Source organism: Mugil cephalus, chromosome 6, assembly GCF_022458985.1.
Source record: "Mugil cephalus isolate CIBA_MC_2020 chromosome 6, CIBA_Mcephalus_1.1, whole genome shotgun sequence".
Classification (NCBI taxonomy): Eukaryota; Metazoa; Chordata; class Actinopteri; order Mugiliformes; family Mugilidae; genus Mugil; species Mugil cephalus.
Genome location: NC_061775.1, coordinates 16,228,794 through 16,362,976, shown reverse-complemented (window position 1 = coordinate 16,362,976; position 134,183 = coordinate 16,228,794). Strand labels below are relative to the sequence as shown.

Here is a 134,183-nt window from a genome sequence, read left to right as displayed (position 1 = left end):
CACTTTGAAAAATATGTAGAGGAAAATAGAATTATAATGACATGGGAATTAAAATAGCTAAAATTGGTAATACAATATAATTGCTAAGATTAAAAATGTAGACAGTGGGGTATTTTGTGCAAGATAAGGCAGTGCATAAAAAGGAAACTTATTGGGAAAATTGTAAACCGCCTGATGACGGTTGGATGAAGGACCCGTGGTAGTGTTCTTTCTTGCAGCGTGGATGCAGCAGTGACAAGGACGTTTCCCATACCAGGGATAAATAAACAATATCATATGTCTTATAACTTGAGGAGCGGGTCATATTTAATGTTTTTAAATCCTTGCTGAAGGTGTCACAGGTTGATTTAATTGTCCGTCCATGTTTTAACTAGTGTTTCTTATTCCCTTTTTAGCATAATCATAAAGTACTGTGTGTAAATTGTATTCCCGTAAATATGTCTTTTTTGTTGTTTCTCTGTCAGTAGCTTTGTGTTTTGGATGCATGGCTGCCCATATTGGCCAGGTCTCTCTTGAAAAAGAGATTTTTAACCTCAATGGGACTCATCTCATCTCCCGTGCCGCTTAATCCTGCACTAGGGTCGCGGTATCGGGCGAGAGGCGGGGTACACCCTGGACAAGTCGAAAGCCTATAACTAACACTGAGCCGGAGAACCCAGAGAGATACAGGGAGAACATCCACCCAGAAAGGCCCGAGCTGGACTCGAACCTGGACCTTCTCGCTGGGAGGCATCAGCGCCTCCATGAAGAAAAAGATTTGGTACGGGACTGGATTCACTTTCACTAACTGTACCCAATGAAGTGGCAGGTAAGTATATGCTACAACTTTACAGGTTTTCTTAAAGTGGAAATTTAACTGTATGATTAACGTACAGTGTGTGTAGAAATAACCATACAACACAGATGTAAGTGTACAACTGAACAGTATAATGCGTGTTCAGTGTTGTGCAAATACGTTAAGAGTTCGTCATTAATGAAATAATAGTGTTTGCATTCACTGTGGCTTTTTTTTTTAACTTTGCAAATATATTTTATTTTCAAATGTTAGGTCTTGGGCTGCGATGCTGTACCGTCAAAAGGTATTTTCATCTTTGCATTAATGTGCACACAGCAAATTTTATGCAAATTCAGTCATTACCATTTCGAGATCTGTTGGTGACAATGATCACGTGACATCGGCTCTTCGACTTGACATTTAAAACACGAAATGAAAATCTAAGTGGCAGAGGTGACACACAATGTAATAGGTTTAAACAGCATCTTAAAGACACAATGCCCATTAGCTTTCATTTAATGCTTTTAAATGATCTAAATCCTTAAACCATCCATGCATCATGCTGAAATAAACTAGTTTTTCTATGACTATCAAATAAACAACCTTATTTTACAAGACTGAATTATTTTGTCACACTCAAGAATCTTTAAGATACACAAAAAACAGTGACGTCTTCATTTATATTATGTTAGAGAATCAGATTACATGTTTTACTGCTACATTTTAAATTAAGCCCTTATCACAGATTTATTACTGAATTAAGCCCTCGACAGTTCCCACAGGCTCAACAATAAATGCATTCAAATCATATCAGATTTAATAAAATGAAGAAAAAAAAAAGTTCTGCAAGTGACGGGAGAAAAAAATCAGAGAAGATAAAATATAAAGGTACTTCATATTCATATTCGCTCACATGCAGAGTCTTTTTTTTTTTTTTAGAGCCATTTGAGGTTTTCACAAAGTCAAAATTTTATCTTACGTCAATAGCAGAGCTAATTAACAATAAAAATAGAAGTACACAGATATCCCATGGTGGTTGTATTCCCTGAGCTTTCATGAAGTTCCCAGTGGGAATAATGAAAGTCAGAATGAGATTCACCTTCTCTCTCAGTGTAACGTGTCCATAGAAGACCGGCTTGTTTCTCTTTTATCTAATATCATTTTGAAGGACAAAATTAGGTCATGCATCAGTATATCGAGCTTGATAACAGACTCTCTGCTGGGACTGAAGCTTTTTTCGTTTTCTAAATTACAATGTATGAAAAGAAAACAGCTTGATCTTGTGTTTTTTTTTTTTAAGAGGAAACTGGTTTGAGGGGTTATTACAGAACGTTTAACCTCGATTAAACTTTCAGTCTTCAGTTTACTGCCATTAATGCGTCATTAGAGTACAACTCACTCATGACAAAAAGAGGATGAAACCAAAAACATCCTCCAATTACAAGTGAGTGCCTGATTGTTAACAGATGTGAGTCATGTGAGTTTCAGGTGATCATCAGCCACAGATGTTCCTAATAAAATCCTAGACTCCCCAACAGTCATTCGGAGACGTCTTCCGGAAAACTCAAACAAGTACCTTTGTTCCTGGATGCACCCTGACCTTTTTACTGTCTGTTAACCATCAGCAGTTTTAGTTACCAGCTATTAACAGTCAGAACTCAGAACTTACAAATTATGATCAGCTCAGTTTTATATAACTTGTTTAATTGTGTGTGATAGATTATAAAAATCATAGAAGCGGTATGTTACACAGTGTTGTGTTCAGGTAGAGTGGGTCATTCACAAACCAACAGTTCAATCCCCGGGACAAGGACAACATGTCTCGTAGCTTGGAACTGGTTCGTGAATGAATGGGTAGATGTGTATTTTGTGACTGCGAAGCACTTTGAGTACCAACTGGTAGAGCTATATAAAAACCTTTTACTTTAAACATCCAGTTAGAACTAAAGCTCTTCATATCATCGGGTTGTGAGGAAGATATTTATCCTCACATCTGACATAAATGCAACATTTTCAAATGAGCGGTGGAGAGTTCATCTCATTAGGAACATGGGTGGGTGATTAGAAGATCTTATTTAGATTAACTTGGGTGATATACAGCTAATCATATCTTCTGTTTGTGAGCTAGTTCAGATATTTAAAATAAATTTAATATTTTCTAATTGTATTTTTAAAATTCCAATCTGCCAAAGTTGATAGTTAAAGTTCATAAACAGATCCCATTAGCTTTGCAGCACTGAAAGATCGCTGATGTGAGACAATCATCAGGAACCATAAGAAGTCACAGACTGAAGATGCCAACAGATTCTTCTCCATCCTAAGCATCACTAGTTGAAAACAGCTCCCTCTTCCTGTTGAGTCCTGATCCACAGTCAGGCTCATATTTCTCAAACCCACTAACATTCAAAGCAGTAAAATATATTCACTCTATTATTGTGAATGGATTAATATATTGAATGCTAACTTCATTTTTTAACGTCACTGCGTATCTTCAGTTCATCAAGGGGGCCTTGGGTTATTATAGCAACAGGGTCAACAGATGTCAGCATAAATCTAGTCATGAAGGGCCAGTCCTCACCAAACACAATAGATTTCTCCCTTATATCTGGTATATAAACCAATGCAGAGATATATTCTCAACTTTCCAGGTTCAAAAACAAGGATAAAACTAAGCCAGCCGGAGTTGACCCTCAGTAACCTTCCTGGATTAGTGATGAGACATATTCAACAAAACTCAAACAGGTCTCAGTTGTTGTTGTCGTTTTAAATATGACCTCCATAAACCGTGTATTTGTGTGTCATCTCAGGTTTCATATAATTAATTCTTTCTCTGGATCAAAGAACAAAATTCAATACCTCCAAAAGGTCATGGGCCACATCTTTAGGAACATCTGTTCCGCCACAACGTAATGACGGGAAAAGTAAATAACATTAAACATCTGACCACAATTTAATGTTCTTCTGGGAAACTTTTGGAACTGACGGTTATTCCGGATGTTATTTAGTCTTGTGCTACGCACCTAGACCAGAGCAGGAACCCCACCCCAGAACAATGACACTCCTTGATGGCAGCAGCCATCCCCAGCAGGATGCAGCCTGATACAGACATAAACTGTTCAGGAACACAAACATGAAAAACAGCACAAAACAGCACAAGGTGTTGATCTGGCCTCCAAATTCACTAGATCCAAAACTGATCAAGTATCTTTGGGATGATCCGTACGACCCTCCCCTCAATCCATAGGACCCAAAGGCCCCCCACTAACAGCATCCTGTTACCAGACACCACAGGAGACCCTCAGAAGGTCAACACAGATGTAAGTGTACAACCTGCCTGTTTTCGAGGCACAAGGGCGACCTACACAATATTAGGAAGGCGGTCATAATGTTACGGTCAATCGGTGTGTGCAGATATTGTCAAGAGGATCTGATACATTTGAAAATGATTTCAGTGAACTTAAGTGACCTTAAACATGGTATGGTTGTTGGTGCCAGATAGGCTGACGTGTGGTTTTCTGGGCTAAATACTTAGTTGGTGACCAGACTGGTTCAAAACAATACTAAGCTGACTGCCTGGTATGGTGCTAAGAGTTATTTCATTTTCTAAAGGCTAATTAATACATGTTACACCTGAAACTAACCCATACAGTCACCTATCAAGGCCAGGTTGAGAGAGACAGAACTTTAAATCCAAGTATCATAAAGCGTCTTGTATGTTTTGGTACATTTTAATACATTAAAAGTAGAATTTGGATTTTTTTTTTTTTTTAATGCCAGCCTATTATTTCCTACAAGCTACAATCTTTATCAGCATGTTTACCATGAGGCCTGCTGAGTGAGGCAGTTCTTAAAACTGACCCCAGGACCAAGAGACATCTGTTTATGGTACGGCAGCATTCAGCAGTAACGCCAGAACAGATGTTATGTTTTAGCTCTGAACTCTCACACAAACTTACCCAGCCTCTGACAGGTGATTCAGATCGTTATCACATTTGGTGGCTTTGTTGCAGCCATCGCAGTCAGCTTTGACACATTTTCATCTATTTGGGGCAGAAAAGCATCTCGCATGTATTAATACTGAGAGCCACCAGAGGGCCAGGACACTTGGAAAAGAATAACGTCATAAAATGTGAAGTGATGTCAATGTGTGAAATGTTTTCCACCAGTCAGAGCATTAACTCTACAACTTCAATCTCATAAGATAATCAGACTAAAATGAAAGTAAAAATACAATATAACATCTTAAAAACCTGAATAAATTCATTCAATCATACATATATCTTCTATAACAACTTGTCCTCTGGATTTGTTTAATATGTCTTAATTCTAAAACAGTATTACAACTATCTAACTTTACCAATATTTCAACTACCTCTCATGATTTTGCTCATTTGAAATTGCTCTAATCTTGTTTTACTTTGCAGCTGAACTTTGTGGTTCACCCACAAACACAAAACACTGATTGTTGTCTCACGTCTTAGGACATTTTGGCCACAGACTAGGTCACACTTTCATTGACACGACTTGTGGAAATCTGCTGAAATGAATAGTAAAGTCGAAAAGACCTCTGCACCGACTGATAAAGGAATGAAGGATTATCTGACTGGCCGGTGAAGTGAGTAAATGCGCTGCCCTTTGACACAGATAACTGGACGTCCACATGTGCTGACAAAAATGCTTCTGTGTTATTAGTTAGTTACGACATAAACAAAGAGGACAGAAGACCTGAATAAAATAACTGGTGTAATACTGAGATAAATGATGTGAGGCTATAATGTCGGAAATGTTGGAAACACACACAAAATAAAGTGATCTTAGGGGATTTCATTGAAATATCATGGTAAAATAACATTTATCGTACTGATTTAGATTTAGCAAGAGGAGACTGTGCAGATCTATCATCAGTATTCTCATTGTTCCTTATGATTTTGTTTGAATGGCACATTTAATATGAAGTGTGGCCTTTTGTTTTTATCTATAATTTTATTTTATAGATGGGTATGTGCTGTATTTGTTTTGGTGGGTGCATAGTTGCACACGACCACCAGAAATCTGGTTCTAAGCATGTTTTTTTTTTTTTTTTAAAGGCATTTCTGTAGTGATTTAGGCGTCATGTGGTTTGGAGAAAGGCTAATCCAAAGTCCAGAAACAACCTTTGACACATTCAGAACCCACACAAATCAACAATCCCTGGTCTGAGACACCAGCACAGGTTAGCAAGCCACGTAGCATTTAGATATGCACCGGATAAAACCGAGAACTGCTGCATCTGACATTGCTGGAAATTATCCAAGTCACGTTACACTCTTCTCTGCAATTCAATACCAACACTGTCCGACCAAAGTGGGCCACTTCCTGCAGCTAAATCTCATCAAAAGGCCTCATATGAGCTTCGCTGGGACGACGACATGACTGCCTTTGAGAGCCACACAATAATGGTTTATTGGTTCTCGTATCAAAGTCTGTGCGAGTGAAGTGCCTCGAGTAAGAGCGGTAGGTGGATGAAAACCCACGGTGGGACGAGGACCCTCACAGAGGAGCCAGTCCCACTCGGCTCCACCTAATGGGAGTGAAGTGGATGATGGGTAACCGGGGCAGAGGCGCTTGGGAAGACGAGCTGCTTTTGAGGAAAAGGCTAAGTGACACTGAGTAAAGGAGAGCTGAAAAGGACAAAGTGGTTTTAGGTTTCTGCCACGGATCAGTTTAAGTTATTAAATGAGAAATGAAAAGCAATTAAGCAACCAATTATTAAAAAATAAATAAATAAATAGCTGCAGCCTAATTTTCTATCAACTGACTTAATTGTTTCCTCTAAATTCTATTACAGCTTTTTTTAATTAATATTTCTCTGTGGATTTATAATGTTTATAATGATTTCACACTCTAAAGACATTATAGTCCTGTAATAAACTTATACAGATGTGCAGTGTTTGTGGTAATAATTAGTAGTAAAGTAGTAGAAGTTGCAGAAAAAAAAACAGTGGTGACTTCAGTTTACGAGATAATTTGAACTACAATTAAGATCCCACTCGTAGTATACAGTCTGCAGTAACATATTTAGAGCAGCAGTGGTGTAAGATTTTGATCAGACTGCTGGGTTGTGATGTTATGCAACAGGAGCTAATGAACAACTTGTGTGAACAAGATCTGTGCAATGGTTGACCTCAGCTGTTCATGCCAACACCCAAAGAGAAAAAAATAAAACGAGCACTCACTCTGCTGTTTTTTACTGGCACCAAGCAAAGTACCCAGTAAGCAGGAAACGCTAAATGGTGGTGACTTATGGATATGTAATTAGGCTCTGCATGATCATTTCATACTGTGGACAATGCTTAATTATCATATTGACATAATGTGGTGTATATTCCCAAATAAAGGTTACTTTAATTAAATTACTAAAAATACATATTATGCACTGTTTAAATGTAATAATAATAATGATTTATAACAATAAGTTACCTGTCCTTTAGCTCAATATTGAATTATATGTTGTATAAACACATTTCTTTTATTCTGAAAAGCCCATTTTAGTCAGTGGCCCAGGCTAAAGGACACAAACTTTAATTCAATATAATTTAACAGGACCACTAACTAAATCCTGAACAATGAAGATAATGGTGAAATACAGCCTCTCTTACACCGTTTCAACATAAACTGAGGATAATCAGTCATGAAGCTAAGATTTGGTGCAGGACTCTTATTTTTACTAGTGTACCTAATGAACCGCCAAATGAGTGTGTACAGTGTGTAATGCAGGTACAGTATGTCCTGGTCATATATTCTATTGTGCATTTTGTCATAAAATATTAGTAGTAGTAGTAGTGGTAGTAGTAGAAGTAGTTATAGTAGTAAACATCCAGTAGTTGCAGTGCAATAGTAATACAATTAGTGAGAATGTATTTGTTTTCACTAGTGTGTGTGGTCATATATTCTACTGTGCATTTTGCATAATATATTGTAATAGAAGCAGTGTATTGGTTTTCATTAGTGTACCCAATGAACTGGCGACTGAGCGTAATTATTTAACATTAAAGATTTTTTATATTAGGTGAGAGGAAACTTAACAGTGACGTTATTTACCAACAAGGGGAGTGACTCATCTTGTTTTCTGAGGATCTTGGACCTTGGAGTCAAACTGTTGCTGCGGTGTCAGCGTTCCTGGAGCCGATATAAACCGCCGCCTCCTGCCTTTCACCCTCTTCTGTGTGGAGACGCCACAACCTCGACCACCTCAAACGAAACAATAACAATAACACAAAATGAGCACCGCGGCTCAGCCCATTTTCTCAAAGGGAGAGGACTGCAAGGCCTCCTGGCACGACGCCAGCGCCGGCTACAATGAAGCCGACACACACCTGGAGATCATGGGCAAGCCCGTGATGGAGCGCTGGGAGACCCCCTACATGCACTCCCTGGCGACCGTTGCAGCCTCTAAAGGTAACGGCAGAAGTTTAGTGACCGGAAGTGTCCATTAGCGGACACCGTAGTTGTTGACTGTGATTTGTCCGGTAATGGATGCATCAGTCTGTCAAGTCTAACCCAAAATAGTTGTTTTCTTTAGGAGACACTTTAGATTGCATTAGATTAGATTAGATACTTTATCTAGCCCGAGGCCCACATGTTTTTTTTTTTTACTTTATTTATTTATTTTTATTTACAAGTATGACAACAAATCAGTGCCACTGAGTATCATAAAATAAAGGAAGAGGCTTTTTAATGTAGTTCTTCACGTATAAATTAAATCTCTAACTCAACGTATAAATAGTAAATCCTCAGCATAATATCATAGTTGCCTGAGTAATTAGGCTAACAAAAAGTTTACTTTATCAAGTAAACACAAGTTAGCACATTATTCTTTGTAGCCTATGTGGCATTTCTTTTTCATGTGGTTCTTAAGAGTGTTTCTTTTATCTGCAACTAAGCTACTCTTACAAATTATGAAAATTTATGAATATGCACTGGGTAATTTTTACACATGTCTAAGTTATACACATGTGAGCTTTCCCCTTCATTTGTGTTAAATGATCTTTTGGACACGTGTGAGAGTTAAAGCAGCATAGTGTTCGATGTGCTGGTGAGTACTACTGCAGCTGTTGCTTCACTCCTGAGAACCGGCCAAGAAATCTGCAGGCGGAAACAATCACTCTGGTTTTAGCTTTATGTCAGAATAAACTGATCTGCACCTCTGTCGTGGACCAAACAGAGGAAGCAAGCATGTGCGCTGAAACAATCTGCACAACTGAAATGCACGGTTTAGTTAATAGTCTACTTCAAAAGCATGTTTTAAATAATGTGCACGTTGTTATATTTCCATATTACTGATGTTATCCAGGACTCATGCCACATACTCACGCCGTCATTTAGTTCTTTTAGTTATTTTCCGTTAAAGTTACTTTAAACGAACCAGATGTTGACATACTTTTCATTCCCGCGTAAAATATCAAAAATTTGCCGAACTCCGACATTACACATAAATTAACAAGATATTCATGGATAATCTCTAACATCTGTTTAGAAACCAAATAAATCATTATGAATGGGGTTGTGCACTAACTTAATGGACTTTACTCCTCATCTATTTATACGCTGCTCTGAAGGAAAGGAAACCCTTTGACCTTTCTGTCCAACCACATGTTACAACCAACTGGTCTTCCCTCCAGAGTGACACGAGAGTTAAAGCGTTGGTCTAACCATACAAATATATCTCACATTAAATAGGACATCCATGTGTTGAATACTGACAAATATTAATGCCATTGGGTTAATGAGCCTCAAACTACCTGTTTCAGTGCAGGTGTTAATGCAGAACTGGAAACGAAAACATGCACATTCAGAGAGATTTGTTCCCGTATTAAACCCTGTTAAACTTTAACGTTTTCTGTTCGGTTGTGATTCGTCTGGCAGGCGGTCGGGTTCTGGAGATTGGTTTCGGCATGGCCATCGCCGCCACCAAAGTGGAGTCTTTCCCCATCGAGGAGCACTGGATCATCGAGTGCAACGACGGCGTCTTTGCACGACTGGAGAACTGGGCCAAGTCTCAGCCTCATAAGGTCAGTAAATCAGTCTGGTTGCTTTCATCTGCTGGTGTTTTCTGCGTTTGGAGCGTTAACGCTGGTAAAGTTTACTCCACTGATGAGTGTTTACGTTGCTGTAGGTCGTCCCCCTGAAGGGCCTTTGGGAGAATGTTGTTCCCACTCTGCCAGACAACCACTTTGATGGTGAGAAATAAAACCAAACTTTGGTCATACATGGAGATATTCAGCCTGTTCAGCTGTTTTTCTTTCAGATTCTTGAATTTATTACAATGTAAATCAAAGGAATCTGTTAGCATAACATTTCTTATTTCACCCCTGATTAGGCCATTAAATCATGATTGTGTTTAATTCACAAATATAAATGCATTTGTACTGCAAAAGTAGCCAAAAACAAAAAAAAAAAAATAAAATAAAATCATGTGTGGATATGTGGTTGATTGACCTGATGTCTGCTAACTTGGTGTCCCTCCTCGCTCAGGTATCCTGTATGACACATACCCTCTGTCTGAGGAGACATGGCACACTCACCAGTTTGACTTCATCAAGGTTGGTAGTTAAAATACACTCACACCAAGTTACACACAGTAAAGCAGAAGAAGATTGAACCGAACACGTGGAACTGTTTGGAAAAGATGCCGATCACAGTCAATGACTGTTGTTTGGAGCGAACAGAGAATATATCCTCAGATATCCGGAGCTGAAGGTCTGATGGTTTCTTGGCGTGTTTGATATTCATTTTTATTTTTATTTTTCTGCAGGGTCACGCTCACAGGCTGCTGAAACCCGGCGGCGTCCTCACCTACTGCAACCTGACGTCCTGGGGCGAGCTGCTCAAGAGCAAATACGACAACATCGAGAAAATGTTTGAGGTTGGTCAGCTTCACGATTCAACCCGAGGACACCTCAGAAATGTTCAGTGTGTCAGCTCCATACGAGAAGTCGATATGTTTCACTCCTTAATGCTAACAGGAAACGATTCAAGGTGTGAAAGAGCTAAATCAAACTGAGATTTTTAGCTCGATACTGTCTCTAACCTTCCAAAGAGAGTGGTAAATTATTCTTACCGAGCTCCAACATTAACAATTACACTTTATTGCAGTGTTTTACAGCTCTGTGTTGCTCCTTCTTATCGATCATACTGCACAGCAGCTCCAAATTCAGCTGTTTTTAAAGTACATGCAGATGTTTTTTGTAACACTTTTGCATTTTAAATACTTTAAATTCAGTAGACTTGTGACACGACTGTTGTCATTGACACTGCTGCCACTGAGTGAGGTAAAAGAAAAAGCATAAAAACACACATTGCGATGTCAAGGCTGTAATGCAGATGCACTAAAATATACCAGTTTAGGATTTTTATTTGATAAATAAAGTGCAGTGTGTCTGAACTCTTCCAAAACTGTGTTATTCCAAAGTTTCATTGTTCATCCTGTGACGTTGATGTTAGTGTAACTGTCCAAGGTGATATTAATCCACGCAGCGCAGCACGTCTCAGTTACTATCACTCCAGGTTTAATGATAAACAGGGTCTCGCTGTAGATGCAGATAAAAGCCGCGAGAGCCGCCTCACACTGACTCCCTCTCTCCGCGTTAATGGTTTACAGGAGTCCCAGGTGCCTCATCTGCTCCAAGCCGGCTTCAAGAAGGAGAAGATTAGCACCACCACCATGGACATTGCACCGCCCAGCGAATGCAAATACTACTCCTTCAAGAAGATGATCACTCCCACCATTGTAAAAGACTGAAGTCCGAAGATATCGCTGTAGCATTTTTTTTTTTTTTACTCAGAAGTGCCGTTTCTCATTGACCCTCATCATTGTGCCACGTTTCAATAAACCCAACACCATCCCAAATCACTATTTATTTCCTTGTATTGTATTTGTATTTATTATACATTTCACAATTGTTTGCAAATGCAATTTGTTCCTCTATACTACAGTAGGGAGCTTCAGTTTTAGTGGTCAGTACGGCCATGTAGCTGCTGCATAGCCCCTGATATATATAATTTTTTTTAACAAATAAATTGAGACAACAGCAGCTGAAGCCACATGAAACCACCAAAAATGCATTTTCACCCCGCTGAGGCTCACCTGTTCCAAGTCTTTTATCACCCACCGTCTTTCCTGCCAAGCTTAGCCCAATTTTAGACCAAGCAGTGAATATATCACAGCATGTGCACAGACATGCTTCGTAATGGGTTTTTACAAAGTATAGTAAAAGCAAAAAACAAAACCCACTATGGAAAAATAAGTGAATACCAAAAAAAAAAAAGCAGGACAAAACACTCAAATATTGTGGCTCACAATCCATCCATGCATACAGTATCTATACCAGCTTGTCCACCCGCGATGGTTACAGGGAGCTGGAGCATATCTCAGCTGTGAATGAACAACAGGGGGGGTCAGTCTGTCACAAGGTTAACATGCACACCTATACATTTTGTAGACTGCCCCAGAGAGAACATGCAAACTCTCAAATATGTTCATTATTAAAGTCTGCAGACTTGTATTAGTTGTGTAGAAAGATTTGGTTTTCACAGCCAGTAGTAGAGGAAATATTCAGATTTTTTTACTTCAGAAAACACAATAAAACACATTTAAAAAGTCCTTCAGTGAAAGCGTTGCAGCATTTTACTGCTGATAACATATAACAATAACATGCTGATTATTTTCTCACATTATTATTTGATTCGTACGAATTTCCAAATCCAAGATGCCACATCACAATATCTGACTGTAAACCTCAAAACGACCCAAATAAATTATAATTATTGTCATGTTTATAACAGTTTTTGGGCATTTTTACATGAATGGGGGTCAATTATTAATGAACGATTAATTTTAAATATACCTGTTGGGTATATTGATCTATAACAAAATTCCCATGTTTTAATGTACAGTGTCCTCCAGACACATGTGTCCTCATGCTACTTCCACCTGAGACACGTTAACTAAACTCAAGCTGATCTCTATTGCACCAATTGTGAGACTACTGACATCAACTGGCTGGACTAGATTGAACTAAATTGGACCAGTCACTTCTAATGAGGGTGCGTGTGAATGGTTGTATGCGTCAGTGTTAGCCCTGCGATAGGCTGGCGACTTGTCCAGGTTGTACCCCGCCTCCCGCCCGATGCCAGCTGGGAACGGCTCCAGCGACCCCCGTGACCCCTAGGGCAGGATTAAGATTTCTAATGAGGTTTAATATTTAAAACTTGTTTTATATATTTTTAGTTAATTGACCTAATGTCAGAAATCTGTTCTAACTTTGACATTAAAGAGTTTTTTTTTTCATTTTTTTTTGTGAAAATGTGAAAAGCCAAATTATATCGACCATTCATAAATAACATTATATAGTAATTTAGTAAAATTTGAATATTTGTCTATGAAATAAAGTACAGCTGTAATAAAAGGATGAAAACCGAGCAGCTTAACTAACACAATTCATTTGACTTATTTTAACACAAACCGGTGTATGTGCCCGACAACATGTGTTACCCACATGTGTTCAATCTACACATCGCTGCAAACTGAAAGACCTTCACCTGAAACGTCAGTCAGCTCAGACGGACACGGAGTGCGCTCGACATGTTTTAATTTATGGCTGCAGATAACGGCGCATGTTATCTGAACACGTGGGAATAAGGTACCACCTGGCGAGGACACATTAATCATCACGTGGATGGATGATGCAACGGCAGGCGGCGGTCAGGTGGGAAACCACAGCAGCTGGTAGACCTCGGGCCTGAATCAGGACCCTTAATTTGGGACGTCTCTCAGACAGGAACGTGAGGAGGCGGAAAACAGACCTGACACTCAAGAGGGTGTCTGGAGACGTGGCCATCAGGACTGAAACAATTAACAAAAAATTTAGAGGAGAGAGTCCAAACAACCTCTGGTTTCAGCCTCTGAAATATGAGGATTTACTCATTAACAAAACATTTTACAGCTCAAATAATCAACTTAACATCTTTTAATGAACAAAACTGAGAAACCGCCATCTTTTATCTATGCATCTAATTAATCCTGTAGCTCTTCTACTTAATACACTGACCTGAATAGATATGAGGTTAATGATTGATGCACATCATATCTGAGGTGTGTGTTTTCTGGTGATCTGCAACAACTAAGCTAGAGGCGATTCCCTCCTTCGCTGCAGATATTTGATTCGTGTGCAGCTTCTTGACAAGTATTAATCACTTACATTCATGCTGCTGTGTATTTCCAACCAATAAGTCAGGAAACAATTATCTTAATTTCCCTGGGTGTGTGTCTGACGGCTGGAAGGTGCACATTTTTACCAACGCTTATCATAATATTCTGCAGGAGGTCTTGACTTCCCTGAGCTGGCTGTCCCTTTAAAACGAGTCTTTCCTCTCTGAAAATGTCAGTTCTGAAGAGAGGAGTGTTTACTCGTCCAATGGCGTTATCAATATTTAGTCAGTGCCTTTAGAAGGGTAGATTTAAATACCTCTTCAAAGTGGCACTAACTCACTGACTCGGGCTCAGGGTTTAGATTTATTGATATCCCGAAGGAAATTCATGTTTTCAGCGGGCAGCAGAGACACAGTGGACAAGGACAACGTCGGATGACATCAACAAAACGCAATAACCACAATTCTACTAAAAAAAAAACTACTATTAATACAACTTGATACATTAAAGTGCAAGGTAGACATGCAAACAATGCATAAAGTGCACGGAGCTGAGAAACGAGAGGTAAAAACAACGTACAAAATAAGCACGAATAAGTGCAGAGCATGAAAGGGGTCGCACAGGGAGCGCAGACGAGCCTGGCCCAGACCTTTCTATGGCGACGCCGATGAAAGGGACCCTGGCACAGACCACGTCCTCGTTTTTGGCATCCTGCACCGGCCCCGGCCAGAGGGGAGGAGGTCAAACTCCTTATAAAGTGGACGGTTAGGACTTGTCAATAATAAGTTCAGCCTTGTTCCTTAACTGCTTAAAATAAACACCCTGGAGCTGGGCTCGCTGCACCTCCTATCACATCACATATTACATTACTTGCAGTTTTGATGAGCTTTGCCAACCTCTTTTTATTAGACAGAGCGGGGAAACCAAACCAGGCCGCACAGAGGGTACAGGAGAAGTATCGCCCCCCTGGTCATTTGCAGAGGAACTCCACGTCAAACTATTTCAATTTCAAACTGTTTATGTTTATGTTATGTTTATGTTCAGTCTGACTTCAGATTGTGACACATAGGAACAACGTTGTGAATAGAATTTGAACATCTGGTGATAATTCAGTGTTCTGCTGGGAAACTACACATCCACCTAGACCAGACCGGATGCACCCAGCTCAGAGCGATGACACTCCTTGATGGCGGCAGCCACCCGCCATCCTGATGCAGACACACGCCATCCTGACGCAGACACACACCATCCTGACGCAGACACACACACGCAAAATCGTTACGGGAACAACTCAACAAAAACAGCACAAGATGTTGACCTTTTCAAATTCGTCAAGTATCTGCAGTTAGATCCACAGATTCCCCTCAGACCTGCCGTCTCCTAATGCGTAATCCCACAGCAGTGTGTCTGTCTGGACTATTTAGTTGAATTTGTGAAAACGTTACACATAAAATATCCTTTAACGTATCTATGGTAATGGTTAACGTGCCATTTTGAACCTTCCACAGCGGGTCTGAAGGTTCTCCGCCGTCTATGTCGTGGTTTATTAAAAAACACTAAAGTAAGGCATCAAGAGTTTCTCGAAGACGTTTCATCCATGTAGCTTCTTCCATACGAGACAACTGGTTCGGGAGCTGGGGTTTAAATGGGAACATCTGCGGGCGTTGAAACTTCTTGGGGACGGATGTTAAGACTGTGCTGCAGATTCGTGGTAGATTATGTCTCAGTCCACCGCTTCTGTTCAGAGGGAGGATTTATAAGGATTCGACATAAATGGCTTCCTTTACTATTCTTTCAAACCATTTGTCTTCTCTTTCTAAAATGCATGTCTCCAGAGTGGTGTCCTTTGTCCTTCAGGTGTAGGTGGGCAACTTAATCATTTCCTGCGCCGAGCCATGTGTGGATGCAGACAGCCACCCAGAGCAATTTATATTAGGAGGGATAAAGCGTCTCTGTCTCTCTCTTCAGCTGCAGATGACTGATGCTGTGATTCAGCTGATTCACACTCCAGATGCATAAAATAAACTCTGCATACATAATTACCGGAGCCACTCCGCTCTGAATATTTTCAAAAGCTCCGCCAGGCTATTTTCTACAAACCATGTTTTCACCTTGAACGCGTGGCCTTTACGGTTTGAAACGCCCCTCAAACCGAGACGCGCAGCACTCGATGCAAACTCGATTCCCTTTAAAGCTCCGCTGAGAGTCCACTCAGAGCGCTGAAGGTCAGAGCCCGCGATCACAGGAGCCACCTGGTGGTTCAGGCTCGACTCGACAAAAAAATAAAAAATAAAAAAAATGACACCACACATGTCACGGTGATAGATTTTCATGTAAGCCCAGTTTATTGAAAGTAACATTGAAGGAACTGAATGTCTGCGACAGCGCCATTTTAAATAAAGAGACGTATATTGCATATGGCTACTGGAATATAGATTGGTTTAATATACAAGTTCTTCTCCGATATCTAAAGAAAACCTGAACCAAACTGCGGCTTTTGGTTTAAAGTAAGCAGCTGTGTGTAAATCACATTAGTTACTTTTACTGAAGTTCGTTCCTGCAGCTCTACATGGAGGAGAGGAGGAGGGAGGAGGGGGGAGGAGGGGGAGGAAGAGGAGCAGGGCTCCAGATGGATCCAGAAATCAAACATTTACACACCCGACACACACAAATACATATTACACATTCACTTTCTGTACCAGATGCTTATCTTCTTCTCACGCTTGATTTTCTTCTGCAGCTGTAAAGTCCCGTAGAGCAGAGCCTCTGCAGTGGGAGGACAACCTGAGGACAAACACAGATCAATTATTATGTTTACCAGAAACACACACATTCTCTAAAGGTACAAAAACAGACGCCTGTTTGCTCTCACGGTTATTTGTAATACAGGAATAATGCTGCCATGTTTGCAGTCATCCCGAGTGCGACACCATTATCAAATTCAACAGACTCTACCTGTAATTATACAAGGACGGACAAAGGTGTCTTGGATTTCTTTTAACAGGGCGATTAACACGCCTGTGTTCTTTAAATATGACCCTCTTTAAGCAGATGACGAGAATCAAGAAGATGCAATTATCTGGGACGGACCATTTACAAGACACACAGCATTTTATTTATGCATCCAGTAACTTTTATTTGAATTTTTGCTATTATTTTGTATTTCACCTTCATTTTATTTTTTATCGTTAAGTGATCTTGAGGTTTTGAAAGGCGCTTATACATAAAATGCATTATTATTATTATAATTATTATTATTATTATTATTATTAATTAAACATGTTGATCTATTAATAAACCTACTTTATAATAGAAATCACACTTGTAGCTACGAACATAAAATATAACCGCAATTAAACTGATAACTGGAACGAGTCTGGACGATACAGACACACCAACGCATGAGGCTGAAAAACAATCTGCTGCTCTTTAAATCTCTTCACAGGAGTACGTCTTCATTCAGCCACAGGAGCATTAGTGAAGTCAGTCGTTGGGACGATAAGACTTCACACAAAGATCGACTGTAACTGTTGCTTAGAGCTGTAATTTAAGTTTGTTACGAATTCTGGCTCAATTTCTTATTTTTAAGCATTCAACTTCTGCCTCTTTGAAGAATCCGTTATGAGGATTTTATTGGGAGGACGAAACAAAAAGAAAATACAAATAAAAACTTTTGTCGAAGTTGAAGATGGAGACATGAAAAAGTAGCTACTTTATTCTTACTTTGGTGAAACCAGCAAAAAGACGTCAAATGGAGCTGAAAGTTTGTGCGTGTATTACAGTTTATGTACGTAGGGAGTTCAGGAAAGCCTACCTGGAACGTAGATGTCCACGGGCACGATCCGATCGCAGCCTCTGACGACAGCGTAGGAGTAGTGGTAGTAGCCTCCTCCGTTAGCACAGCTGGAAGAGGAAAAGAATGAGTTAAGTAGTTAGGTTAACGGATCAACACGATGACAGTCATGAAGATGATGCTAAATGTTAGCATCACAGGCGATTCCAGCAGGTTTTAAATTATTAAATGAGTCCAATATTTGCTTCGCTCTCTTGACAACTAGTGTCTCTGTTCTCATTAGCCTGGCTGTATTTTGCCAGAACGTGACTGAAAATGACTCAACTGCAATTACTGTACACAAAACGTTGACAAAGCAGTTTCTCATCTTTAATTAATGCAGCCTGTCTGCATTGAAACTGCAGCCGTTTTTAGTCACATGTGTAATCTGTGCCTCCCCCGTCCTTACAGCCTAGTGACGCTGATGTGAATTCCTGGGTTGTGTGAGCCAAAGGTCGTCTGCATGAGAAGAGGCACCACTTCTCTACAACGCGTTTCTGTAGTTTCAACAGAGTGATGCCTCTCCTTTATGTTTGTCCTACATATCATATCAGTACTTTAAGTAAATATGCTTCACCGTTATGGAAACAATAGCTTCACTACACTCATCGGACACTTTATTAGGTACACCTTGATAGTAAAATGTTGGACCCCCGTTTGCCTTTAGAACTGCCTTAATTCTTGATGACATACTTTCAACAAGATGCTGGAAACATTCCTCAGAGATTATGGTCGATATTGACGTGACAGCATCACGTGGAAAGTGAGTGTATATTGACTGGAATTAGACGAGGGAAAAAAGAACAAATTTCTGGAAGAGTTAACTCACCTTCCCATGGAAATGACGTATCTGGGTTCGGGCATCTGGTCATAAACCTGTTGGATGGAAGAAGCCCTTCAGTCGCGGTTATATAATGTCTGACTAACAACTAATCTGTGGATTCAGCTGGAAGGAAAGCTTCATGCCAGTCTACCAATCCAGCGACAGACTGGTCATAATCCAGGCGGCATTTACACGGCTATACTGTTCTCAGCGCTCACATCCTGCAGACAACACTGACAGTGTCTACAAGCTGTGAACAGAAACACATTGTTCCTCCATTTGAATCAAACTTAAGAGAGAGGTAGCCGAGCTGAAGCATCCTACACGTAATCATAGCAGCAGCAGCTACCTCTACAGGTTACACCCATAACGTCCCTCGTCTCACCTTCCGCAGAGCTGGAGCCATCTTATTGGTCAGCGTCCCTGCCACGATCATGACGTCGGCCTGTCGGGGACTCGCTCTGAACACGACGCCGAAGCGGTCCATGTCGTAACGCGGAGCAGCCATGTGCATCATCTCCACGGCGCAGCAGGCCAGGCCGAAGGTCATAGGCCACAGAGAGCTCTGAGGAAGACGACCGGCAGAGATGAGTCAACGAAACACCGATCAGATCACCACAAACACAGAGACGCGGTGAAGACGGCGTCCAAAACAAACTCTTATTTATTAATGCATGAACAGCTTGTTCAAATAGTGACAGACCAGCAGGGAGTGCGCAGTGTGACACAGAAGGCATTGTTACCACAGTCAGTATTGTCAGAGCCCACTGAAGAACCTGTGTTTGCTATGTTGACGTGATCTTTGAGAAGTTTATTGTTTCCACGTGTGTATGCGACTAATGACCCAACACTGAGGCAACAACTCTGGTGTTTATTGCATCTCAAAGTTGCAAGAAATTATAAAAATAGTTGCTGTCAAACGTGTATTAGAACAATCAGAGACAGTAGATGAGAAAGATAAGAAATCAGAGTCGTGCCGCTGGGCGCTACATACACAGTATCTTCTCCTGGAGCTACGATTTAAGTCTGAAACACGCAGATATCCATTTCAGATCAACCGCCCCACAGGTTACAACGGAGTCACGTCACACGTGGACACAGGATTTCTATTTTAGCTTCAGTGTGATATCAAACGGTGATCATGACACTAATCCACACAAGCTGGATGTTACCGCAGCCAACAGCTTCTCATCTGCTCACCCTGCGTGCCCAGTTAACCAGGTCGTCCAGCTTGGCAACAACATACTCCCCCTTGCTGCTGGCGACAGCTGCTGGTTTGGCTGTTGCCACCGCCGTGCTCTTCTCTCTGACTGGCACCGCGCTGCAAAACGAGGAGCGATGGGAGCTTTATCATGTGCAACTGGTTTACTTTTTTGTCTTTTCCAATAGAGATGTTCTCACCTTGTGCTGGTAGAGTCATTCTTAGCACTGCTGTGCAGACTCTTCTGTTGAATTGCAAAAATTGAAATGGGTCTGTTGGGCAGAGAGAGATGCCAACAATGAGGAAATTGAACAACCATGATGTAAAAATGTATATTGTTATGATATTGTGTTATTGATATTGTGTGTGGACAGATGAACAGATTTAGTTATCGTCTGCATGTAGTTATCGTCTTTAATACAACAGAGCAGCATGAATGAGAACTCTTAAAGAAATTTGCACAAAATAAAAAATAGGTCTGTATGTTTTAAGATTGCTGAATGAGGCATGTATTAATGAGTTTGAAAAGAAACTTCTGTGAAGTGAATGATACTGTAGCAGCTATAAGGTCAGCAGGACGAGGTCGGATTAACATGCTTTTCAAAATGAGGAACAGGATTAGACGGTTCTTACCTTGTTGAAAAAGAGCCAATCAGGCTCAGGCGAGGCGCTGCAAAATAAGAGCATTACAAACTTATGAAACCTACAACAACAGATATACAGTAAACCATAACAGACACAAATCAATTCATACTGACTACTGTTTTATTTATGCAACCTGTAAATACTGTATTTTATGTGTGTAATATAAATATTCACTTCTTTTGAAAATGTAAATACACTGAAAGCAATAATCCCAAAAATTCAAATATCACCTCTCAGATTGTATTTACAATTTAGACTGTGACAGACTTTTCTACACATAATCAAAGGTATGTATTACTTTTTCTAAGGTGTTTAATGAATGCCGAACCGTAGTGTAACCATTAATGATTTCTAAAACGTCTTTAATTTGTGCTTATCGCGAGAGTGTTGTGTAAAATGAGGTGGTAACCTTAAACTTTAACAGTTTCTAACGGGGGTTTGGTTGAGTAATCAGTGCACAGCTGATGATGACATGTAACTGGGAAAACGGCCGCATTGTTAGTCCGCCAACAATGCAGATTATAACTGCCCACAACATAGGCTCATGCTTTAGTGTAAAAATAAACATCTGCAGTTGCGTATGATAGTTAACGTACAGGTGCTGTTTGCTCCCAACATCGCAGCAGCCACTGTTAGCTAACAGCTAGCCGCTATGCTAACGCAGACAGAGCAAGGTCAGGCTGCGGCTTCACTAAAAGTTACAAATCCGATTCTCGACACAGTCAACGCCCTGAGTAGCGCATTTTACTTTGCTTATTTTTAGATAGTATGGACGCCGTACACCTGTAAACACAGAAATGTTCGTGTAAAAAGCGTGTCATTATAGTCAAAACATCACTTACCAACCAACGCCGCCATCTTTAGGATTATGTGAATACGTCAAAGTGCTTCCGGTGCACGCACAAGCTCGAGCTGTTGAGGGCGCTGCTGTAACGCACGAATGTTTACGTAAACCGTAAAGTATTACGAAACGAATTAATAATTAAACTGATAATTTTGTGTGTGTGTGAAATAACTTAAAACACATTTTTATATTTTATATTCTTCATAATAGCCACACGTTGCTTTGATTAGTGCTTTGCACATTCTTGGCAGTCTGTAGTGTCAGCAAGATTCATGAAATAATCACCTTAAATGGTTTTCCAGCAGTCTTGAAGAAGTTCCCAGAGATGCTCCATCACTCTCCTTCTTGGTCATGTAGCCCTTATACAGCCTGGAGGTGTGTTTTCATTGTTCTGTTGAAAAATAAACAATAGTTCAACTAGTCACAAACCGGATGGCATGGTATGTTGCTGCGGGATGCTGTGGTAGCCAAGCTGTTTCAGTGTGTCTTCAGTTTTTAATAAATCCCCAACAGTGTCACCATAAAGCACCCCCACGCCATCACACCTCCTCTTCCATGCTTCACGGTGGGAACTAAACATGTAGAGACCATTCATTCACCTTTTCTGCGTCGCACAAAGACACAGCAGCTGGAACCAAAGATCTTAAATTTGGATTCAGGGTCTAATGTCCATTCATTGTATTTCTTGGCCCAAACAAATCTTTTCTTCTTGTTGTTTTTCCTTTGTAGTGGTTTCTTAGCAGCTATTTGACAATAAAGTCTGATTCCTTTGGACAGATGATGTAGAGATGTGTCTGCTACTAGAACTCTGTGTGGCATTTATCTGGACTCTAACCTGAGATGCCGTTAGCTTGTGATTTCTGAGGCTGGTGACTTGGGGACACATTCAGAGATTTTGCAATTTTCCAGACAGACAGTCCTTAAAGCGATGATGGGCTGTCATGTCTCTTGACTTAACTGATATTATTCTTGCCATAATATGAATTATAACAGTTGTCAAAAAGGGCTCTCAGCTGTCACAACACAACTTGTTGTCCCAACCACAATAAGAAGGAAACAAATCCCACAAATGAACCCTGACAAGGCACATCTGTGAAGTGAAAATCATTTCAGGTGATAACGTCATGACGCTCACTGGGGTTTGCAGCGCTGTCAACAAAGTAAAATGGTTACTTTGAGGAATCTGATCTCTGTAATACACATAATTCCATATCTTGCTCCATATATTTGATATCTTCAGTGTGTATCTACAATGTAGAAAGTAGTAAAAATAAAGAAAAACATTGAATGAGATGGTGTGTCTAAATATCTGACTGGTGGTTTTATAATTTCAGATTATTAATAAAAAAAAAACAGACTGTAATAGTTAACATATAGGCAGGACGCTCCCTTTATTGGAAGAGATTAGAAGGACTGACTGAAACTCCTGTATGGAAAATGTAAACAATAACCAAAAAGTAAAAGTCTTGTTCATTTGCCATTTTCACAATTTAACCATTTAAATAGACTTTTTCTTGAAGCCTGATTTGCAGAAGTGTGAATACAGTCAAGATGAGGTGTAGAAGTCTAGTATCAACTTAGACCATGTGAATTACAATATGCTAATGTTTGTGTAGTTAATTTGGCTTAATTTATAACCTATTTCAACCTATTCAGCACAAAAGCCGATCTGACTGAACTGATTTTTAATTTGGATTGCATATAACACATTACATTAAGCAAAGAGTTATGCTGCTGTGCAGTTGTAATGATATTCTTCTTTTCCTGAATATTCGATTGAATCTGCCAGAAATCTTTCCTACATATGCAGTGTGATTTCTCACGAGTTACTTCCATCAACAGAACTGTCTCCTTCATTTCACCTAAAGGCTACGACTCGTGTGACCCAAATGCGAGGAGCAGCCTGGTTCTACTGGTCGAGCTGCTTTCAGACGTGTGTTGCCAAAACAAAAAGAAATCAAAACTCAAGATTCTCACCTGAGTGTGATTTATGAACCATCTCTCTTAAAAATAATATTGCAGATGTGGTTGCATTTTATTGTTTTTGGAACATGCGCTCCATCCCAGTTCCTACAATGCAGAGGTGATCTTAAACTTTGTTCCCGTTGAGCGCATTTCATCTGACCCATGTTCTACCTCATGTGTTTTCTGCATTGTTACCTTTTTGTTGGCAACATGAGACCTGATGAGTTGTTGATTCAACTTAAATCTGATCTGACAGCACCTAAAACGTTGGTTTCATTGCAATAACACACACACAAATAAATATATATATTTAAAGGCCCAGATTGGAGGAACATAGATGGATAAATATAAAACTGAATGAATGCACCAACACTATTTAAGCGGGGGCCTTTAAATAACTGTCTTGTCCTGGCATAGACACTTCTTATCAGAATATGAGTCTGGTTACATCTGGATTTTATTATTGGGAAAAATACACGTACTTGCAGTTGGATCCTCTTCCAAACAACAAACTGCACATCAAGCAGACAAATGCAAATGTGTTTAAAAGACTCATAATTCATGATAAATACCTTTAGTCGATGAGTCACTTTTAATTACAGTAATCTGGATATCTCATTAAACTTCTGCTGATCACTTCAGTGGTTGAAAGAAACTAAAGTGCATCTTTTCTCGCTTTGTTTTTTTTTTTTTTTTTGTGGGTCTGGCCTCGTTTGGGTGCCACAAAAACCGAGCGAGTTCAGCAGCAGCGGCGAGGACGCCAGCCGGGGTGGAGGAGAGCAACACGGGGAGCACGTTATCACATAATGACAGTCCCAGCACCGAAGACACGTACTGCCGTCTCTCCAGGAATAGCCGCGACTGCTTAACGGAAAACCAGCGGTGGAAAGAAGTTTTTACAAACGGCTTTTATTCTGCCTTCATCATGTACAAACCTTTTGGACAACAACAACAATAATAATAATAATAATAAAAGTTTGAAAACTGTAGCTGCTTTGGTCGTGGTTTTCTTAGGGATCGAACCAAAATCAGCTTTATATATATATATATATACATACACATATATATATATATATAGTAGAGCTTTTAAGTACTGAGAGTTCAAGGCATTAAATACAGGCACTGGAATAGCTTAAAAGGACAAATGTTTTATGACTACAGCATTGTTCAAAGGCGTCCTCGGCCGCTAGCAGGCTGAGCTCTTGCATTTCAGATAATAAGCATGAATCCACATAAAAAAGGCTGCGCATAGGAGGAGCAAAAACACAAGTTAAGCCGTCACAGAGTTGGAGGTTATAGTGGCAGCGTGTGTAGCTGAATTGCAGACCACAGGAATGGTCTATTTTTGGAAAGATCTCCTCCTCCTCCCCGAGAAGAAAGCGCAGCTCGCCTCCTCACTGAGCGTCCAGGATGTCTGTGGGTAGGATGTCTGGTTTGCCACTCGGGCTCTGTGATGTCTCCCCTGACCAGGAAGAGGGGGTGACCTGATTATAGACGCCGTCCTGGGAGCCAAAAAGCGGCTCCTTGAGATTATGGATGTACATGAGGAAGAGATTGAGAGCCACCATGGCGAGGAGCGGGAAGACGGTCAGGCCGGAGCCGAAGCCTCGCCAGGAGCTGCACGTGTTCAGGCAAATCCAGTAAACAAGCCTGTGGAGGAAGAAGAAACACCAAACAGGAAACAAGATTGAGTTCAAACCTCGGTGATAAACACTCAAAGCCTCTCTGATGGGTGTTTCAGAAAGCAAAATTAGCACTTAGGGTGTCCCCGCCTCAATAAATCACGCCTATATTCAGGAAATACCGTCTCACTAAATAAATCCCAGGTTAGTTTTTCAGACCTTAACCAGTGTTAATTTATCACACGTAGACAGGAGCTGCAATTATTGCATCTTTAAAAACTGAGATCATGCTTATTTCAGTTTAAGGTTTCTCTACTGTGATCCATGCAAAATATAAACTTTTCAATGCTGTGCAATTAACGCGGCCACAAGCAGTGTTTTCATACGGGCGACGGATCATAATTTCTGTGAGAGCGGTCGCTCACGGGGACAAATCCACAAAGACACAGGCTTCACGGCATCTCACAGCTAAAAGTTTTGCTATGATGGCCCACAATTTTAATTCTTTAAATGTTCTTTTAAATGTTTCGTATTGTATATGGCCTCAAACGCAGCTCTATATCAGCCATCTAGCACCAAATGGCAGTAATACAGTGAAAATGGTGGAGCTTTTTGCTGCTTAAGCTCCAGAAGTTTCCCTCAGGAGTTGAGGGTGGGGACCAAAAACAGAGCTAAAAGAAGATTTTCAGGAAATAAAAACAACTCGGAACAAAGATGATGAATGATAATGTGTTATTTTTGGTTTTAACATCGTAAAGCTGCTACTTAAATCTAAAATAAAAACAGGCATTTAGAACATGTTTTCACCATATGACGGCTACAATATCATTAACATGATAAAAGTGTAAGAAAACGTCAGAAAACTTTGAATGAAGCACAACTCCATCCATAAAAGCCATTTCTACATCTCCTCTAATTGCAAAGACGTTGTTTTTTTAAATAAACTACATTGTTCAGCAGAAGTTTGAGCTGACAAAGTGAGTTCAGTGGATCCGGGTTCAGCTTTACTTCGAGTCACAGCCTTTGAGTTTTCCGCTGCTTTACGACACGCTGCCAGAACTTCTCTCTGGCTTTGCTAATGACAGTGGTTGTGTTCGTTTTTAGCCGTGTTAGCGGCGTGGCTCTGCCGATGGCAGCGCTGGTCCAGTTCACTGCTTGGGTCCAAAATAACCACTGAGAGTTGTGAAATGATTTTCATGATGCACCGAGAACTGGGTTCACCCGCTTTAGCAAAGATTCAACCAAATGTTTTGGCACACTTTTTCCTGACAGATAGTTATTTTTGCTTTTGTGCATTTTTTTATGTAGAGCTGTGGACTAGTGGAATTGGGACTAAAAGGGCTGCTGCTCCTTTAGCTGCGTAGCTTGATTTGCACTGGTTCACTGCTTTAGACTGAAATAATGAATAAAAAAACGTTCAAGCTGACAATCGTAGTGTGGATAGTAAGGATATAAATGTAATCTACTGCGCAAAAATGTTTACAATATATACTAATTAGTTGAGAGGAAATTGGCTAATTGAGAGAAATTGGTCCGTTTTCACGGTGTAGGACGAAAAGCTGCATGGATGACAGCGACAGGAAGACAATACGAGGGATAACTATTGCTTTAGTCCCAACACATGACATATGAAATATTTTACAATTGTTGGGTTTCCATCGAATCTGGAACGAAAAATCATCCGGTTGAGCACTAATCATTTTAAGGACCCTGTGTTTAGCGCTAATTAGCGTGTTAGCATGCTAACAAGCTTGCATAATACGGTGAACATGGTAGACGTCCGCGTGTCCTCGTGGTCATTGTTTGCGTGTTAGCATTCAGGTCATGTAACATCTGCGCCCAGTCTCTAGCTGCTACACAACAGCAGTAAAATTTAACTCTTTAATGTGTTTTCTCTGTATCCGTTTCTGTTTCCTTTACAGTGGGTCATTGTGATTCGTGTTTCAGTTCTTGAAGGGCAGCTTATTAAATTAGCCTTAACTTGGTCTGATCTTATTAACTCATTAGGGTTTTTTTTTTTTTTTTTTTTTTTTACGATATTGTTAACGACAGCTGCTTTTAGTCATGTTAGCGGAGTGGGGACAGAAGCGTGAGCGGGACGTTTTGTCCAGATATTCATGATGCAGCCAAGAGGAAGTTTACTGATTGGGGTCACGATCCATCCGGTTTTTACAAACACTTCTCAGAGGATGAATCCTTACGAGTTTAGTGTAGACTGCCATGAAATCTGATACAAACATTAATGATCCCCTGATCGTAAGCTGTGGTTAATGGAGGTTTTCTTCATTTCTATTACAGATCAGTCTCTTCAACTGAATAACTGTACAGTAATAATTAAAACGTGTTATGAAGCTGAGCTTTTTTTTTTTAAAGGAGATCCACATTACCTGATCTTATATGTTTGGTACCTCTGTTGTGATCCTGTTTGGTTTCTGTAGGTTTTTACTTTGTAAAACTCTTTCTCTGTGTTTCTCAGCCACTATATTATGACCACTTACAGGAGAAGTCAATAACGTTGATCATCTTGTGACAATACAATGTTCTGCTGGGAAACTTTTGGACCTGGCATTCGTGTGGATGTTACTTAGACCTGTACCACCCACCTAGATCAGACCAGACCAGGAACCCTCTACCCCATATCAATGACACTCCTTGATGCCAGCAGCCATCCCCAGCAACAGACCAAGGTGTTGCCCCAGCCTCCAAATGAACTAGATCCCAAACTGATCCAGTAACTATGGGATCAATCCACAGGACCCGAAGACCCAACTAAGAGCATCGTGTTGCCGGACATGAAAGGACGCCCTCAGAAGGGTCTGTTGAGTCGCAACTCTTTTGGGGGCACACAGACCTTGTGGTCATAATGTTATGGCTGATCAGTGTATATGGTCCTACCTTTCCCTTCATCACCCCAAGTCATCTTTAGTTTTCCCTCCTCGCTGTACTGTTACTCTACTGTTTTTTTTTTTTTTTATAGTGCGATGAATCTGGTTTCAGGTTATTAAACTAAGTCTCTTCAGCACTAAGGTGGTTTTATGATTTAGTCACAGCCTCACCTCCCAAAGATGAACATGGCAACCAGTATGGGCACCAGCTTCAGATGCTCCTGAGGCATTAGGGCGGCCATGACGACGAGGTTGAGGACGTAGAGGAGTAGCTGCTCCAAGGACGCCGTGACAAACAGCTGCTGCACCGCCCGCCTTCTGGGAAAAGTCTCCTGCAGACTGAAGGAGCCGGTGCAGAACTGGCATGCTGCACCCATGAGCATCGCTGCGAGGGATAAAAAAGAGCCATAACTCAGTGAGCATCCTGACTACGGGCCATCTTTCCACAAACAACTCTCATCTTTGCGCAAGCTCGTCTGACAGCACACTTTGTTTTTTTTTTTTTTTTTTTTTTTTAACCACTCTTTCATTTGAATAGAGCAACCGCCAGCAGAATGGCCCGCATGCAAATACTCCTCTCTGTCACGAGCTTGACAAATAGGGGAGAGGAAAATGTTCTGAACTGGATTCGAGTTTGGATGTTTTTGCCACCTGCCCTCTCGCTCACGCCGCCCAGGTCGGGGAGAGGAGTAGAACGTTCTGAAACAATTAGGCCACAGCCTGGGAGAGGAGACACGCAGCCAACCTCTTATTGTAGTTTCCATTTAAACCTATGTGAAGGAGAGGGAAATTATGCTTCTCTCTCCAGAGGCCCCGGGAGACGTCTGCTGCATTGAGGTTGAAAGCGCATGAAATTAAAGGGGACAGGAGACACTGAAACATTCCTAGACGAGGCAGCCAGACACACCAGATCCTCTCTTAATCTTTATCTTTCATTCGAGACACTCACATGGTTGTTTTTTATTATTTTTTTTTATTTTTTATTATTTGAATGTCAGTGTGCAGGTGTTTGAGGCGTACCGAGCAGGATGGGGACGGCCGCCACCACACAGCAGCAGAGGGTGAAGACGATGCGGCTGGTCACGTCGGGGCAGTCGGGGGGTTTAATGGGGACGTAGAAATAGAGTGCGTACAGGATCCCGGCCGCGCACAGGAGGGACGCCAGGACCGAGAGGAAAGCGGGAACCCGGCCGCTCTGGCAGCATTTACACTGGCAGCAGCGGCAGCAGCACAGTCCCCGGTCCGAGGCCTCCCCCGCGGCCGCACATGTCCCTCCCCGGACCCCTGGACTCCACACGGCCAGCTCCACGCTCTCCGGGGGCGGCCCAATCAGGGGCCGACCCTCGTCCACAGTACACTCCAGATTGGTGGATTCTGGGCTCCATCTCGGCGTGTCTGTGCCGTTGGGAATGTCTCCCTGAGAGGCCGGGGTTGGAGGGCCGATGCGGTTTTCCGTGGCGGCGTCCAAATTGCGCGCTGTGACGACGGGGCTGGAAATAGTTTGATCCAGCTCCCCTTCCTCCCTCTGATCTGCTCGCGGAGCTTCTGGGAGATGGACGCCGGGCTGCTGGTGGCAAGGAGCAGAGCCTGTTCAGAGAAAGAGCACACTTTAATGTAGAATCCAAAACCAAGCTCTGAGAGCAACCGGCCACAGACTTCATCAATCATTCACTTTTCTCAAGTCCAGAGTATAAAGCAGAGGTCATAGTCTCTTTAGGCTCCTTACAAGATTAGTTTGGAGGTATTGTTTCTATCATCTGATACAAGTGCTGCCTTTACAGTAAAAGCTTGATATAGTTTAATCCTTTATAATATGATCCACCACATAAGGGAAGTTCATCCATGGAATAAAATAGTCCCAATTTATATAGAGTCTTCATTATGAAGAGACTCACTGATGATTTTAGTCTTTATGTGGGATTTTTCTGACAATAATACTAAGATAACACACCACCAGGTTTATTCTGTTTTTAAATCTTCGATTTTCATTAAATAAAACAAATTATGAACCTTCTTTCAGGTCGAGATGATGATGAGAAGTGCAGAGAAAGGTCAAAAGAAATTAAATCCACATTTAGAAAAAGGCTTTGAATCAAAATCTTGACATCTCTTGACATCTCTGACCGTCTCTGATGGCACAGCATCTTAATAAACATCCATTAATTCTTAATTAATGGATGTTTGAATGAATTTCAAGAATTCTTAATTCTTGAAATTCCTTTCTTTTCCTTTTTTTTTTTTGCAGTGAACTAGATCTCCTCTCAAAAATAAAATCCTACAACACAGCTATCTCCCCCAGAAGGCATCAAGAAGAGCACTGTGGTAAAAAGTGAAGCTCTAAATTCATCATAAAACATCTACGGGTTCTTTGGCTAATGGGAACATAAGATGACTTAACCTATTTGTGTTAAATATGTTTCATTCCTTTTCTAGTAGAGTATAAAACACTCTCATACTCATACTTTCATGGGATCCGTGCTGATATCATCCTGCTCAGTCTTATAAACCACGGAGAACTACTGTAAAAGCTGGTGAGATGACAGCTCATTAGTTGCTGCTTTAATCAGCCCTGTCTCTGTCTCAGCTCCCTTCAGGATCTGGTCTGGACTCAGACTCTATGCTAATCTGCTCTGGCCTCCCCTCAAATCCTAGAGCTCCAACAGGCAGTGAAAAGCAGCGGCAATAACTCACTCCTTGGCTGGTCGGTGGCTGGTGGCGGTTCCAACGAGCGCTGGGAGCCGGAGACGGAGTGGGAGGACGAGCGCAGCTCCTCCACCGAGGACTCGGGGCTGTCTGACACCGGAGCCAAGGAGATCTGAGTGTCCAGGTCCAGGAAGGGGGAGAAGGACAGCCTGGCAGGGTCGATGTCCTGGAGCTGGTTGATGATGTCGCTGATGGACTCCTTCATGCTGTCGAGCTCCTTCACGTTCTGCCGGTTAGTGGCCTGAAGCCCCGAGGTGCTCATAGTCGCACGGCCTGAGGAAGAGGAGAGGAGAAAGAAAACGTCAGTCTGAAACAGAAAACCAGGAGCGGAGAGAGAGGTGCGAGAGCGAAAGCACCCTCCATCGTCCAAGAGTCGGAGAAACCAAAAGAATCATGGAACAACTGAGCGGCCCTCGTGATTCGACTATAAAATTATAATCTTTTCCCCTCTTTTTTTTTTTTTTTTTTTTAAACCCTTAAACACTTTGTAACTTCTGTTATGAAAGTTGGACGTGAACTTTCAAAGTGGGAAAGTAAAAACAAAACAGCTCTGGGATTTCATGTCAGCTGACGTCAAACTGATTTCACTGTTTTCAAAGGAAATGAGCTTTTTTTTTATATAAAGGAAATAAATGTTATGACTTTATACAGTAATCACCTCTGACAGGATGTCAGCGTTCAGCTAACACAACCTCGGCAGTTTTGTGTTGTCACCAGTGAAAGAGTCTTATCCTCAGATACTGTAGAGTATGAACACACCTCTTCTACGATCCTGTATCAGACAGACGCTGCACATGTGAACAACTTCTACGTTTTAAAGACACGTTCAAGTGGCTTTCAGGACCACGTGTTTTGTTTGTGGAGCCTGCTGTGGTCCTTTTTTCCCCCACTTTTAGTTTAGATCTATTGAATATGAAGAAAATAACAACACACAGCTCAGAAGCTTAGTAAGAACTGGAAAAGCCACAAGTGGTGAAACATCTTCCTCAGATGAGTTCAGGTACTTTTGTTCTAGACGTTGAACATAGGTGAGAAGTGTTTAATCAGAATTATTTAAAGCTTTTTATGTGTTAATTATAATTATTTTTTATTAAACAAATATGCAAATAGCTATGCATATGTTTTGCATAGCTACAAAAATATGAAAATGATTTGAACACACCTGAAGGATAGTAGGATAGTAGCATTTCTTATATCTTGGCCACTAACGACTATTAGTTCCCAAACTCTTATGGATCATGGCCACTAATCTCAGGCTTTGAAGAAAACTCAGGTAATTCCTCTTTTAAGGCTCGTTTTGAGACCTTAATAGGTCAAAAGCTAAAGCTTTTAAGCTAAAGAAGTCCTAAAACCAAGCTGAAAGGACGGTAGCTGGACTCATGTGAGGTTTCTGGAAGATGTTTCACCGCTTGTGGTTTCTCCAGTTCTTGGATGAGTGGTGGTGACACATCTTCAAGAAACCTCAAACGAGTGCTGTTGTTCTTGTTTTAGCTTTGCTCTACATGTACCACGGCCTGCATGGATCTGAGCAGACTCACTGTTTACTGCTTAGAGTCTAAAGAACCTAAAGAAGTAAAAACCTGTAGTGTTTGTAAGACAGAGAAGAAGAACAACAGAGACAAACTAGACAAAGTCATAAAAAATGATCACGGTTTAGAACAGGATAATGACTTGATAAGTGCATCTACATTTACTGAAGTACCATTTTAAGGTGGATTATTCCCTTTTATTCTGCTTTATTCTACCTCTCTGCTACACTAGAGGGAAATAATGCACCTTTTAGCCAATTATTATATTTGTACAACATCACATGATACGTTTATAACACAGTCATTCCTAAACTTAACTGTTCGTGCCAAGTAATTGCAAACTTTATGCCGCAGTCCTGGATAATAAGAGGTGAGTTTTCTTTTAATGATAACTCAGGAGCCTAAAGAGGTCAACATATAGACCATTAGGCCTGAGGAGCAGAAACCTCTAGTGTTGATCAGGAAAGCAGACAGACAGAGAAACCATTCAGCAGCAGAGCAGACAAAGTGAAAGTTAACGTCTGTAAGAATTAACATCATGATGTCTATGAGGAAGAAAAACACACTCAGGATCACTTTAAATTAAGATGATGACTTGATAAGGGTTCACACCCTGGAAAAGACCAGCTACGTTTACTCCTAAACTATACTTAAGTATAGTTTTTTGATATTTATGATCACTTTTAATCATTCAATCAATTACAACTGTTTATATTTACCACACAACACAGATGCTTATTACCCACCGTTCCCTTTCCTTCAGTAAATGGTCTGAATACTTTTAATTCTTTGATTATCATCATCATCATCACCGACAAAAGCTTCTTTGAATTTAAACCAAACACCAGCCACTTCGCTGGGTCGTTTCCGACGCTTCATTAATATCTGCGAATTTAATCTGAACCATTTTCCTCTGGACTTTTTTTTTTAATTTTTGGCGCACATCCAACTGTGGCGCGCAGTCGGCACGCAAATCTCTGCGGCGGCGATCTTCCTCCAAACAAACGAGGACTTTACCATGTATAGAGCGCAATTATGAGGAGGTTTAGCCGTGGAGCGGAGAGGGGGGGAGGCCGAATAAATCTCGGTGGTTATCGGAGCTGGCATGGATGTAGAAAGGCGCGTAGGGGGCCACTCTGAAAAATAACTCCCCCCCGCTGCCGAGCAACTCTCTCAAACAAAAAAAAAAGTGTACACAATTCCTCCTCCACGGGGCAAGTAACGCCTGGTGGTGTCTGGTTTGCTGCAGGGGCTGCAGGAGATTCCACATTTATTGATAAAGACGTCAGACGAAGCAGAAACGCGCGTCGAGTCCGCGTGAAGCTGCGCGTAAAGGACACACGAGTCATTCAGAAATCTGGCTTCGGTGTCCACTCAGCAGCAATTAAAAGCGTTAGCAATTATTCTCGGCTGTAACTTCATTTGGCTCCTTAATAGTTTTGTTGAATAAGAAAATAAAAAAATCAGGTATAAATGAACTTACTTTAGTCGGAGGTTGCAGATGAGTATTTTGGTGCGTTTACTCTTGTCGCAGATTTTTTTTAAAGAAATATCCCTCTGTCCGTCTACTGCATTTCTTCCCTCCCCCTCCGTTTGCTTTTTGTCTTTCAGGATCCTGAACTTCTGAATCAAATTTCAGGACGGACAAAATACTAGGCTTTTCCTCCGCCCACACCAGGTTTTTTTTTTTCTCCCCCTTCCTGGGTACCATGTCAAACACCATATGGAGCAAATAAAACCAGAGGAGCAGGAGCAGCAACAGGAGGAGGAGGAGGAGGAGGAGGGGGCAGCACTTAACTTTCAGTTTACCTCCAAATTCAACATTAACAATCGCATCCATCACAAACACAAGTTTATCTAAACAGGGCAGTAAACATTTACGCCGAAACTAAACGGTGCTGTTAATATCCATGCACAGGATCAGAGGGTGTTTCCTGCTCATCTGATCTGATCTGATCTCCCCCCACCAGGGCTTCACCCACAAGACAAAACACATTAAACTCGCTCTATATGTATTTATTTATTTACTCACACTTAATTAAAGGTAATTACAAACATGTGTTGTGTATTTCACAGTGAGTCTGGGACATGTCTGGAGCAAAGCAGCTAACCTCTGTCCCCCAGGAACCTCGCATGGCTGCTCACCGCTCCAAGTGTGTACGATGCAGAGAACTATTTCCTTTATAAGTGTATCCACACTCAAGTTACCAAAACATCAGGCGCCCTAGTGAAAACAAATGCACAGTCCCGCTCTAAATCTAAAAGCTTCATGAAGATTAAATGTTCAGTTTATGTCGAAATAGCATTGGCAAGGTGGTGATTCACCTGTTTTGCTGCTGCTGCTGTGAAAACTGCGCTGAACTAAACCCCAAAGTGTTTCTGTCATTCAGCACCAGAGCAAAGTGTTTATGTCAAAATAATAGAAACAGGCGTCAGTGCAACGCAGCACAGCTCCTAACAGCCCCACAGACCCGAGGCCTCCGAGACGAAAACACATTCGCACCGACATTCTCGGTTATTTTAAACAAATGAATACCATAACCCTTCACGAGGCTCAGATTTACAGCAGGGCTGGTGTATTAGAAGGCATTGGAGGGACTGTGTACTCGCTCAATAAACTGGATTTACAGTTTCAGTCAGTCCAGCTATTATCATTTAACCACTGAGGTCGTTCATGGAGCACAAATCTAAGACATGTTCAGCTTCTCAAATGTGAGGAGCGTGTGTTTAGTCTCTAAAATGCAAATATCCAGAAGAGTTTCTGTCAGTTTCATAATTAAACATGATTTTTCGCTCTATTTAAACTTTAAGTTTAAACTGATTTAAGGTGTTATAACTTAAAAATAGACACTAGTAGAGGAGGGATGGAAAGGGTCAGATATCAACCGTAATTCTCCACCTTAAAGCTCATGTTCTTTTCCAGTGTATTAGCATTTGTGCCAAGTCCAGCACATTTACATTGATGGTTAATGCATCCATGTTGATTAAAGTGCATAATCCCAATTCAATAAACCAATAAATAAATAAATAATATTAAAAACATAGCTCTTGGTGTATGCATTGTTTTGATTGATCAAGCTGCTTCTTAAGATTTTGCAAAGGGAGATTTCCCAGCACTGCTACTTTTTTTTTTGAAAAAAAGGAAGAGGAATTAAAGTGGGCGCTTTAATTATCTTATCTTCCGTAACATTCATTTTTTCCGCCTGAATCCTTTTATTGACCATGGGGCTCCGGTTCGACACACGTTCCAAGTGTTATTTCATAAAGGAAAAGGTTCAGGCAGCTCAGAAAGTATGTGTCTAATATCTTCCTCCTAACAGAGAGTTTCTTTCTGCTGCGTCACTGATGATTTTAGCAGCTGTCCTCGTCAAACACCCCGCTGGCTCCTCGGACTCACGCGGAGCGGCTTTAATGTCAAAATGTTCACACAGACGGACGCAGATCTGGTCTGAAACATCAAACGGAGCGAAACGACTTCTGCAGATTTATGCATTTATTATCTGCTCATTTTTATTCCATAAAAAAAGCAAAATATACAGAGATAATAGCTGTTGCTGATCAGCATTAGAATCAATAAATAAAAAGTTATGACTATAAACAACATAGTTCAAGTATTGTCTTGTAAATATATACAGACTGGTTAGCAGTTCGTGGCCTGTGGAATGAAAAGGGGGGTGAGTGGGGGGGTTGGATTGTGATGAACGACCAGCAGCATGTTTCAAATACCGATCTGCCGCCCTTTAAAGTCGTCAGGCAGGACGGAGGAGGCCGAGCAGGTCCACCACGAACCAGCGCTCCGCGGGTTAGTCGACTGGATTCTGCTTTTTAAGCCAAAGCAAGAAGAAAGCAAACACGAGCTGTGAAAGTCACGTTAAGTCGTCAGAGTGGGCGGTTTGTTCGTCGGAGGGAAGCGGTGAGGGAGCGGAGCCGCGTCAGTCCTCGGAAAGCAGCCGGTGGAAGTGATCCTTCCTCTTCTTCAGCACCTCCTGAAAATCCTCCTGAAAAAACACAGCGGGAGATTTTCAGACGCGACGATGAAACCGGGGGAGGAAAGAGGGCAGGCAGATGCTGCCGCAGATAACCAGCTGTTTTATTCACCGCTGGCTGGAAAAAAACAACTAAAACTGACTGAAACCTGCAGCCGTCAGTATCAGTCGTTAGCTCTTCAACGCTCACACGGAGCAAAGACACACACAGATACACAACAACAACACTTTTTCTGTATGTGACAAAGTGCATTAAGGAGACACACTTCTGTGCATAGTTTCTCCACATATAGATCAATGACACGGCCCAACATTATATATGTATAACCATTATATTCACTTATCCTGTATATTAGAACCGTATTAGTTAACTATCATGGGAATTATAAGATTCAATCATTTGATAATGTTAGTGCTAATTAGCTTTAGCTACACTGCAGATACCAGAAACATGTCCAACATGATATAAGACGTGATATAATGTCCTGTTTGCCAAACAGCAGAGTGTCAAACTTTAAAAGCAATATTTCTTTGAGATGACTATTAATCATTAAAACAATTCCACACTGAACCGTTGAAGTGAGTCTTTGTTGCAACAGAATATTTTGTCATTTGTCCATAAAGGAAAAACACTGACAGTAACAGTTTAACATTATGTTACTTTAATACGACGACCATCATGACTAAATTTTAAACAAAGAAACAAATGTGACCTGATTTCTTAATGAGAAATGGACCCACTGATCTAAATAAACTAAATCCTGATGAAACCGAGGCACCATCTTGGATTAGAGCAGTTCTGTACATTTAGCTTCTAAAACCAGGACTAAGGCGAGTTCAGTTATTAATTCTCATGATTTGATTAACTCATTAACAGACCACCTGTCTTTCACCTACTCACAGGTTATGTGGCCACAGGGTGGCAGCAGAAATATACAACCACTGCGTTACCATCACCTTTTAAGTGCAACTTGTTCCAACAGCTGCTGATTCACGAATCCACTAGTTACGGAGAAACACGATCTTTTACCTGGAGATGTTGATTTAGTCGAGACCTGACCACTGTTCATCCAACAGCTCAGTCTCAGTCAGATCTGTTTTTGTCTCTACATTCCTGAGGGAAATATATGAAGCTGCAACATTAAATGGTTCACAGCGTTTGTTGATGTCTCTGTGGGTTTTATGTTTTTCGTACACGGTTATTTTTTAATAAATCTTAAAAATGTTGTTTTATGTTGTTGTTGGTCTGTGAAGGAAAATGAAAGGACCTGGTTCACAAAAAGTCTCAGGCCCTGTTCAGCATCAACGTCCATCTCCACATGCGCCTCTCGCCAGCTCTCCAGATCCAATCTCACACTCTTTATGCAAATAAACCCCACATCAGTATCTGGGGCAGTGGAATATTGTAACAGCTGCTGTGTCTAACACATTTCTACCGCTGCTCCAGAACCTAAAACAGCGCTGGTTTATGTGCGTCACGACTTTGGCTTCACACGTTAAGTTATTATTTATTACTGTGAGTCCTGACGTTAGAGTTAGAAACTCTGATTACGACTCCGACCCTGGAAGTTTCTGTACAGTGGTGAAAACACACTAAACACCACCTGGCTCCGTGCACGTCAACATGATCGCATCAATAATTAACCACATGCTTAAACATTCTTTAATTAGAGCGAATGTTTTTAGGGCGGCATATGTTAAAAGGCTCTTGTTACTATTGGACAAACATCACATGTGGTGCTTGTTTCCTTTGCTGATCAATTAAAACAGCAGAAGGAATGAGGTAAAACTCATGCCCCCTGTTGAGTGGATGGTCTTTAATGTGACTGAGGGCGCATTGTGTTCACACAACCGAGGGAATGTGGCCAAATGCAGCTCAGACCACCTCTAAATGTGATCACAGGTCAGATCTCTCAAATGCGTCCTGTACTTTAAGCTGGTCGCTCGCGATCAGATTTCCCAGCACCGATGCAAATGCAGGGTGTGAATGAAAGGCCATGTGCAGCTATTCCTAGCGTCATGCTAAACTATGCACCAGAGTAATTTATAAAGATATTTGAGTCTGTACGCTCGTTATTTATATATCGAGAATAAGAATAGCCGTTATTGTCATGGCAGAACCATAGGCTGTATAAATATAGACGGTGCGTTTTCCATTTACACAGTGAACTTGTTTTTAAAAATTGTTTGCAAAACTCTCATAGTCCCACTTCATGGCAACTGGTTGTCGCCATTATGTCACATCCTGTTTCTATTGCTTCAAATAATTAACCAAAAATTAAACTTATCCAAGAAACTGACACTTTAACGTGCATCAACATTATAATAACTACTTAGAATGAAAGAAAAAAATGTGATTTTGAAAAAAAAATAATAATTTGGAGGGTGTGGAGCTTATGGCTTGTACTGTAGCCGGTCACCAGGGGGCGCTCTACTCGCTTTGGCTTCACTTCAGAGGAGCAGCTCATCTTTATACAGTCGACTGGCAGAACACAAGTTGCACAGCGCAACAAGGTTTTGTTATTGTGTTGAACCCCTTTTGTTTTCATTCAGTTATTTATTTTGCACAACAAAGAATCCCCTACTGTTATATAGAAAATAAACTGAAAATCTTTAATAAATAGCTTTGATACAGTCAAGCAGAATCTACATTGACTAACAGGTTATCGGAACAGCAGATGCTTAATATTAAAACGATTGGAATTGGATCAGAGGCCAAATAACTTGAGCAGAAGATGCCTGGTGAAGATGATCATGTTGGGGCAGTGAGAGTGAAAACAGCTGGTGATAAGGAACCTCTTTCTCAGTTTCATTAGATATAGGCCGTTTTCACACCTGACCAAGAGGCCTCGGTTCGATTGGGGCCTTTTTCCATTTATAGTTTGGTTCGGCTGAGCTTTCAAACTGCAATTTCTGAAGCGCACCAAACTTTTCTTTTCGACAGTCAGCGGTGCTGAATACAAACAGCCGACAGGGAACAGCATATGAAGTTAGTTATTTTTTGGGATTGTGTTTCTTTTCTTTAATTATCTAATGCACATGGCTCAGCAAACCGCGCAGTACGAGTAAGGCAGTGAAGCAGGGAACTTTTCGCTCTTGCAATTAACGTTACACATATAAAAAAAGAAACGGCACCAGAGGAAGAAAATGGTGAGACCGGCACATTTGGTCCTGCATTTACTCTGGTGAGCTTGTTTTTCTTCACATGTTTGAGCCACACCACAGTTCAGCTGAGTTTTCACACCTGTTCAAACGAAGTGGACTATCTGGAAGAAAAGAGCTCTGGTCCATTTAAAGCAAACCAAACAGCTCTGGTGAGAAAACGACCTTAGCATCGCTACGTTTCAGCCAGTGAAAGATGAATTTTAGCAAAAGTATTTCACTCCACGGGAACTAGACACTAATTTCTCCACCGAAAACCACTTTAGGTCTTGTGTGTTTATCGCGTTTGTTTAATCAGACTTACAGCTGTAGACAGTTTCTCCATGTAGGGGATGAGCTTCTGCAGCTCTCTGTCCTCCAACTCGCCGGACCAGCTCTTTATGGGAATTGTGTTCATCAGCTGCAAAAACACAAAAAGAGGATGAATCAACGTTTTTTTTTTTTCACCGTGAACCTGGGAGGTAACGCCAGGCAGAGACCAGTACACTGGATTAAAAACATCATCAACAAACTATAAACGGAGTGTGTGTAATATGTAAAACTCTTACATGGTACGGATACGTGTGGGGCGCGTTGTCCAGAACCACCGTCTTGGACAAGTCCCTCCCGAGGAGGCTGAGATCTTTGATGTAGTGGCCGAGGACGCAGGCACAGTCGTCCTGATACAGGCGATGTCTGCGGGGAAAAGCAATCGCATAAAACACACACACGACAACACGGAGGGAGACCACAGCATCCAGAGGAACATCTGTCAGGGACCAACACTCTCCGAGGCCGATAAATCTGACGCGCTTGCACGTCGCTGCCGTCAAGCAAAGAGTTTATGAAACACAAGTGGAGGCAGCTCTCGGGGAAACGTACCGAAAGAGTTTTTTCTGCGGGTCGAGAATGTCCAGTATCTTCTCTGCGTATTCCTTCTTTGCACACGTGTAAACAAACAGCTGCAAGGGAACACAAACAGCAGCTGGACTCAGAATTCAAGGGGCAACCATGAAAACCACGTTCGGTTTCATTTACTGTTCCAAAGCAAAGAGAGACGCACGCATTAAAGGCAAAAACAAAAACATGATGATGATTTTTTTTTTTTTACCTCGTAGTTTTTCGACATGGCCTGAAGAAACTCCTTCACGTGTGGTCGTAGAATCATGTACACCTGTCGACAGCAGGAGATTAAATAACGAGACCACACATAGTCTCCAGGCAGGACAACGTCTTTTCTCAAAGTCTCTGGACAACGTTGATACAGGAAGAATCTTAAATAAAGTGGAATTTGTGATGTTTTTGGCCCAATAGCTATAAATCAGTATACTTGTTTATTTAAAATCAATTTTCAACATTCAATATTTACGGGGTCGGGTTTGTTATTTGTGACGATCGTGGACTGAAACCTGAAATGTTTGTAGGAATCTGACATATTTGCAAAGGAAACAGTTCAATGGTTAGTTTCAGTTCATAAACTGATCCCTGCAGAAGTCAAATACAGACACAGACACGTAACATCTACAGCAGAGTGAGTGGTCACCTTGTACTGATGGTCCTGGAAAGATGTGTGGAAGGTATATTCTGCTTCCTCGATCACATTCAGAGAGCTGTACATCAGAGTCTCCTCCTGGAAGGACACGCGTACGGCTTTGTTTTAGAACGAAACACGTTTAAGCTGCACAGAAACACAGACTGTAAAAGGCAGAGTCTGGATTAAATGAGGGAATTCTGGTTTGAAGTTTTTACAACTATCAGCTACTTAAAACACAGTCCTACCATCTGTCCCCAAGAAGGTTCGCCCCCACTTATACCTTGAGTCTGGGGTTTAAGTTAGTCATCAAAGAACCACTAACTGAGGAAAATTAGTGTTTTTTGTTTTACAAGCTCTCATCAAACAATCCAGATGTACAACACTTATTTTTAAACTCAACTCTGACACAATCTTAGCCAAAATAATTAATAATTAGCCTGTTTCTTTTAAAAAGCAGACTCAATGTGACAAAACAGAAAATTCCATTTTATGTACGTTTCCATCCACAGGTGTGGAGTTAAAATAATAAACTAGACCGTGTAGTGTTGTCAGAAGGTGGCTGTTATGCAGGACTAAAAAAAATAAGCATCATCAGACGTGATGGAAATTCTGAATTAAGCAAGCAACATAACCAGGAGTATCGCACAGTAGGCGGCTAAAAACTGATTCTGAAATGCAACGGTAGTGATGTTTTCATTTCCACAAGAACAGGGCAGCTTATCTATGATTTCTCCACAGCCCCACTTCGTTCGTTTCGTTTATTATGTCGTAATAAATTCATCACACGCCGTCATGTAACTCTGCCTGAGCATCATGAGGAATCCACACTTGTGATATTTGACAATTAAATACTGAACAAATTATTCATTTATCACAACTCTGAAAGCTCAGGAAAAAAAAGAGAGAAGACCACAGTTCATGTTGACATCAGTTAGTCTGAGCTGTTGTGCTCATTTAAAATTAAACTCACCAGGTCGACCACCAGCGTGGCCTCTGGAGTGCTCCTGGTCTTGGGGGGAATGTCTCTGAGACGGGGCTGGGAATGCTGAGACTGGGATGGTATGTTCTTGATGAAGGTAAATCTGAGAAAGAAAAGGAGACCATCAGAACAGAAAGAACCCGTACAAGAACAACATCATTTCCATAATAGGGTACGAACTGAGGTCTTATGAAATATTATTAAATGTTATTTTCTATGTCTGCCCAATGTGTCTGATGTCTGGGATAAATTTACACTAACACAAAGAAGACAAGATCATTATACTTACGGATTGAAGATGTCGTCATCCTCGTCTCCAGCCAGAAGGTCAATGGAGCCATAACCGAACACACCTTGTTCTGGGCTCATCACCACGCTCCCAGTCCTTGAACGCTTGAAATCTAGACAGAAACAAAATCACAGACCGTATGGAACAGAAAGCTTACGTTGCTGAAGGCAAGAAGTCAGCCTGATAAGTGTTTGTGTAACTTGAAGTACATGTATAAAGTGGAAAGGGCACAAAAGTTGATGCAACGTGTCAAATAGCATCAATGCAATGACTGAATAAAAACTCGTTTCAACGTAATTTCCTACTCTTCGGATGGAAACGTCCTTTTCTGATGAGATAAATACCAACTGTTCGCTCACCACATTGACCCCTGCCCAGCAGTTCAACATGTTCCTTCTATCTGATGCACTCGAGAAGAGAATCTACCTCATATAATCTGAAGGATGGTGGTAAAACTTGCTGTGGCTGGTGAGTGAGTTAACTCCAGGTCACAAGAAAAGACAATAAGTGTCTTCCAGTGGATAATAAAGTACTGAAAGGACGAGAGTTCATCGGCACCTAGCACAAATACAGAGATCCCAAACTTTTCCCGTAAGGAAACCGTGCACGACTCTGGATCACAACCACTCTCTTACGTTTTACTTGTTTTACTGAGAATCATTCGCGGAAATGGGGGTTTCAATAAAAGCACGTCCCAATAGAGTCCAAATGTCAGGTACAACTCAAATCACTTTTACATGTGGACGCAGTGTTAGCATTTCCCACCCCAAATCCACCCTAAATCTTATTGACTGTTGTCCACTAAACTAAACTACTAACTAAACAAAATTGTCTTGTAAACGTTGTGCAACTCTCTTTCTACTTTCAGTGGAAGAGAGTTGCCAGTATTTCCCCACAAAAAGTCCATAACACCCAGCTTTAAATGCATAATATTAAACTGGCTTCACGGTGTAAGCAACCGTGACTGTACTCACTCTCTTTGCTGGGTGTGAGGAATCGCACGATGGGCGAGTAGATGTTCCTGGCCGTTGAGTTGCGAGGAGACGCCGGGTCGATCTCCGTCAGTATGCGCTCATGTCGCATAATGGACCTGATTGGAGTCTTGAAGGCCAAATCTGGACCACGGGAAAATAAACAATCAGCGAAAAACAAACCTATCAAGAGAAGGGAACTAAAATGCACATAAAAAAACATCCCAAGAAATAACAAGCACTGTAATCTTATTCAGAATCTGTTGACTTGGCCAAAATACCCATTTCACGGTCGTCAACGGCGATGGCCCTCTTCCTCAGCCGACCTCGGGGCAGCGGTCGCCTCGTCATTGTGGGGACTTCATCATCTGACTCAGCACCTGCCGCCTCTTCACTCTACACAGTGAAAAAGTGAAAGACATGTTTAGATGACCTTTAAAGATCACGTTGTCAATAAGTAGAGGCATTTCTCGACTCACTAGCACAGATGTTGACACATATTCAGAACGACTATTTCATGTAATCTGCGCCTTGTGCCGTGGAGAAATGTGTCACCGGTGGTGCTCTAGTTATTGTTAGGTGCATATTGTGGTATTGCTGTCACTTGGTGTTGCTCTGCTGCCATAAGACTTCTTCAGGGCAACAATTGTGGTGACTGTGGTTGTATTTATCAGCATGACATTACAGTCTGAAACCAGAGTATTGTTTAAATTTGTCCCAGAGGGCATCTGCTCTTGTAAACCACGTTTGTTCTACTTAGACTTGAAGCAAGTGTAAAATAGTGCACTGTCCCTATGATAGAAAATGTTTTCTTTGGATTAAATCCCCGTCTTTCCCATCTGCTACCGAGTGAAATGATCAATAAACTCCTCTACCAGGCCTGCCAACATGTGTATATTTTAAATAAATCGATAAATCAGCCAGTTGTCATTGATACCGGCCGGTGTGGATCAAAAATTAAAGGTATGAGGATATTGTTGGGAGACATTCTTCCATTACAATGGTATGTTCCCTAGAGGGCATCATGATCAAAGTCAACAAAATTTGCGTTATTAACTGAAGATCTCAAGTGCGAAGTCCTCACACATACTGCGATATTCGGTTAAATCTATTTGCAATATCCTTAGTGACACCCAACATGTAAACTGACCTTTATAACAATTGGTCAGAGACACTGATATTGTTGAAGGTCTCTATGCAACCAAAAATAATGCAACCGTGCTGAGGAAATGTCACTTCCATTTTAGTCAGTGTTACCAGGCTGCCTCTTCATTGGCTGTGCAGCTATGTGCAACCAAGAGTTGCAATGTTTATGAGAGAGTCAGCCAGGTTGAGGAACAGGGGTCTTTTGGCTGCTGAGAAGATGATACTGTTTTTCACTCTGCTTTACATGTTTTACAGGAAAATGTCAGTTTTAAATCTCAGTCTGATCTGGTGCCATTTAAATATCTGCAGGAAAAGCTTTCATATAACATGTATTGCAAACAAGACCCTGTGATTGTAGATGGTAGAAGAGGTGTATCAATAATGCATAATAATGATACCAGTATAACGTATACACTGCACCGTTATACCCCACAACACAAAAAAAGACTGTTTTTGCACTACTTACTTCAGCGTCTGTACTTGGTTGAAGTCTCTGCTGTGTAGCATATGTCGTGTATAGACTTTGCCGGCTTCGGTGGTGTAAATAGTCGACATACCAGTGACCCAGTGACCTACTTTACTGGGACCCTCTCTCACACACGCAACATGGATGTTTAATCCCATGTGGTCTCATCAGTCCACCAGACAGCACGTGCACAGTGCTGTGAATTTAAACCTCACAACCCCATACTGGGATAAAACCCTGGCTCAGAACCTCCAGGCAACTGATAATGTCGACATGTTTCAGAGTTAAAGCAGATTGTTTTGCAGCGCGACAAGGGCATAAACCCACTGTAACTCTTCACATACACTCACATCACGCCAGTTCATTGGGTACAGTAGTGAAAACACGTCCATACTGATATGACAATCCTACACTAAAACTTAGGTTCATGACAGTTTTTTGTATTCGGCCCTGTTTAAAATATTGAATACCTGCATTTGGTAATACTAATGGATTGTGTGGTGTTGACACATGTTTCGCAGTATTTTGTGCAGACTAGACTAAAGCAGGTCATCGTGAGGACACTTTACAATATGACCACGGACAATCAAAAGACTTAAGAAATCACATTAAAGACACTATCAAGTCTGCCAGAAGCTAATGGAAATTATTTTTAGTTTTATTAGTCTGCAAATTAACAGGTTTTAAATGACCATGAGGCTTTTAATTACAATGGCTCAGAGTTTCAACTAAAGCTCAACTCTATACGGAAGGAGGACTAGTGGCAGGACTGTTTTTATATTAGCTTGGTGTATCAAATAAAGCACAAGTTAAACCACAATCTTAAACTAAACTGGTAGTGGTGGGCGGATCGATATCGAGATCCACAACATCGATACCAATGTAAGGAGATACGTTTCCGCATCTCTCTTGTACGACTGATGATAATTTTGTACACAAAAAATAAATAAATAAATAAAAAGTGAATGGAGAGATTTCGCTTTATAATTGTATTGTAGTTCTTAAACTCTGCCTGAAAATCATTTATTTTCGTTTGTTGTGTTGTTACTGGACAAACACTTCTATTGTGATAATAAAGTGCGTCCTATTTACTTAACAACTTTTCCAAAATTCTGTACTAGATCTGAGAACTAGAACTGAGAAATAATTCAAAGAGAAAATCACAAAATTACTTAAAAGACCACGAAAATGTACTTAGATTCAGATCGATGTGGTTCAAACAGTACCGATAATGCGGGATGCATCGGCGATACTGCCCCGTATTTCGTTGGTATCGGAATAGGATCGATACCACATCTAGCGGTATCGCACACCAGTACTAGCTAGCCAAGAAGTTATTTAAGTGCATGTGGAAAAATGCGAGAAGACGTTTAAAGTTGATGCTTGTTGTAACAAATACATCACAATTTACCACAACATTCAACTAACTAGGCAAGAAGCTATTTGAGCGCACGTGGTGCGAGACGGCGTTTAAAGTAGATGAAAAAGCTACGTATCTTCCTCCACATGCTAACGTTAGCCTTCTCGTGTTTTTGTTATGAGAAACGGCTACATAGCTATGTGGCTAAGCAACGTCCGGTGAACTAGCTTAGCACAGACATCCGTCGGCCTTGTGTCCCAGCACAGCGTGGCTGCTGTTACCGTGCAGCACGGGTCGTAGTGTTTTCCTGTAATAAAATAAAGTTAATGAAACAAACAGAAGTTACCCTGGTTTTTAGCGGCGGGCTCTCCACCACAGGATCCAACGGACGAGGTCGTCTCGGCGTCCTTTGCTTGGATCGTCGTCGGTTGCTAGGCGACATCTCCGGGCAGGGGCTAATTGTTTTTTGAGACCTAAGTCTCATTTTTCCGTATGCGGTAAACAAAAAAACATAAACTCTTCCGCACTAACGAAGGCACTAGGTGTGTAGTCTGGGACTTTGCTTTAATCTCCCCGCCCCCAGCTCCAGGACACTGGTGTAGAGAAGCAGAGGGCCCGCGGTATAACCCCGCCCCCAGCCATGCGTTTAAATCTGCCGGATGCGATAGGGTCAACACGGAGGACACGCCCAATGGGCGGTGCTTAGGGAAAATCCAGCGTCAACGTGAGGCGGAAGTCACGTTGCAATCCTCTGGTCTGTAAACAGTCAATGGCCATGAAAATGTGAGAGGAACTGGGCAACATCTGGATTGATATAGAAACCTGATTTTAACAGCCGCCTGACATTCTTTGTTCTCCTTTTCCCTTTATTTACATACTTTAAAGACCAGATGAAGAGCATCATACAACACGTAAATGTACAATTTAAGTTTGTCAGAAAACATAGTAAGAAATAATTAAACTAAGTATTATCACTAGAGTTACTGTGAACAATTTGAAATACACAATATACACAAATGCCTCCATTCAAGAGTTTACAAAATGTGATTAATGATCCTCCATTTGAAGACATAGTCAAAAGTTTGGACACGTATTCCCATTGAATTGGATGAGGAGTGTAAATACTGACTGTGCGTGTGGATTTCCATCTATATGAAAAGCTCTGTCACAACATTTACTATTAAAAAGACGATTTTGTTTGCCACAAATCTTAAAATCTCATCTCAACGTTCAGCAAATATCCACCACCCAAGAGCTGTAGCAAGAAAAAAAGACATGTTTAAGTGAGTAGAAACCCTCGTTATGCAGAATAATATATTCATGGATCATTTTTATTGATACACTCACTGTAATGCTACAGTTCATCAGACTGTGTTATTCAACTACTTTTAAAATATTTATACACTTAAATCTCTTTATGTTTTACAATATGAATATTCTTTCATCAATAAAAAATAATTTTCTAGCATCTGTGGATTCAAATTGAATGCATTTACAACTGAAATGTGTCTTGTCCAAAACTGTTTTTCAGTAGTTTACAATTCCCTCGTACACGTTGTGTTTATAGACTCTGACTTTTCTACTGTCATTACTGCAGCCATTGCACAATTTACCAGATATGCTGCACGTGCTTGTATTAACCGAGTACAGATAACGAAGATGTTTGCACAGGTACATATGGATCTGTGTACAAATACATCATTTTTTTCTCAGCACATTTAAATGCAGATTATTGTGTTGCAGTGTATAAGCACTTTAGTAATATGAGATAAAATCCCTCTATTTTACTTGAGTATTTATTTTGTTGTTCTATTTAAATTATACTTCACACATCCCTATGAGGAACCAACTGGACTGTGGTCATTGCTGATAAGACACACACACTTTATCTACTTCTGTAGAAGGATTTGAATAATTCTCCCTCTGCTGGCTTTTGTTTGTAATGAGGAACATTTATGATACTAATATACACCGACAGATTTATTCAACAAAAAAACTCAAAAGCTTTATTGACATTTAAGAAAGGTGATATTTTTTATTAATTTCAGATTCAAAATAAAAGTATTCACACAAACACATATTGAGTAAATAGGCAAGAAACTTCTCTTCACCCTTCAAAAAAAAACAAAACAAAAAATAAAACAAATACAAACAGTTGCATTGCCCGCTGCCACTTCACTGTTGCCGTGGTTACCGGGGAAACATCCCATTCATCAAGAATGTAATCATTTATAGTAAAAAAAAAAAAAAAAAAAAAAAAAGTAAGAATAAGCACACATTAATAGAGCAGACCGGAGAAAAGTCGCTGACAGATTTGCTGTACTGACGGTGGTACGAGAAGTGGTACTTGTTGTCGTACTGGTAGTAGTTAGCTGGAGGTTCAAATGAACTGAACAGCAAAGAAGAGTTATGACGAGAAAGCAACAGTGGAGCAGAGAGAGCCGGTGTTTGAAGCGGAGCTCTGAACCAGGGCTGATTAATGGTATTTTCAGTTGAGGAGCATCATGAGTAAACTCGCATCTAACCCGGTTTGCGTTGAAGCTGGACCCTGGTGCTCGTCCTCACACCTTCTTCTTCCTGCTAAACTTGATTTGAGCCCTCACTGGGTTAAATGCATTAAACTGGAGGTAGATTTTTTTTTTCTTTTTAATCTGTGAAGTTGTAAGTGACAAGAGACAGAGCCTTATTTCCTTTCCGAAGATCCTTGAAGACACGTGAAGCTCACACACACACACACAACACATGCTTCCCTAAAGTAATCACATCGTCTTCATCATTATTCATAAATCTACTATAGAAATAATCTCTGTGTGCCGGGTGTTGCTACAGCATGACCATAAAAAAAAAAAAAAAAGCAAAGAAACAGCACGATAAAACATACAATATAAACATGATAGTATCCATATCCCTAAAAAGCTTTCAGAAATATTCTATTTGATGAATCTTAGTAATACAGGTTAATTCATACAATTGTCACAGCAGAAGGCATCTTGTTATTCTTTCATCATCATCATCATTTTCCCTGTCCACAGTCCACCTGAAGGAGGTAAAGTCAGTGGTGAAGTCCAGTCGAAAGACCTGAACCCACATGCACCTTAAACCCGTAAATGCTCCAGCAAAATGTTCATGACGGCAGCATGTGGGAACGAGAGTCAGAGTAAGTTTCCATGCAAGACGCTCTGGACCTGAATTGAGGAAGTTATTCTATCTACAGCTCTGGTGGTGGAAGTAAAAGCAGCAATATTTTCAAGGTAAAACACTTGAAAGTTACGACAAAGAGCGAGCGAGCCAATCATAATAGACTTTTTTTTTTTTTTTTTTTTTTTTTTTTTATTATTAAAGACAAACAAAACTGAAGTTAATTAAGAATGCGATTTAAAAATTAGTCCGGCCAAGTCGTTTGTTCCAGTCGGTACGCGAACGTCAAAAACAAGCAGACCTTTCAAATCAATCCAAGCTTTTAACTCCATTACCACACAACAAAAGAGTAACATTGACGGAAAAAATAAAAAGGCAAAGTCTTGACGGAGGACAGTCTGATCTTTGGTGAAGACTCACAACACAGAGTTAAGACTGATGCCGTTTTCACATTTCTATGTGAGAGATACAGGCACCACAGAATGCTTGGCTACTGGTCTATGTGCGGATATCGTGACTTCTTGCTGAAGAAACTGAATGCCTTGAAGCGTGCTTAAAGACTGAGTCGGGTTTTTAATGGAGTATTTAGTGTTCCACGATGATCTGAATGTTGATTCAGAGGCTTTTTTACTCTACAGACACGAATAAAAGCCTGAAAACACAGGAAGCAAATTAAGATATGAAAACTGAAAGTTTGTATTTTTGCTGAAGGAAACAGAAAACCTGAAGCAGTTGCATCCTTTTTTTTGTGTGTGTGTGTGTCTGTAGGTTTCCATTCAGGAAAATCTGAACCGATTGTGCGCAATAATAAAACCTTCCACTGAGGGGAGCTCTTACCACAGAGGCTGAGGCTCGATCTGAAGCCTCATCTACACTGACCTTCTCCCCGTAAAGCGGTTATCGATTAAAGACGAGAGTTACATTTTAGCTGATGCCTGATTGTCTGTGGTAATCACACTCTCTTTCATTGTTCTGATGAGGTTTTTCCCTGTCCAAGCGCAGCCTTTGATAGGATTCTCTGTTTGCGGCTGAAAAAAAGAGAAATCCGCCAAAGCTTTTAGTCCTTGAGGTAGAAGAAGGGCTCGATTGTTGTTGAAGGGATGTGAAAGTGTTTGGAGGTATACAGTGTTGTCTCCTGATTGTCGCTACAAATAAGTACATGCCATACCGTTCCCTGAATATCTGCCGTGCACAAAGAAGAGAGCGAGAGATGCCGCAGTACCTCCACAGTTTAAATGCAAATGGCGAAAGCAGTCAATAGATATACGATAAACATGGATCCACTGAAGGGAGGGGGCAGGTGTTTGAATGTTGCCTTGGGGGTTAAAAGGTCACAGGGTCACATCTAAAAAAGAAATGTTGATCCTTTAGATCAGGATTGATTGAATTTAGCTTTCTCCAGGAGCCCTCCCCCCCAACTAACCTCTGATTTCAGCTCATCTCTATTTGATTGTCAGACGTTAACAGCAGCTGTGACACCTGCTATTCGACACGGAGTCCAACAAACTGACTTATACAAACAAACAAAAAACAAAACATTGCCATCTTAGTAGATGTGATCCGATGAAGGAAGTAGAACGATCTAAAAGAGCTTTGAAATGTAAATAAGTCCTTTTTACCTGAATGTTTTTGTCACTGCTGGAGCCTAATCCTACACGTTAGCATAGCATGTATGCATCCTGTTACCATATATTTGGTCAAAACTGAGTAAAGACCATAATGTGAAATTAACAAAAACAAAAAAAGGATTGTGTCATAAAACGTACATTCTTCTTGGAAAAAAAAATAGCGCAGGAATTTGTCAATAACATATAAAAATTAAATTGTAGCTACTGCACTCTGGCTAAGGTTAGCAGATGAGATAGCGTTAGCTAAAACTAATTTACCCACTTGTTCCTTTTTTTTTTCCCCCTCAAGGATTTAATAAACTATCTCAAACGTCATAACCCTGTAATTGAGAGCATAAACAATATAGTCACTTAATCTTATAATTTATAATGAAGAGGAAAAAATGGAAAACTCAGATGCTAACTAGCCTAGCCAGCTGACTTTCCTTTCTCTGTTGCCTCAAGTCAAATTCATGCGACTGAATGTTTTTTTTTAAGTTAACCTTAAATCAGATATATCACACCATATATTAAAGATCAATTTATCAAACTTGCTACTTATTTCAAATGTATAAATTAGTAGAGAAGAAAAAAAAAACACTTTTTATCTGTTTCCCATTTAAATTGTCAATTTCTCGCGCTCCAACACAAAAACTGTGTTACAACTCGGCCGTCTTATTCATGTTTCCGCAGAACCTCTGCTCTTTTCTAGACTATTACATATAACACTAACTCTGGACTGGCTCAATCCTGTCTGAGCTCCTACACTATGTTACTGAACTGTCAGAACAGCACTTGAATGATTGTATTAACCTTCACAGGGTATGAAGACTACTTTTCAAAACTGGCCAGTGTTTGCGTAGCAGCTGGTGGTGATTTCCCGCCGAGCAAAGAGTCCAGAATCAAAGCCTCTACAGCCGTCTGGTGATATTTGGCTGGGATAGTAAAAAGTGATTAGACGAGGTACTGCTTGCTCTCTGGTCATCTCACGCTGTGTTAAGGCCTCAGAACAGAACCCACATACAAAGCCTGATTTACTTCCAAACATCAGTAGGAATGAGGCTGCTTTGCGTAGCGGTGGGGTCGGGGGGTGGGGGAGTAACAATCTTTAACGGCCTACGGTCCAAAGAGGTAACGAGGGTTAAAGTTCAAAAAGCTGAATGATTGATCTACTTCAAAATGCAGAGACACAACTGCTCGTGAAGCGACATTGTGTCTCCTCCGTGGCAGATTTTACAAATCTGAGTTTGCACAAGACACAAGAAAACACACAGCTACCGCTATGATTAACTCTCCAGCTCTTGTCGTCAAAAGCCCCAGCTAAACAGTGAGAGACATTCTGTTATATCCTCGATGGGTGGCAAGCTAGTCTCAAGGAGACGCGGTGCTCGTCACAGCACAGGATAAGAAGCACTTGGATCAGAAGACGAAGCACAAAGTCATGCAAAACACAAAGCTGGAACAAAAAAAAAAAGGAAAGAAAAGAAATAAAAGCATCTATAATCTAGAATACAAACAAGATAATGTCAAGTGATATTGTTAAGTTTCCTCTGAAGCCCAGACAGCGTCTCCCGACATCTGATTGTCAACATGAGTGTCGTCACAGTAATGAGGGTTTAGTGGACGCTCAGGTCCTGTGACTTAAAAGACAGAAGATCACTTCATTTATGATTGGGGGGCTTTCATCTGCACACGTGTGCGCCTGACCTTAAGACGATCGCTGCACTAGAAGGCCGAGTAAGACAGCGGACAAACTGATCTTTCAGCAGAGATAAAGACGAGGACAAGCGTTGCTCTGTCGTGTGTGATAGAAGGCTGCAGGATACTGTACAAAGCAAACAAACATGAAGACTTGTGTTATTCCCCCTAAAGTCTGAACCCGGAACAGGAACAGGAATAGTCAACGTGGACGCCACTGAGGCTCACAAAGTCCAGCGTGTTGAAGTGCAGCGGGGTGGAGAAAAAAAAAAGAAGCATTTTAGTCCATTTTACCACCTGCACAGCTGGCCTTACTCCCGCAGACAGCCATGTGAACACAGAGCAAGACAGGCATATATGTATGTCTCGAACCGGCTTTATGGCGGCGAACAGGAGTGGGTTTAAGTTATAAATTAACCAGCTGTCTCTAGAAGGACTGCGGCGACCGCAACAGCCGCGCGGCGCTCTAATCAGCAAACACCTAGAGTCTGCCAGCGATCGATCGTGGACCAAACGTATCAAAAAGTGACTAAAAGATCCTTGATATGATTTCACCATGCAACCGAAGCGCAGACCTGCGCAGGAATTGTTCTTCCACACAGAGATCCAAAAATGGCTGCCATGTCAACAAGATTATATGGTTTTACCCAAAATGAGGTCACAACGGTACATTGTTATATGCCCTGAAGAAACAACACATACCTTTAAAGCTTTTCTGATTAAAAATAGAAGATATTCATATTTCTTTTTTTTTTATAGATTTCTAAATATATATTTTTTTCTGCTGCAAGAGGATTGTTAAAGATTTAAATGAATAAACACAATAAAGAGAATAACAATAAGATAATAATGACAATGAAAACTTAAAATAAAATTAAAAAACTCTCTCCCCTAGAGGATAAAACATCATTGTCAGTCAGTAGCTGTGTTTGTGTGTGTAAACAATGCATTAGACTTCCTAGTTCTCACCTTCTCTTTTGTTCTCCATTAATCTGTACATTTATGCAGAAATAAATAATTCACAGGTTGTGCATACGTATTTGTTTAGCATATACTGGCTCTCTGTTGGGATTTTTTTTTTTTTCCTTTCAAAATGATTTTGGCGATGAAGAACAAAAGAGGTGAGTTTGTGAGAAAAAACCTGAGATAGTGTACTTCAAGTGAACTGACTTTCAGTTTGTGTCTTTCTGTACGGTTTATGGTTCTTCTCTTTTTTTTTGGCATAGGTGGTATAGAAAACGAGGTTGCTTTTTGGCTTAGCGTGGTAATTAAAAAAAAAAAAAAAAGTGGGAAGGCTGGGAGTTTGTTAAGACAACGGGTTGCTGGAGGTTGAGGTAGATGTGTTCTGCTGCTGCTGCTGCTGCTGCTGCTGCTGCTGCGGAGCGACACGAGTGATGATAGGCTTGTTGGTGGACGATGCCGACGCTCCAGATGAGGCCGACCCTGCTGCCGCCTGAGCAAAAAGAACCCCTGGACACAAGGAGATAGGAGAAAACAACAAGTTAATGTCAAAATAAACAGAGCGTGTATTTGATATATCTCGATTTAAGTACTGCCTAAATATTTGGTATGAATAATGAGATAAGCTCTTAGCTGTGTAGGGCCGGGGGCGATAAGCTTAACTAAGCACAAATACTGGATACAAAGGGAAACCACAAGCCTGGCTCTATCCCAAGTTTACAATCATGAGGATTAAAAAAAGCGTGTGAGTTGCCTGATAGAGTCAGTAAACACGGGTTGTGATGTAGGTCTCTGTATTTGCACAGTGGTAAACAAACATGGCAACTTTATAGCTACAACTCTAAAACTAAAAAACAAAAAAAGAGAAGAAGAAGAAGAAGAAGAAGAAAAAAGAAAACACCAGTAATGGACGCTGCATTTGAACACAGAGACTAATGCTACTCTTCATATTAGCAGGTGTCAGTACTCAATATTCGCCATTCAAAACGTAAACCAGTAAAGCTATTAGCTTTGATAAGCTACTGCAACGGTCTTCAGTGTTTTTCAGGCCAAGGGCCCCCCAAGACTAAGTAGGGGCCCCCTACCTGCTATATGTGTTCTATATTAAACTCGGCCTGGTACTATTTATAAACATCATTATTATCATTTTGCATTCAATATTAAGCTTTTCAAAATAATACACAGGTTCAAATATTTACTTTTTCCATATATGAAATATGATTTTTTGCACTGTCAGCTTCTCTTCTGCTAATACTGCAGCGTGTTTCTGGATTTCACCTGGGAAGGTGACAGGTCTAGAGTGGCGCTCTGTGTGAACCGGTGCTGTTGAGACAGCTCCTGTGTCGCCGAATGAGTGAAGTGCTGACTGAAAGATAACGTCTTCTGCCTCCATTGATCCCTTTACTAAAATATGTTGGATTCATGTTAATGTGTATTGAAAGAAATTAAAATTTCTTGGGGAAAATAAAAAAAAATATATATATAAACAATGTCTGATCAACCAAGGATTTTGCGACCCCCTCCCTCATTGAAGACCTATGAGCTGTTGTTTGGAGCTGGCCTTCCCTGAATCATTCATTCCCTCTAGACGATAATCTTGTGAAAACATTTACTAATGTTCAGATGAGATGAAGAGTTTGAAGTGCCATTTGTTTATCGTCCTTTTCGCTTCGTGTGCACCGGTTCTCTAAGCTGAAAAGCCAAACAAGAGTGAACTCTCACACTGGTGAAGATTCACCGTGCTGAAAAAGCTGGAGAGCCACAGTCAAGGGTCTGGTTAGGGGCAACTGTGCGGCACACCCCAACAACTAGGGCCAAAGACACTCACTGAGGGCACGTCGTGAACGGCTTACAGTACTTATAGGCTTGGCGTTCCCCAAACACACCCCATAATGGTGCCTCCTGGAGCAACAAATGATGACGTTACAATGACATGAAGCTGTTTCCACGTGTTTGCACAGTTTATGCTAAGCTAACTGCCTGTCAGGTCCAGCGCTCTACTTAATGTGCAATTCATCGATAATTAAATCCTTAAATGGACATGAATGGGAGTATTTCCAAAAATGGAAAGGGAATAGTTTATTGAGGAGGAGAGCGGAAGTGAAGTGGACTTCCTGCGCCACGTGACGGCGGTACTCACCAGTGTACACCACTCCGTTGAGCTCCACTGACATGCTGATGCTGCTTGTGCCGTTGGTGGTAAGGTTCAGAGCCGAGTCTTGTCTGCCATCTGTCAGGAAGACAAACACTTTTCAGCTTTTTGTGTCATTGTTTTCAGGTTGAACTCGATTCCTTCCTTCTCCGCTCATAAACCAAACGTACATCACTTCCTGAAACGGTAAATGTTGCATTCGAATGCTTCATAAGTGTCCAATTTCTCTGAATTCACCAGTATTATCACATACTAAGAAAACATTGGCGCGCATCAGATAGACGAGACAAAGACAACTCCCGCTAAAAACATCAAAGCGTCTATGGGAATCCCCACACATGTAGTGTATGTATGCAGACAGCTTCCATCTGCTAAACGGGTCAACATGCAGGCCTGCTACTTCCTCACTGTTGGGTGCTGTGGTTTGTGGTGAGATGGCATGTGAACTAACTGTCATGACATGAAGAGGGAAACTGTGTAAAATAGAGATTACATGGCCAGCAGTAAAATTAACAAGGATACACCTAACACATCAGCTGATTAGGTTTCACAGTTACGACAAAATGATATAAAAGTATATCTGCTCAGCTTGGTCTGACGCATGAATCTATGTTTAACAGTATTCTTTGTGCTGATTGATTGCTTTCATTGCAAATACATGAATATGGATTTTCCCAATTCTTTAAGGCAGCACCCTGTAGTCTCTCCTATTATCCGTCTACATATTACCTTTAGGCAATGTCATTGATCACCAGAGGTTACGTTTTAATTTCCACGTGGGTGTTTGCATATATTGATGTCTGCTGAACCAGATGACCCTGTTCTTATCTGCTGCAACCTGTCACCGTGATGGACATATGTGGACAAGTGTTTACTTTTGTGATTTTATCACACCATCAATATCAATCAAAAATATGGTATATCTAATTTTATCAGGGCTGTTTTCCACTGATAGTGAATATTGATTTGCAGATTAAGGTTTAATTTCACAGCACTGTAGCGGCATAATAAGCAGCAAATATATTAAAAATCTCACAAAAGTAAGAGATTTCAAAACTCAGATAAAAAAAAAAGCAAAAAAGCAAATGCTTTTATCTCATGTTGGTGAGATAAAGGAGGAGTTTCTGAAACCGTCAACCCACCACAGACTTCTTCATTATGTGAAAACATGACAATCATGTCTGGCTGGTTCTTTGTTCCTCTAATTTGGTCTGAAATCATAAACTCCGCCGCGTGTTCAGTACCTTGGTTGTTGATGCGGATGTTCATGGGCAGCTGAGCGGTCATGGCCAGCAGGTTGTGTTGCAGCGCTCTCTGCAGCAGCCGGTGGTGCTCCTCGGTCGGCAGCGCCATCTTCTTCTCTGGCGGCTCACCGGCCTCCAGTTTGTCCCTCAGCTGCTCCAGAGCCGCCACCTGAGCCGCCATCGCCGCCTGAGCTGCCGCTGCCTGCACAGCGGCCACCGAGTGACCCGCCAAGGCGCCCACCGGCAAACGAGCCACACCGACCCCCGGCAGTGCCTGGCCTCCCTCCTCTTCTGGTTGGACAGCGCAGAGAAAGGAAAAATCCAGTCAATTGAAGCCAAATACAACTGAATAAGCAGTGTTATTGCACGTGAATGAGCTGGCTCGTCGACCGCAGTGACAGATAAACTAAGAAAAAGGAACATCTGGGTTTCTTCTCGACAACGGTATTCACCGAGTCACCAAGGAACGGTATAATAAACAAATCTGACCTTTCTTGATCTTGTGAATGGGCGTCAGCGAGGCCCCGTTGGTGCCCACCGTCAGGCCCACGCTGGAAGAGGGGAGCTTGGGCGACGACAGCATGGTGGGCGTCCCATTGGGCGAGTAGGTGAAGAGGGAGCTGCCAAAGCTTTGTCGCCGGCCCTCCCGTCTGTTGCTGTCGATGGCCGCCTGAAGTTCGTTGGGGTTGCTCAGACCCCTCTTGTCACATTCATATGGGTACAGGTACTTCATGTATCTGAAATAGACACAGTGTGTTCAGATAAAAGGTCCTAGAGATCTGCTGGCTGTGAATGAAAGTGGAAACTGAACCAACTGCAGGCAATTATGTCTACAAACGGTCCTAATATTGTGTAGGTCTCCCTCGTACTACCAAAACTGTTTTGACTCATCAGAGAATGGACATGGGCCTCCTGAGGGTTTCCTGTAATGTCTGGCAACAGAATGTGGTTAGTTGGGGCCTTTGGGTCCTATGGGTTGAGAGGAGGGACCTCAGTTGAGATGTTCCTAAACCATTTTTGTCACAAGATGATCAGTGTGATTCACTTCCTGCCTTCATCCCTGACCTGCTTATTGAACCACAAAATCATTGTTGGCAGCACAAAAAAAGATACCCAACACAAACGTAAGTTGCACTGTGTTGATCACAACTGTTGCAAGGTAAAGGTTACCACCCCTGTCCAATGAAGAAGCTACATTCTTCCCTTTGTAGTTTTTAACAGTGTGAATCTAAACAAACTAAACGAACAAAAGAATTTAACTGAGTAACCTTTGCGCTGCTTTAAAAGAAACAAGATGTGTACTGACTGTGTACGGAGGGTGAAGGCTGCACTGGTGATTGAGGTAGGCAGGTTGAGTCCCTTGGTGATCTCTCTCCACAGCTTCTTGTTGATGACCTCCACCAGGCCGCCCTTCTCCGTCACCAGCCTGTAGAGCATGTACAGATCCAGGACCTGTTTGGCCATGATGGGGATACGATTCACCGGGGTTCCTGCGACACGCACAGGGGGGAAAAGTCAAGACATAAATACTCGTACACAGTTAAGTCAATAAATGACTTTATTACAGCAAGCATATTCTGGTGCAGTTTGTGTACATTTGTGTTCTTCATGATATTCACAACAAGCCACCGTCACCATTTAATAACTAACTACATGGTTCTGTGGTATAATGACATTCAGGAAAAGAGGCTGAACGTTGGACAGTTGCTTTTGTACTTTCTTCAACACACAAAGATGCGTCTTAAAAACTTTGAGAAGATAGCAAGGGGGTTTGAGCTTCAATGATATACTGATAGAAGTATCTGGGCATTGGATTTCACTATTAAACATTAAAACAAATGACTATCAGACTATCTGTGACATTGAGGGACAATTCACGAGTACTGCCTATAGATGGCGCTGTCAGATTCTGAGAACAGACCAGGCAGACCCACCCATTAATGTTTCCAACACTGTAAACATCTCGTACTGTGGATTTTTTTATTTATTTTTTTTTCAGTTGTGAGCACATGTTTGTTGTCTCCCGTCAGTCATAGCTTTACTGGTATGATTACATAAACTATAAACCAGCCTGTGAAATTAACAATGCTTCCAGAGATATCTCATCTCAAACGGCCGTTTGCCTTCTGTGTGCTCAGCACAAATACAAGCAATCCAAAATTAACCTTAGGATAACAATTATTAGCTGTCCAGATGAAGGTTTGAGGTGTGGGCAGGGCCCTGCGGACACACAGCAGGATGGGAAGGTAAAACAATCCATCCCCAGGCGCTGATACAACGTGTCCCTTCTAGTTATAGCCTGGGAACGATGAGGGGCTGTGTGACCATAAAGCAATCATCTCCGAAATGAATAAAAACCCCACCCCCTGAGTGAAAGACGAGTAGACGGAGCTGTGTCATATGTCACAGAAGAACGGGGGGGTGGGCGATCTTCCTCTCTATATCCAACTATTACAGAGCTGCCTGGGACGGGCTGGAGATAAAACACGGTGGTGTAACGTGACAAGATAACAAGCTGAATGGAGTGTGCTTTAATGACAATGTTTAAAATGTCCAAACAAGCACATACCTCTTTTTTGCATGAAGCTGAAGAGGTCGTCCAGAAACTCTTTTCTCTTTGGGTCTCCATCCAGTTCATACAGCTGAGGGGAAGAAGAAAGAAGTTTATGTTAAAAATATATATAACAACAAAGACTGCCGAGATCAAAGTGCTCCGCAATGTCATAATCTATACGTCAGCATGCAAAGATGCATCGAACAGCAGACAGAGAATGACCTCAGCTGTTACTATGACAACAAGTAAGGCAGCGCAATGACTGAACAAAGCAAATAAAATCGTGTGTCTTTGAAACGCCGACAAGGACGTCTTTATCCTGGAAGGGCTGCCGCCTTCTGATCATAAAGGATGACAGAGGAAAGAATTAAGAAACGCTGCGGACCAGTGTGGCCTGATGAGAACCTGATGTGGGTGCAGCTGCTAGCGGGGCTCCGGAAAGTTCAGTGAAAGTTAGCAGTAAAAGTGAGGCGCCCACTCGGGGGAGTACAGTGGGGCCATTCAGCCGGTGGTTGTTTTTCTAGTCTCGTGTGCCAGATAGTGCGATAGTGAAATCTAAGTCTCTCTATTTATGCCTCACGGCTAACGTGTAGCTACCGCCTCACGTGCGAGGACACGGCGTCACCTTCACCCTCACCCTTCAGCCGGCCTCACGGTTTTATCTGACAGCCCAGATCGCGCATTAAAGCATCGGTGGCTGCACATCGCATAGTGTGTGAGTGAGGTCACGGAGTTTCATAATGTGTTATTGAAAATAACTGGTTGTGAAACACAATGTACAACTGAGCACCGCCAAACAAAACCACAGAAAACAGAGGCAACGCAATGCATTGTTACTACACAGCTATCACGCCAGCCCACAGCTAGCAGACAAGCCACTAGAGTAGATATCACATAAGGAAATCATTCAGCTCAGCACAAAACTGATGCAAACTGCGTCTGTTGGGATTTTGGATGGTTGTTTGGCTTAAATGAGGCCGAAACTGCCAGCAAACAAAGAAAAAGTAGTAAGTAATCGCAGGAAAATTTCACTGTTTTCCGACATTTAGACACCGAGATCCATCCCCCCCCCCCTAAATTGGTGCTCGTTGCTGAGGACTGTCTGTGTTTCCTTTGAGGGTTTCGGAGAAACTGAAAATGAAAGGCCTGTGATGGCGACTGGAGTGGCCTCTTGCCACTAAAAGAGACTGTCCCTCGCTGTGGCATTCAGCCCTCATTAGTGACGCCAAGCTGCCATAAGATCTTATTATCTAGTGGGTAGGGGGAGACAGAGGAGTCAGAGTCAGGGGTGGGGGGTGGGGGGGTTGGGGGCGTTGGACTGAAGATGGCTGAGGTAGATGTTGCGGTGGGGGGTTGCCAGCTAATGTACACGCCTGCTGGAGGCAAGGGGGAGTTTTAATTACAGGATGCATTTCATGAAGTGCCGCGCCATAAATCTTAGAAATTACCCCCCTGCCCAGTTCCCATCCCCCCACCCCTTTTTTCCCTGTGTTGCTTTATTTGCCCTCCCTCTCCCTGTTCTAATCACACCAATAAATATTTCCCTAGTGGTGGGGTGGGAGCGCTCAGATCCCACTTCCTCCAGTCCTCAAGATGTAGTAACAAAGCAGGAGAATCACAAACACACTGTAGATTTCGCCTCCGCGTTAATACCTGAAAAGGCCGAAGGTTTCGCTCGTACAAGCCTGTTGCTACTAAAGCCGACATTGTTCATTCGCATATATTTAAAAGACGCGCAGCCGGTGATGAAAGCCGGTGTGTTGATTAGCTTCAGTGTTTCCCTGCCAACTGAGGGATGTGGCGGCCAAAGGTGAAGTGTGAACTGTGTTAACACGCTCAAAGTATTTGTCTCACTAATGCATATCCAGTGTCAAGCCTCATTCAGCGTCCGCTATTAACGGACGTGCCCACAGTATACTGCTTTGTATCAACGGACACGTGACGGCAATCTAAATTCCTGCAGCTGTTACCTTCTGTTTCGATCCGCCGCCACGATTCCTGCAGTTTAATTTAGCCTTTGCCTGCAAAAAAAACCGAGAGCCTTCGGGATACGGTGATCACGTGTGCGGCCACGGCAGCACACTGAAGCGTCTGTGTTCATTTCTTGAAAAGGAAATAACAACTGATGCAGGGCTCACAATCATTAGCGTCGACTGATTATATTGAACTAATCCAATAAAGGTTACACTTTATGCTGTCTTATTACTTGGGACAATAAAAGAGTGAAAGAGGCCTCCGGTTTTCATCAAAGCAAAAGAGTCAGTATTTTTTTTTATACCTCAGATCATGACTTTATTGCAACCTAATGACACCAATCTGCTCATGTAAACAGCTGTAAAACACACACGTAATCTACGCTAGCACCACGGTGGAAAGGCTGGGCCGCGGAGCTGAGCGCTCCACTGGGCTGAGCCGGGGTAATACGATCGATTAATGATAAGAAACAGGAATGAAACGCCGAACATGTCAACCTGTGGCTCGGAGAGAGCTGTTAATGGAGCCACGTTAAGGAGAGAACGGGCTGAAAACAGTCGTGGGTCTGGAGGCTTCAGTTCGCGAGTAACTGACATCAACAGAGTGGGACCTGATTGTATCCTGTCCAACCGGCAAGACCACTGCCACCACCACACCCCTCGCTTTATATTCTCTGTATATATTCCCTCTGCCGGTCTCCCCGTATGTATATAGCATAAATACATGTGTGTATTTCGTCTTCCGCGCGTCTTAGTTTCTGTCTTTGCTCTCCCACACTTCCCACGTATTTAACTCTTGTCTACACCAGAGCTCCTCAGACGCCTCTACCACCCACCCACCCACAAACATATAGACTTTATCAGGCTGAAGTGGGTGTGGTTGTTTTAGGCTTATATAAGTTTTCACATCTATAGTGTGTGGACTGGGGCAGGGGCCCCTCCTGGATTAAAGCTCTGCTACACAGATAAACAATAAGAAACTAGATAAACGACTAGAAAACTGGGCCAACTGGTTGAGGCAGGGTTTACAGCCTGCGACAAAATCTTGTGGAACAAAGAAAAAAAAAAGAAAAAAAAAGAGCATTTTAAAAAGTGCAGAGCTGACAACAAAATATTTTCCTCCTCTGCTCTGAAGAAAACTTTTTCTTTGGCTCTTAGATTTAAAAAAAAAATTACACATAGTTATGACGGTGACAGTGGAAAGTTAACTATGTGTTTTAGACTTGACAACGCCGGATGAATGAGTATTCAGTGTTTGACTGCCGTCTGATAGTTTCCCACCCTGGCTCTGTATGTAGGTCAGAGGCAGCGGGTCTGCACATAAATCATACACAGGCTTTGGACACAGAAAACAAAGCGGTTTTATACTGCAAATAATCAGTAACCGCAGAGCAGCCTTCTGCAGAACTCAAAGTCGTGGCGGTGGCAGGTAGGCAGCGCTGCACACAGACAGCGTACGCATGTGTTGTTTGGAGTGGGGGTGGGGGTCACTCCACAGTTAATGCAAATGGAGGCCGGTTTTTGCCGTGTCACATAGCACATAACAGAGGCCCTGCAACTGAAAACCAAAACTGGGAGAAGACCGGGGTGTCGACCGCGTGCTCCCTTACACCTGCCGATCGGCCTCGTCACATTCATCTGAGGCTGACACGGAGGGAAACATGCAAATGGTCAAAGCACCACAGAAAACTAAACTAAAACCTCGTTACCGCGCGTTAAATTCATGCTCGCAATGTAAATGTCCGACCTGAGGCCTGTTACTTGGAATTAACTATAAAACAACAGCGCCGACGCGCATGGTTGCACTCGGCACCAAATGCAAAGCAGAGAGAATTTAAGGAAGATAACAAACATGCTTAAATAAGCGTCACTTAAATCTATCAAATAAAAACTTTACAGACTACACTGGCTGAGCCCATGATTTTTACGCAAAGTAAAACAATCATAATGATTAGGAGGATGTAGTGAACCGAAAAATAAAAAAAAAACACGTAATCACACTCGCAAACATACATAATATACATGACAGTGGAGTGCAGGGAGAAGGTTGGTGGGGGGTGAGGGTCACATGAACACATGATCAGCCATATTCAAACAGCGCATTGTTCCAGCCCAAAGCCCCTTTACAAATGTCATTAATGCACCAAAGCAAACACAACGAGCAGCGCAGGATCCCTTTCCACAACATATTCTCATAATGGAGAAGTAGCGTTGGCTGCACGGACTGCGTAGTATTTTAGGCCCACAGCGCGGGGCCCCGCCTATGTTAATCACTGCAAATTACAATTACGCAACAAGACAAAATGTCAGCAGTGACATAACATGATGGATGCTTCTTTAAGTGCCAGCACATAGTTGATATGCTCGCTATAAGGTACATACACGCACACTGACTGGCACATAACGAACAGCAGTTTCTCTTATTCAAAGCAGAGCTGACGTCACCGCGTATCTTGTTTTGTTCGTCTGCTCTTCTGCTGCAGAAAACAGAACTCTCCACTTGATATCTGATGAGGTTGAGGCAAACTTTACACTGGGTTTTTAATTGTGGTTTACCAGCAGTAAGTTCATGGAAGTGAAGCTTAAGTGAAAAGAAAGTATCTGCTGTACACAGAGGGAATTTCCCCCGAGTGGGTTTACAGGAGAGCCCATAATTCGGTTTGACTGTAATGGAGACAATACTCTATCTATTGAAGCGATTGCCATCGCGGAGGTAAGGTTTTTATAAGTGCCGACCACAACCTTGATGATGCTCAATCTTATCAGCACTTTTAGCAGCCAAATGTTGTTATTACCCATCAAAAGGAGCAGGTTGTAGTCACACGACACAGTGACACGCAACATGACAAACAGCAGAAGAAGAGCAGAAAATATCTCTGGTTCATTACGAGAACCTCTTTTTATTAAAAATAACCCGCTGACAGAGCTGGAGACATGTAAATAGACGGGTATATTTTTAAAGAGAAATCACAACGCTACATAAAGTAAGTCCGGATTTCCTCATACAGTCATTACTGAAAGACGCAGTCGTCTTTTAACTTGATAAGAGAAACCAGTTGTGAGAATGACACGTCAACTGATTTCTTAATCTGTTGTTCCGCTCGATCATTGAATAAAAAGGATTCAGATTCCTCCGGAGCCCTGTTTTTCTTCCCCCTTTGTTGTTTTGGATCCTCCTTGGCACGCCATCCTACGCGGATCCAATCAAACACGGGGAGAGCACAACAAGTCCCCGTTCTTGCTTGCTTCTTTGGTCACTTGAGTGAGAAAACATTTTCAAGTACACGTACAAGTCAGCGCTTGAAAACTGAATTCATACGAGGAACGCACTGGTCATGGCGATAAAGACCCGGCGCAGTGAAAACACACCAGAAGGTGACACAGCCTCGAGACAGCAGGACGAGTTAGCCAGCAAACACTGGTCGTTACGCACACACACACACCCTTCTGTGACCAAAGGCAAAAAATAACAATTTAATGTATGTCATTTAAAAAGGTAAACCGACAGCACATGTTCACAGAGCAACTCCCGGAACCGGTTTAGCTGAGCAACTGCAGAGATCTAACAGTGTATTGGCATCAGCACGTTTCAGATTCAGCTCATGTTTGCTGAACAGCTACAGTGCAGGTGATGTTAAGCCCCGCACCGTCTCACGTTCACCTGGAAAATAATCCTGTCGGGTGCCTGTCGGCATCGACGTGCCTCCACAACCTGACATCTTTCATGAATCCATCTCCTCCGCCCATCCCCACGCGACACCACAATTAACAGCCACAATAGAGCCGTCCAACTACCGGCACCCCGAACGGTGTTTTTATTGACAGGCGGGATCAACCCCGTCATAATCCTAACTGATCGCGCTGACCTCTTAAATTCAACCCCATCGACCGACGGGGACGAGGAGCCCGCAGCCTGCAAACATAAACAACGTGCTGCGGCTGGAACCGGCTGCAGCCGAGCCTGCTTTTATCTGTGGCGTTCACGTTTGCCTGAAAAAAAAATGACAGATGGTGATAAACACCTTCGATAGAGAAACTGAGAATGACGCACACGCAGTTTGCATAGCTGCTGAATAAAACCACAGGCCTGAATGTGCCGGCACATCAACAAGCAGCAGTGATTCACATCAAAGATAAATGTCCTGTGGCCACAAATTCGTCAAAGTCGACAATACGTGTAGGAGCCGATTTAAGTTTTCAGCCGTTTATAGATATTTTCTCTGTGGAGGAACTGAATCTGGTTAATTGTCTATGAAATTTAATTCTAACCCTGACAAGGAGGTGTAAAATATGTTTTGCTATAAACAAGTGCAGTGTTAAGTTCTCTCCTGCTTCCACACACTATAACTTAAAAGCTTAAAAATGCCTCTAGAAATTCAAAGATGTGCCAGAAATTCAATGATCTTTGCGGAGAGGGTCTGTTTATGGGTTGAGAGGTCGTAAGTGAGGCCTCGGCCTTTGGGGCTCTGCCAACGGACCGTTATGCTCGACTTCTGTTGGACATAATTGGATATAGAGTATCCCCTGCTGACACGGGAAAAAAAAGGTGAAAACTAGTTGATGAACGCAAGACATTAAACCAGAATTACACGCGGCCCCATTCCCGCCTGCCACTGTCAAGTCAGCTGCCATGTCTCGGAGTTTTGGATGAGACTCAGAAATAGCAGCCGGCGTTCCCAGGGCCCTCTGGAGTCTAATGCGCGTATCTGTTGTGACCACCACTCCTAATGAGTAGCATCACGATGATGGATGCCCAAACTGGGCAAGGCCAATCCAAACAGACCGAGGAGGAGGGGGGAGGAGGAGTGGGGAGGAGGTCATAAAGTGACGTGTCGAAAAGACGGCTGCCAAACAACCGATACCGCACGCAGGATCGGCTACTTGGGAATGAGTTTTGTCAGTCTTACTCGGCGAACGAGCTTCTGTAAACCAGCCTTCCCCTAAAAAAAAACAAAAAACAACACGACTGAAAAAGGTCTGACCTAGATAATCATCTAATGTGTGTCTGCGTGAAGCTATTTATTCAGCGCCAGAGCAGATGCCGTGATAAGGTTTATGTCTGAAGGCAGAAAGATGGAGACAGAGATACAAGGGGCAGCTGAAGTTTCAGAGGAAGGTTTGTAATGGTGCTTATACACAAACACCGCGTAAAGGATATTTAATCTCGCCCCTTAAGACTACAATCGGCATTGTGCTGCGCCTCTTTCCCCCCTCGGTGCGGGGCAGCGCGCCGAGAGGAGCGCTGGAAACGTGGCGGCGAGAGCGATGGATGGGCGGGGCGACGCGTTTAATGGTTAACGACGGTGGCTTTAAAAAACATATCTGGCCCACCCAGCCTCACGGAAAGAGCAGATAGCCAGACCATGTGGTCGAGCCCCACTCCCGCCAATATGTGGACTGGTGGTAATCTGACCTGAAGCACAACTAATATTTTTAGAAGAACTGGCTTTTTTCACTGCACGCATGTTGGTAAGCTGGTCACATCAGCTAAATTAATAATCAAAGTTTCTAGTGGTCTATTATCAGCAGCTTGGCTTTTTTTTATCATAAAGACAGAAAAGGGAAGTATAGTGTTGTCACACTAAAGGGCAGAATGTGATTACCAATGGGTCAAAAGGACTAACAGAGGTCTTTACCATATGATACAATGCTAGACAATTGCGTTCCCCTTTGCAACATCTTTGACCTATTGACCAAACTGACTATTAAAGGCACATCTCAAAACATGCATATCTTCTTTTTTTCCCCCCCACCGCCTCCGAGTCCAGTTTTATGTCACACGGGGACAAAGAGCAACCTTGAAAATATGCGGCTAAGAACCTTTATCTGTTCGTGACCCATTTCTGAATCGATTCTTCCAAGAATGAAAGCTTTCAGCGCGCACTTCCTTTTTCAGAAGTGTCTGAAGGCAAAAGCGCAAAACGCGCCGCTTTTGTTCTAATGAATGCCTGCCGCTCGCTCCCTGCGTGAAAAGATGTCACTTATGGCTTTGTTTGTTGACAAGTCGCGCCATTCAGCGCACACCTACTTCTGTGCTCACACTGAGACACAAGGCTACAGTCAAGAGTTCAATGCGCGCACAGAATGAGGTGGACGGCGTGAAGCAGCGCTGGTGCATTTACGTTTGAAAGAAAAAAGGGAGAGAACAAAACAAGTCAAAAATAATACTGGAAAGGCCGACATGAAGTGGAAGAGTCTCCCCCTATGCAATCATTTCCTCATTCTATATGAAGCCATAAAGTTAAGAGGAAGCTTGAGATAGTAAACGCACAAGTAATTAAGCAAACTGCCAAAATTAAGCAAACTTTCTCAAAACTGCACAACGGCAAAAGAGAAAAGACGGGGAGGAAACAGCTAGCCTCAGCCTTTACACACTCTCTGTTTACATTCCTGCTCCAGCCCTCCTCTCCTCTTCCGTATTGAAAGGCTGCCAATTTCCAGAATCCCCTTGGCTGCAGAGTTTCTGACATCAGCCTCGCGCAGCACGCTAGCAGTTGGACACGTTTCAAATGCTCTGCAGTGATTCAGAGTCAAAATGAGCATTTACTACACACGCTCTGCTCTACTTGGCAGTGATTCAAAGCCCAACGCCAACTGGCTGCATTTCTGCAGTTCAGTCACACCTCCCCTCTCCCCTCATGTGCTATTCCTCCTACTCTGAACAGGAAGGCTTTCAGAAAGTCTTCCTGTCGAGCTGCTGGGTTTGGTCAAACGCAGAACGCGGCGCACCTTGGCTTCTCCGGGGCGCGAGATAACGCTCTGATTAGTTCGACCCCTGCAGACTAGAGCTGCGGCGAGCGTGCACGGTAGGTATCGGACTTTGCAGTTCCAGCCGGTGCAATTTCTAAAAGTCGAAAAGCTCGCCTGCTTTCGACTGAAGCGCTCTTAAATCCGCGTGACCGGGGTTGGATAACAACTCAATAGTGCGTAAAATATTGATCAAACCGGCAAAGACTGACATCAGTTATTCATTAACAGCAAAAAGAACAGCGGATCTGGTAATACAGTAAGCTATTAACACACAATCACACAACAATAATTGCCGTCGCACGGCCCCTTTCTATAGAAACCTATTAACAGGCCCTCCCAAAGAACATTTCGATATTAAAAGGTCCTTTAAAACGCGCGCACGTTTCGGATCTGTTCACACAAGGCTACGACGGAGACCAAAAGGCCTCGGCGCGGTGGAATATAAACCCAACGAGCACTTATCAGACAGCTGTATCAGCAGAAACCCGATGGGCAATCCCAATAAGTGTCGCTCCCAATTGGCTCACATTCGAGCCACGCTTCCTGTAGTCGCTAGCGGCCCCTCCCCCTGCTCCCGGTTGCACGTGTGTGTGTGTGCGAGCAATTTAATGTTTAATGCCAACTCCCCCCCCCCCTCCATTCGCCCTGATCATGGTGAGTGCCATGAATTTTTAAAGACGTTCCTACTTTACTGTCCATCTGGGCTCCATCTGCCCAGCTGCTGGTGTTTAAAGCAGACAGAGACACAGCGGAGGAGACTTCAAAGGCCCTGTGTGGCCTCTGGACGATCTCTGGCCCGAGGAGGATGTTGTTTATAAAAGGGGCAGGGCGGCCGGTCGTGGCTGTATCTACACTGCACCAGAGAAACTGGCGGCGCAATAATAAAACCGCACTGTAAACCTGCATCCATAAATATTTTGCGGGCGGAGAGGACTCCGCGTCTCGCTGACCGGACACGGTCACTGGCGGAGGCGGCAAGGTTGGGTGACGTTAAGGAGCCCGAAAAATGTGTTAATATAAACACAATTTGTCATTCCTTCCCCTCCCGCGTATTTGACAAAAGAGCCGACGAGCTAGCTGGTGTGGGTAACAAAGCTATGGTAAAAGGGCGGTATTAAATTACACGGACGCATTCTAGTGCAGTCGTGTTTTAAGATGAGATGAACAGATATATTGCTTCGTTTTGAGTGCTCCAAAACTAACCCGACCTTGCCGAAACAAAGCACGTCATGAAAAACCAGAGACTTTTTTTTTTTTTTTTTTTTTTGCGAACAAGCCAAAACTCAAACCACTATTCAGCGTTCAGATCTCTATCTGCACGATGCAACAAACACCAGCCGAACCGTGGCAGCATTTTACCGGTGGCTGATGGGAACAGATGCCTGCAAGCCTATTGGCTTTTGACTTAAACAGGAACGTCAACATTTCCTGGAAATAAAAATGCAAAGTGTGACACTGATATGGATATTTCAAGATGTGTGTGTGTGTGTGTGTGTGTGTGTGTGTGTGTGTGTGTGTGTGTGTGGCGGAGGAAGGGTTGCATATTGGTATCACTGAAATAACTCTGCCAGACACACAAATCACTTTCATTTACAAAATAATCCAGCGACTCTGGCTTAATTTGATATCTGCATGAAGCCCCCGTCCTTTCTTTAATTCTGCTGCGCCCTGCTAGGGTCTGATATGACACTGCTGGCAAAGCGCCTCGAATAGTTTGATTAATTCGCTTAAAACCACAGCGTAATCAGACATCCGACCAGCCAGCACCTCTTGGCTTGATTTAGTTTGACCTTTCAGCTGAAAGCAGAGAGAGAGGAGGAAGGTGGCTGGGTGATCTACCAGGAATGCAGGTTGGGCTTTGCGGATACACAGCCTGGGGCAAACCCTCAGCTAAAAGGGAATGCTTCTTCACCTCCATGGCACCGGGGACACAGACAGACCCGAGCCCATTTTATTTCATTCTTAGCTTCATACTGCACAAGCACCAGCCCTAATTCAATCCTGTCTTATTTGGTATTTTTATATATTGCTCATTTTGTTCATTTATTCACCCTCATCCCTGACACTAGTTTCGGGCTCGGGACCCGTTGCCGCGGGCCCTCGATGCCGCGCCGAGACGTCGCGCAACCGTGATCTAACGTAAACGTAAGAGAGAGAAAAGGGGCAGTTTTTCAGTTTGTAAAAGCTCTAACTGCGTCAGGCTGATAGAGGCACGCAGGGTTTCTGCTGAGGATCTGAGGTTCCTAGTGGCCACATTATCACCCTCCATCAGGCACATTCCAACAGCCTCCACCCACCTGCCCAAAATAAACCGTACAGTCTTAACCCCTTCCTCCCCGCCCAGTGCCCTCCAGCACGCTCAACCTGTGCACCATTAAACACCCGAACATGTGTAAGTATTAAGTAATCGGCTTTCATTTTATTCACTCAGCCTTTATTTCCTCCTGTGGTTGGAAATATAGAAGAAACACGTCATTAATGATAAAGGGCTCATATTAGTCCTATTATGACTGTAGAATATACCTTATTTGGAACAATTTTAAAAGGTGTTTCCTTATGAATGTAATACAGAAAAAAAACATTTATACTTTCTGTCTATTAGCGACCAACAATGAGAGACGCTTTTAGGTGTTGTGGCGAGACAATCTTGAAAATCCAGTCTGAGAATTTGAGCGTTTATAAAACACCAAAACACTGCTCAGATGTAACTATAGCCATCAAAACGCGTCATACAGCCTGTAATCACAGACTTTTCACGATAAATGCAGAGAGGAGATTTCCAGGCTCAGCATTTGTCTAGCGCAGCATCAATCGCTCGTTTTCCACTGTGATGACAAGAGCGATACTATGAAATGATACCCTTATATGCGTGTTTTTTTTCTTTTTGATATGGGCAGGAGTGAGGTTTCCTGGACCTCAATGACAGCTGCACCCCACTGACTTTTTTTGTCAACGCTTTTCTTGGCTGCGTCAGCTCTTAGCGCTTATTTGCCCGCAAGCAGCCGGAGGAAGCGTGACATTTCTCCGCTTAGGGCATCCACGGCCGTGCTGCGAACACTTAGGCGCGCTCCGCAATTAAAGACTTCGGCGTATAATTTCATGATTTCGCGATTCATAAATCCCCGATCAAAAACGGAGGACTGCACCAAAATTACAATGAAAACTGGGTGTGGATTCGGCTCCTTTCCACATGACAAGACCAAACCACGCATGTCGGGTTTGGAGGCAAGAAGAAGAGGCGCAATTAAAAAAAATACCACCCAGCATATGCAAATTAGGACAGAAGGCGCAGATTTTGATACGAGTGAGGTGAAAATTACCAGGGGTGAGAGTGTCCTTATTATAACGGGCTATAGCTGCAGTTTGTCTTGATTACTGAAATCATTCAGGGCCAGAATCTGTCCCAGGTGACTAATGTGGAAGATAAATTTATGGATCGTGGGCCACTGTATCCTGCACACACATGCTATGGTCTGTTCCTTGTATCGTGATTAAAACGTATTTTTTCCCCATACATACTCCACCTATATGTGAACTGGTTGAACTGTGTGAGTGTTTCTGTACTGCTCCTCCTAACGACGCAAATTCCCCCATTGTGGGACAAATAAAGGCGTATCTAACATGTCTTATATGTCTTATATGTCTTATATGTGTAGGCAACAACAGGTTGGGCCGCGTCTTAAGATACCGTCCGTCTTGATTACATAACTGTCAGCGGCTTTACATGCAAGCTTGTCTGATCCACTGCTGACTGACACGCCATGATGGAAACGGACTGTGCGTCCTACCTGACAGATGAAAACCGCCAAAACCGTAAGTATCAATTCAAGTAATTCACACAAAGCTTTACGCAGGGAGGGGTGGACTATTTAAAGAAGCAGAGTATAGGTTTTAGCAGAGTTATATTCCATATGCTCTGTAATTACAAGAAATAGGCCCTTAAATTACTGAATCTATAGTTAGGCTTGAATGAAGCACATGCAGGCTGGGTGCAATGCGGCAGAGATAATTTACAACCAACATGCTAAAGGCATCAATAAAAATGCCTAAAAGCTTCTTCGCGCAGATCCCAAACCAGTTTTCCGAAAGAGTTTGGTCATCGCTACGCAAATAAAACACAAGCCCCCGCTGACGCTGTTAAACTTGTTTATGGTTTGAATTATTGATACAGGCCACAAGCGTGTTTGCATTTCAATGCAAGCTTCCATTATGTAAAGGGCTGCTGCGTAAAATGGTGGCTCACCATAGGCCATACTTTAAAACAAAGGTTAGTTCCTACGCAACCCGTATGCACTTATGGACTCGAAAATACAACCCTATGTTACATGTTTACACTGGTAAAATAAAATCTATTTCTATGTCTTGAATCATTTACATTTTATAGTACGCAGGCTCTCAGTAAGATTTGCTTAAAATTTTTCTTTTTTGCCACAAATAGGCTTCCTCTGCTTATTTTAATAAGCATCTCCACCCAAAAAGGAAGATTTTCATGCGATACCGTACTCTGTCATTGCGTCACGCAAAAATAACAGAAATAATTACTCGACGACAAGGAATTTGGTTTAACGGCCTCAGATGTGAGCCGTGAGCTGATTTCACACCGTTCCCCACTCGCTTTTTATCGACAGCAGCCCTCCATCTAAATGTAGCTGTTGACAGTCTTAAATCTCTTCAAGTAAACAGCCCGTCTCATTCCACCGGGGCCTCCCTCATAATATCCAGGCCGCTAGCATGTTTACCGTAAACGGCAGCATGTTAAAAAGCTGTTAAAATGCACCCCAACCCACTCCTGCTCCGTCGAGCTTCTCCTCCTCTGCTCTACGTCCCATTTAAGACATAAAAACAACTTTTTTTTTCTCTTTTTAATCTTAGGCGACAATAGTCAGCAAATGTCAAATCTCACCAGGCACTACAGCTGCTTCGCCAGAAAAAACTCAAAACAAAACATTTTCTATACCCCTTTGATATATGGGCCCTGCCAGAACGTCAGGTGCCAAAGACAAACTGAAAAGCCTCAACTTGGGCTTTATCAACATTTGGCCGGTGTGCATTTCCCACCCTGGTCAGATTACATCATGTGCTGCAGAGAAAAGGACCACACGGTTTAGCTTTAAGGGGTGTGAAGGGCAGATGTGGCTAGCTGGTCGACAACCAGCGTTTTAGATTTATGCACTTCCTCTGTGCGCTACAACAGCTGACTCAAGGATATTTAAGGAATGTAGCTGACATGCTCCTCCACTGTTCTCCGCTACATGATTCGGTCTCTAATTCGACCAGCTGCAGCAATGACAGCGGCGGTTAACGCTTAAATTCCCATTAATCCTGAACAATGCGCGAGTTGAAGAGTGCGGCGGCGCACAAAGTGATCCTACCTGTCGGAACTGTTCCTCGTAGGTCCATTCTCCGTGGTCCTGTCCGCCCAGGTGGCTGTGCGGGGCGTGGGGAGGAAGGATGGCTACGCGGGGCTCCTGCTCGACGCTGGGACGGACCTTCAGCAGCTGGGAATGGGGGTGGAGCTGGCGGTGAGGGAGCAGGAGGATACCCTTACCGGGAGCCACGGCATCATGGCCCGTCGGCAGGCCTTCCTCTGCGAGGTCGTCTTCGAAGTCTTCCTCCATTTCGCCTTCGAAGTCCTCCTCGTCCCACTTTTGTTTGCTGCGTGTTAGAGACACAGTAACACCGTTTAAACCCTGCTGAATCGCAGAAGCCGCTGAAAAACCCAAAACACACACAACACTTACATCTGCTCCTCCTCATCCGACCCCATCATGTCCTTATATCGCTCCTCGGCTTCCTCGTTGTCGTCATCGTCGCCCTCCTCCTCGCCGCCGCTGCTGCGCTCCGACATGGGGCTGTCGGACACCCTCTGCAGCCCGGCGGCCGCGGCCCGCATGGCCGCCAGCGCCGCGATCTGGGCCTGCTCGGCCTCGGGGGCCGGGCTCCCCATCGGCTCGTCCCCTCCGACCGTTCTGACCTGAATCTGCTGTTGCGTGGCGGCCTGCTGCTGTAGCTGCTGCTCCATCAGCAGCTTGGCCCTCTGCTGCCTGTGCAGGTTCTCCATGACCGCCTGCAGCTTCATCTCAAGGGAAAGCGGCGCAGCGTTCAGCGGCCTTCCTTCCCCTCCCTCCCCCACCGAAGGAGCACCAGTCGGGGGGCTGGCCGGGGCACGGCGCTCGATCCCTGTTCCCGAGGAGGTGCGATCGCCAACCGCGCCTGCGATGAAGCGGCTAGCAGCTGGCTGAGGGTTCGGAGGATACGGTTGTGTGGAAACGCGGGAGGAAAAAGAGGAGGGGAGGGGGTGGGGGGGTCGCTAAGAGCTGCGAGACATACAGTCAGAGGTCAGCTGCAGTTCTGGAGACAGAGGCCTCTCTCTTGTCTCGATGGTTTTTTCCTGCAGTTAAGGGGAAACCAAGCGCTGGCGACGGAGTCGAGTCTCACAGCGTTGAGCGAGGCACAAGTGGTGGAAGTGCAAAAGCTTCGCCAGCCTACAAAGACCTGAGGGAGAGAAAGAAGAGAGTCAGACTACGATTTCCTCTTTGTAACATCAGCACAGTCAGTTAACAGCAAAGCTTTTTTGTGGTAACTGCAGAAAAAATGGAAAACAACCTTTGTTAAAGCATCAGCCAAATCGAGACAAATGTGCATTTATTGTTTAAATCTATTTAAATGTCTGAACTTTTAGGACTCTCCTCTGACTTGATACTGACACCAATCAAAAAACTTCTATTCTGGTTTTAGTTTGATTTTTGTTGTTAAAATAAATGAACAAATGTTATTTTAATAAATTAAGTTCAGCAAATTATTTAAGGAACGTTGTTAATTTTAGTTCGGTTTAGCGAAACTTCTTAAAAGTCGATGACCAAAAAGACAACTAGGACGACGACGACAGAGCCGCGCTTGTCAAGTCAAATCACGAGTTAAAGACAATGTGACCGAGGAGCAAATGCTGAATTTCACACGCCAGAAAAACGCAAAATTCAACCTGAAATCTCTGTGCAGCACAAATACTCAGTCACTCAGCGCTCAGCATTAAATGTGTGTTGTGCAACATCTGCGGGATTACTCACAGAGGCGGACCAGACAGACTGTTCACACAGGACAAAATGTTTTAACCTCAACAACAAGAGGAAGTGAAATCACAGGAAGAACCGTCACTTTCTTCACCTGGCTGGCTTCAAGTCAAGACCAACCCAAATGAGCAATGTCACACAACACGGGCTATAATCTCCCCGCTTTATTAAAACACATAATTAATATTTAGAGGTGTCAGTCTGACTCGAGTGGTTTCCCCCTGTTACAACGCCCTATAAAAGGCACAGCGGGGAGTTTTTCTGTCGAATGTGTAGGTGGCAACAGTTCTCCTACACACCTGCACTGACAAGCACCCAGGTATGCAAAGCAGTCCCGTCTATAAGCCCCGTCTTCCCCCTATTGTCAGCAGCGGCGATCCCACCTACTCTCGGTTTGCCCATAGAATTACGCTGTAAATGCTAAGAAGCCTCCGTCTGGGGACGCCGCGCTCAGATCAGTCAGGTACAGATAAGAGTCGCGCACAGAGTCAAGTGCACGTGGGGAAATAAAATTCGAGCGCAGCTGCCGGACACGACGAGGTTCTAGTCATGACAAGAGGCAGCGTTGACTGTGTGCCAGAGCTCATTCTTCTGTGCTGACTAATATGTGAAGAAACAGACCTCTGTGAGCACCACCTGGCCCGGTTGTGTACTTTCAGAAAGTTTTGCATTGTACTCGTGAAGGTTCTCAGTAGTCCAGGTCGTGGTATATTTTAGATATTCACCGGGTGCACCTCTATTTTAGGCTGATATTTGCTCCTATTACAGCTCACTGCAGCCGTGAAACGTATTTAATGAGCTATCTTTTGACTCAGCAGCTCTTCGGGGTAATAGTCGGCCACGTTCATCGCAATGAAAATGTGACCATCGCAGCAATCGTCCTCCACAATGTACCTCATCATTACCAAGTACTTATTATTGTTCCTGGGCTTGTTTTTGCCTGCATGTGACTCACTGGAATTATACATAAAAATAGAGGTTTTGCAGATATAGCAGTATAATTACGCACGTTCGGAGGAGGATGAGAAGGATAAGCGCCGCATTAATTTCAGGTCCAAGGTCTCTCGTGCCGCCGGCAGCTCGAATGCTGGCGAAGTTATGCTTCCATTCACAGGAAAATCGTCTATTTTCCATATCTTATGTTTACATAGTCGTGAATACATAATGAGATAAGAGACAACACCCACAAACATCCTGGTTATCAGTGCCACTCTGTAAGCAGACGTCTCATCGTCGAGAGATGTGTGTTCAAGTCAGCCGGTAACTGAATACGAGGATCCGAATGAAAAGGTTTGTGCGACGTTCATGACTCACTTGGGATATTGTCTTAGGGTTACACAATATCAGGACACTCTGAAGCGCGTAAGGACATGCGTGTGTCACAGGCGTCAGATTTATCAGTGCTTCTACCTTTTTTGGTAGGCAATGTTAAAAAATTAAGTCGAAGATTTGCACCACATTTGTTTCACGGCGCTCGCTTTACATGGAGGCCTGACTCGTTCTCAACACTCCAGCTGAGATACAGTTGAAACCCTGCAACACATCACTGAACTAGGTAAATGTCACAAATGTAGTTTGCCAGCACACAGTTCTGCCCCGACCGAAACTCTAAAAGCCTCCGAGCCGCCTGAAGAAATGCAACACATGTACAATTATTACATCAGCCCAAGAGTATCAAGCAACAACCAATAGAGAAACACAGGAGAAAAAAAAAGATATTTCAGTCACCCTATACCATGGCTGCATATGTTACAGAAATGTTGCGCAAGGAAACGAGAGCTGTGAAACCCGTGTGTTTCTTCAGAGGCTGAAGGAAGTGACAACTGACGGAGCAGATGCAGCGAGGCAGCGAGGCAGCCGGCACACATTCAATATTGATTCATTACATTCTTAAAGAGCAATAAAAGGCGCGGATGAACACCTGCACCAGTGCAAGCAGGATTAAGGCATCTTACCGAACTGGATCTGGTTTGACTGAAACAACTCTCTGTTCCAACTGCTGCCGCAGAGCAAAGCTCAAGTAGCAAGTGGGCTTTTACAGGAAAGGCAGGAAAGAAGCGCTGGGCCATCCAGTCATTTTGCATTATGTGACATAGGCAAATTCACGTAAGGCCAGCCTAAACACACGCTGTGAGGAGGCCATATCATTCACGGCACCTAACATGTCAAGCCCAATTTCTAGTGTTTGCGCAACAAACCGCCTCTAACACCATCTCTCCCTCCGTGTGTCATGTATGTAGCTTTAAAGACAGAAGTGATTACAACAAACCTGTTGTGTTGACTCTTCCTGTGCAGAGGGAAGCAGAAGTGGGCTCTTTGTTTCATGGCACTGATGATCACAAGCATCATGATTTCCTACATGCTAGATGGTGCAAATTACATTGCGCCACTAATCATGTTCTCCCCACTTCCTCAAATGAGAAAGCACGCTTATAAAATGGTTTTATATGACAGTGATAAAGGTCCCGTAATGACAAGAATATATTGTGGCACCGGCCGTACGGTATCCACACAAGAAAGTTATTTGTTTTCTATACGTTTGACAGCCTGAGTGCAGCCCGTCAGCTAATACACTCTTACATGCTCCGTAAATAGGCATTAACGCAAGCATTCCATATCTGCGCTGCGAAACATTTACCCTTTCCTCTCTGGTATGCGCGTAGCAGGAACGGGAGAAGCGAATGTGTGTTGCGTGCTGTAAGTTAATGCGCATTCCCGATACTTAAAGACCCAGTGAAACCATAGCGGGCCTCGCATTTGCTGCCACTTGTTTGAACGTTTCCCGCAAAAAAACAGAAGAGAAGTGCCGCTGGTGGAGGAGACACTCATTTGACGCTACGTTAGCGAACGCCCCTGAGTGCAGGATGAGTCACGGACAGGTTCACGTTATTTTCCTGGAAATTAAAAAGGTAATTCTACCATGGCAAGTCATATCACGTAACACAATTCAACGGCGACTTAGATTTCAGGGGGGCTTTAAATAAAGTTTTTTTTTTAAGCCATCTCTCAACCTGTCTCTGTACAACGTTACCACTTTATTCTTTGACTAGAAAAAAAATCACCAGGGGTTCCTTGAACACCAGTTCTCAACAGTGGTCAGGGAGACCAACTTGAAGTCGTAAAACGGAGCGCCGTTTAACTCCAGGGTCTTCGCAGTGTTTGAGAGAGCTTTTTGTGTGCAACTGCAAAATGACCGGAGTGTTCCTTTAGCATAGCACACATTAATAAACAGAGATAAGGGACAGAGATAATATATAGACCAGAGCTCGCTGTGAAACAATCGGTCTCAGAGGCTATGGCTGAATCCCCTTAAAGAAAAAAAAACCCTGCTGTGCTGAAGCCAGATTGGGAAATCACCGCTATACATTGAGTAATTTCTTTACATTTACAAATTCTGCTTTGTGCAAAAAAAAAACTGTTGCGTAATCAACAGGAGAAACGGGCTTCGTGTGTAACTGGGGTTTTTTTTTCACCTGTCAAAATGATTTACAGCAAACAAATCGTAGTTGTGCGCAATCACTGGGGAACATCCAGCATATCTAAATATCTCTAGTAAAGGGCTGCTTCTACTTGAGGGAATACAGACAGGACTCGACAATAATCGACAATTTCCTCCGCAGTTTTATTGTTACCTTTATGAAGGCGTTACGTCACGCCAGTTAAATCTGGAAAGGCATCTTTTCCCCCTTTCCAAAGGACAAATGTAAGGCCTGCTGTGATGGCCAACATATGGTGATTTTCTCTTAATGGAAACCATCTGTCCCTGTGGCTGTGAAGACAACTCGTCATGCAAAACAGTAACGTAGCAAAGCACCGTCTTTAATTGAAAGAATCCCCTATCTGACTCACTCCCTGTCACTACGGTTTGCATTTGAAGACTTTTAATCTTGTAGTAGCAGAGTCGCAAGATGAGTTAAACTGGGAGAATCAGTTCCTGTTTGCCTGTAGTTGAAAGCAGCTACGTTCATTCAGTAAATCATCCCTGAACTTTATAACAGTTTAGAGGTGCTAGTATTTAACGCGTCATAATCAGTCACATGTCTTGGGATATTCCGAATTGGGTCTTATTCTGGATGTCGCATGTTCTAACTGTGACATATAGCGTTATGTCTGGGCCAATATTAGTCAGGTTTCAGGTTTGAAATAGAAATGTATATATCTATATCTATATATATATATAAAGGTCTTGACTGTTGACTGGGGTAGAAATGCGTGCTCAGAAGTCAGGACCCCATAAGTTCCCGCTCAGAAATCGAAATGGGACAAGAGAACATGGCGTTGATGATAAGTGGAAAAACCTTTGGCGATACCTTTGTGGTGGAGATGACGAGCAACTGGGGCTGTGGTTGATAGACATATGGCGTCAGCTTAGGCACTTGTTCCCCTGAGTCATCCCTGTTCATTTGCCGTAGGAAAACACCATCCACAACCTGGTTGCTATCACCAAATTCACAGTGGGGGTCAGAACTATACAAGAGGGTTAAATGGATCCTCCAGCAGCAGCCAACCACATGTGGACAGGGTTCGAGGTGTTTGGATACGCTCAAATATGACTGTTGCGCTGTGCGAATGGCTTGTCCTTTTGCAATAAAAGCAAAGAACATAATGATTGCCATTACACAACGTAACATGAAGGCAATCGCTCAAACCGCTCCGCGCACTATAAGACCCTGAGGGCTCATTTAACACCTTAATTGGCTAAAGGGAGACGACACGCTGGGATAGGTGACAGGATGCCTTGTGGGGCGGGCGGGGTGGTGGAAGGGAACAGCCACTGGCAGAAGAAAACCTTAGCAGTTGGCCGAGCGAAGGATAAAGCAGAAACGAGGAGAGCTAATGGGTTAATCCTCTTTTTTTTTTTAAACCCACATTTGGTGAGGTGGATGATTGCAAGGTCTAAGCAAACAGGGCAGAGTGATAAGGACGAAAGCTAAGGGTCTAATTCCAACGAGATAAAGAGACCAACGTCGCGCCTCACACATATGAACATGTGCGGACGTATGAGACTTGAAGCGTGCACGGTGCGTGAAACGCACCACAGAAAGAGAAACAAAGTTCTCTACAGCCACAAAGTTCAGCACAATGAATGCAAAGGAATTCATCTTTTTTTTTTTTCTCCAGAACCCATTAACAACTAATGAAGCGCTAGGGGTTCCCACAGGCACATATGGCATTTTCAACATGTGTGTTACAACCAGCAATAAAAAAAAAAAGAAAAAGAAAAGAAAAGAAGTTCTCAGAGAAAAAACGCGGCATAAATACACCAGGGTTTTTCCTCAGAGCACAGTCGTATTTTTATGTGGCGTCAGTGCAGCTTTTTTATCTTGCACTTCAACTTTTGGAATAAAAGTCTTCATTTCCTTTTATGTACTGAAAGAAAAAAAAAAAAATCTTTTGCCTGATAAAGCTGTGCGGTTTGAGATGAGCTGGGTGAGGTCTTTGTGAGACCTGAAACTAGTTATTAAAATGAACGTCTGTCTGTTCTGCTTGGCTGAAAATCACTGAATCAGATTCTTAAAGTGATAATCCATTTTTTCACCTCCTTTGGTCTGGTGCATGTGCTCTGGCATTCGTGCTCTTCGTGCAACCTGAGTGTGGGCGATACTGTAATGCCTTCCTTGGATATGACTTGTTTCAGTTTGAGCTTCTGTGTGCGGTACTTCCTGTACTGTTCTTTCTTTATCAAATAAGGTCATATGACATGGTACACCTGTTTTAAATGAGCGATTCAATCCCAACCGACTCCTCCTTGTTGTCTCCGGGAGAGTTTTAATCATAGCTGGCATCGACTTGCGGTTTATGGGTGGACGGAGATCTGTTGACAGTACCCATCATATTATCGCCCTGTACTGTTGTCATGCATCGTCTGTCAGTGACTGTGTGTACTGCACGGCCATGTCGGTAGTGAAACAGGCTTTGTACTGATGCTATCAACAAACACATTCTGGGACAATTATCCATCTGCCGTTTTTTCCCTGACCGTTTATTCACCTGAGTGTCGCCCCACCCTGACACCTGGATTTATCAGTCTAATACATCACAATGCAGCTCAGCAGAACAACAGCCACGCTGTTAACCCTTCTCTGCAGCTTTGCACATACTACTAGCTACAAATGATTGGCTAGACGCCCTCAGAGGGGTTTTGTAAGGAAATAAAGGAAATATAACATCGATCGTTTGGCTCGTAAAAGAACAGCCGACAGGAGCTAACAGGGAGGCTGTTTATGCAAAAGACACGACGTTAAAATGAATCCAAGTTTCACTCAACACCTCTGAGCTTGAGTAACTTGCGGTCTGAAAAACTAAGCTGCAAAATATGACATAAATATTCAAGATTTCCTTTTATGATTTACATCTGAAATTGTGTTTACTAAATTGTTATCCATTATTCAATTGACTTATTCGTCAAGAAGTGCCGCGGTTATTGCCAATAAATGCATTACGAATAATAAGTTAAAGAGTAACAGCACCCCAAAGGGAGCAGCCCAACAGTGGCCATTCATGATTATTTCTAGATTTAAAAAAAAAAAAAAAAGCATAAAAGCAAAAAGTCGGTCAGTGGTGCTGGTCTTGATTATGCGTCGCTCTCTCGCATTCCTTGCAGTATTACCTCGTAAGGCAATAACACAGGCTCCATTGAGCCCCGCTGCACCAACAACAAGATCATTGAGGAAGTGTCGCGCAGGCTGGTCACGCATTTTCCACTGACCTCCTCCAGCAAGCCGGAGCAATACAGCAGAGCCAAATCTGATTAGCCGCAGCTATGCCATAAATGAAGTGGGCATATAGCAAAAATAATCCAGTGATCCACTTCTCAGCGTGGAAGTCTGGGGCCATTTATCAAGCAATGGGATATGGCTGTGCAAGCGGGCGAGGACAAAAGTGATTCGCCGTAAACTTTGTGTCCGCACGTTAAAATGTGCATAATATTGTGATATTTTTCACTGCGATACCAGAAAAATGTATTTGCTTGAGGTCTTGTTTAGACGATTGATTCATGGACCTACAATATTAGAATAACATTACTAGCACGGTGTACAGTAATGCTAATTCCCGGGGGTTTGGAATCTATCTAATAAGCTGACTCTAGAGTCAAACTGGAAGAACTTCACACTTGTTGTGACTAAATGGTAATATTGGATATTGTTACACAGTATCAACTATGTGTGACTCAGGTTAAGAAAGATCAGACTAAAAACCCACAGGCGACTTCCCCACATCACAAGAACATCTGTGTGCAATATCGCTTAAAAAAAAAAAATGGTTCAAAATGGTAGTCGTCTTATTATCAGTAATTGCATCTGACTTCCACAGTGGGAACACAATGCAACAAAGGCTCGTACAACTTTCACTGCTGAAATTCAAGACACTATTTTATACATATACATGCCTTTACTTTAGGCAAGCAATTCAAACCACCTCAGGACAGGTGTTGCGTAGCATTACGTTAAAATGAGTTGCATCAGAATGAAGCAAGGCAACATGCTTGGTGATGCCTTCGCCTCCACTGCATTAGGAACTCTTGTTGATTTGGGCAGAACATTCTGATCGTTATCACTGCAGGAAAATTCATTATCTGCCAAGTTCGTTTCGCCTTACACACACAGTCAACAAGTATTTTGGCATATCCACTCGCCATTGCTGCACCTCACCCGATTACTGCTGCAACTGTGCTTCATCTGATTTTTTTATTCAGTCACTAATTTGCGAAGAGACAGACATCGCCAAATTGGAAAGATCCAGTGTTTGCAGGGTAATTTTATAATCATGTAGTGGAGCTAATCAAATCTCATGGTATCACTGTTGCAGGGATGGGGGGCAAGCACAACATTAAAACCACTGAGGAGAAGTGACCGTCATGTTACAATACAATGTTCTACTGGGAAACTTTTGGACCTGGCATTCACATGGATGTTACTCAGGGCTCAAACTAGACAATCGTTCCATACCCAAGAACGTTTGCCCCCTAAAGTCTGGATTCTATGGCTGGCAGCTGTAACGTGAGGTAACCGTGCTTCAGCACACTTGGTTCGGGATAACTAATGTGACTGGCAGGCACTGATCCCACATTGATCTGTGGGATGCACTGGAACAAGCCTGATCCACAGAGGTCCCTCCCCTCAATCCCCCCCACTAACAACATCCTGTACCCAGACGCCACAGGACAGCCTCAAGAGGACCATGTCTCCTTCTCTGATGAGTCACAACTGTTCCGGAGACACAATTTTTTCCCAATTGTATCAAGGCCACTAACGTGACTTGGCTAGCGGTCAATTATTGAGAAACGATACCATTTTGTCATAGCACAGTGCAATCACTTCTGTCGTATGCTATGTATGTTAGACAAGTGTCACTTTCGAGAAGAGGCGCCCACAGGGAACGTGCGCATCTTAAATCTGCTACATGGAGGCACTTCTTCAAACCGCAGTTCAAGCCATCAGCTGAATAGTTAAATAAAAAGCCTCTGCTGAGTCAGCTGTACTGTTTGTTGCCGATTACGTCTGCCGCCTCGCTGGTGGATGTTGACCTTTCCATGTTACAACCCCTAGCTACCTACAGCTTTACATGAGGACTGCGCTATTATGACAGGACACATAAATCTTGTATGATGACAGCTCAGCCATCCTTAAAGGAGGCCATCACAGCCACCGCTGCAGTGAAAGGAAACGACAACATCAGTTTTACTCAAGCTTTGTTCGTGTTTTTCTTTTTTTTTTTGTGCAAAACTGCTCTCCGAAACAGTCCTGACAAAAGTTTAATTCCCTGACAATCGCCGTGTAAGGGCAGCTCTTATTCCCTGTATGCTACTACTTAATTCAAAAGCTTTCTGTTGGGGCAAACAATCACGCTTGCTTTTAATGTTTCGACAGACTATTCACAGATTCCGCTTAAGATAAACACCTTTAATATCTTAAGTACACATCTAATCCCGAGTTAAAACTGACTTTGCCATGAAAAACTGAGATTCAGGCGACAGGCTGCGTGTTGCAGCTTGCAGAAAGTTTAGGCTGATGGTATGATGATAGTTCGTGTAGTGCTGGAGAGGTGGAGTAGGGGGTTGTATTTCTCATTGAATGGTATGAAAACTGGATTAACTTGTCGGTTTATACGGTGACTGCACGGTCACGTCACTGCATTGTGACCTATAACAATCAAGCCTTTTGTCTGCGCAGACTTGACAGATGAGCGGAAATCTTAGATAAAGAGTTCTGGAGATGTAGATAGAGAAATACTGCGCAGAAACTGTTACTTCTACGACAGACATGGATATAGTATCATGTGCAGACGCTCTGTCTAACAGCAAGTGGCAGATTTATCTGCTCACAGGGGATATGGATCTGATTAATTTAGTCCTCGATAAGTTGGGCAGGCAGCCAGCTGCCAGCTGTCACAAATATAAAACTAAAATGCCTTCGGTTTGATGGACACGTCAGCATGTCGCAGCTGTGTGCTGGTATCCAGGCAGACAAGCCGGAGAGAAGATCCCACTGGCTGACACTGAAAACAGCGTCAGCCGGCGTCTGAAAAAACAAAGCCCGCAACTGTCCTGGTTCAGGAACTACAGGGCATCCCAAAACCTCAGACCTTTCCTTTCGTCTGCGTCACAGTCGGCCCTGCTGGGATTCCCCTTTGAATCCAGCCCAAGGAATGAAGTAACCCACAAGGCTTTTTTTTTTTTTTTTCTGCATTTTTTGGCTGGCTATCAGAGTTGAAGCCGTACAGGGCAAAAGTAGTTTTTGGCACAAGAACAGCTGAAAGGCAGCCAAGCCACACTGCTTCCTGCATTAATGGCGGGGAAACTTGTGGTCTGCAGACAGCACTCTCAGTGATACCATTGCTGCTGATATTTACAGGTGGGTTATTGCTGAAACAAGTAGCGCCGGGTAAGCCTTAAGCCAAAGCCCACACCCTTAAGCCTTGAGGGGAGATTGGACTGGAGTGACAACATAAATAAGAGCCTTTACAACGCAGCAACGGATTATAGTTTGATAATAAGAAAACAAACAGGGGTCGAACCTGTCTGTCAAGTCTGTGCGTGTTTGTCTGTCATTAATTCACAGACACTACTTTAGTGGCTAACTGCCAGCGACTCCCGCTCACTCAGCCATGATGCTCGGAGGCAAACTGAGCAAGCTATTTACATATTACACTTGCTGCTTCAAAATGTTCTTCAAATACCCTTGGGCTGAGAGAGCAGGCATCTGTGGTGACAGGAAGCTGTGTGGATTTCAGCTTGTAAATGACGACCCAATCGTGCACCTTGATACGTACGTCGGGCCGACTGAAGCAACATCAGTCCCTTCGGACAGCAGGCAGAACCCCTGTCTCCGCATGGCACCAACATGACTAATGCTCGCGGTCTTTGTATGAACCTGCTGGTTTCAATGCGCCCTTCAAAGACTTGATTAGAGAACAGGCAAGAAGAGACCAGTTTACATGCGAAGAAAAGGAACGATAGCAATGCATGTGTCACTCACAGCAACACCAATCAAACGGTGATGGTGGGTGAAGTGGGAGCTTACGGTCGGCTTCAGAAGCTGATTGACGCATCTTTGTTTATGGTTTAAATTAACTCACAATTTTTATCTTTTGAACAGTTAGAAATGTATATATATATATACACATGTCCACATACATGCTCCAAATGTCTTCTTTCATGTGACAGCTAGTCAAAAACCGAAAACTATTCAATTAGCGTTAATGTCGGCAGCTTCTAATCATTTTAGTTTTCATACTCAAATGTCAATAGCAGCCAAGGCCCGGCTGCTATTTCAACATGTGCCCTTTGATAGGAAATGGCAGAAGTTTCTAAAAAAAAAGAAAAAAAAAAAAAAACAACAACACAGGCGTCAGTTCTTCAAATCAAGAGCAACTGGCGTTTTTATGTAAACCACATTTCATAACAAGGAGTGTACTCATTAGGTCGAGCACACATTATGCAAAAGCTGGGGGGGGGGGGTACTGAACTTGATCGCCGGCCATACGTTTCTAATCCACAAAAGGCCAATCACAATGTATACGCTACACCCCTCACCACCCCCCACCAGCTCTGCTACAGCAGAAACCGGTCAGAGGACACCATATGCCATATCTGACCAAACAGATTAGAGTTGCAATTTTTCTAAGGTGATTGAAGCCTGATGGGGTGCGGGTGTGAGAAGGGCCCGGAAATCTCTTGTAAGAGAGTTCTGCTATTAAGCATCTCACACTTTCTTTGCATTCGTCAACCACAAATACAGAAGAGTGTATTTAGACATGGAGGACACACTTGTGAAATAAGGCAAAAACCTCCTGCTTCGAAAACTAGTTGAGCGAAAATGATATTTCCCGTTCCTTTTCACTCGAGTGAGCCCTTCTTATTCTCGGCGAAGGCTGCCATGTAGACAATGTTGGGAAAGCCGCATTTAGACGTGAACAGGACAACCCAGACTTTATGATAGTCTTCAGGGCATATACGTTTAAGGTCATTAAGACAAAGTACTATACGTGGCTTTAAACCCTGCTTCCTGTGCCTGTACTCCCCCACCCCCACAACTTGGTGAGAAACTTTAACACTGGTCACAAACCAAATGCCAGTCAGTTTTGGTTGTGGCTGCGAGGTTTATCAGCTCCACGTAATCGAAGGGAGCCTTGAATCTTGACAAAAACACAGTACACGGAGCTGCCTTTTGGACAAATCCCTTTGCGGTGTCTCATGACGTCGCACAGAGGAATACGCGGCGTGCTATGTAGGGTGGATTTTCCCACCGGCCAGCGGCTGAAGGCAGCTCATTGTGTCTGTGTCACTCTCCTGACACGCTGGACTCGTCTCGTGGATGTTTTGACTTGACTCCTCTTGATCTCTTCCACTAAAAGATGCTGACAGACTCTTTTATCAACCCACCCCACGTTTTGCTTTGCTCTTCCACAGAAACTATTTGAGGGATTTCACCTGCGAGAAACTGACACAGGCACTTGTGAAAAACTGTGTCACCGGGTTGTCCGTTGCGTGAAGTAATTTTTACCGTTAAAAATAACCATTTTAGTGATCCTGGACAGGATTTTAATTTGTTCTACTTTTAGTCCCATATATCTTTCTCTTCATTATTACTGCGTTGTGGTTGTTGTTGTTTTTTTCTTTTTTAGTTGGCAAGCCAAAACACACCTTCAATCCAACTTCAAACTCATTCATAAAGCCCCATCAGGCTCCCTGTTGTAACTTTTTGTCAGGTTAATCTTAATGTAGGTGCAGTCACATGTGCTGGCTTTTATATCTAACTTACAGGGCAATACAAGATGTACTGATGTTGCACAATCACATTGTGTATGTTTAATGGCGTTGTAAAAATGGTGGGTTCAATTGGTGCAGGGCCTGGGAGCAGCAGCAGCCAGCAGAGTCATTTAAAAAGGTTAAATTTGAATTTTTGCCCACAAATCTTTCACGACAAGCACGCTAGTTTGCCAGTTTGGTGCAAAAGCAGTAAACAACCTAGTTTTTGATGCTAACTTGAGTAGCAGGCTAAGCTAAAACAGTTTGTAGTGTGAACGTGAAATAAACCGTTAAAAACAGTTAAACGGACACTAACTGACACTAAAACCGCGCTAGCTAACAATATGCCAACTTTAATTTAATTTATTTATTTATTACTCATTACATTAGTATATTGTAAATCTGAGAAAAACGGCGAGTAATATTGTGCAAAAAAAAAAAAAAAAAAAAAAAAAAAAAAATCAGTCTCTTCTGTCAGATTTCAACACAAGAAATAGTGTTGTCCACTCCGCGTAGGTTAACGTAACCTCGTTAGGTTGACTTACGGCAGTCGCGTCCATCCGTTACCTTCGCAATAGGCAATTGATCAGATATGATAATGTGTCGATTACAAAAAAAAAGGCTGCGACCTCTAAGTGACGAGTTCAAACCAGAAACACGAGAAAAGGAGAGGAAGCCGCACGAAATGGGTTAAAGATACTGAATAAAGCAAAAGGGAAAATAAAAGACAACTTACCACATCGGCTTCCGTTCGGTTTTTACACTCTTTGGAACCGGAAGAAACATTCCTGTTTTTCTCCCCCGTCTCTTGAATCCCGAGTCTCCCCCACCTCTCTCTCTGTCTCTTGACTATCTCTCTCGTTGCGATTACAGGGAAAAGCACCAAAACGAGGAAGACGAGAGGTGTGTCGTGAGTTTATCGGCTAGAAATAAAGTGGTTTCATGTGACTGCATGATATCCACGCATTCGGCTCTCGCGTGTAATTGTGTGTGCGTGTGTGTGTGTGTGAGTGAATGTGTGTTTTTTTCAGAGTGTCGCTTTGAGACACGGAGATCGAGAGAGGCGTGGAGAGACTCTCCGGCCTGCACCCTCACATCATTGGTTGACAAACAGCAATCAGATGCAAATTCCTAACCTCTGAATCAGCAGGGGCCAGCCCCCGTACGCCCCCACCACCCCCGCAGCAGGGGATGTCGGTAAGTGCGAGGGTGTGAACCGTGAAGTGGGAGTGGGGCAGAAAGTTGGAGATGGAGGCTGCGCAGAGGATGCAAAAAGCTCAACTTTTTACGTTCAGTCTACCTGCAGTGTTGTTGTGCACGAGTTTAAAAACGCCGATACACTAGTGACAGCAGATGGCACCTTAATGCAAATGTCCCATACTTGAAGATTATGTTGATTCAACCACAAACTACAGCTACACCCTTCAAAATGACTGGCCAGTTCAATTAAAAAACTTACACTGCTTCAATTAGTAATATTTTGATAATAAGTTTGAAATGGGGAAAGTAGCTTTTGCACTACAAGTCAATATGCCCCCAGGAATAACATAATGTACTAGAAAAATACTTCTGTGTGGGTTAATATGTATACACACATATATATATACATATATCCTATATCTTTTATAGACATCTGGCATTAATAAAACTAAAAGAAGTGTGTAATAAATAGTGTTGTGTATAAATAGTGTCATAAACTGTACCCGAACCGAAGCCAAATGTACTATAAACATGAGCCAAAAAAGTACAAGTGCACAAAGTAAAGACCATTTACTTATTTTAAAATTTTTAACAAATTGTCTGTAAATCTGCATAAATTAAAGCTCCTAACAAATGTAATCTCCCGTTGCAATTAGTGGTCGATTCATTTCATGATAATCACAAATCATCTACAGCTAATTTGTCGGCGGCAGAATAGAAGAGATGAGACAGGCAGCCACACGACTACCATTAACTTTCTTATTTTGTTCCTATGATTTTTTATTTTTTTTCCTCACATGTCTCCAATACGATGTTAAAAAAAAAAAAAGCATTTTCTGAGCAAATCTTTAAGCCACTTCCGGGGGTTGACGACAGGAATATCACAGCACAGATGATTTGTTTTCCCGGGGGCGTGTGCCTTCCACATGCTTAAGATCAACCGAAACTTGGTCTATAATCTGATTTTCAGCTGCTGATGCACATTAAAAAATATCTGTTTACTTTAAAAACAATACTCACATGCAGCCACGATGACGGATTTGTCATTTAGTCATGTTTCAAGACTCTTTTCTACAGTTATTACACAGCTACTTTTTACACTTATAGATTACACTTATATCTTCTGTGTGTTCTGTCATTTTATATTATATAATAGTCTGTAATTTCTGTTTATACGAATATATATGTGTGTGTGTGTATAGCACAGGGGAAACAGTCTATAACATCTCTGTATGTTTTTATTACCATATTACACAAGTGATCATAATCACAACTTAAATTTAAATCTAATCATAAACTTGTCGGATTTATCACAGATTAAACAGTAACACAATCTGCAGATTGACGGATAAAGGAATTAGTCATTAGATGCCTCGCCACAAATTCTATTCATATGTTTTCAAAGGAAATACTTTGGCGTCGTCAAACCTCTAAATATCATGTGAATTAAACCAACTGAGAAGATGACCTGGTATTAGTACGCTGTAGGGATGGTCGGGGTAGAATAAAATCATTTAATCTTAAAATTAAACGTTAATGTGAATACTTTCTTAAAATCAGGACACTGGGTTCAGTCCTGCCCGAAGTAGCTTCATATATTTAATTTTCATGACAGTAAATTGCGTGTTTACGTTTGCTACCTGGGTTGATATTTAGGGACGGTCCCTTGGTGGAGGGCCGGTTACTACGTCTATTATGAAAACTGCATAAACTGAACTTTGAATTGAGGCTCCACTCATTTGATTCATCCAGCTCCCAGCAGAACTCTCTCACACCGTTACAGTTAATTTATCGAATCATTCACAGTTTCATTCCATTTCATTGGGCTTCACACTTTGTTCATTGCGAGAACACGAAGGTGGTGTGAGTGGTTGATGTAGTGGAGTGGGAACTCACTTGAACACTCAAACTTTTACTTTCGAAACACGTGTGGAGCCCTGGCAACTGAATGAGTGAGTTAGACCGAGATTATTAACACTAAACACAAGATGGTGTGATATTACCGCACTGAGAGAAACTGCTATTCACTTAAATATGTTGAATCTTTAAATTTGCTGTCAGTTTCTCGCCCGTGGTCTGTCACGTATTAGCCGAACGTCTGAAGAATAGGGCTGATATATGTTATTAGTTCAAAACTGATCATTGTTTTGAGCATTAAACTAACTAATGCGAAGTGTCACGTGACCACAGGCAGAGTGTGAAACACAAGTAATACATTTTAGAGCAATAAACCACAGCTAAACAAAGCTCTGGTTTACACAGATCAAACCACATGGTACAAGCTGCACGTTTAAGCGACAAGGCAAGAAAATAAGGCCCTCAGACACAGGTAAACACCATGCACGGGGAAAGGTGTCTCTCAAAACGTTTGAATTGTTTCCACGGGCCACGTCTTCCATTTCCCACGTCAGACCAGCGAGCGCTGACCGGCCACAGCTGTTAACTAAAATAAAGAGCTGGAGATATTTAAAACAGAAAACCGATCCTCCATCTGCCTCATCAGATGAAACGGGATCCCCGGGATGGAAGCGTGCTCGCCGGCCCTGACGCACTGGACAGATGAAATTAAAATCAAGCGGGCCTCCGCGGCGATGACAGCTCTAATTTCACACTCGATACCAAAATAATTAAAGATGACTGATCCATTTCAGCTCAGAGGAGCGTCTGCCACTTCGGGTGTGGTCCCACACATGAAACGAACGGCTGCTTTGGTACCCCACAATGATGTGTATGATGTAAAAAAATAAATAAAAAAATAAAAAATGGACGGGAGGGGAGGGGTCCATATAGACAGTTTTATCACACAAACAGAAAGTACAGTTATGACTGACAACTAAATATAACGCTAAACATTTCTCTTCTTCGCTGTATTCATGTCACAGTCATATCCTGATGATTCATCCAACTGATTTGCTGTATTTAAATTTTAGTTTTGCCTTTTACAATAAGACAAATAAAAAAAATAAATGTTATTTACATCTATCAAACCACATATGCAAATGGACAGTACACTAAATGGAGTAATTACCCACTGTGGGCAAATTCTGGATCAGTACCTGGATAAAACCATGTGTTTCCTTGTAGTCTATCGCCACCTAGTGGACAACACGTTGTTGATTGTTGTTAGTGAGCGGGACTCGCAAAGAATGAATTTCCTACGGTGATAAACATGTTGAATCCTGAACAGGTTTTTAATATCAGGTGTATTTGTCAGCAGCTCCCGCACACACACATCACCTCCACTGATGCGTTTGTTCTTTTTCACATTATTTGTGGTATAAAATAAAACATATTTTAGCCTCTTATATACGGTTTGGTTTGTTTCACGTGGAACTGCTCATGTCAACCGTTGTGCTCGGATGCTTTTTTTTTTTCTTCATCCGGCCACTTTTGACAGCTGCTTGATTGGGAACATCCCGTAACAGCTGCACTTTTGGATTTGTCCCTCACGTCCTTCCACTCGTCAACTTTGAGGACAAAATGTTTATTTGCTGCCCAATATGTCCCACCCACGAACAGTGGCCATGATAAAATTGACAGTGACGGTGCTTATTTACATTTAATAGCTGTAAAACAAGAGGGGAGGGGCGTCAAACTACATAACAAAATAGCATAATGACCTATGAATAATGACAACTCCAGCTGTTTCCCTTTGTTTTAGTGCAAAGAAGTGCAAAAACCTTATGAAAAACCCTCTGTTGCAGAACATTATTCTGACCTCTGTAGTCGTACAAAAATATTTAATGTGGGACTTTGTTGTTATTAACATGTGAATATATTTTCTAAAAAGTGTGAAGAACACATTTATGCTTGAAGGCCTTTCAGGAGCCAAAGCCCTCAACAACATTTATTTATTTAATGTGGGACTTTGTTGCTATTAACACGTGAATATATTTTCTACCCCTGAAATGATTAGTAACAAGTTAAATAACAACATGTATGACTGGATTATAATAATAAAATGTCTAGATGTGGAGACCAATCGACTCAGACTCAAATCAAAGTGCATCTTCTAAATAAAAAGGGGAAGTATTGATACCATTACTCATTTTATAGTATATTTTAAATAACATTCTGTTTTCACTTTGGAGATAGATAGATAGATAGATAGATAGATAGATAGATAGATAGATAGATAGATAGATAGATAGATAGATAGATAGATAATTAAATGGGAAACACATTAAAACACTAAAATGCAAGAGTCACCTTAAATCATTTAATAGTTGCAGTGATAATTATAAATACGCACATCACACATATACACAACGATGTTTCAGTTCAGCGTATAAAGCTCTCGGATGGCTTCTCAAACATTGGCACGAGTCAGTTGATGAAGTGTAATATTTACAACGCGCTTTAAAACGCAGCGCTCCAGTGTGCCGAGGAGAACACGATCCAAACATCCCATGAGCGCACACAGAAAGCGACGCCACGCACCATCACTACATGACATTCAGAGAGAGAGAGAGAGAAGCCTGAGAAGTTCCAAACGCACAAAACTTTGGTCGTTGACAAAATGCACCTCGAGTTTTTTTGTTACACAGTTGTGAAAAAAGGAACCGGGGTTTTTTGTTTTCGCACGTTTCTAAAATCAAGTCGAGTACAAATGTAGAAATATATGTACAGACATAACATAGAAACTCGTGTTCGTAAGGCAGAAGCGCTTTTCTGGGCTTGTACCTGAGAGTCGACGCTCCACAGGTTTATTTTTGTAACTCATCAAAAAAAAAAAAAAAAAAACTTTAACTTTTTTTTTTGTCAGTGTAACACGTTTACAGTTTGAACCAGGCTGTAAAAAAAGAGGCGTAATAAGTTGTAGTTGTGTGTAAACAGAGAACACTGCGCGCGTTGAATACACCTCAATGTACAGAAACGGTTTCCGAACGACGATATAATATAGTTCCTCATCTTCGAACCTCTGCCACGACTGAAATAACAGTGACGCCTCGTCTACGCCGGAGGGACCTGGACGCAGCACGAGATGTTCGGCTGCAGAAAAACCCAGATGTTTCTTGGAACTGTTGACTGAAACACGTCCAGCGTAGACGGAGGGTCAGTGCGTCTGAAGCTAACACACACACACACTCACAAAACTAATCTCCCTCTTCATAACACAGACGATTATAAAAGAAACCTGGCTTCCCAACAAATGACCAAAGACTACCCCACCTACGACGAGTGATGTGTCTGCATATATAGATTACGAATATTCATGCTTCATACCTCACTACTTAACAAAGAAACCTACAGGCGAGTCTTTCAGGCAACGATGGGTCACGGACAGAGCTGCACAACTCTGAGCTCCTACAGTAAATTTTCCACTATAAACTATATTTTTTTTAGTCAAGTATCAACTGCAGATGTGTAAAACAAAGTTCAGAAACTACTTCTCTCTCAGAGCATTACATATTATAGGAATTAAAACCATGTTTCAATCCATATTGTAATTTCTACAATATTCTTTAGGTTTAAGTAGGAAATGTTGTATTTCCCGTGGCCTCAATTTGTGTGTGAAACTCTTAGTAGAGTTACTATGTGGTGTAATTTCATTATTTTTGTCCCAAATAATAAGAAATCTGTTATATAAGTAAATTTTAAAGTTAGTTTCACCAGTGGGACAGGAAGTTTAAAACATCTGGATGGTGAAGAGGAGGTTAGGTAACTGTAATCCTGCAGTCAGCATGAACACACGCTCAGGCTTTAACGTGTTTTTACACCCTGCAGTGATTAGTCCACTGATAAATTTAATGGAAAATTTACCACAGAAACCGAGAGAAAACGAAAGCGGGCATCTAGCAGCTCTGCTTGCTAAGCTTTTAGTGACACATCGTTATCCGGAGCTCCGAGTCGGCGGCGGAGTCGCGCTGCAGGAGGGAACCGGCGAAACCCCGCGACGTGGTCCTGGTCTCAGCTCATCTGGCCCAGGTAGGCCGACAGTAGGAGTCCGGGGGGCAGGAACTCTTCCTGTTTGTTCACCACTTCGGTCTGACGTGAGCCGTTGTAGTCTGAGCCTGGAGGTCCAACAAACAACAAATAAGACTTTGATCACCGCCTTGTGACTGAAACACTTTGGAATCAGACAACAATCTATGAATTATTACGTTGTTGTTAAGATTAGAGCAGAAGTTCTTCTTAATAGATGTCATCTTTTTCCTCATAGCGAAGAAGAGCAAAACCCTCCACCACACATGTATTTACTGGAAGGGAAACTTTACTGTCCTTATATGAGACCTAATTCACAAAACTGACCCCTGAACAAATGGCACCATGTTGGTGTCTTCGAATGGTTTAAATTTATGTGAATAGTCCAAATCAACAGCGCCCTCTTGTGGCGTTCACCACCTTGTTACTAGAAATTTTCTCCAAATTCTCAAACTTTAAATCTCCAAGTTATGACACATTTATATTTATCTGAGTGAAGACATCACTATGCCTCTGCATTTCCTATAGTGGTTTACTCATCATCTTGCTAATTGTGGCTTCTAGACGCTAACTGTGTTCTTATGGCTCAGAGCTAAGAGCCTAAGCTCTAAATGACAGTGTCATTAAAACTGCTCTGGTGTGAATTGTTGCCACTCACTTGCAGAGACGAGGTCCATATACTGGCAGATGGCGTGAAGCAGCAGCCTCTCAAAGCTGGTTCACAAACACAAACACATTTTCAAATCAACTTGATTCAAAACCGACTGTTCATCCGCTCCTGTGTCGACCCAGCTCAATAAAGTTTGTTCATGTGTTTAATGCCAATGCTGTTTGTCATTTCCTCACATCTGGTTGTTTTTGTTTGTTTGCGTTGTTTTCCTGCCGCTGCAGTGACTCCACTTCTCTGCGTGGGTCACAAAGATGTAATTGTGTGTTTCCGGTTGAAACATTACTATGATCCACCAGTCTGACCATTCAACCTGCGCATTTGTCAAGGGATGAGGACATGAAAGCGTGTTAAGAGCAGCTGAAGGGCTGCGTTGGTGGGTTTTGTTACACGTGGACGTCGATCCAAAAAGGGAGGACGAACACATTTATGCTCGAAGGCCTTTCAGGAGCCGAAGCCCTCGACAACATTTTCAACTCAAAGTGTCGAGGGCCGTTATATTTGTGGAAAGGAATCATTTCTCCTGCGGTGCTCGTCCAGCTAAAAGTCTTTTTAAGACACACACAGAATCTAGTTTAACTCTAAAATGAAGTAGTATATTACAATGATCCCCAACAATAAAACGGACATTTTCTCCACAATAGCGCGTAGTGTGACATTATTTTCAACAGGTTTGAGGATCTCCTGGTTTTATTCGTCCCACACAAACAATACAGTAAAAATCTTTTTTGAGAAGCTGAATTAAGTTCTTTTAAAGACCGACGGGTCTATTAGAGTAGACTCTGATTATAGGAAGAGGATTCGTACCTGCTGGTGAGGTTGGTGGTGTAAACTGAGTGAGGTTGAGCGTTGAAGAAGCTCAGGAGGTTGTCCTCGAGGATTTCCAGCGTCCCCTGTGAGGAGGAAACAAAAACTGTATCGTCACATGTTCTTTTCATGTTCATTTCGTCACAGTCAGATTACGATAGACCCTTTTTTTTTTTTTTTTTTTTTAAACAATCGGGCTCAGCTACGTCCAGCCTCGCAATGAGTATTTACACTGCTTGCACCACAATGCTCATACGCAGACCTCAACACAGTACACTGACACAATCAGAGACCGAATATTTACATCTGGCGACTCTCACCATGGGGATTTGTTTACGCCTCAGAGTCGTTCGCAGCCTGCGGTCGATTCTCTGGAAGCAGTCCTGAGCGGTGAAGGCAGGATTTACTGTGGAGACGAGCGCGACAGTCAGCAAAACACAAAAACAGCCTGCAAACACACGCCCCGAACGGGAGACGCTCACCATTCCTGTGGTCCTTGAGGAGACGGTCGGAGGTTTTCTTCTTGGCGTGCTCCAGCTCCAGCAGAGACAGGAGCCGCTCCTGCTCCTCACCGGAGCAATTCATGAAGTCATTCCACGGCTGCGATGACAGGACAATAAATCACACCAGGAACGGTTTGGACACGCCGTGACTTTTGTTTAATCTTGAGGATTCGAGTTAATGTTACGTAAATAAATACAGTAGCAGATGAACATTTAGGAACCTCACGCAGGATTAACTTGAAGAAAAGAGGCTGGTGCGTTTACCTCTGCGTAGTTTCCATTGGTGCAGGCTTCGGTGAAGATGGACGGGATGGCCGGGTTACTGCAAATCTCCAGGTCGTCTTTGGAGCACTCATCCTTCTCAAGAAGATTGGCAAGATAACGGGCTGATTGTCAGAGAGCAAGAGAGCACAAAGATTTATTTATAAAAAGAAGCTCTTTTTTCAGTGCTCAACACATAATATTCTTCTGTTTACCAAACTTCATCCAGAAGCACCACAAAAGGCTTCATAAAATATTTTCACTAATGCTAATGCTTCAAACTACAGGCTGTAAAGTTCCTGATTCACCCTTCTGGTAATAAAATCTGCCCAAATCATCTTCTAATCCACAGTTGGTTTTAGCCTCATGCTTTCTTTGTGTCACACTGCAAAGTATCACAAAGACACACAAAGTTGTTCTTTAGTTTGGTTGGTAAACAAGCTTATAGGGGCATTAGCTGTGCTCACTTCCCTGAGAAATAACATGGGTCATGGCAGCGGCACAATAATTGAAGTAATATCCTGTTGTGTGTCTTGTACAGTTAGTTTTCAACCCTGTATTGTGCCCAGATTTAAGAAAGCAGAATATATGTAAAGTTCCTCCATAAAGTGTGTGAAGATTTCAGGATCAGGTAGGATTTTAACACGACTGTAATCTGAACCCAGCACTATGCAGCAGTACTTCCCGTCACATGGACATTAATCATTAATGAGTGAAATCGAAGGGGTTCCCCTTCAGATGCTTTTTCCGGTGGAGTCGCTTATAATTTGATTATGTGAAACGAGAGCTTACTGTTTTCCTGACGGCGGAGGCTCTTCTTGCCTTTGGCACGAGGGATGAGGTCAGAGTTGCGGATGGCTTGGTTGATGTAGAACTGCTTCTTTTTAGAGGGAGACACTCGCTTGGCGGGAGAGTTGGGCAGCGAGGTGCACTTGCGCTCCTCTATCAGGCTGGAAACACAAAGAACGGGATGTCATTTAGTCAAGAACACAAATCTTAAAAGGGAATTACCACCTTCTCACATATGATTGATGTTTTTTTTTGTTTCCCACCATTGCCCTCGTGCTTGCTCTTACTGATGCTATAGAAATAAAATCTATTTGAACTGAATTGGGTTATTTGGCACGTTGAGGGGAAGTAGCTAACCCAGTTCAGCTCAACCTGCTGCATACAGACGTTTGTTTTCTGTGGGTATTTCTAGACTAACGAGCACGCAGACAAAGAATGAAACTGTTCATATCACATGAGAGACTGTAGGTGAGTGACATTCCAGTGTTTAAGACCTCGATTCAAAGGAAGAATAAATAAGATAAAATCACTTTGTTGCGTGAGAACAGTATAAATATCCAACTAGATTTAGTTACATATGCTAGAAAACAACATTTTCCACTGTATTCCACAATATTATATTGAGGCTTTCAGTCATAACTACTTGGATTTAGTCCTAAATCCTTACACCAGTCAATGCTGAACGAGCTGCAGTCAAGATTGCTTCATCTTGACTGAAATTATTCCGATCAGAGTTCAACTTTACCGTTTACGTGTTGAGTACATAAACTTATCCGATACGATATATGTGTTCACGCGCCCCAAGGCATCAATCGGAATAACAGAAGATGTGTTGTCAACTCTATTTATGACACTGGATTCATTCAGTAGAACAAGTTGACCACGATGGACCAATGGCTTCGACTGCAAATATGGATTCTGACTTTGTTCATCTTGTTTATTGAAGACTTGTTTTCACATTTTCTTGTTTTGCTACCATCATGTGTAAGTTCCTCCTTAAAACTCATCATGTCACCTGATGTTTAGCTCAACAAAGCAGAAAGAAACTATTAATTCAAGCGCTCGCCTGCTTATTAAACACAGATATTTTCGGATTTAAAGGATTACTGAAGGTTGACACCCTTCCCAGTCTGTTCTGACTGGAAGTTGCAGTTTTATTCAGATTATTAGCAGGATACTAGTGTTCATGTAAATGTTACCACTGTCGGATTCATCAACAGCAGCTCACTTACTTAATAGTACTCATTACTAATCATTGTTTGGCATCTTATGTAAGAGAAGCACAAGATATAAAGCTATGAAAGCCCTCTTCAGTCCACTCTGCTTCATCTCTGCAGTGTTTATAAATGGAGCAGAGGAGGGAGAGTATCCTGCAGTAGCAGCTCCAGATGTAGGTCAGTGGGTGTTGTGTGAGGACCTCCTCTGCACATGCCAGCTGCTGCCATTTTTAGCCTGAACCCTGCAGGTTGTGAGCCACATAAAATGATGCAATCTCTGCCTGGATCCTTTAGGGTTTGTCGGAAATTTTCACTGTGACCCGTAAACCTGAGATAACCACACACTTTAAATGAAAGTATAATATTCCTAATATATGACTGTGAATGAAAGCAAAGCCAATGAGCTGTGATGATTTAAAGACCACTAACGTAAACAGATCCGCCCGTTGAATGGCTGCCAACAATGACAGAGTTAAAGAGCGTTTACTACCAAGTGAGTTCACTTATTAACATGCAACGTGATTAGCAGGCAATTTTAATCGAAATAACCCCCAGGTACAAATAGCGTCACTAAAGCTACTTAGGTCAAGCGGAGTTGTATTTCTGGCTAATGCTAACTAGCCTGCTAACATATCAGTTCCGTAACTTGCACTTACATATAATCCTGCTCCTGCTCTTCATTGTTAGCTGTCAAAACGACCATCTTATTTGAGGGAAAGAAAACTAACGGAAAAAGTCCACGGGACGTGTAACAAATAAAATACAGTTGATAACGGAAAAAAAAAACAAAGTTAAAACAGTGAGACTATTTGGCAGGTAGTCGGGTGAAGGTCCGGCTAGCTGCTAGCAGCTAGTGTGAAGCTGGGGGCGGAACCCAGGAACAAAAATACCCGTTGATGTTGTCTTCACGAACAAAGATGGCGGAAAAAAGTCGAGAGGGCTCACTCTGTTTGTTAGACACATAACACAATATTTATTCATTTGTTATTACTATTATTATTATCACCGTTTTTGTTATCATTACCATAAAATATTGTAGTACAAAGATAATAATAGAACTGACTTTATTGGAATTTTACTCATACAACTCATAAGAGAAGTGTGAACCCAGTGTTTTTTTTAATCTCTCGAAGGAGCCATGTTGCTAATAGACCATCTTTGCCTAGCCACCTCAGCAAACAAAAATCCTTGCTATGCTTTCAAATTAAAGCCTCTTCCACCTCCACCTCCATCATCTTTCATATCCACCATCTTGGAGTGGTTTTTGTGTCAGGCATTGTAACTGCCTCGACTTAAGTTGAAATTTTCCCCCACTCATTAAAGATTAGAGGTGACTGGGGTTTGTGTGCACGTTACCATAACAGCAGGTTTATTAGGGAATGCCAGGGAGTCATTTGATTGTTATTTCTCATTGCCACTGAAGAGGAAACAAGTTCAGTCTGGTATAGCTGAGAGTTTTGAAAGTTTTTGTTTGTTTGTTGTTGGGAGATGCAAGATATTTGCAATGTTAATTTCCTCTACATTTTGGAATGGGAAACGGGAAGAAGATGAGATGACAGTATCAGAGAAACCTGAACCAAACACTTTGCCATTGATTGTGGTAAAGAAATCAGTTCCCAGGATAAGACCTGTGAAGCCAAAGGAGACGACTAAGGGGACTCTGTCAAACAGCAGGTCCACTAGAGTCAAAGGTATGACTACATGTGAGACGTCAGGGAACATAATGAAGCTTTGTGTCAACTTGATGCCCATTTTGGCCCTGGCCAAGGAGGAGGAAGAAGAGGAGGAGGAGGAGGAGGACAGAAGTATCAGCTTTATGGATCAAACGGCAACAGAAAATAGCAGCAAAATAGACCCATCGGCAGATGAGAAACACAAATCCACCGATTCTGATTCAGGATTAACTTCAGAGAAAACAACAGAAGCCAAACAATCACAGACTCCTCGGGTTGTGCTGCCGCCTGTATCTCAACCAAAACCAGCCAGTGAGTGGCGTGACCGTCAGGAGATCCAGAGGTGTCAGAAGCCTCTGCCTCCCATCACGCTACGTCACCAAGAAACAACCAACACCTCTCCAAACTTTACAACAGGCAGCTGTGGAGACAATGGACCAGTTACGGGACAAGTGTTGGACAGCAGGCCCTGGAGGGACAATCCTCTGTTCTCTAAAAGTGTGAGTTCACTTCAAAACCAGACCCATTTTTTCTGATCGGCATTTCAACATCTACACCTTATTTAAATCTGTATGTCACAACTCAGTTATGGAAATCCTGTTAAGACTCTGGAGTACACCTGTAGGATTTATTTCAGTCTTTAGCTGCAAACAAGTTCACACTGTGGCCTCTGATTAAGTAAAACAATGCTTTAAAGCTGGATATCTTTCACAGAATCTTCATTTGAACCATCACACATAAACATTAAAGTATAGTGTGGCCTTCATAAGAAACAGACCCTAACATACATCCAGTTCTGCTCCGTTTAATACTTTTAAATGCTTGAATCTTTGCAAATGTTGAAGGTGACACAAGTAAATACATATAATATAGCTAATCATCAAGTTCATAGCTGCAAGAAAAACACAAACAACAGAGATTAGGAAAATAAAGAGCAAATTAAAAAATGATTTTTACATTTACAGGAGTTTTGTTGAGAAATTGTTTAGGGGATAGGATATATGTTCGACTCATTTACACTCTTCTCTGTGCAGAGATCTGCAGAGTTTCGTCTTCCTGACATCTCCCTGTGCAGCCTGGATGCCCTGCTGCAGACGGTGACGCAGAAACTGGGTAAAAAGAGGAGAGGCGGCGATAAAGCTCTAAGAAGAAGAACCCAGGCCGATCGTGTCTTTGTTTCTGTTAGTGAACATCGTTTCAGACAGACGAGTGTCTGGCAGCAGGATGGGAACATGGACAACATGTATGGCCGATTTGGCCCTTTTACGAGAGTTATCCATCAGAGTTTCATACACGAGTACACAGATCAGCCACAACCCTAAAAGCACCAAGAAATGTAGGAAATAACGACCTCTATAAACAAATGTGTGGATGTGTTCTTGCCTTGCCCATCTCATCGAGGACTCAGCAAAGCCGGATATCCCAGACTTTCCATGTGTAGTGCACTGTCTCAGTCTAACCACAGCTCTATTTTCGTTTTGCATAAAAAATAAAACTAAATAAAGACAGTTTGTTCTCTTTTTATGTTTATTTCAGAATCCCACAAAGTAAAAAATTCAGTTTTACAACAAAATTCTTTTCCAACAAGGAAATGAAGGAAATGAGGATGCAGATATCCCTGCTAAATTAAATCTCTTAAATCACCCTCTGTAGATATAGACATACCGCTGAGCAAAGCAAAATAGAAATCAATTTTCAGAAATTACATACAGGCAAGATGGCAAAATTACTGGGACAGTCATGACACAGGAAGGCAAGACAAGGATTATAAGCAGGAATAGGAGAGAAGAGGCTGTGATATTTCTCATTAGAATTAGGACATACTGGGTTAATTGAAATGCTACACAAAATAGGAAAAAAAACATAGGTAGAATAAATCGATAAATAAAGGAGGTATGAGGCAGAAAGGAAAGTACCGAACACAGCAGCAGAGGAAGCGAAACCTTTTTATGCCCACAAAAAGCTCAGACTGTAAATATTTAGTCATCCTGCAGGGGGCAGCAATAATCCAAGTAGCGTCAAAACCACCAACAGGAGCAGCCGCCGAAGAAGAAGACAACAAGAGCCACCACAACAAATAGAAGAAGAAGTAAAAAGAAGAAGAAGAACAGTGGTCTAGTCTTGTGACCTGCATTGTAAGTTTGTCGAAACTTGTCAGTCAGTGTTCAGTTGTATTTATTTTATCTTTTCATATATCCTAAAGCAGCTTTCTCAGTCATTGCCGGTGTTTAACGTGTCTTTGCGCTTAATGCGTTTTCTGAGACAACAATATAAAGATAAATAACGAGCTGAGTTCCGGGTTTCAGTCGAGATTTTGTAGATAAATTGAGATGGGTAATGTGGAGTGACGTGGGATCATGTCGTAATATGGAAACCTTTCAAAAACTTCGAGGCAGCAACCAGATGTTACACTTCTGTGTTGTGTTTGCATCCTCAGGAGGTCCTGGTTGTGTTCACACCTATAATTTAAATGGACCACTTGAGGAATGGATGGGAATGTAAAGTCTGAATGGGGAATATGTGGTATATTACCTTGTAAATTTTGCCGTACGTTTAAAACAAACTGCCTTTATGAGGTGATACAATATTTCTTCAATATAGCTTAAATATATGATGTTCTGTTTTTAAGTGGCATACACCAATTAGCCACAACATCATAAGTAAATGGAGTATATTAAAAAGCTTAAAGAAATGTAAGGGGAAACAACATGCCAACACTTGTTCATTGACTAATTGATAAAATTTCTGCTGTTTTGCCATTTGTGTAAATATGTGTGGGGGAAAAAAAATCCTATGTGATTGTCCGCCCTGTTTTTAATCTAAAGTTGTGTGAATTACACATTGCTAACTCACTTACATAATTTTCTAGATGGCCGGTCAAGGCTCGACTAGGAGACGGCTGCCTGCTCAGCTGCTGGTCCTGTGGATGCTGACCAATTTATCTGGTGATTGACTATTGAAGGCATCTTTCCTTTTTCACAGTGAATTCATCATCTTCACTGCGAGAGATGTAGTTTAATTTGGTCTATTAAAAAAGTCTGAGTCCCCTCAAAAAGGTCAACCTTCTCTGGAAAGTACAGGTTTTTTAAAATGTTAGACTAAAGGAGGAAGTGTCCTCATAATGATTGTGATTATAGTAAAATTGTAGGAAAACATGATTGGTATGTCAAGACATAGTACACTTGGATGCTGATCCATTTACAACTGCTTTAATCTCTTTTTGTTGAATTTCTCCTTTTGCTGTTTAGACTCCTCCTCCTCCACAGTGTGTTTGTCTGCTCCTGCTTCTGTCACGCTTCAAGTTTCCTCTAATGCCACCACCACTATTACATCCAGGTAACCACAGAATTCTTCACATTGGAGAAAAACTTGAGATTTCACACTTAACATAATTATGCAGATATTATACTTTCAAAGTTTTAAAGAAAATGGAAAATCAATTTGGAGTTACTTTTACTAAGGAGACTAAAATACGTGGAGGATGAACACCTTAGTCCAAAGGACATATATATAACAATATATAACAATTATTCTTGATCTGAAACTTTGTAGTAGAGCAAACACAAGCTAAACAATTAAATGATAAACTAAAAAAAAAGGTTATTTAACCAGCAGACAATTGCAAATATGAACTTATAGCTCACTGAACATAAGTTATATACACCCATTTTTACAGGTTTTCTAGTTCCAGGTCCCAAAAATGTCAATAAAAACAAAAACTGACCCGACATGACTGTGATGCATGTGATTACGGACACAGGAAAATTTAAATCTGAATGAGAATTCAGTGAACTTTAATGCTGCAACTAATTAAAAATAAATAAATAAATAAAATACTTGGTAATTGCTTGCTGCTATATTCTGGTTTAAATCCACTGCTCCATTCCTAAATTCAGTCTGGTCCACACCGTACTAAAGCTATTTATTTGATTCTAATTAACAGTAAACATGAATACAAAGCGTAGACACATAAAAGACTATTATTTGAATTAAAGTCCAGATCTTAGCAGCTCGTACTGTTTATTATAAATGGAGCTATTCTATCTGGATGTTGACTGTTCTGACTCAGTTTTTTGTGTCTGTCCCTAGTTCACCTGTCAACCAGTCAATGGTGATTTACTTCAACGTGACCTACAGCTCCAAGTCGAACTACTCCTCTGTTGTCACGCTGCCTGAGGAGGTAACACATCAGTGACACTTGTTTGGATGTCACTTCATGTTTAGCCATCACTGAACTTTGTACCATCGTATGTAGTTAGTTATGTCACAGAGGACGGCGCATTAACTGCATCTAGTTTTATTTCCTTAAGTCTAATTTATACAGTTTTATTTTTACGCTCATTTAAGTTCTGTGTTTTTGCAGAAGTGGACAAAGAGTCAACTTCCTTCTATGTGCACACATATTTACCAATAAAGCTGGTTCTGATTTTCATGTTCAGTTTAGTAAATCATCTGCATCGGAAACAGAAACTCAGCCGAACATTTCAGATAGACAGTAGACCTGGGCTGTACTGTTTATCCTGCTGAGAACTATAAGCTCTGTTGGCAAAGTGTGATTTCGCCCGTTTCTTTTCTGCTGTAACGTTCCACTTTTGTACTCAAAAATATGAGGATGCCCACTAATAAGAGGACATTCACATCTAGGCACAACTACAGTTTATACGCTTGTAATTATGTAACCAAGCGGAGAAACTGTCTGATAGGTAGGTTTGCTGACTGCCTCCAGAGTGTGTGTTATCTGGCAGCAGTGTCCTTTCTCAGCATATGGATAGATAGTCAAACAAACTGAACTTGTTGTTCATATGCAGGACACTGGTACATGAACGACTCTACTGCTACTTCTTGTTGCTGGTTCTCCTTCATTTCCTATATGATTTTCTGATTTCCAGAACTTTGTCTTGATTGCTCTGTAAAAACAAACTAAATTTAATGCAGCACTCCCTGAATGAAAATGGAACACAGGCGTGAAAGCACTGTGTATAAATAAAGAATAAAGAGAAAAGATAAAAGGGGTCATTTTTAATTCCACAGCCAGTGATGGGAGGCTATGTTAGCTACTAAAAACGTAAACCTGTTCATGCTCCTCTTGCTGCCCTTAAGGTGCTGCTGCCAGCGAAGGCCGACACGGTCAATTTCACGGTGACAGCCAAAGGTGTCGGTCAGGTGACCACGTACCTGCTCAGCAACAACACGAACCTCAGCAGGTGGGAACTTTATTAACTTTAATTAGTTTCATCTTCCATTTCATTAAATCCTGCCCCATCAGTCCCAACAAGTTCAAACGAATCATCTATTATCTAATAGAAAACATGAACAGGTTTATGTTGTCAATACTGTTGTTAGTAATAATAATAAAGTAATAAATAATAGGCAAAAAAAAACTAATGTGGAGTCAGTCTTCCCTTAAAGCTTGGTTTATACATATGCTGATCTACTTAGAGACTATGCTGTAGCTTATGCAAGTGGCCTACATTGTTGAGGGCATCTATACTTTACATACTGCGTTGACATTTTTTTCTTTCTTCTTTCATTTCCATTAATGGAGACACTATTTATGACATTTATGACGCCTGCATTGAACAAACGTATTTTTTGCCCAAAGTAAACTTGAATTATTTCCTTCCTGCAAAGTTTCACACCTGCAATTTGTTTGCGAACCTCTGCTCTGTACGAGATAGAATTTGATTATAAAATCAGGGCCCGCCAGCGTACCTGGGTGTTTGTAATATGAATTTATTTTTACAGTGTCTCGTTTCTCCATCTGTAACACCACATTTTCTTTCTTCCAGTTTGTCTGTGAGGATCCGCTTCATAGTCGTCCACAGCAGCGTCCTCTCAGTGATCAGTCAGGTGATCGGCTGGATTTACTTTCTGGCCTGGTCGGTTTCGTTCTATCCTCAAGTCTGGGAAAACTGGAGGAGGAAAAGGTAGTTTTATGTGTCTTCTGCTTTGCTTTATATTTGCTTTCTGCATTTTTTTTTTTTGGATTTGCATGACTGCAGTGGGGTCTCTAGGGGAGGAGGGGAAGTCTTGTCTTATGCAGGTGATTTATTAAAGTGCATTTCTAATCTTTCTTTGGATGAATTCTGAATCAGCAAACTGTAAAAGAAAATGAAACGACATCTGTCTGTGAGTTGAAACTTAAGAGACTCTGACAGGACAATGACCCCAAGCACAGGAGTCATTAAACAAAACAGTAACTGTCCTGAATCCAGGGAGATGTAGATGGGGCGATATGGTAATATGAGGTGATACGATGGAGCTGGAGGAGGATTTTAATTTATATTCTGCATTTTACAGGGAGCTAATAAAAAGAAGCTAAAACCGGAGTAATATGATCTCTCTTTCTAATTCCCATGAGTCCCATCTTGCTGCAGCGTTTTGAATCAAAGCTTTTTAAAGAGCTGTTTGGACTCTAATGAATTACAGTAATCCAGCCTGGAAGACACAAACGCATAAACTAGTTGCTCTAGTTGAGCCACATGTTTTACCAGTTGCTGTGTACATAACCTGGCTCACGTCAGCACTAAACGATGTTAACTTTGTTCTTTGGCAGGACTTTGAAACTCCTTTAGGGATGTTTGGCAGTTTTTTACTCTGCAGGACGTTTTATTGCCTTCCACGTGTTTTACTTATTTACTATGGCTGCTCTTCAGATTCTGCTTGCTTTCCACTGCCTTAGTGACAGCCTTAGTTTAAGTGTTTAGGAATCAGTGTTTTAAAAAATATTTCCAGACATTTGCAAGGTGAACTTTCTAAAATTGTTTGAGCAAATAAAGAATTTTCAGCTTCATTTAGACCTGGCGTCCTCATATGGGGACATTACGTTTTAAGTTTGTGGCAGCTTATTCTGCTTCATTTAGACCTGTTGTCCTCATATGGGGACACTTTTGTCTGCCATGTGCTGGTAGCGAAGGGTCAATACACGTTTTTATTTATGCTTATTTACTTTTCTAGTATATACAGATTTGACAAATTCACAAGAAATTGTTTGAGGACGTTGGGATTTCATTCGTTTCCGATTCAGTTTTTGCATTAAAATAAACATAAACTTAAATTGTAATATAGTGTATAGTATACACCAAGTTTTTTTCAAAACCTTCTTCCACTTTAAAGATGATTCTTATTTTGTTTTATACTTCTTAGGTCCTAATCCCAGATACCCAAAGCTCTTAGAAATTAAGATGTATTCCAGGCAAATGTTTGGGTCTCAGTAAGGAAAAAATAGGTGGTCTGCATCATTGTTGTTATTAGCTGCTTGAGTAAATCTAATGTATGTGTGTTGCCCTTTAACTTTTGCTATGAATGAAGAAGTTCCTCTATAATATCCAGAGTAACTTGGCACTTGACAGTAGGACAGGCTGTTGGTTCATAATATGGAGGACAAAATCAAGAAAACCATATTGACTCAAGCTAATACGTTTGCTTTCAGTGTCGTAGGTCTCAACTTTGACTTCCTGGCCCTCAACCTCACCGGCTTCATCGCTTACAGTGTCTTCAACATAGGGCTGTTCTGGATCCCGTATGTTAAGGTGACTGTAGACTTAGTTTGGAGTTGCGTTAAGGTTTAAGTGATGCGCACCCAGTTTACAGTATCAGTTGTTAATCTGCTTTCTGTCTGCCCTACAGGAGGAGTTTCTGAAGAAGAACCCCAATGGGATTAACCCGGTCGATGCTAACGACGTTTTCTTCAGTCTCCATGCCGTCCTGCTCTGCTTGGTCTACGTCAGCCAGGCTGTTATCTACGAGGTACGGGTCTGCAAATGATCTTGTGTTTAAAAAAAATGATCACGTCCCATTATTTTGGAAGCTACTTTCAGATCTTGGCTCTCAGCTCTTGGGCAAAATCTCAATGGGTGTCCTTTGCCAAATAATCCATTAATGGTGCTGTATACTTTTAATTTAAGCTATTAACCTAAACATATTCAAGCGAATATTTGAACCCCTCAGAATTTGTATCAACTTTGCAAAAAGAAAAAAAAAATGTCCTCACAGTAGACGAAGTGAACCCAATCTAACAGGAAACAGAAATATAATAAGGCTTTTTTATTTGTTCATTCAAGAAAATTCGTGCATATCTGTGACGTGCAAAAGTGAACGAATCTTTGTTTTCAGTATCTGCAACTTGTGCAGCAGTAACAGAAACTAATAATCTGATGGTCAGAGGTCAGAACCGTTTCAGTAGATTGGTTTTCATCCGGAAAAGTAGTTTGAAAAAGAAGCTTTTTCATATAGAAAGTGTCACCTTGTATCCAGTAGTTGCCAGACTTTGTACACTTACCAAACATTACGTGTTCACCTGAGAGACATGGAAAGATACAACACCACCTCATTTCAATGGGTGAAGGCTTTGCCTCTGTTATATTTGCATTTCTTTGAACTACTGATGTGATTGTGATCGCGACGGTTACACTTTCATGCAAATCCAATAGCATTGACTCTTCACTGTGTGTAATCCTGTGTGTCCTCTCTTCCAGAGGGGGGGTCAGAGAGTCTCCCGGGTGGCCAGGGCCTTGCTGGTCATCGGCTGGGCGTTTGCTTTGATCAGCTTATTTGTCGCTATATCCAAACGCATCACCTGGCTGGACTACCTCTACTATTTCTCCTACATTAAACTAGCAGTCACTCTGGTCAAATATGTGCCACAGGTGAGTTATACACGAAACACACACAATACAGAAGCCATGCTACGACTTATCTCATTTATATGTTCTCTCGTTTTGAGTCGTTTGTGTTTAGATGGAAGCAGTTTTATTCAATGGTGAAGAACGACATGAATTTACAAGATAAAAGCTCTAAAAAAAAAAAAGCCAGTTAATTAAAAAGATGTAACTCAAGTGTTGTGTCTGAAGTGACTCTAGTATAGACTGGTCCAATATTAATCAGAAGGCAAAAAAAAGTAAAATCAAAGTTACTGATGGAGTTCGGTTCAGTCTGTTATTAATAAATGGAAAGAATGCAAGAAGGAGTCCACTGAGGAAGGTCAAAGCTTCACCGTTGAAGAAAGTTAAAAATAAATCTCTGATGAGACATCTGCAGCAAAATATAGAGACACCCCGGAGGACAATCTAAGGCGGTGCATGTCCAGGCCGCAAGAAGTGAGAAGATTTATTTATCAGCAAGACAACAGCTGGAAGCACACATCCACACAGACATGGTTTAATTAAAGACAACATGGTGAATGTTCTGCAGTGGCCACTTCAAAGCCCACATCTCCATCCAATAGAGAATTTGCGCCGTTTTCCTTAAAAAGTTGTGTTTGCCGAGGTGGAAAACTAAGATGTGCAAGTATGAATGATACATCTACACAGGGGAAAACATCCAAGGCAGTAAAACACTTTCTAGGCACTGTATATTATAAGAGTAGGGATGAAAGCTTGAATTCAGTCCACTGTGATACTGTGATTCCAGGCTTACATGAACTACAGAAGAAAGAGCACCGAGGGATGGAGTATTGGAAATGTGTTGCTGGACTTCACCGGTGGAACACTCAGCATCCTGCAGATGATCTTAGAGTCCTACAACAACGGTAATCACTGTGTATCACTGCCATCCTCTAGGAGTAATGCACGGTTTAGACTTGTGCGTCAATTTGACTTAGACTTAGACTTTAATGATCCACGAGGGAAATTATTTGTCACTGTAGCTTCGTTGCACATAAAAACACTCTTTAAAAAAAAAAAAAAACACAAGAAAAAATAAAATGAAATAAGATTAAAATAAAATAAAATAAAATAAAAATGATTATTATTAAAATTAACAGAATTAGCAAGTAGTTGGCAAAAACGGTTTCCAAGGTGATGTGGTTGTTTGGTCAGTTGCATAGCAACAGCGGCAGGGATCGTGCGTAACGGCGTAGCGGCTGTGCACCTACCTGGTAACTGTGCGTCGCTGCGATTGGTCCGCTTAGTAGTAGAGTGTTTCCGCTTTAGTATTTCTGGCAGCTTCTCCATCTCCGCAATTTTCAAATTGATATTTTTGGATCAATAAAGATGGAACACGTCGAGGAAAGGTCAACTGAGGAGGTTCGGAGATACAAACGTTTGTACGAGTCGTCGTTGGTAAAAATTTCGGCAAAAGTTTCAGTCGCCATTGTTGAAAGTGAAGCAGGAAGTAGAAACAAAACTTAACCCGACTGGCAAAAAAGACACAGCGCCGACTAGCGTTTGGGTGGCGCTGCTGGTCCAACACTTGTCAGTCTCAGTGGAGGCCAACAAACTAACTTCAGTATCTGAGAGTGTTGAGGTACTTTAAATCATTAATGAAACATTAAAAGTAATTTTCAGACCTAGAATCATGATATAAAACTCTGCAATAGCTATTGGTATTAACCCTTTGAGTTTCACACTAAGAAATACGATAAATCACGATTAAATATCATTCATTTTTTAATCTGTATCAATAGAGCTATGGTCGTCTGTTCAAAAGCATTATACCTCACAAAGTATAAAGGCCACAGCTTAGATAATTCTATATATAGTGTGATCACACGTGGGAAAAAGTGCGTATCTTACAAATTGAATGACTAGCAATGGTTAGAAAACAGGTACAAAATGTAATTTAAGCATTTTATTGTCTACTACAACTACAAAAAAGATCAACTGTGCTGTTACAATGCCATTCAAAGGGTTAATACGTAACGCCACTTAAACTGCATGGACACTGGTGTCTTTACTACTTCAGGGGTCTGAACATCTATAAAGGGACTCAAATCAGGGCTCATTCATTCCATAAACCTCCCTTTTTATTGAGATGTGCAGTATTACCCTGTCATAAGATCTGCTGCCTTCATTAATCCACATTGTTAAAAGAGGATCAAGTGCTTACTTGTTGAAATGTGTTCATGGCCTGGATGACTGAGAAGCTTCACAGACATACAGTTTCCAACTTGTAAATGGGAAAAATAACAAAAAACTGAATTGTGCTAGATTTGTGATGATTTTTTAACTGTATTCAACTAATACGGCAAAAAAATAATAAATTCTGTGCTTCTGATTGACAGCATTAAGCAGTAATTCAACAATAACACTGTCAGAGATGGTCAGAGTCTTAACAAACGTCTGCAAAAAAAAAAAGGTCGCTCACCAAGCAGCTTTACCTTACGCTACGATGACTTGTTGACGTGTTACGTGTGTCATTTCACAGACGAGTGGATGCTGATATTCGGCGATCCGACCAAGTTCGGTCTGGGTCTGTTCTCGGTGGTGTTCGACATCCTCTTCATGACCCAGCACTACTGCCTCTACAGACAGCCTCCGTCCTACGAACCTATCGGAGAAGAAGCGGACGACTGACGCTCAGCTCACTCTGCTGTGACGCGAGGACTCGGGAAGATCAGTGTTTGACTTCCACCATGATACCGCGTTACAGCGGAGCAGGCTTTTTAAATTAGGTTTAGATCAAGCTGCTTGGGACCAAAAAAAGTTCCTTTTTCTGAATTTATCTAAGGATCTATTTTTTTTACACTATAATTATTTTTATTTGGAGCACGGAGGCCTTAAAATACTGGGACTTTTTAAGCACCAACATCAGGTGTTTTGAGATACTGTACTGTAATAACTTTGAGGGCAGAGGGTGAGTCCGAGTTACTGTGGTTTAGTCAACTCCTCATTATTAAATTTTAATTCAGTGATTTACTATAAATAATATGTTGAGCTGATCGTCTGTGAAGTCAATATTATTACCTGTGTTTATTTGATTGGATTTTCTCCCTGATTCCGTTGCAATAAATATCACACACACATACATATATATATATATATATATACATGTATACATTTTGGTGTTCTTAAATATGTGCCATGGGTCTAAATAATGAAGACACGAGCTACATCCTGCTTCCTGCAACGACTATTTCAGAGCAACGTTTTCCCCAGTTGGTTTAACATTTTTTTTATTTTCTATTCACATCCAATTTTCCACATATATATATATATATATAAATATAGTACACAATTTTCAGAAAAGATGTCAAGTAGATCGAAGTAGCACATACCGTCATTGACTGGTCAAAAAAAATGCAAGCAAGCAGTCGGTATATGAACATGATAGAGAGGGGGAAGAAAGAAGAGGTTCATTAAAGACGTTAAAGTAAAAAGGCTAATTATGACATCACTGCTATGAACAAAACTACAGCTTCAGACTCTTTCTTTTCTTTTCTTTCTTTTGGTGGAATTTGCTGCTTGTTAAAACAGACAGGAGACAGCACCGGTCCACAGATGTGTGGGAAAAAAAAAAGCCAGTGAGGCCGAGCTGGACTAGTAGCACAGAAGCTGGTACTGGATGTGGACACGGTTGTCATGACAATACTGCAACACCGAAGTAATTTGACTTCAGTTTTTTTTTTTTTTTTAAGATCTGAGTCGTCATGCTGGTGCAACAACGCAACGTGCCTGTCTCTGACATTTTGTTCAGGTGCCAAACAAACACACAACGAGTGGCTTGAGGAGGAAAGTTCTCAGGTCAAAACACGTTTATGAAACAGGCAGAAAAATGGGAAGTACAGTTAGTATTTTGTCCGTATGTTAATTTAACGTTCAGGTTAGAGTTATATAATCAAAATGGGCTTTAAGGTCAGACTCTTTTCAAATGTACAAGTTGATTTTTTTTTTCACACACAGTCCTTGATTTTTATGGGTCTTGATTAAAATGATTAATGTAATATACACAAAAGGGCAGCGCTGAAGCACAATGGTTCGTTCTGTGTGGAATTAGTCCGTCTGTTAAAATAATTCTGTGCCAGAACTTCTCCGGCCTTTGTATTCTCGAGTTTCATGAACGACTGGCTCCTTGCGGTGACCCCTTCGTGTTCGCTCCCGTAAAGTCTTGTTTTAAAAGTAGATCTTCCTGCTGTCTCTCCAGACAGCAGCTTTGTTTTTGCAGCCTACGGATTTCCTGTTTCCTCTTGTGCGGACAACTCCTTTGAAAACATTTTTGTGGATTCACGGGAACTATTGAGCAAAAAAAAAGAAAAAAAATAAAATCTGCCCACTTCACTGAAGAAGAAAAAAGAAAATGACGGTATACGCCACATTCAGGAAACAGGTTTTTGAAATTGCACCTGGAAAAAGGGAAGTACGTGTGCGGACATAATTGTAGTTCAGAAACCTTTCCTCTAATTTGGATGTGACACTGATTTTTAAGCTCGTTTCCACTTAACAACTGTAGTTTGAATGTTTCGCTGAATAGAAAACGCGTCTTGAATGTGTTGCATATATGGAGCTGGAACTGTACATGAGAGTCAAACTGCATGAAACGAAAGATCCACAGACGACCTGACTTCTTCTATTTTAGTAATTGTTACCAAAAAAATATGAGAACTCATCAGGAAAAAAAAACAAAAACAAGTATTTTCATGTGTTGTAATATGTGTCCAGTCCTGGCGCTCGGCTCAGGCGTTGTTGATGATGATGAGAGCCGGACTCGCCGTCTGCTGCCTCGTCTCGCACATGGCGGTCTGATTGGCCGGCTTGGCGAAGACCTGCGGCGTGTTGAGGTTGTAGACGCCGGCCTGGAGGAAGCAGGCCTGCAGAGTTAAGCACAGCACCTCCCGAGGCTTCAGCTGCAGCTTGTACTGGGTCTGACCAACCCAGGCGAACGAGTTGTGGACTTCCTGAGCCTCTGAGCTGGAGAAGACAAGAACGGAAGGAGAGCTTAGAAAATACGTATGAGAAACACTTTAGATAACTGGCCCCCAAATGTACAGTTCATCCTGTTGAGGCCGTACGTCTTTAATTTAACCTCAGTTTTCATCATTTTGTGGTTGTTGTTTTTTTTTAACCCCATTTCTGCACAAAATACAAGAACTTAAATCTCTCATTTACAAAAATACTCTCCCATCAATTCTTCTTAAAGTTTTCCTATACATGCTAATATTTTTCCCTTAGAGTCCTTTCAATAAACCATGTCTTCAACCTGGGGTCCATGACCCCTAGGGGGACCGTGGAGGTACTGCAGGTAGGTTAGATTTTTTTTTATGTTTTTTTATTTCTATTTCATTTATCCGATTTCTTTCGTTCTTTATCTCTTTTCCGGCATGGCCACCCTATGGACCTGTGTATTATCTGAATAGCTTGATACTGAATGCAAATTGTTAATAATAATGTATAGATATAAATAGCTCTAGGCTTAGTTTAATATTAGGTAGTAGGGGGTCCCCACTTAATCTCTCCATCAAAAGCACATTTTCCCTTCATGTCTTCATGGGTTATTTTGTAGATACACGAAACCATAATCATTTAAAATTAAATGTATGATGCAGAAAAAGAGTGAAACAGGGAAGCAGACTGAATACTTCCTGAAGAAACAGGAAGTTTTGACGGCATTTTTTATTTAAAAGGATGTCAGACAAGTTAAGACGAGTATAAATAAACTTGCTGATGTGCATATTCTTTATGAAGTTTGACTAACTTGTGTTAGTTTAAAGCTGAACTTTACTGTCAAACTGAAGAGCTCCCCTGACCTCACATCATCGACTCACCTGGTGAATTTGTGTCTCAAGTCAATGACGACGTCTACGTGAGCCAAACAGCAGTTGGACAGAGTCAGAGTAACTGGGACCAAGCACAGACTGGAGGGACAGAGACAGAGAAACAACTTCAGACTGAGGATTATGATGATTATAGGACAATAATGAATGTATCAGAAGTTTGAAATAACAATTGAAAGGACGTAGTAATTTATTATCAATGTATCAGAGCTAATTCAGTCACCTTGAAGTTCAATATGCACTCACTTGCCACTTTATTAGGTACGCCTGTTAAATTTCTTGTTACCACAAATCGTTAATCAGCCAATCACACGGCTGCGTCTCACCTGTTTTGGAAAAATGGATGCGTGTAGGTCTCGGGGTAGTGCAGACTGGTTTTGATGAGTTGAGACAGCTCTGCAGACGGCAGCGCGACTGGAGGAGGAAGCTCTGATTTGAACTTAAGCAGCACCATCTCCTGAGCTTCCTGGAAACAGGAAAGACACCAAGTTACAAACCAGAAGCTTCTAACATCACCTCTTAATTAGAAATGAATTAAACCAGCACTGTGATGTGAAGCAGGTTTTGAGTGTAAAGCCAAATTTCTGTGACAACATTGCTACTTTATTTCCTAAAATACTGACTAGGGCATTCATTCATTACCTTATTAACAAGCAGTTAATACAAATTTTATGTAAAAATAAATTCCAGATACATCCTTCATTATTAACAGTAGAGACAAAAAAAGGTCTTTTACATGTAGCATAATGTTTAAAGTATTAACACTTGAGTATTGTTGACTTGGTTTCGAGAAAACACACATACACATGTAGTTTTAACTTAAGTTTTTTTTTTTTTTTTTTTTTTTTTTTCACAAAGTAGGCATCATCCCTTTAAAACATATTCACTAAGGTACAGCAAGAGGTAGTGAGTGTGTGTGAGTGTGTGTGTGTGTGTGAGTGTCTGTGTGTGTGTGTGTGTGCGTTTACCTCTTTGAGAGCCAGAGACGAGGCCTCTTTGCCAATAGCCTGCAGCGCCACGTGGAGCTGACCCTCCAGGATCAGTTGTTTGTTATCCTCAACCACAAAGGCCTGTAGAGACACACACACACATCACAAGCTGGAAACAGCACCGACTCTCCAATTAAAGTCGTCCATGCAGATATAAATGGAAGTCATTCAGTGCAACGCTACCCTGACATTTTAATCATAGCCAGTTTATTCAGCTAATTCATTTAGCATTTGACTGGACGTCCCATCACACAGGACAAGGTAACAGTTGCTGTGTTTCTATTATCCCTAGAAATGCACAAAATCTAAACATCGCAACAAAAAAAATGGAAACGCTTACAATTTGAAAAATGCTACAACATTATTACACTCTCATTTTTTCAGACTTATCGATAAAACAGTTTATTGCAAAAGTGCAATGGAAACACTTTTTTTTTTTACAATTCCTTGTCACTGCCTTAAAATCACATGTGACAAAGCAAAGTGTGGACTTTTTTCGAAATTTCACTTTTATTTTGCAGAAACCTCTAATGATAATCATGTTACTGAAAGTTTTTTTTATGCATTTGAGAATTTTCAACATTTCTGCATGAAAATGACTGAAAACATCAGTGATGGAAGTAGATAAAGTGCTTCCCTAAAGTCAGAATATTTCACTGAATAAATTATTATTATGCCTCTTTATAAATAAGAACAGAAAATGAGTTTGTACATAGTGACACGGCCTCATGGTTGTATTTATCATCTGGTTTTGTTATATGTACCTTCCACATGACAATGATCTTAAGGTCCAGCTCGTTACACTTCTTGGCGATGTTGCTGAGGTCGTCCACGTCGTTGCTGGGTGAAGAGCCCTGATTCTTGCCCATGGACGACGTCCTGGACGACGGAGCGTCCACCTCCTGAGATCCCAAGGTCCGACAGCAGTTCATGAAGAAATCTGCACGAGGTGTGAAGGTACTGACGATCTACACAGACAGAGGAGAAAGAGGTGATTTCCACTTTCCCAAAGTTATTCAGTTATAGCACGACGAATGTACCTAATACATTACAAACCAGAGACATAATTTAATCACTGATCAGATGACACAATAATCATAATGAAAATGGACATTTATAAATATGAATTAGTGTTTATATTTACCCGTTCGCCCGTTAGATTCAAGTCTGCGAAGGTGTATTTCTCTAGAGGTTGGGAAGAAACGAGTTTAGTGAAAATTGTAAATCTGCTTCCAGTAAAGCCAGTGAATGTGGTTCGTTAACTCTCTATAAAATACCTTGATGAGGTTTGCAACGCGTGGCCGTAAAACACAGCTTCGCTCGTTCTCTGCTGCCAAGTTTACAATCTGGAGGGACACAGAGTGAATGAAATCAATAAGCAGGAAAAACAGAACAGATAACATCACATCAAGACCAGTTTAAATAGAACAACATGTTATTTGTTACTGTCCTCAGTTCAGCGATAACATCCCAGCTGATTCAATTGAAGAACACGACATAATATTTCATAATATATGTGTTTGAGAGTTCGCTAAAAGCTAATGCACACGTTTTAATCTTTTTTTTTTTTTTTTTATGATAAACCATTAAACAAGGGCTCTTCAACCGAACCAAAGGGACCCCAAACTGATGGAGACGTCAAGTATGGACCCCCCACCTACTATATCTGTTCTATATTAAACTAATCCTAGTTTATAAATATACATCATTATCATTTTGCATTCAGTATTAAGCCTTATCCCTTTACTAAAATATGATGGATTTAATGTATTTAAATTTGTGGGGGGAAATGATGATAAAAAATATATAGAAAAATGTCTAATCAACCAAAGATGTTGCAAACCCCTCCTGCAGTACCTCCACGGATCCACTAGGGGTCGAGGACCTCACGTTGATGACCTTTGCATTAAACTACAAATCAGGTTGTTCTATCTCCAATAATTCAGACCTGTTTATTCACTCATAATTAGTATGTTTTGTCATTTCTTCTTGTTATCTTGATACTTTTCATTTGCCAAACTGAACCTTATTGTGAAATTGCTTTATTACATTGCTAGATTATAAATACTCACATTAAGTCTGTTAAATTTGCCATTCATTCAGTTTTCAGAGATGTAGGAGAACCCTTTTAAAGGAAGGGAATGTATCTGACTCTGAGCTCCTTCTGTTTTTCTATCTTTCTTTGTAAGCACAGCTCTACCGCACAGTAAATGACACATGGACAAATGGAAGAAGTCCTTGTGAGAGACGAATCAAAGGCGACTCCTGACGCACCTTTATCCTTGTCTGGGTTGATGTACTTGTGGAGGCGCCAGTGCTGACTGCTGCTCGACACCTGGACAATGTGGAACTCACGCACGCCGCCTTCGTTCTGAGAGGGGTGAGAATAAAGCGTGAGCCGTGCTCGACTGTTCCAACGCGACAGCTGCTATCAAAACGCTGCGCGTCTCACCGTGTTGATGTTCTCCACGTCGACGAAGACGAGCGCTCCCCCGCTGCCCTTCTCGTTCTGGCAGTGGTGCGGAGGAACGCTGCTGTGGCAGACTGACGCTTGTACGCTTAAAGACCGACTGGCACAGATGAACACTGTGTGACGCAACACCCGATAACTAGAGACAGACAAGAGAGAGTCCAGACTCAACGAGTTGTCCTATTTCAGAAGAACACAAAGCAGCTGTGTCATAGTCTTAATTCAGAGTCACCCTGACGCCGTTTCTGCTCTATTCAAGTCACTTTCCACAACTTATTTCTAACACGAGAAACCTCACGGATGTAATATGTAAGAAAGGGGAAATTAGCCTGTGGATGGTTGAATTTATTTGCTGATCCCTATTTAAATATGAAAGCTTGTGAGATAATTAGCACAATAGTAAAGATCGTAGTAGAGATTGACCGATATGGATTTTTTAGGGCCAATACTGATACGTGCTGCTAATTTTTAAGACATTTGGAGACGATACTGCTTTTTCTCCCTCCATTTACATGATGATTTCAAAGTCTCAATTTAACCATATATGAGAGGGCAGTGAGAAATGTGAAAGGGGCATCATGTGAACGCATCACGCTCCAGCACTTTTTTTTTTGTGCGTATAACAGCGTTTTCTTCATGGAACTGGGTTGTTAGCTATGTAGCATTGTTAGCTTTGTTGGACACAATTGCACTTTGACCTTTAGCTTCAGACCTGTCCTACTATATGTAAAAAAAACAACAACAAAAAAACGTAAATATCGGCCCAATATATTCATCAATCTCCAGTAAGTACACATGAAGTAAAATACTATGAAGCCCAACTCACTCACAGCAGTGCTGCAGAAATTCCCAAGACTGTGGGAAATTATCTCCATATGAGATGAGATAAGGTATTAAATAATATTACATTATAAGCGCATTCAAGTTCATTTTTACCTCATTTTGAGTCCTTTCTCTGGACTCTCATAGTAAAACAGGAAGTTGATTTCATGCACTCCCTCATTGTCTGGTCCTCTGAGCCAGAGAGGCAGCTGCTTGGACTCCCCCGGCTGCAGCACGCCATCTATTGGGATCTCCATCACGCTGGCGGGCTGGCGGAAATCCTCCACCGGAACGTACATCTCCGAGGCCACCGATCCCGGCTGGACGGTTGCGGATAAGGGTTTAAGGGACGAGCTGTTTTCCGCTGAGGTCTGGCTGCCAAAGGTAAAGAAATCAGGGTGCGTGGACGCCACTCGCAGAGCGCGCACGGGAACGGCGCTGACGTTACAAAACTCGACGTAGGCTTTCCTGATCTCACCACAGAGGAGAGCGGTGGGGAACTGCAGGAAGAAGACCTGACACACGCACACAGACACAAACATGTTAATTAACAGGCTGCTTTGGTACTAATACACAACATTTAATTTATTCATTTAGTTTGTTCTATTTGTTTCGGTAATATATAAAAAAGGTGAAAATGATCAACACATCTACTGATATCTGAGTCCTCTTTTTAAAGTTTGATGTCTGGAGAACTGAGATCATCTACATTGTAACTACTCTATTCAAGATCCTTGTGTCCTCTCTTTGGGTAGTGCTTGTACCTAAAATACAGTTGCAGGTGCTTCACTCTTAATGGAAATGGATTCACGTCACTAACGAGGAGTTTAATTGAGGCAGCTCAAAAAAAATGGACTTTCCTTGGTATTCCAAGTTATAAAAAAAAACTTCCTGCCATATATTCCATGCTAGTTGCACCACATTAGGCTTGTCAAACTGTTTTAGCACCGACGCTCACACTAGGCACTCGTCATATTTTGCAACGCTACCTCCATCAGGGGCATAGGTGGCGTTATGATGGGATCCAGACGTCGATCTGGACCGTGACGGACTAACATCTTGTCCTCTTTGGTGAGGTTAAGTCGCGGGCCGCGGATCTTCAGGTCCTGTTTGCCAAGAACCACGATTGATTCCGATGTCTGCTGACCTGCAAACAGGAGGGAATCCGCACTGTGTGTTACAGAAATCCTGAGTAATATGTCACTGGGATTTCATGAGTTAGAATTCAACACCAAGTAAATAGAATATAAAGAAGTCAACAAGGCGTCTATCGGATGAAAAAAACCTGTATCCACTAACCTTCAGAACTAGGATCCACTTCTCCAGAGGAGGCTGCAGCCAGGTTGTACATCACACCTACAATATTCAGCTGACCAGTTCTGTGCGGCAGGAGCCTGAGTCGAGCCTGAGACCAAAGCGACTGAACATTAGTAATGTGTAATGTGTCCAAGAAGCTACAGTCCCCATTACTATGTGGAGAAGATATGAAAGATTTACACTATCAGTAATATTAATATACTTAATGGATCTGTGAAAATTATTTTGGGTAAAACTGATATCATATGATATAATACACTGTAGATACTAACACCTGTAACACTGTCTTTGCAGAGAGCTTTCTTATAAGTTCAGAGAGCACCTTACCGGTTTGGTCTCCTCCGGACCCAGATGAAACTCCTTGATGATCTCCGTGGTGACGACGTCGTCTTTCTGGGTCGTCTGCCAGAGGAAGCAGGAAAAGATGAGAAAAATCTTCAAAACTGTATTTACAGTGGGTATAATAAACGTCATCACACAAGCGTTTCTTCTATCCCACGATGACGAAACACAGAGACAGACATTTCCAACACTGAAGTAAACAATAACTAAAGTGCACAGTTAAAAATGCAATGCAATAAAATAGTTGAGTTCACAGTGTGGTATATATAGAAGCCTGTGTGAAGCAGGGCTGTAAATGTGCAAAAGACAGTCACGAATAGTAAAAGTAGTAATAGTTTCCTTCTTTTTTTTAATAATATATGTACACATGTATATGTAGTTGGAGGTGTCAGAGTGTTTCGGGGAGAGAGTTCAGCTTCCTGATAACCTGGATGTTAAGTCAGAACTTTGTGATGTAAACAAATGGAAAAGCCTCAGTTCTTATAAAAAATGCTCCTGCTAATAGTGTGTGAAACAAGATAAAAACACTAAATCAAGCTGTAATATGCATTTTATTACCGTGGCTAATGCTACTGCTTGAGCTGAGTTGTAGAGACCTGCTCATGTGAAGCTTCTGTAGTGTATTTCCATTGTTTCCACTGCCCCATATATGTATATATATATATACACAAGCTAAAGACACACTAAGAGAGGTGAGTTTGTGGCGACTGACTTTTTATACCTACTATAAATGTAAAACACAAGTGCTGCAGTTCCTATAAAGACATTCGCCTCGGTTGCCTACCCCCAGAGCTGAGGTTTCTTCATTGGTGACGGTCTCATTATCGGCGTCAGTCTTTTCTGTCGTCCCGTCAGCACTAAACCTCCAGAGGAGCGAGAGATTGGACAGAGCCAGAGGAACCTTCAAAGGGTTCCTGAACGTCACCTCCACTATGATCGGCTCTGTGCAGACAAAGGGAGAGGAACGTAAACACAACTTACGATGGGATGGATCCTCATGTTACAGTCCGGATAACGTTTTAAAAACGGCGTCACAGCGCATCTCACCCTGAACCACGGCCAGTGGGTGGCGGAGGTTGTCCGTCTGGTTGTTCAGGCAGCACTGGGTGGGCTGGAAGTTCACAGGGACGATACCCCGGTTAGCGGACGCTGCAAGCTGCTTCTCTAGATTGCACCACATGGCCGACGAGTTCTGGTCATACTCCTGGTCCAAGGACACGTGAGTGGCTGCCTGCTTCTCCCCTGCAATGGATTTAAAAGAAAAAAAAAATTCAAACAATGTGTCTCCATTAAAAACCAAGAATGAAAAATTCTGCTAATTCTTTGGTCACACTGTGAACAGAGGTTGAAATTTGCTCCTTCACAGCGTGTGGATAAGAGACAATGATTAAATTAATATGTAACAATTAATGTATAATTGTATAATTTCATTTTGTGCTCATAACTTCATTCTCTCATTTGTGCCACATTAAAAGTCTTAATAAACCTTGAAGTATGTGACTCACTGTGCGTTTCTGTGTGGGTGAAAAAACAAAAGCATCTTATGCTAATTGTTTTTGCATTGGTTTTGTAAGTAGACATCACAAATTACTCGAACACTGAGTTACCTTCTGCGAGGCGCGGTTCGTGTCCGAAGTAGACCCTCGTAGCCGAACTGTGGATGCAGGGCAAGGGCAGCTGGGGGAGGCAGCCTTCATTTGCCCCCATTGAACTCTAAAATAAGAAATCAGACCATCAGACCTAAATACGTTGAAACAAACTAGGATGAGGAAGAAGAATCTTTCTTTTTTTTACCTTATAAACAAAGAGGTACTCTCTGAGGAAGGCGTCCTGCTGTGTGGCCGTCTGTCTGCTGTCATTGACCAGGATCTGTCTGAAGGCCGTGACGGCGTTCTCCGGCTGGCGAAGTGTGAACGACTGTCGACCAATTGTGAAGTTGATGTGATCTTCGGCTAAAGACCAGCCCCTCTCCTTGTACACCTGCATGGCTTGGCAGTAACACCGCAGCGCGTGCCTCTTCTGCGTCGGCAGACGGGAGAAGAAGAGGTCATGAAGTTCATGGAGGTGACAAGCGAGGAATAAAAATGAATAACTAGAAGGAAGGAAACTCAAGAAAATAAGAAGATAAAAAAACATTCATCTGATTTAACAAAGGAAGACTCAGTATATGGTATCTAATTATCTCGTGTCATCATCCACAGCTTTTATTTGGAATGGGTCAAAGCTGCAGAAGCATAAAGTAGTCCAGTTATCCCAGTCTGTAGCTACTGGGGTTTGGTGTCACTCTTATCATTAGTCCAGGCACTTCACATTTAGCTGCAGACATCCCGTCCCAAACTGGGGTTTCTCTAGAAAATGGTAATTGCCTCTAAACTAATTATAAAACTTAACACAAACATGGGATAGGAAGTGCAAGACCAACGCTGTAGATAAGAGACAGAAATATCTAAACGTTGTCACAGACAGATGCATCACAGTTAAAACGTGTTCACAGTTCCAGTCAGAGACCACTAGCATTATTAGCATTATGTCAGATCAGTGATGTCTGAAAGGCTCACCTGTCCCGCTTTACCGAAACGATGACCAGCCAGGATCATGTGGAAGGCGAACTTGCGCACCATAGGGTTACGCATATTAATGAAGCAATGGCCGGCCTGTTCCAACAGCAGAGCGCTGCGCAGGTCAGAGTCCTGGACACGAAATGGAAAATGGTTATTAAAAAAAAAAAAAAAAAAAACTGTTTGAATCTACTGCAGTTTTACTAAATGTCAAGGATTCAGTGTGTTTCCACACAGCTGAAAGTGTGTCCTAAATGATAAATGACGTATATTTTACATGTACTTCCTTACCTCGCTCGTCATCTTAATAAGGAGAGTGGCAGCCTCCGAGTATTTTCCTTGACTTTTGAGAATCTCTGCGCTGAGGAAAGCGCAGCGCTCAGCCAGAACCATGTTCCTGCAAAGCACAAACAGAAAAGATGCTGTCAGGAGAAGATAGAAGAGTCAAGCACTCACACAGATCCATTTAATTTTGGTCCTTATACACAGTTTAGCTTTCTTTCTTCAATTGGGCTTTTTGTTCTCTCCTCCAAAGTCTGCAGTTCCCCATCCATTCATCTTTGTATTTAGCTGAAACTGGCTACACAGTTCACCCCAGTAAACCTCAGAATTCATCCAACTGCTTCTGCTCCATAAAATCCCTAAAATCTTCATTGTACCGGAAGAAAAAATATCGGGATATAATCCCGTGTAGATATTTTTTCCCCACCCCTACTCCGGACTATTAGCCATTCCTAACACGTCTGATGTTTATTAAAGATGCACTGAGAGTTCGTCTGACTGCACGTTGTGGACTCACAGGAGAGGTTTCCAAATGCCACACTTAAAACCTGACCTTTTACCTCCTTAACTGATGAAAAAAAAAACAAAGAAGAAAAACTATAAATCAGTTCATGAACAGCTTTTTGGAATAGAAATTAAAAAGCTCCTGAACCCTTCCTCCAAGTTTGATGTGAATACTATCAAATAAAATCCTGAGCCTGCGCTTAATGCATCATTATATAAAAATAATATACACTCACCTGTCAATTCATTAGGTACACTAATGAAAACCAATGCATTCTAATGTAACAGATCTGCACTAAATCTCAATGTCACTAGTTTACCTGATGTTTTGGCAAGGAGGTAAAATAACAAAAACTGTGTCAGAATCCAAAGAGACTCTGGCCTTTTTGATCAGTCCAAAAATATATCATGTCGCCCACTGATGTTGCAGAGGCAGAAACAATTTAAGAGTAACTTAGTCTTAAGGGGCCATCTAAGGTAAACTAAACTGAGCGTCTATATATGCGTAAGTGAGTTTTAAGTCAGAATGCATTAGCTTACATTAGATTTACAATAAACGTGCACTTTATGTAACACCAAACATCCTTTCTGAGGCAGGAAAAAACAAGAAATATTTATTTATTTACGTACTAGCCCCCTAATCCATTATCAGACTGCTCCCCAAATCATTTTGACAGCGGACAGAAAGAGATAATGTAATTTCATCAGCCGTACTTGCAGCCGTCTCTGTACGTCTGTATTGCAGTGTCCATGTAGTGTGCTGGGTACGGTCTGGAGGATCCACCCTGCAGGAAGGCAGACACTGCAGCCATTTCCTGCAGGAGACATCGGCATGAAGGGACAGACAATGAAGTTATTAAGAAAGAAAAAAAAAGGAATGAGGAAAATAAATGTCAACATCAAGACTGAACATCCTGGGGCGAACATGTGATTACGACTTTTGAGGAGCACAGTCAGGCCTGAAAGCTGATGTGTGGTAGTATTTAAAACTTACACTTCCTCCTAAGAACCTTGTTTGCTCAGTTTATCTGCTCCCTTTCATCTGACTTAGATGTGTAGCTTCTTCTTTTCACGCGAATAGTTAGAAACATGTGTGCAGTTGTGTGTGTGTGTGTGTGTGTGTGTGTGTGTGTGTGTGTGTGTTCTCACCAGTGCCCCTGCAGCGTAGAGCATGGCCTGGTCTGATAGAAAGTCTTTCTTGGCAGTGTGGTAGCAGCTGTAGGCCAACTCATAGTGCTGCACCAGGAAGCACAGGTCTGCCAGCTTCCTGATCTGCAGCTCGGGGGCCTCTGGAGGATATCTGCACATCACAGATGGGAAAGGTCAAACCAGACAACAAGTGTATCCAGTGTGTGCGGAGGGTGCAGTGCAGGGGAACTTACAGGAGACCACATGTGCTCTTTGGTTCAATGATGCCCTTCTCTGGAACTTTCCCCCCACCGAACCACTTCTTGGTCGCAGTGAACAGAGACCGACTCAGTCCTTTCCTGGACACCAGCTGTGGACGGAGGCGGCAAAACAGCACCAGTTCATCAGAGGTGACGGTGAAACGGCTACTGACGCTTTCATAAGCTACTTATGACTGATGACTGTGGTGGCCACCAATCACAGGGCTCCTATTTATTGTCAAGTCTCCTATGTTACTGTTACTATGTAATGTAGACATACAAAAGCTATAGTAGGATCCATTCCCATAGAAACACATTGAAAACCTGCAGACTTGGAAAAGGTGGGGGTACAATTGAGGAAATAGAATTTTTTTTTTTTTTACTGGTATTGATAGCGCAGGTATGTTTGCCTATACATATATATTTTTTTTTCTCCCGGCAAGATTTACCGACAGGCGCATCCACAGGCAGCCCTGTGAAATGGAAATGCTGAGGACCCGTGCAGCCCATACATTACCCCTCCCCCACTAGCAGAGTGTGTGCAGCTGGAAGCTGAAAAATGCTCGTACTTATAAGCTTGGTGAGCACCCCTAAAAATACGTTGGAAAAAATAAATCTCTTGGTTATTTATTATCTTTTTTATTAGTATTGGCTCCAAATATCGGCTCAGGAAAATCGGCAGCACTTATCGGCCATCAGCCAATGCTGATGGAAAAAAAAAAAAAAAAAAAAACGGTACCGGTATCGGCCCTAAAAAAAAATCCATATCGGTCGATCTCTAGTAAAGGGCCCAGTATTTTTTCCAATGTTTTTCCACTTCAACCTCTAGATTCTATTATTACAGGTTTTCTGGCAACACTAACATAGAAACCAAAACTAAAGGTTAACCACAGCAATCAGTAGTAGTAGTACGATTTCACTCACACTACTCTCATGAGCAGTAGATTCAAGCCACAGTTAATAACATCCGGGGTCAAGACTAGGGTTCGTACCTGGTCGTTCAGCTGTCTGATGTTTTTCTCGATGTGTGGCAACAGGCCTCTGAAGGTAAACTCCTGGATGAACTGTCTGATGTGGTCGTGGTCGTTCAGGGTGAGACATGTCCCATGTGTCTCTGGGTCTCTTGAACCTTTCTTCACGTCAGTTTCGGCAGCACTGACGGTGTGGTGACCCCCCGAGCTGCTGGTTGTATCTAACTGCAGAGGATGGCTTTCCAGGGTACTGGACTCTCCGTCTGGAAGGAAACGCGTGAAATTCAAAATCACTCACACTTAAACAAACACGTATCCTGGAAAGATAGTTTAATAACAAGAATAGAAAAGGCTCAAGTGTTAGATTGGCATATTATTCATCTTTTATTGAGGAAAGCTGAAGAACAACCCAGACCCACTTCCTTCCAGCAGACAGGATGACAAAGAGTCATAGCTCTGTTGAGCCACTTGGCTCTCGATAGTAATGACTTAACATCTGTAGGACCTAATCAGTGTTTGGACTCCTTCCATCCAATAGATCTTTCTGAGCTCACTTCAATATTTACAGCATTTAAACCATCATCACAACTAAATCGCTCGAGGAAGTTCTTCCATTACTTCACACCTCCACTATTAAACCAGATAAAAGTATCTTTATTAACAGAACATGTGCCTCTGTCTGATCAGCTGTGTGACCATTTAAAGAATATGTTTCAGTCAGATTTTAGAGTTCGTTATAGAACAGAAACAGCTGTGGTTAAAGTTACTACCGACGTTCTCACGGCTTTAAACAACGGACTGATCTCTATATTCGTCCTGTTAGATCTTAGTGCTACATTTGACACATTCAATTCTTATCAGAATATGAGTCTCATAATACGCCATTTGGATTTCATTATGGGGTGTGTTTCAATCACTACAGAAAAAAAAACAATAACTTAATAATATGTATAAAACATTGAATTTAATCCCTCACAGAAAGACAGACGGTTCTAACTCATTTCCGTGTGGAGTTTGCATGGTTCTCTCCAGGTGCTCCAGCCTCCTCCCACCATGCACAGAGGTTAATTGGTGATTCTAAATTGGGCGTAGGTGTGAGTGTGAATGGTTGTCCCCCGCCTCTTGCCCAGTGAAGGCCGGGATACGCTCATCCCCAAACGACCACCCAGAGAACAAGTGGTTTCAGAAAATAAATTAATTTAATTTTCCTAAATTTGACAAGGATCTGTCGTTATGACAAACATTAGTAGTAAATTAAAGGATTAATTGACTTCAATCAACAGACTGATTGAAAACTACATATTTTCCCCAGAGAACAATAAGACAACATCTCTCAAATGAGGCTCTGAAGAACTTACTGACCTTTCTCTGTTGGGAAACTGGAAAATGGTTCGGCTGCACTGACACTGTTCTCAGCAGGACTTGCAGTTGTAGCTGGATCCTCAAACTGATCCTGCAATAAGAGTCAAACACAAGACACATCTTAGTACAGTCCTGCTGTAATAGAGTTCAGCTTAAAACACATTTATACTCAGAGCTGAAGAAATATTGGGCTTAATCTCAACACAGATGAAAAAGGATTAAAGAGGAAGTTTATTCAGTCTCAAAACCTAGTGTGTAATAATGTAACTGTTCCACTAAAGCCATGTGTAGCATTATGTTTTCTTTGTATTTTTCTAAACCTTCCTCCGTTTGACCATGAAGATAAAACAATTACCTGATTATATGGATTCTGCTTGTGCAGGTATTGACTCCACGGGTCTGGAATCTGTTCCTCATGATCAGCTGAGAAAGTGCGGGAGTTCAACTTCAACAAGTAGCAGCCCTGAGAACCGTACCTCTGTTTCATATCCTCATACACCGCCTCTGCCCTGGAGACAAAACAAATTAAACAAAAAATGGCTTACTAGGTTTACTAGATTCAAATTAACACACCATAGTCAACACATCAGACTGCAGTTATACTAAAAAAGGGTTCAGCTCCATATCACATTAATTTCTTGCACACAAAGCATTCTTTTTATTATTATTATTATTTATTTTACTACCTCTGTTCATCTCCTTCACTCATGTCATGCAGTAACACATGGTATTTGAGCGTGTTGGGAATAAACCACTTGGGGTTTGTGTATTCTCCGCTGTGCTGAATCCTGTGCTGCTCCTGGGAAAGCTTGAGGAACTCCTCCACAGGGACGGCCTCAGTGGAAGACACCACCAGGAGGCCTGTGAGAACCACAGCGTCAAGGACACAACTATTGAGCAGAATACGTCTGGAACACAAAGCTACGCTTGAATACGTGTGAGTGTGTGAAAGGAAATAACTCTCCATCCCAGCAGCTGGCTGTAGTTCTTTGCTCCTCATTCAAAATGGGAAACCAGAACCAGTTTGCTCATTTCTAGTTGTTCACGTTGTTTTTTTTTTTTTTATCACATCTGCTTCTCTTTCTGTGCATTGGTTTGCCAAGATGAACCAATGCCAATTAGAGTGACCGCTCTCTTTCTCCAGAGATTAAATATGCTAAATAATCTGGGAAAGAGGTCTGACTAGACGCCAAAACTAGGCCCCACAGCCTGAAACTGGCAAATGACTAAACCAATCGGCAGTGATGTGCAGCTATAGAAAAGCCTATTCCACACACTCACAATGCAGCTTCTGCTAAAGTAAATTAAAAGCAAACAGTCGCTAAGGTATTTTATCAAGATGGACAACAAGCTAAAGAGTTCTTGAGTAAGACACTTCCTCTTCCTCCTCCTCTTGGCACATGTGTGTGTGTGTGTGTGAATAAATGTCCCTTTACCATTTACCTGACCAAAGGAACTAGTGACTAGATTTGTAAGATGTCAGAAGGATACAGGCAAGGTAGTGATTGAGAAACTCGTGGTCGGAGGCGGGCATTGACATCAAAAAATTTTCCCGGTAGGCTTCAAACCAGGGCGTGGTTACTGTTAATACAAAGACAAAATAAAACACAACAATCAGTCAGGGTCTCCTACCATAAGTTTTCTTTCAAACTTCTAAAAAGTATTTGTTGCATTTTTTTTCTTTTCTAAAAAAAAAAAAAAAAATACATATTTTTATTTTATAATGTTTGTATATTTTCAATATTTTAACTTCAGCTGTAAATCTTGGTAAATAACACCTTCTTTACACTATTTTGTACATAATTGTGTTTTTTACACTAAAAAAGGAGAACCTTTCCAATCTTATTATACACTGTATAATGACAATAAAGGGTATTTTATTCTATTCTATTCTATTCTATTCTATTCTATTCTATTCTATTCATGACAAGTAACAACGTCATATTTCAGTCCATGGTGTTGGAACAACTTCTTTACATTTTAGCAAATCGATTTGGCTCCAAATTATATTTTAAACTGACTCGTCCTGACTTGAAACTGTCTGATACTCAGATCACAGATAAGGACCGTGGCAGGGTTTGAGGAATCCATGGACAGACGTTGGCACTTGACATCAACAAATTTGGTATAAACGATAAATAAAGCAAAAACATTCATGCACAAAATTACCACAAACTCTTACTCAGAAAACAGGAACATGTGGTGAGAACATGTGCTTCAAATATACCTCAAAGCAGGTGTACACTTGTTTTTCTTAATCAATCATCTACATTTTATTTAATTTGAAGAAACTTCATGAAAAGAGATTCTTCTAATTCTTATTCATACAACTCTGAGAGCACTGTGAGGCCTGGATTTATAACGTATGATGACAGAGAAGAGCTAAACAAAAGCAAAACCATACGCAAAGTTGACGTAAAATACTGTGAAAATATCTCACATTTCTAAAACTGTATCTGTACACTCAGGAACCACAGCGCATCTTCCTTTGCAGACCAGTAAGAAAAGTAAAGCTCTCATCTTAGTATCAAACTCTAGTACTCACAACTTAAGCTGAGCTGATAATCTCCTGTTGTCATCACACTGGCTGCAGCCCCCTCTTGCTGCTGGCAGGACAGAACCACTTCATTGAGCAGTCTGCGCTGACTGGGGCTGAGGGCCGCGGACGACGGGCTTGGGCTTTTCACGACGTTGTTGACACAGATACGCAGATTCTTCACAACCTGCATCTGGTTGTTGGGATCCCGGATGTGACCTAAAAAGAAGACGAGAACTGTGAGCTCATCCAGAAAAGAGACCCTTCGATGGATGTTTGAGTAAATCCCAAAAGGCGTCAATGTTTAAACCAGCAACTTTTCTAGCTGGTACGACAAAAATAGACTTGTTGTACACTCTAGTTTCCCAATTTGGGGCAGCTGAATTTGTATAGAGCCTAACTCCACGAAATTTATGTCAAGGTTAAAACGTATGCACCATTTGGGAACACAATGAATCTACAATATAGAAAATGAAAATAAAACTAAAAAACACCAAATGAGAAAGTGTGTATATTAAACTTAGCGTCTTAAATACACCGATCAGGCATAACATTATGACCTAATATCCTAACATTGTGTAAGGTCCCTTTGTGACTCATCAGAGAGTGGACATGGGTCTTCTGAGGGTGTCCTGTGGTGTCTGGAGACAGGATGCTGTTAGTGGGGGCCTTTGGGTCCTATGGGGCCTCTGTGGATCAGGCTCGTTCCAGTGCATCCCACAGATACTTGACCAGTTTAAGACCTAGTGAATTTATAAACCAGGTAAACACTATGTGATGTTTTCATGTCTTTTTTTGTGTTGTTCCTTAAACCGCTTTTGTGTTTGTGCCACTAAGGAGAGTCATTGCTACAGGGTGGGGGTGCCTGGTCTGGTCTACATCCACATGAACGCCACGTCCAAAGGTTTCCCAACAGAGCACTGTCTTATCACAAGACGGTCAGTGTCATTTAATTCTCCTGTCAGTGTCAGTCTTAATGTTGTGGCTGATCGGTGTACTGTTTCTTGCACGGTGTGATAAACAGGTGTGGACTTCAGCTACTCTCCTAGCACACACAGCTAATGCCTAGGCTAAAGCTGATAGCTACCTCACTGAAGTTTAAGTCAACAACAGCTGTGAAACTATAAAGCTCCGGGCTCTTACCTTCGGATGTTAGTCTACTGAAAGGCCTCAGCAGCTCAGCAAAATTCAGGTTGTTCTTGCGAGTCACTCTCTCCGCTTCTTTGCTGCATAAGACGGCCACCATGGGGACAAACGAGTCCTGGACGAACTCCTGCACAGACTGAACACAGTGAGCCATGTCGGACTAGTGTAAAAAGAAAACACACTAAATACGGAGTCAAAATGTCCAACAATTTAAAAACGCTCAGACAATTTCATTGCTCCAGACAACTAGTAATGATAACAGGCAGCCGCCATGTTGAATTCGTCCAAGCTCTTCCTGTGTAGAAGAGACGGTCAGGTGATGCTTGTCAAACACCAGCGAGAGCTGCCGGAAGGCGGGTCGCTGGGCGGGGTTTAGCTGGTTCTCTAACCTATCCGTTTTTCTTGAAAGCACTTTCCTGGTGGCGATGTGTTTGAAACGAGAAGCTCTTATTTTCATTATTTACAGAACACGACACAATTGCATATCCCCAGTTTTTCTGTGGGTTTCAATTTACTACTTTTTTCTCAAAACCACAGACTGAACGCACCCCTAGAAACCCAAATGCAATCCAACTTTATTTATAAAGCACTTTTAAAACAAACACAGAGTACCGGGTCCGGGTACGGTACAGTACTGTGCAGAAGAATAAATAAAGACAATATATACAAGACATAACAGCTCGTATAAGGCGTAAATACAAGTAAAATTAGTTAAGAGACATAAACGATCTGTAGAAAATAGCAGCTATACAATAAGACAAAACAATAAAATAAACTGAAAATAAAATAAAACCAACAATGGGGTTTAAGAAGAGATTTAAATGCAGACGAGGAAGAAGCCTGTCTAATGTGTAGATCATTACACATTTTAATGAGCTTGAGAAGAGAATGTAATTCTGTTCTGGTTTATAAAACTGACACTGAATTAATTAAACCAGATTTGTTACAATTTGCCTTTGTTGTTAACTCAGTCCGTATCTGAAATAATCTACCATGGCTATTCCACTTGCGCTAACTGCTAATCATTATTGCACTAATTATATTACATCCAGAAGACTGCCACATACAGTTGTTGCTGGGGTTTTCATTTTTGATGAATGAAGTGGCGATTACAAGTACAATATAGCAGCACTGGAAACAACCAGCAGGAGGTGACAAGATCAACGACAAATACATTATATTTCTTGAGTGTTTTTGTAGAAATAATGAGTCAAGATCTAAATAATATTTGCCCATGTTATCATTAATCTAGGCAGCTCATACAGAAAATGTTACAAAGCTAATTATACAAATATAATAACCAAAATGACTAAATGTACATAATACATTTTCAGGCATTTCTTTTTCTAAATGAAGCAGTTACAATCGCATCTTCAATAAAAATGTATCCCTAAATAACCCAGGTGTCTTATCAAGGCCTTGTATATATTGTATATCCAACTATCCTTTTGTTTCTATCGAGACATGTATGAGACCATTTAAGAAGAAATGGTTTGAGGATTTTGTTTTTTTTTTAGAAAAGTTTTAATGATGATTGAATGATGATTTGATTCAAATACATTAGTTGCATTAAACATCAGACTTGTCTCTATGCTTGTTCTACTAGAACCTGAACAGTCAGGATTAAAGAACTACATCAGTCTACATATACTTCCCATAGACAATATCATTAGGACAAGCTGCATCAGTTTCTGTTGCTATGCAGATGACACCCTGCTGTATTTATCCAAGAAGTCAAATGAAACAAATCAGTTAGACAAACTCCAAGCCTTAAAGACATAAATATGTAGATAACTTTATTTATTTATTTTTACTAATCTCAGACAAATCTGAAGTAACTGTATTTGGTCCATAGCACATTCGAGAGTCATTATGTAAATGTGTAGTTCCTTCCGGTGCAAATTCCAGTGATCCTAGGCTACTCTTAGTGTATTATATATCCCAGTCTCCAGCTGATCCAATAGAATAAGAATATTAATGGAATTAGCAAGAATGATCATGTTTTTTTCTGGTTTTAGCTTTTTATTGACTCCACGTACTAAATTTTAAATTCTCCTCCCCATCTCTGAGTCGTTTTTGGTGTGCAGTAGGCAGCATTATCCTGCTAAAATAGACACCTGTCCTTGGGATATACAGTTTACATGATGATTGTTGATGGTCTTCAACAATGCTTAGGTTGGCGCAGCATCTGCATGAATAACAGATGCACCAGCTGAACGTTACCTCCGATTTCCCTGTGCCTCTGCTGACTTGCTATAGTTAATCCTGGTGCCCAAGTAAGCGACATACACACACGCCCAGCCATCCCCTTGATGTAAGTAAAAGAAAATATGATTCTCCAGACCAGGCCAACTTTCTCCATTGCTCTATGGTCCAGTTCTGATGCTCATGTGTCCATTGTAGGAGCTTTCTGTGGTGCATTAGAACCATGACTGGTCTGTGGCTATGAAAGCCCCGAACGCCACAAACTGTGACGCACTCTGTGTTTTGATACCTTTAATGAATTTTTGGACCTTCAGCTACATCATTGGTCTTCAACAGGGCGTCTGTGGAGGTACTGCAATTTTCCCCCACATATTTAAATTTCTTTAAATACACATAAACATGAATCCAACTTTACTAATCCATGTGTTAGTATAGGGTTAAATGGAGGCAGAAGACGTTATCTGCATGTCATTTATGTTT

At 41.8% G+C, this 134,183-nt stretch overlaps 9 protein-coding genes across 11 annotated transcripts; 3 read left to right on the top strand and 6 right to left on the bottom strand.

Moving 5' to 3' along the window:
• The first annotated feature begins 7,960 nt into the window (after positions 1-7,960).
• Positions 7,961-11,666, top strand: gamt (guanidinoacetate N-methyltransferase). The gene is made up of 6 exons (XM_047588364.1): positions 7,961-8,212; positions 9,680-9,825; positions 9,930-9,993; positions 10,289-10,356; positions 10,569-10,679; positions 11,415-11,666. Exons 1-6 carry the CDS (start codon positions 8,035-8,037, stop codon positions 11,553-11,555), a joined length of 708 nt encoding a protein of 235 aa, XP_047444320.1. The 5' UTR covers positions 7,961-8,034; the 3' UTR covers positions 11,556-11,666.
• A 4,620-nt stretch (positions 11,667-16,286) lies between these two features.
• Positions 16,287-21,381, bottom strand: ndufs7 (NADH:ubiquinone oxidoreductase core subunit S7). Its single transcript, XM_047588294.1, has 8 exons — positions 21,308-21,381; positions 20,454-20,490; positions 20,021-20,092; positions 19,820-19,940; positions 19,005-19,184; positions 18,626-18,672; positions 17,779-17,867; positions 16,287-16,748 (listed from the first exon to the last, which is right to left on the bottom strand). Exons 1-8 carry the CDS (start codon positions 21,321-21,323, stop codon positions 16,651-16,653), a joined length of 660 nt encoding a protein of 219 aa, XP_047444250.1. The 5' UTR covers positions 21,324-21,381; the 3' UTR covers positions 16,287-16,650.
• Positions 21,382-23,713: 2,332 nt separating this feature from the next.
• LOC125008835 lies at positions 23,714-33,686 on the bottom strand. Its single transcript, XM_047586165.1, has 5 exons — positions 33,497-33,686; positions 30,473-30,757; positions 28,802-29,368; positions 27,953-28,166; positions 23,714-24,924 (listed from the first exon to the last, which is right to left on the bottom strand). Exons 2-5 carry the CDS (start codon positions 30,744-30,746, stop codon positions 24,669-24,671), a joined length of 1,311 nt encoding a protein of 436 aa, XP_047442121.1. The 5' UTR covers positions 30,747-30,757; positions 33,497-33,686; the 3' UTR covers positions 23,714-24,668.
• A 1,805-nt stretch (positions 33,687-35,491) lies between these two features.
• ctdspl3 (CTD (carboxy-terminal domain, RNA polymerase II, polypeptide A) small phosphatase like 3) lies at positions 35,492-46,513 on the bottom strand. The gene is made up of 11 exons (XM_047588375.1): positions 46,232-46,513; positions 43,195-43,309; positions 42,917-43,057; positions 41,943-42,054; positions 41,645-41,756; positions 40,684-40,770; positions 40,252-40,314; positions 40,023-40,102; positions 39,710-39,836; positions 39,466-39,561; positions 35,492-36,011 (listed from the first exon to the last, which is right to left on the bottom strand). The coding sequence occupies exons 1-11, from the start codon at positions 46,367-46,369 to the stop codon at positions 35,946-35,948; spliced, it is 1,137 nt and encodes a 378-aa protein (XP_047444331.1). The 5' UTR covers positions 46,370-46,513; the 3' UTR covers positions 35,492-35,945.
• Positions 46,514-47,894: 1,381 nt separating this feature from the next.
• On the bottom strand, positions 47,895-88,371 carry arid3a (AT rich interactive domain 3A (BRIGHT-like)). 3 transcript variants are annotated; one of them, XM_047586772.1, is made up of 9 exons: positions 88,018-88,371; positions 73,703-74,456; positions 73,334-73,616; positions 59,254-59,326; positions 57,991-58,174; positions 57,174-57,421; positions 56,685-56,975; positions 55,429-55,518; positions 47,895-53,798 (listed from the first exon to the last, which is right to left on the bottom strand). In XM_047586772.1, the coding sequence occupies exons 2-9, from the start codon at positions 74,038-74,040 to the stop codon at positions 53,635-53,637; spliced, it is 1,671 nt and encodes a 556-aa protein (XP_047442728.1). In that variant the 5' UTR covers positions 74,041-74,456; positions 88,018-88,371; the 3' UTR covers positions 47,895-53,634. The 3 variants fall into 3 exon arrangements, with proteins under 3 accessions (XP_047442728.1, XP_047442731.1, XP_047442729.1); XM_047586775.1 differs by having other exon boundaries at positions 56,685-56,972; positions 88,018-88,368; XM_047586773.1 differs by lacking the exon at positions 88,018-88,371 and adding an exon at positions 74,944-74,967.
• Positions 88,372-92,688: 4,317 nt separating this feature from the next.
• On the bottom strand, positions 92,689-99,506 carry r3hdm4 (R3H domain containing 4). The gene is made up of 8 exons (XM_047587953.1): positions 99,307-99,506; positions 97,437-97,594; positions 96,648-96,769; positions 96,363-96,480; positions 96,201-96,286; positions 95,881-95,966; positions 95,065-95,120; positions 92,689-94,495 (listed from the first exon to the last, which is right to left on the bottom strand). The coding sequence occupies exons 1-8, from the start codon at positions 99,351-99,353 to the stop codon at positions 94,392-94,394; spliced, it is 777 nt and encodes a 258-aa protein (XP_047443909.1). The 5' UTR covers positions 99,354-99,506; the 3' UTR covers positions 92,689-94,391.
• Positions 99,507-99,608: 102 nt separating this feature from the next.
• On the top strand, positions 99,609-101,750 carry LOC125009763. The gene is made up of 2 exons (XM_047587952.1): positions 99,609-100,823; positions 101,358-101,750. The coding sequence occupies exons 1-2, from the start codon at positions 100,155-100,157 to the stop codon at positions 101,643-101,645; spliced, it is 957 nt and encodes a 318-aa protein (XP_047443908.1). The 5' UTR covers positions 99,609-100,154; the 3' UTR covers positions 101,646-101,750.
• Positions 101,751-102,336: 586 nt separating this feature from the next.
• On the top strand, positions 102,337-112,533 carry ctns (cystinosin, lysosomal cystine transporter). The gene is made up of 11 exons (XM_047587158.1): positions 102,337-102,458; positions 103,193-103,268; positions 103,572-103,659; positions 104,413-104,503; positions 105,424-105,527; positions 106,113-106,250; positions 107,756-107,855; positions 107,953-108,072; positions 108,801-108,971; positions 109,735-109,852; positions 111,469-112,533. Exons 2-11 carry the CDS (start codon positions 103,193-103,195, stop codon positions 111,615-111,617), a joined length of 1,155 nt encoding a protein of 384 aa, XP_047443114.1. The 5' UTR covers positions 102,337-102,458; the 3' UTR covers positions 111,618-112,533.
• A 244-nt stretch (positions 112,534-112,777) lies between these two features.
• Positions 112,778-131,800, bottom strand: trappc8 (trafficking protein particle complex subunit 8). Its single transcript, XM_047587157.1, has 29 exons — positions 131,496-131,800; positions 130,362-130,571; positions 129,308-129,397; positions 128,503-128,677; positions 128,172-128,325; positions 127,817-127,907; positions 126,476-126,717; positions 125,478-125,593; positions 125,245-125,395; positions 124,810-124,910; positions 123,601-123,706; positions 123,310-123,441; positions 122,546-122,770; positions 122,359-122,464; positions 121,799-121,993; positions 121,536-121,693; positions 120,737-120,811; positions 120,392-120,497; positions 120,082-120,239; positions 119,207-119,607; positions 118,253-118,409; positions 118,075-118,171; positions 117,078-117,146; positions 116,945-116,985; positions 116,565-116,768; positions 115,780-115,881; positions 115,138-115,277; positions 114,803-114,892; positions 112,778-113,948 (listed from the first exon to the last, which is right to left on the bottom strand). The coding sequence occupies exons 1-29, from the start codon at positions 131,650-131,652 to the stop codon at positions 113,714-113,716; spliced, it is 4,284 nt and encodes a 1,427-aa protein (XP_047443113.1). The 5' UTR covers positions 131,653-131,800; the 3' UTR covers positions 112,778-113,713.
• Positions 131,801-134,183: the final 2,383 nt, after the last annotated feature.

What these genes read in the sequence shown, in the direction of transcription:
- r3hdm4 (XM_047587953.1), bottom strand. Translation starts at nt 99,353, where the DNA reads ATGGTCGTTTTGACAGCTAACAATGAAGAGCAGGAGCAGGATTATAT. An exon ending in CCTCAAGGACCACAGGAATG is followed by an intron (nt 96,287 to 96,362) that starts GTGAGCGTCTCC and finishes TCGTCTCCACAG; the next exon opens with TAAATCCTGCCTTCACCGCT. An exon ending in TATGGACCTCGTCTCTGCAA is followed by an intron (nt 94,496 to 95,064) that starts GTGAGTGGCAAC and finishes TTGGACCTCCAG; the next exon opens with GCTCAGACTACAACGGCTCA.
- gamt (XM_047588364.1), top strand. Translation starts at nt 8,035, where the DNA reads ATGAGCACCGCGGCTCAGCCCATTTTCTCAAAGGGAGAGGACTGCAAG. An exon ending in CCAAGTCTCAGCCTCATAAG is followed by an intron (nt 9,826 to 9,929) that starts GTCAGTAAATCA and finishes ACGTTGCTGTAG; the next exon opens with GTCGTCCCCCTGAAGGGCCT. An exon ending in ACCAGTTTGACTTCATCAAG is followed by an intron (nt 10,357 to 10,568) that starts GTTGGTAGTTAA and finishes ATTTTTCTGCAG; the next exon opens with GGTCACGCTCACAGGCTGCT.
- arid3a (XM_047586772.1), bottom strand. Translation starts at nt 74,040, where the DNA reads ATGAAGCTGCAGGCGGTCATGGAGAACCTGCACAGGCAGCAGAGGGCC. An exon ending in ACGAGGAACAGTTCCGACAG is followed by an intron (nt 59,327 to 73,333) that starts GTAGGATCACTT and finishes TCTTCCCCTCAG; the next exon opens with CTGTATGAACTGGATGGAGA. An exon ending in GCCTTCACCCTCCGTACACA is followed by an intron (nt 57,422 to 57,990) that starts GTCAGTACACAT and finishes TGTCTATTTCAG; the next exon opens with ATACATGAAGTACCTGTACC.
- ctdspl3 (XM_047588375.1), bottom strand. Translation starts at nt 46,369, where the DNA reads ATGAGACTTAGGTCTCAAAAAACAATTAGCCCCTGCCCGGAGATGTCG. An exon ending in CCTCACACCCAGCAAAGAGA is followed by an intron (nt 42,055 to 42,916) that starts GTGAGTACAGTC and finishes GTTTCTGTCTAG; the next exon opens with ATTTCAAGCGTTCAAGGACT. An exon ending in CCGCAGAAAAAACTCTTTCG is followed by an intron (nt 39,837 to 40,022) that starts GTACGTTTCCCC and finishes TTTTCCCCGCAG; the next exon opens with ACATCGCCTGTATCAGGACG.
- ndufs7 (XM_047588294.1), bottom strand. An exon ending in TGGTTAACTGGGCACGCAGG is followed by an intron (nt 19,185 to 19,819) that starts GTGAGCAGATGA and finishes CGTCTTCCTCAG; the next exon opens with AGCTCTCTGTGGCCTATGAC. An exon ending in CGTGGACATCTACGTTCCAG is followed by an intron (nt 16,749 to 17,778) that starts GTAGGCTTTCCT and finishes GTTTGTCCTCAG; the next exon opens with GTTGTCCTCCCACTGCAGAG.
- LOC125009763 (XM_047587952.1), top strand. Translation starts at nt 100,155, where the DNA reads ATGTTAATTTCCTCTACATTTTGGAATGGGAAACGGGAAGAAGATGAG. An exon ending in ATCCTCTGTTCTCTAAAAGT is followed by an intron (nt 100,824 to 101,357) that starts GTGAGTTCACTT and finishes TTCTCTGTGCAG; the next exon opens with AGATCTGCAGAGTTTCGTCT.
- ctns (XM_047587158.1), top strand. Translation starts at nt 103,193, where the DNA reads ATGGCCGGTCAAGGCTCGACTAGGAGACGGCTGCCTGCTCAGCTGCTG. An exon ending in ACCACCACTATTACATCCAG is followed by an intron (nt 103,660 to 104,412) that starts GTAACCACAGAA and finishes GTCTGTCCCTAG; the next exon opens with TTCACCTGTCAACCAGTCAA. An exon ending in TTGTCACGCTGCCTGAGGAG is followed by an intron (nt 104,504 to 105,423) that starts GTAACACATCAG and finishes GCTGCCCTTAAG; the next exon opens with GTGCTGCTGCCAGCGAAGGC.
- trappc8 (XM_047587157.1), bottom strand. Translation starts at nt 131,652, where the DNA reads ATGGCTCACTGTGTTCAGTCTGTGCAGGAGTTCGTCCAGGACTCGTTT. An exon ending in CAGTTTCCCAACAGAGAAAG is followed by an intron (nt 126,718 to 127,816) that starts GTCAGTAAGTTC and finishes GTTTCCTTCCAG; the next exon opens with ACGGAGAGTCCAGTACCCTG. An exon ending in TCTACGCTGCAGGGGCACTG is followed by an intron (nt 124,911 to 125,244) that starts GTGAGAACACAC and finishes TGTCTCCTGCAG; the next exon opens with GAAATGGCTGCAGTGTCTGC.
- LOC125008835 (XM_047586165.1), bottom strand. Translation starts at nt 30,746, where the DNA reads ATGAGCACCTCGGGGCTTCAGGCCACTAACCGGCAGAACGTGAAGGAG. An exon ending in AGCCACCGACCAGCCAAGGA is followed by an intron (nt 29,369 to 30,472) that starts GTGAGTTATTGC and finishes TTCTCTGAACAG; the next exon opens with GCTCTGCTCCTTGCCACCAG. An exon ending in GGCCGTCCCCATCCTGCTCG is followed by an intron (nt 28,167 to 28,801) that starts GTACGCCTCAAA and finishes TATCCCTCGCAG; the next exon opens with CGATGCTCATGGGTGCAGCA.